The 140,753-nt window shown below is 37.0% G+C and overlaps 17 protein-coding genes across 19 annotated transcripts in view; 8 read left to right on the top strand and 9 right to left on the bottom strand.

The window, feature by feature from the left end:
* Positions 1-581: 581 nt before the first annotated feature.
* Positions 582-2,089, top strand: LOC141829950 (thaumatin-like protein 1). Of its 2 annotated transcripts, XM_074717415.1 has the most exons (4): positions 618-645; positions 693-759; positions 832-1,537; positions 1,653-2,089. In XM_074717415.1, the coding sequence occupies exons 2-4, from the start codon at positions 711-713 to the stop codon at positions 1,816-1,818; spliced, it is 921 nt and encodes a 306-aa protein (XP_074573516.1). In that variant the 5' UTR covers positions 618-645; positions 693-710; the 3' UTR covers positions 1,819-2,089. The 2 variants fall into 2 exon arrangements, with proteins under 2 accessions (XP_074573515.1, XP_074573516.1); XM_074717414.1 differs by having other exon boundaries at positions 582-759.
* A 1,002-nt stretch (positions 2,090-3,091) lies between these two features.
* Positions 3,092-6,244, top strand: LOC141829949 (CO(2)-response secreted protease-like). Its single transcript, XM_074717413.1, has 9 exons — positions 3,092-3,334; positions 3,405-3,661; positions 3,732-3,843; positions 3,929-4,454; positions 4,539-4,642; positions 4,716-4,961; positions 5,055-5,169; positions 5,249-5,465; positions 5,562-6,244. Exons 1-9 carry the CDS (start codon positions 3,150-3,152, stop codon positions 6,116-6,118), a joined length of 2,319 nt encoding a protein of 772 aa, XP_074573514.1. The 5' UTR covers positions 3,092-3,149; the 3' UTR covers positions 6,119-6,244.
* Positions 6,245-6,299: 55 nt separating this feature from the next.
* On the bottom strand, positions 6,300-7,422 carry LOC141829784 (GDSL esterase/lipase EXL3-like). The gene is made up of 4 exons (XM_074717294.1): positions 7,282-7,422; positions 6,954-7,184; positions 6,577-6,832; positions 6,300-6,493 (listed from the first exon to the last, which is right to left on the bottom strand). Exons 1-4 carry the CDS (start codon positions 7,420-7,422, stop codon positions 6,300-6,302), a joined length of 822 nt encoding a protein of 273 aa, XP_074573395.1.
* A 9,451-nt stretch (positions 7,423-16,873) lies between these two features.
* Positions 16,874-21,989, top strand: LOC141829658 (U-box domain-containing protein 43-like). Its single transcript, XM_074717182.1, has 4 exons — positions 16,874-17,150; positions 18,296-18,813; positions 18,918-19,227; positions 20,407-21,989. Exons 2-4 carry the CDS (start codon positions 18,310-18,312, stop codon positions 21,984-21,986), a joined length of 2,394 nt encoding a protein of 797 aa, XP_074573283.1. The 5' UTR covers positions 16,874-17,150; positions 18,296-18,309; the 3' UTR covers positions 21,987-21,989.
* A 1,344-nt stretch (positions 21,990-23,333) lies between these two features.
* Positions 23,334-28,896, bottom strand: LOC141830138 (uncharacterized). Its single transcript, XM_074717624.1, has 5 exons — positions 28,687-28,896; positions 27,959-28,115; positions 27,277-27,517; positions 25,074-25,264; positions 23,334-23,765 (listed from the first exon to the last, which is right to left on the bottom strand). Exons 1-5 carry the CDS (start codon positions 28,751-28,753, stop codon positions 23,657-23,659), a joined length of 765 nt encoding a protein of 254 aa, XP_074573725.1. The 5' UTR covers positions 28,754-28,896; the 3' UTR covers positions 23,334-23,656.
* A 2,793-nt stretch (positions 28,897-31,689) lies between these two features.
* Positions 31,690-32,651, top strand: LOC141829047 (uncharacterized). Its single transcript, XM_074716465.1, has 3 exons — positions 31,690-31,825; positions 31,897-32,026; positions 32,180-32,651. Exons 1-3 carry the CDS (start codon positions 31,690-31,692, stop codon positions 32,649-32,651), a joined length of 738 nt encoding a protein of 245 aa, XP_074572566.1.
* A 1,019-nt stretch (positions 32,652-33,670) lies between these two features.
* On the bottom strand, positions 33,671-49,927 carry LOC141829046 (flowering time control protein FY). Its single transcript, XM_074716464.1, is given in 19 exon segments — positions 33,671-34,061; positions 34,154-34,375; positions 35,320-35,834; positions 35,945-36,033; positions 37,501-37,590; positions 38,410-38,488; positions 41,574-41,637; positions 42,650-42,737; positions 42,812-42,872; positions 42,969-43,028; positions 44,247-44,344; positions 44,427-44,498; positions 44,589-44,671; positions 44,741-44,836; positions 45,617-45,721; positions 47,605-47,673; positions 48,851-48,942; positions 49,802-49,885; positions 49,888-49,927. Coding segments are annotated over 19 exon segments (2,112 nt in total). The 3' UTR covers positions 33,671-33,956.
* Positions 49,928-51,036: 1,109 nt separating this feature from the next.
* LOC141829048 (uncharacterized) lies at positions 51,037-52,917 on the bottom strand. 2 transcript variants are annotated; one of them, XM_074716467.1, is made up of 7 exons: positions 52,831-52,917; positions 52,488-52,673; positions 51,970-52,114; positions 51,765-51,895; positions 51,566-51,628; positions 51,429-51,497; positions 51,037-51,330 (listed from the first exon to the last, which is right to left on the bottom strand). In XM_074716467.1, exons 1-7 carry the CDS (start codon positions 52,837-52,839, stop codon positions 51,256-51,258), a joined length of 678 nt encoding a protein of 225 aa, XP_074572568.1. In that variant the 5' UTR covers positions 52,840-52,917; the 3' UTR covers positions 51,037-51,255. The 2 variants fall into 2 exon arrangements, with proteins under 2 accessions (XP_074572568.1, XP_074572569.1); XM_074716468.1 differs by having other exon boundaries at positions 51,037-51,284; positions 51,429-51,512.
* A 1,980-nt stretch (positions 52,918-54,897) lies between these two features.
* LOC141828912 (uncharacterized) lies at positions 54,898-57,250 on the bottom strand. The gene is made up of 3 exons (XM_074716300.1): positions 56,916-57,250; positions 56,774-56,851; positions 54,898-54,982 (listed from the first exon to the last, which is right to left on the bottom strand). The coding sequence occupies exons 1-2, from the start codon at positions 57,248-57,250 to the stop codon at positions 56,791-56,793; spliced, it is 396 nt and encodes a 131-aa protein (XP_074572401.1). The 3' UTR covers positions 54,898-54,982; positions 56,774-56,790.
* A 352-nt stretch (positions 57,251-57,602) lies between these two features.
* On the bottom strand, positions 57,603-72,268 carry LOC141829251 (galactokinase). Its single transcript, XM_074716682.1, has 13 exons — positions 71,965-72,268; positions 71,672-71,856; positions 71,540-71,586; positions 70,113-70,207; positions 69,946-70,028; positions 69,357-69,425; positions 66,487-66,672; positions 65,399-65,533; positions 62,866-63,000; positions 60,165-60,235; positions 59,085-59,162; positions 58,381-58,522; positions 57,603-57,871 (listed from the first exon to the last, which is right to left on the bottom strand). Exons 1-13 carry the CDS (start codon positions 72,122-72,124, stop codon positions 57,761-57,763), a joined length of 1,497 nt encoding a protein of 498 aa, XP_074572783.1. The 5' UTR covers positions 72,125-72,268; the 3' UTR covers positions 57,603-57,760.
* A 1,607-nt stretch (positions 72,269-73,875) lies between these two features.
* On the bottom strand, positions 73,876-77,417 carry LOC141829316 (protein unc-13 homolog). Its single transcript, XM_074716762.1, has 5 exons — positions 76,850-77,417; positions 75,860-76,756; positions 75,287-75,748; positions 75,007-75,193; positions 73,876-74,929 (listed from the first exon to the last, which is right to left on the bottom strand). The coding sequence occupies exons 1-5, from the start codon at positions 77,336-77,338 to the stop codon at positions 73,971-73,973; spliced, it is 2,994 nt and encodes a 997-aa protein (XP_074572863.1). The 5' UTR covers positions 77,339-77,417; the 3' UTR covers positions 73,876-73,970.
* A 2,321-nt stretch (positions 77,418-79,738) lies between these two features.
* LOC141829022 (transcriptional corepressor LEUNIG_HOMOLOG-like) lies at positions 79,739-100,567 on the top strand. Its single transcript, XM_074716431.1, has 17 exons — positions 79,739-79,851; positions 79,979-80,076; positions 81,162-81,271; positions 81,401-81,696; positions 81,805-81,880; positions 81,972-82,077; positions 86,733-86,782; positions 86,858-87,148; positions 92,152-92,220; positions 92,388-92,609; positions 92,707-92,845; positions 92,924-93,033; positions 95,702-95,851; positions 98,272-98,427; positions 98,505-98,621; positions 98,702-98,899; positions 100,032-100,567. Exons 1-17 carry the CDS (start codon positions 79,739-79,741, stop codon positions 100,173-100,175), a joined length of 2,445 nt encoding a protein of 814 aa, XP_074572532.1. The 3' UTR covers positions 100,176-100,567.
* A 961-nt stretch (positions 100,568-101,528) lies between these two features.
* On the top strand, positions 101,529-110,979 carry LOC141829665 (MADS-box protein SOC1-like). Its single transcript, XM_074717189.1, has 8 exons — positions 101,529-101,555; positions 101,639-101,859; positions 106,148-106,232; positions 110,055-110,116; positions 110,215-110,314; positions 110,399-110,440; positions 110,514-110,555; positions 110,660-110,979. The coding sequence occupies exons 2-8, from the start codon at positions 101,678-101,680 to the stop codon at positions 110,798-110,800; spliced, it is 654 nt and encodes a 217-aa protein (XP_074573290.1). The 5' UTR covers positions 101,529-101,555; positions 101,639-101,677; the 3' UTR covers positions 110,801-110,979.
* Positions 110,980-114,761: 3,782 nt separating this feature from the next.
* Positions 114,762-116,618, top strand: LOC141829560 (1-aminocyclopropane-1-carboxylate synthase-like). Its single transcript, XM_074717071.1, is given in 3 exon segments — positions 114,762-114,995; positions 115,087-116,217; positions 116,219-116,618. Coding segments are annotated over 3 exon segments (1,479 nt in total). The 5' UTR covers positions 114,762-114,824; the 3' UTR covers positions 116,396-116,618.
* A 10,758-nt stretch (positions 116,619-127,376) lies between these two features.
* Positions 127,377-133,974, top strand: LOC141829069 (kinesin-like protein KIN-7C). Its single transcript, XM_074716493.1, has 13 exons — positions 127,377-127,611; positions 127,789-127,878; positions 127,956-128,056; positions 128,151-128,264; positions 128,336-128,417; positions 128,497-128,564; positions 128,675-128,740; positions 128,847-128,968; positions 129,620-129,947; positions 130,516-130,620; positions 130,700-131,599; positions 133,213-133,541; positions 133,647-133,974. Exons 1-13 carry the CDS (start codon positions 127,377-127,379, stop codon positions 133,972-133,974), a joined length of 2,868 nt encoding a protein of 955 aa, XP_074572594.1.
* A 190-nt stretch (positions 133,975-134,164) lies between these two features.
* On the bottom strand, positions 134,165-138,070 carry LOC141829418 (Golgi SNAP receptor complex member 1-2-like). The gene is made up of 6 exons (XM_074716878.1): positions 137,890-138,070; positions 137,616-137,806; positions 136,272-136,361; positions 136,124-136,195; positions 135,879-136,008; positions 134,165-134,700 (listed from the first exon to the last, which is right to left on the bottom strand). Exons 1-6 carry the CDS (start codon positions 137,996-137,998, stop codon positions 134,603-134,605), a joined length of 690 nt encoding a protein of 229 aa, XP_074572979.1. The 5' UTR covers positions 137,999-138,070; the 3' UTR covers positions 134,165-134,602.
* Positions 138,071-140,149: 2,079 nt separating this feature from the next.
* LOC141830005 (metalloendoproteinase 1-MMP-like) overlaps positions 140,150-140,753 on the bottom strand; it is a 1,347-nt gene continuing 743 nt past the window's right edge. The window contains exon 1 of the mRNA XM_074717474.1: positions 140,150-140,753. This exon is cut by the window's right edge and continues 743 nt beyond it. Within this exon, the coding sequence (XP_074573575.1) occupies positions 140,310-140,753 (444 nt within the window). The 3' untranslated portion in view covers positions 140,150-140,309.

Below are 140,753 nucleotides of genomic sequence, written 5' to 3' on the forward strand. Positions count from 1 at the left end.
ACCAAACTAAGAATTGATAAATTCATCCTCGAAGCATAGCTAAATTGATGACAATGGAGCAGACTTGTAGAAAAGATAAATATTTGAATCTCAACAAAATCGAGACAATAATCTCCTCCATCATAACCAATTACAATTTCTCGATTTACTTTTTCACAGATGATCATGACATTGTGATCGTAGAAGATGAATTTATAAAAATTAACACCATAGATATTTTTAAATCTCACTAGATCTTTTTCCTAGAGAAGCACTAGTGTCTTTTCTATGAAATATTACAATGAGTTTGTGACACAAAGATTAACACTTCTCATCAATACCAAAATCTAAGGGACACTGCCTTGTGAAGGTGGAGTTGCTAACGGCTAAACTAAACGTGAAGCTCCTCGGCCTCCGAGCTGGAGGACCGTGATCTGCGCGGTTTGCCGACTCCAATCAGCCACCGTCAGGGGCTGGTGGAGCAGCAGACAAGTCGCTGCATCGTCAAAAAGCTTGTCCCCGTGTCATCGCCTCATACCGCAACATTTTTCATCTCTGACTGTCCGTCGGCTCCTCTCTATAAATTCACCACCACCTCCCTCTTGCAGAACTCCCCCAATCCTGAGTTTTCCTCCTTCCCCCATCCGATCGCTGTGAAGCTAAGGGTGTGGTGGCGGGACGGCAGAACTCGCTCGAATCATTCGACATCTTGTTGTAGTTCCGGCAGCAAGATGGCCGGAGTTTTAGTCGTTCTCGCATTTGTTGTCTTCTTGATTGAAGGTGAATATTTAGGTGCTGCTTATAAATCGGGCTCTGTTTCCCCTGTTTCGGCTAATCCTGCTCTGGTTTCAGGGGCTTCGGCCGCAACGTTCACGCTGACGAACAACTGCCAGTACACCGTTTGGCCCGGTCTGCTTTCGAGCGCCGGCACGGCTTCGCTGCCTACCACAGGCTTCGCTCTGCAGTCCGGTGAGTCGCGTAGCCTTGACGCCCCCGCCGCCTGGTCTGGCCGCCTCTGGGGCCGCACCCACTGCTCCACCGACTCCACCGGCAAGTTCACCTGCGGCTCCGGCGACTGCGGCTCGGGCTCCGTCGAGTGCTCCGGCAGCGGAGCCGCGCCGCCCGCCACCCTCGCGGAGTTCACGCTCGCCGGAAGCGGCGGAATGGACTTCTACGACGTGAGCCTCGTGGACGGGTACAACCTCCCGATGCTGGTGGTCCCCGAGGGCGGCTCCGGCGGGACGTGCAGCTCCACGGGGTGCCTGGTGGACCTCAACGCCCTGTGCCCGTCGGACCTCAAGGTGGTCCTTGCGCACTCCGACGGCGGCAGCGAGGGCGTGGCGTGTAAGAGCGCATGCGAGGCCTTCGGGTCGCCGGAGTACTGCTGCAGCGGCGAGTACGGCAACCCCAACACGTGCCGGCCGTCGTCCTACTCGCAGTTCTTCAAGAACGCGTGCCCCAGGGCGTACAGCTACGCCTACGACGACGCCACCTCCACCTTCACCTGCGTCACCGGCTCCGCCAACTACCTCATCACCTTCTGCCCCAGCACCACAAGGTCTCAAATCGCAACCTACCCCTCTCCCTCCTCCATTTGTTAATCAGTCATTTTCTTGGCAGTTGCCTGCCACGTTTGACCATCAATTGATCTCTGTTTTCATTCAAACGAACAGCCAGAAATCATCGGGCTCGAACCCGCAGGCGGTGGCAGTGTCGGCGACCACCAACACCAGCGCGATGGTATACGTGGGCAGCGAGCAAGCCAGCGACGGCGCCGCGCTAGCTGCGGTGCCGCTGCTTGCCCTCGCGTTCGCCGTCCTCCTCTCTGTGATCTCGTAGAAGCCTTGTCTCGAAGCGCGGAAGGCCGTGCTTCAGTCACGTGGGCTCTGCCATTTTCCGGCCGTTGGGGCGTCTACCTCTATCAGTACTCTTCGTCAGTGAAACCCTCATTTTACACGCAGTGCAGGAAAGAGAGAACCAAAGACACATCAAAATCTTTTCCCCCAAGAACACAGTAGCTACTTATTGACCAACATACAAAGTGGGACACAGATAACGAAATATGGCTACTGTTGCTGCTTCCATTTCAATTTTTCTTCTTTTATTTCAATTTGTTCTGGTAGAGAACGTAATTGTTATAATAGAAATTGATTTATACAACGATATACAATATTCAGCCCTATGTCGGTCTGGACGGTCACTCGGTGGCAGTGGCCTCTGGAAGAATACAACTCGTCGTATTTATTACAATAAGATATGCAATTCATTAATTACACACGTCTCTAGAGATCATGGTAGTTGTTGGGTTGTAGATGGGTCACGTCGAAATGAGCCCTTATATCTAAATGGATAACGCGAAATATCCATACGTATTACAAGATGTGAATTAGTAAAAGAGAAACACACAGGAGTTCAAAAGTGACAAGCTCGTCTCATCTCTAGTTTATCCAATTCTAAGTACACAAGACCTTTAATATAAGTATTCTTAAAGCGAGTGAGTAAAGCTAATGATCAAATCCATAGTATGAGAATACTTAGATATCAGCCACCTAACTGTGATAGGCCCACAATATCTTGCAACGACAACGCATGACCACCAATTAGGTAGATCCCAATAATTAATACTAAATTGTCACGAGAATAAAATATCTTGTTAAGACGACCACCGATCGATTAGGTAGAGCCAGTTCATCTGTATTGCAATCATATGCATGTTTCATCAGTTGCCTGACCTCTTCTAGAACCCATCTCTTCAATCAGCTCAGCTCAGCTCCTAATGGATATATAGCAATTCCTCGACGGTTCTGAGTTTTCCGGGTAGTGGACTGTCCACTACGTGAGTCCGGCCGGTGCACTGCACTGCCTTTCCGTTCGTGAATAGGGGCGTTACAAGTGCATCATTTCCCTTCCACCTTTGTGCCCACTTCCGCCTTGCTGCGCTCCAACTCCTGCCACTGACCTCGCCCGCCTTCATTCGCCACTTTGGTTTTGACTGCTCAACTAGGCGACCACCTCATAATGAAGGACCATGCTCGAGAGGGCATGCTGAAACGTGCGGCTCTGTTTCATGTCTCATCGCACTTTGATCGGTGGAGGGGCATCATAACCCACCGAGTTGTCAAACCACTGGCCTGTGGCCCTATAAATCCAAGGGCATCACGTTCGATCGAATGGAGCTGCGCCACAAGATGAAGACCTATGCGATCCTTTGTTTTTGGTGCTTTCTGATGCAGGGGTTAAGCTGGGCAGAGGAGAGGCAGGTGTACGTGGTGTACATGGGAGCTGCTCCTGCTGACTCCTCTGCGGACATGCTGATGGAAAGCCACCTCCAGCTTCTTGCCTCTGCTTCCATCAGGTTTAAATGTAACAATTAACTGCGTCGAAAACGTGAGTCCGTCCACTAAACAGTGCCGTTAATGAATCAGGGAAAAGAAGCTAATTAGGAGCTATAGACACGGATTCTCAGGGTTCTCGGCGAGACTGTCGAAGGGAGAGGCAGTCGCCATTGCCCAAAAACCAGGGGTCTTGTCAGTTTTTGAAGATCCAATCTACCAGCTTCACACCACCAGGTCATGGGATTTCTTGCAGCAAACGTCGGTGGAGATCGACTCAAATCTTGATGAGGATGGCGCGTACTCTTCATCTCCAATTTCGGACACCATCATCGGACTTTTAGACACAGGCAAGCTCCACAAAAAGATATATATATACGCACTGCATTTCCATCTTATTGCGAAATATTTCTTTTTAAGGGATTTGGCCGGAATCCCCCAGCTTCAGCGACCACGGAATGAATAGCGTTCCAAAGCGATGGAAGGGGATTTGCATGAAAGGAACGAACTTTAGTGCATCTAATTGTAATAAGTGAGCTGAAATTTGAAGAAGAGTTTTTAGTGGTTTAACTGACACAAAAAGCGATACTCTGATCTTCTGCTTCATTTATCAACAGGAAGCTGATCGGAGCAAGATGCTATCCATCGGACGAAGACGTTGCCAGCGTTTTCCCAGGTGAATTGTCTTCTCGAGACACTAATGGCCATGGCACGCACACCGCTTCCACCGCGGCAGGGAACTCGGTCGCCGGCGCCTCCTACTACGGCCTGGCGGCGGGCACCGCTAAGGGCGGCTCGACTTCGTCGAGAATCGCAGTCTACAAGGTCTGCTTCTATTATGGCTGCCCCGGATCCGCCATCCTCGCCGGATTCGACGACGCCATCGCCGACGGAGTCGACTTGTTGTCGGTGTCGCTTGGAGCTGCAGCGCGCTACATGCCCGATTTCGACAAAGATCCGATTGCCATCGGAGCGTTTCATGCCGTGGCGAAGGGGATCACCGTGGTGTGCTCCGCCGGCAACGATGGGCCCACCTCTTCCACCGTCACGAATGCTGCTCCATGGATTCTCACGGTTGCAGCGACGACCATCGATCGGCACTTCGAGTCTGATATCGTTCAAGGGAACAACAAGTCAATCGAAGTCAGTGGAATCCTCACTTATCTAAATTTAATTTCGAAAAAAAATCAAACAATTCATCTGATCTCCCTTCACTGTTGGATTCAGGGAGAGGGTATAAACTTCTCTAATCTGAGCAAATCTCCGGTTTACCCCTTGATATCCGGGGAAGCTGCAAGGTCTAATTCAAGCTCCGGCGATGGGTACGCAAGGTAATTAACCAAGGATAACTCACAAATTATTTCCCTGTTGGATGCATTTGGCTTAATTATTTATCTGAACCAGTCACTGCGACTACGAAACGCTCGACTCGAAGAAGATCAAAGGCAAGATCGTTCTTTGCATCAACAACAAGAGCGACGACACCTCAGAGATTCTGAAGATTGATGGATTGCAGAGTTCGGGAGCTGTTGGTGCCATCTTTATCGATGACATGGAAAGAGCCGTGGCTATTCCTTTCGCCTCCTTTCCTGTCACCAAGATCTCCTCGCGTTCAGCTGATGAAATTCTCTGCTACATCAACTCAACCAAGTAAAGCCAATTATTTTGACGATTAATATGAATGTTCGGATTCAATTAAGCTATAACTAATTCCATTTGGTTTACATTGTTCCTTCGAATTAGAAATCCTGTGGCCTCCATACTATCTACGGTGACAGTTAACAAATATAGGCCGGCGCCGGCCGTGGCTTATTTCTCCTCAAGAGGTCCTTCGTCGCAGACAAGTAACATTTTGAAGGTAAGAAAGTCCTCAAATCTGCTTCTCGATTAGAGAAAGTTCTCCATGTTTGTAAGTTCATTAATCTGCATGCATGCAGCCTGACGTTGCGGCGCCGGGAGTCAACATCCTCGCGTCATGGATTCAAGAAGATGATTCATCAGACGATGTTCCCCCCGGCCAGAAGCCTTCGGGATTCAATCTCGTCTCTGGAACTTCTATGGCCTGCCCACATGTAACAGGAGTAGCTGCGACAATCAAGGCTTGGAATCCGAGGTGGAGTCCAGCCGCTATCAGATCAGCCATCATGACCACTGGTATATAATTTCGATCCATTTTCGATATTGATCGTGAGCACCACACCACCATTGCTTGTTTAACTTAATGGCATCCATCCTGCGGTCCTCTTGCAGCAACTCAGCTCAACAATGATATGGCTCCAGTGACCACTGACGCCGGATTGACTGCCACTCCCTACGACATTGGAGCAGGGGAAGTGAGCCCAACTGCTGCACTGCAACCAGGCCTGGTCTACGAAATAGAACCTGATGACTACTTGATCTTCTTGTGCAACTATGGCTACTCTCCCTCCAAAATTAGTCTCATAACTACCATTCGGCAAGGTTTTGAGTGCCCAGCAAACTCAAGCAAGGATCTCATTTCCAATCTCAACTATCCGTCGATAGCTATCTCAAACCTCTCGGGGAAGGGGTCCAAGATTGTGAACCGGATTGTTACCAACGTTGGAGCTGAAGATGTTACCTATAATGTGACTGTCAAGTCTCCGCCGCAGTTAGACGTGAAAGTGGTACCGGACAAGCTCCACTTCACCAAATATGTGAAGAAACTCAGTTACCAAGTGATCTTCTCTGCTACAAACTCTTATGTGAAGGCTGACCTATTTGGATCGATCACTTGGTCAGATGGAGTTCACAGAGTTAGAAGCTCATTCGCAGTGAGGAGCACTTAATTAATACTGATCCATGCCGTCGAAATGTAACCGTACGATATATAGAATCCTAATCCTAATTAAACCGATATCTGGTGCACAGTGGAACCATAAAGTACTAGATTCTCTTGACTTCATCATGAATAAATCATTAAAGAACAATTGCAATACAATATTCAGAATCATTTCTCCCCCCAAGTTTTCAGAACAAGTATTTTAGGTAATTTGTAAAGATGTTGTTCACTACAAGCCTGTAAGCCTTTTCTGTGGGGTGGTAGCTGTCCCAGAACACAAACTCATTCACGTCGCTGCAAGTGGTTACTGTCTTGCTGTTGCACAGGAGAGTGACCTCTATTTCTCCACTTCCACAGCACCCTTTTGTGGACTCCTTAAATCCTGCAAAAGAGCAAGAATTCAGTAGTCTCGCTCAATCGAATTAGAAATTTACATGGAGGAGAAGAGACATCAGTAGTCATCACCATAATAGCCAGGCCTTTGAACAAGATCAAGAAGAATGTCGTATATGTCGATGTAGACAATCTTCACTTCAGTAAACTCTGCTGAAAGACCTTTGATGACGGTCTGAATCCTGGAGTTGAACAATTGAGCCGCTTGGTTTCTAGTCGCTTCGCATCGTCTTTCTTTCCCTCCTCCGAGAGTTCTTTGCGACGGCACGCAGCCGATAGGTGGAAGACCCACAAATCCGATCTTTGTTGCGCCAATTCCTACTACTTGCTGCAATAAGCCACCACCACCACAACATATGGAAGTTACACATTAATTATAATTAATAGCTCCTTAAATTAAACATGTGATATATATATATATATATGTAGCAAGTTACTTAGGCAAGCACCCTGATGAATTCTGAAGCAGAAGAGATCAACAAGTTGACGTAGGAAGGAACGTCGTAGTTCCTCCTGAAAGGGGTGGTGAAATAAGTGTTTGCGAGATCGTCAGTTCCCGCGCAAATGATGAAGAGGGCTTTCGAGATGATTTCCGCACCTCGATCTGGACCAGCAATGGAGTACAGCCTTGCTCTGTACTCACTGAAGAGTTCGAGCTGCTCCTTCATGGGTATCACATTCTTAAACAAGAGCAATTAAGTTAGCATGCATCCACGCACTGCACGTTATAACTTCTATGGAACGAAGAATTATGGGATGCATTAAGTAGACGATCACCAAGATTTTGGGGGTGAGAGGGTCATAGCCAGTTGCACCGGAGGCAAAGCTGACACCAGTTAAGATGTCCTCGGGTGAGAGATCCACGCCGAGGTACGGAGGAAGTAATTGCTTCACACCTAACGTTTGAGCTGCTTGCATGATAAAATTAATTAGTTTATGTGAAAAATACTACTTTTGCGTACAATTTTTTGCTACTTCTTTGCATGAGTTCCTATTATTAGCTAGCCAAACATTATTGAAATGTTCAGTTCATGTTATGAGCATTGAAGAACTCCAGCAAAGTTGGTAGAGTTGGACAGAGAATCGACATGGCCACACCTTTATGTGGTAGCAGGATCCAACTGTGCGAAGTATTCAGCTCTGAAACGAGCAGTCTTTTCTGTCACCATATATAATTTAGATTAATGTAAGTAGATCTGGATCCTAGAGATGCAAATAAGCTATTCTTTAATTGTGTTTTTTTTTCAAATTTATTCAATATTAAAATTATATATTTAAATATTATGGTTTTATTACTAGCTAATTTATTTCGTGGTAACTTTGTGTATTCTTTTAGAGTTATAAATGAATCTAACGTTTTGGTATTCGATTTGATAAGAACTTATTTATATTCATTCAATACACAAAACATTAATTAAACTAATATGTTTGCACATATATATATATATATATATTTAGCTCATTAATATTTGTAAATAATATTCAAGAACAACGTTCATAAATAATATTTAAAACTCATATTAACATACTAAATAAATAAGAAATTTTCAAAATCAACAAATAAGTTTGTATTATCAAATTCAATAATCAACAAAATAAATTAAAGATATAAAAAATTTTAAATAATCAAATAAACTTACATTGAGAGCTCGATAATATTTAGATGAATCAAGCTCAAGCTTATAAAAAACAAATCTTAAATAATCATTTCAACGTTTAATTCATTTTAGACTAAACTTGACTTGACTCAATTACCTTGTCAAAGAAGATTGAATATCATAGAATTTGACTAGGCTCGATTTGTTTACGACAATGTCTTTTAGATTGAACTTAATTTGTAGCTTAACAAAATCCAACATGCATGTTTCAACTAAAGACTTTAATTTGTATCTATGGTATTTTCTTCAGATCCTGTCATCATACATTAATCCATCAATCTAAAACAAAATTATGAAGGGAGAGGAGATGTAGTATTTGGGAAAAGAGGAGTGTAACAATTTTGAAGAAGAGCTTTTTTTTTTTCTCACAATACATTTTATCCTTGCTACAACTTGGTTTATATAGCCATGAGAAAGGAAGTCCAAAGACATTTTGGTTCTTCCTACATTAAATCAAATACATGTACTTACAATCAAGACAACTTAATTAGCCCCTACAACTTAAGCAATTTGGTTTTGAATTCCAACAAGTCAATTTGATTTAGACTTCCAAGAATGCATGTTTGGTTTAGATTTCCAACAATGCCCCCCGTAAACCAAACTTGCTCTTCATTCCTAAGCTTGCCACGATTCTTTTGAAAATAGGTCCTCCGAGTGGTTTAGTGAAGATATCAGCCTTTTGTTCATTGGTCCTGCAATGTTCAACATGAACAATACCTTCATTCACAAGCTCCCTTAAGAAATGATATCGAATTCGAATATGCTTTGTTTTTCCATGAAGAACTGGATCTTTTGAAATTGAAATTGTTGAATTGTTGTCACAGAATAAGGTTGTTGGATCTTCTTGAACATGCTTGAGATTCTCCAGAATTCCACGCAACCAAAGTAAATGACATCCTGCAAAAGAAGCGGCAATGTATTCTGCTTCTGTAGTAGAGAGTGCAATAGTAGACTGCTTCTTTGAACACCATGCTATAGCTCCGCTTCCAAGATCAAAAACATAGCCTGAGGTGCTTTTGCTATCATCGATACTTCCTGCTAAGTCACTATCAGTATAACCAACAAGATTAACTGGTATATCTGTTTGATAGAAGATGTCATAATCAAGAGTTCCTTTCACATATCTAAGAATTCTTTTTGCTGCCTCCCAGTGATTAGAAAATGGTTGCTCCATAAACCTGCTCACCAAACTTACAGCATACATAATATCTGGCCTTGTAGCAGTCAAGTACATCAAGTTTCCAACTAAACTTCGAAATGTAGTTGGATTAACTAGTTTCCCTTCACCATACTTGCTCAACTTCAATCCTATAACACAAGGAGTTGATATAGGATTTGCATTCTCCATTCTGAATTTCTTCAAAATTTCTTTTGCATAACTCTCTTGAGTGATAAAAATTCCATGCTTAGATCTTAAAACTTCAATTCCAAGAAAATGATGTAATTCTCCCAAATCAGTCATCTCAAATTTATTTTTCATTGAAAATTTGAAATCATCTAGCATCTTCAAATCATTGCCAGTAAAAATAAGATCGTCAACATAAAGACTTACAAATATGAAGCTTCCATATGGATTGGATTTGGTGTAGAGAGTATGCTCTAATGGGCATTTTAGAAAACCATTCTTCTCAAAGTAATGATCGATGCAACTATACCAAGCCCTTGGCGATTGTTTTAGCCCATACAAAGCCTTTTTCAACTTGTAGACTTTATCTTCTTCTCCCTTTTTAACAAACCCAGGAGGTTGTTCAAGATAGATCTCTTCTTGAAGAACACCATTCAGAAATGCTGATTTGACATCCATTTGAAAAATTTTCAATTGTTTTGAGCTGCAAGAGAGATCATTAATCGAATAGTATCAAATCTCGATACAGGAGCAAATACCTCTTTAAAATCTTCTCCTTCTTTTTGCTTGTATCCTTTTGCTACAAGCCTTGCTTTATGCTTATTGATAGAACAATCTGCATTTCTTTTGATCTTGTATACCCATTTAACACCAATGGGTTTTTTATGTGAAGGAAGATCAGTGAGCTCCCAAGTTCCATTTTTTTCAATGGAAGCTATCTCCTCTTTCATGGCCTTTTTCCATACTTCTTTCTGATTTGCTTCATTAAATAAAATTGGTTCTTCTCCTGCAAAGAAAGCAAAAAATATAGAATCATGATATTCAATAGGTTCGGTTGAATCTAAGAGTTCCTGCACGCTTCTCATTTTCCTTGGAGGAGGACTTGTTGAAGAACTTGGTGAATTTCTTGGTGAATAAGGAGAATTGTCTTCTTCTGATTCTTGTTCACTAATTAAAGGAATATGGATATCCTTTCCTTTGCATTTTGTATCTTCAAAATTTGCATCTTCATCAAAACGAACATCACGGCTTATCACTATCCTTTTGGTCTTTGGATTATATAACTTGTAGGCTTTGCTTCTTTCACTATATCCAATGAAGATGCATTTTTCAGATTTGTCATCAAACTTGTTTCTGTTTGCTTGCGGAATGAGTGAATAAGCAACGCTCCCAAACACCTTTAAATGTTGAATATCAGGCTTTCTTCCATACCATGCCTCATGTGGTGTGCAATCTTCCAAACCTTTTGTTGGAGAACGATTGATAAGGTAACCTGCACAAGAAACAGCTTCTGCCCAAAATTCATTTGGTATTTTTTTTCCTTTTGAGCATGCATCTCATACTTTCAACAATGGTTCTATTTTTCCTTTCACTTACACCATTTTGTTGTGGTGTAAAACGAGCTGTCAACTCATGCCTTATACCATGTTCTCTAAAATATTTCTCAGCTTCATTTGAAATATATTCGCCACCACGATCAATTCTCAAAGTTTTGATACGAAGCCCAGTATAATTCTCAACTTCAACTTTAAAATCTTTAAAAGCTTGTAATGCATGAGATTTTTCTTTGAGAAACTTAATCCATACCTTCCTTGTGAAGTCATCTATGAAAGTAATGAAGAACTTGCTTCCACCAAGTGATTCTGTTGGCATATATCCACAGAGGTCAGAATGAATAAGCTCTAATGGCCTTTTTGCTCTTCGAGATGCTTGTTGTGGGAATGAATCTCTGTGTTGCTTTCCAAGTTGACATGCTTCACAAACTTCTTCAACTTGATCGATCTTTGGCAGTCCTCTAACCATCTCTTTTGTTGACAACAACTTTAAACTTCCATAATTCAAATGTCCATACCTATCATGCCACAACTTTGAAACTTTTTTATCAACAGCAGCAAAACAAGATAAATTTGTGGTTTCAAGTTTGAGAGGAAATAAGTTGTTAGAAGTCACGATAATCTTTGCAATAACCTGATTGTCTTTTGATATAGTGCAAGTATTATGATGCATATGCACATCATACCCTTTCTTCATAAGATGACCAGCACTAAGTAAGTTGCTTTTTAAACCCGGAACAAAATAAACTTCAGACATTTTCTCAATATTTTCAGATTTAGTTTTAAAACAAATCTCACCAATTGCTTCAATTTTGTGAGTGCTAGCATCACCAATCATGACTTCACCATAATCAATTTTAGATAAATGGAAAATAGATTTTTGTTACCTGTCATATGTTTACTAGCCCCACTATCTAGGTACCACATTTCATCAACTTTGTTGTCATGGGAAGCAAGCAACAAAGTTTCTTCACTTTTTCTTTGATGAATGAAGCCACTTTCAGTTTTCTTGTCATCTTCTTGCTTAAACCAACAATCTGCAGCTTTATGTCCAGGCTTGTGACAATGGCTACATTTGATATAGCCATGTTTCTTATCATCTGGTTGTTTGTGCCAACAATCTGCAACTTTATGTCCTGGTTTATGACAATAGCCACATTCAATATAACCATGTCCTCGGCCTCTTTGTTATCCACCATCTCCTCTTCCTCTTTGAAATTTGAAGCTTTGATTTTCATTGTTGTCACTTTGATGATATTGTTGATTTCTTCCTCTTCCGTGAGAGCTTAAATCACCACGTCCTCTAAAATTTTTGTACCTACCGTGATAGGATGAACCACGACTTCTAATAGAAACTTGGGATTTAAGAGCTTGATCAGATTGTTGTGATGGGGGAAATAATAAATTAATCTTCACTTCATGAGCTTTCAAGATACTTTGTAAATCTTCTAAAGTCATGCTCTTCAAATCTCTTGTCTGTTCAATAACAATAACAAGGTTAAAATATTTTTCAGGAAGAGAACGAAGTACCTTTTATACAATTCTGAAATCTTCCAATGATTCACCATTTGAAATCATTTGATTCACTATAGAACCAACTTTTGTGAAATACTCAGCAACTTTAGTATTTTCTTTCATCTCTAATTTTTCAAATTCTGATCTCAAAATTTGAAGTTGAATATTCTTCACTTGTTCATCACCTTAATTTATAAGCTTTTTGTAGAATTTCCCAAGCTTGCTTCGATGTTGTTGCTTTGCGGATTTTCTCGAACACCACTTTGTCTATTGCAAGATTGATTTGATTTAGAGCATGAATGTCCTTCTTCCGGTTGTCCACCAAAGCTTTCTTTTCGGCCTCAGTCAAGGCTTCTTCATCTTCGAACTCAAGAAATCCTTTGTCGACTATATTCCATAAATTAAAAGCTTTCAACCAAACTTGAAATCTACTGCTCCAATAATCAAAATCTTCTCCATTGAAAGTATGCATAAATGGAGTTGCAATATTTCTGGATGCCATTTTTCTTGAACCTCACCACGCTCTGATACCAATTGAAGGGAGAGGAGATGTAGGATTTGTGAAAAGAGGAGTGTAACAATTTTGAAGATAAACTTTTTTTCCCAATACATTGTATCCTTGCTACAACTTGGTTTATATAGCCATGACAAAGGAAGTCCAAAGATATTTTGGTTCTTCCTACATTATATCAAATGCATGTAATTACAATCAAGACAACTTAATTAGCCCCTACAACTTAAGCAATTTGATTTTTGTTGGATATTGGGAGCTTAATGGACTAATACAGTTTTGTAGAAAAATTGGAATGCCATCAATTGATGAAAGTCGTAATTGACTTCAAAATCGAAATCTACTTTTCGCGTAGATAGATGTAGACTATTAATTTACTCAAAACCGATTAAGGGTGAATGAGAAATTAATTGTTTAAAGTCGGTCAGAATAACATTAATTATTCATTAATGTTATATATAAAGAAATGTATGGGAGAATAGTCTCACATCAAAAATTTTCGATATGTTTTCTTTCCTTATTAATGATGCTGTGTTAATGGAGTTAACACAAAAAGACCAGGTGCTCTCTTCTCAGGGGCGAGCAGGTGGTCACACCTGTGAGCCCACCACGCGCGCACACGCGCAATGTGCGCTTTGTAGGCACACTTTGCACGAGGTGTAATGGATTGCTTGTGATGCGATCTAGAGCGTTGGATCGCGAAGAGTCATGATCTGACCGTTTGGGATGAGACTTGATCTGAAGCGTCAGATCGAATAGATCATTAGATCCAGATCCGATAGCTGATGACAATAGGCGAGATCTGAGGGTCACAACCCTTCAAATCTGATGGATGAGATTAAAATGGGCTATGTGGAGGGTTACAACCCTTCAGATTGGACGATCCAGATCGATCCAGCCCAAAGAACACATGGATCCTCTCACCCAAATTGGCATTCAACCTCTTCATTTGGTATAAATAGATCCCTCCAGATTGGAAATTTCATCGATCAATTCATCGATTCCTCTCTTCCTTGTGCATTCATCTCATCTAGTGCATTAGGAGTTCAAAAAGCCTACGAGAAGGTTCGCTGGTCTCGGAATTTGGACTGCTACTATTTCGAGATGTTTGTCGTTGTATCTTGGGAACGAATTGCTGCTATCCGTTAGCACTGTAGCGGAGCAATATCGTTTACGGAGATAGTGTTGAACACTAGCCTCGACGATCCGTACCAGTTTGCGTACTCCCAGAGCTATCGGAGATTACAACAGTTTTGAATTCCAACAATCCAATTTGATTTAGGATTCCAATAATGCAAGTTTGGTTTAGATTTCCAACAAATTAAACAGCCAAATGCATCCCTTCTTATAGGGCAATTACATGCCGACGCACAGAGAAAATTGTGTGCGGGTCCAATGATTCAGTCATGAGCAGGGGAATCCAGGCTAACTTCGGGTTGGACCATGCGCTGTAAGGAACCGAGAACTGTTTCATGAGTTAATGGGTTCAGTGGGAATGTAGTTGAGAGGGTCACCACGTAATAGTTTAGCACATCTAATTTTTCCTACGAAAGTTAAAGCCATGCATATGTTCGTGAGCTGTAGGATGAATTAATGTTAGTGCACCTACCTCCCTGGAATTAGCTAAGCCCGCTATTAAAGAATCACTTGTTCGATCACTTCCAACTCCAACCTCCTTCGAATCTACTGGACCATGCCATGAAATAACTGGAGGACTAATCGGTTGAGTATAAACTTTCACTTCTCTCTTGTTGTGGATTACTGTGGCTGTTTGAGCCAGATACGTGGTGTACATCTATAGAAGTCAGTACAAAACATGCACGTTAAGAAGATTAATGAATTTTTTTCCCTATGTTCTTCCTTACATATGTTGCTATATATAAATATATATCGAAGCCATTCATTCGATATTCCCTACCATTGTGCCATGCATTGTCCTCTTACTGTGTCATATTCCTCAACATTGTTATGTCCTTGCTCGAACTCTCGAGGAGTCGCCATCAGCTACGTACTGCCACCGTGCGATAATATTTTTACTTAAATTATTTCCTTATTATAGACTGTTTTTTAATATATCGTAATATTTTAAATATCAAGTTTAATGTTATTAATTTCCATGCACCGTGCATTTTGACAGTACTGATCGATCAAGCTTTCTAGGGAGTCTGCTAAGTGTTTATTAATGGCGATTGATAGAGACAAAGTGACCAAGATTTCTTGTCTTGATGCTATTTCTCTTACCCACTGTGCTCGCTTAATATTGCACAAGAGAGGTTGTCAATAGTTTCTCCTCCAAGTGTTTATTTGAACTAGTAGTGTTTCATTGTCGCTTGTTTTCGAATCATTATGAGCTGTATTTTAATGTCCATGAAGATTAATTGTTATCCACCAACTATTACTATTGAAGAAACTTTTTTATTAAAATTTGATTCTTCGAAAAAAAAAAGAGAGAAAAAATAAAGGTGGCATATATCAGAAAGAATCCAGAGAGAGGATCCGTTTAATTAGTTCATCATATATATTCCTGCTTGTCTACGCTGCAATCTTGAGTTGGATTCCGTATAAGATTAGCAGTTCCCTTCTCAAAAAAGGTCGAATACAGTGATGAATTTAATGAGGGAGATGGAGAGAATTGAATTCATGTGAGAAGCTCCCATTGAGTGAATGAATATAATGCTTGGTCGACTTGGTAAACGACACCCATATGCTCGTGTTTAATTAATGCTATCTAGTTCCTTAATTTTGTGAGTAAAAAAAAATGTTAAGTAAATCATCAAAATACTCTCCTGGAATGCAACAGGCGAACTGTCTGTGTGGCAATGAATTCATATGAACGATGCATGATAGAAATCTTAATTTGGCACTCCTTAAATTTAAATATTTTTATATATTTAAAAAAAAAGTTGATATATATATATATATAGCATCAGGATCGGAATTAAAAAAATTATAATATATATTGGATCTCTCAAAAGACTGGAAATTTTGAAAAGTTATTGTATTAATGCATATGATCAGCTAGCCATGGATCGCATTTTCATCAGACTAGCTAGCTCATGGTCGACGCCAATAGAGTTCTCTTCCTCGAGCACTAAATTGAAGAACATAATCTGGTGGACCAAGCCTCAGGTCAGTGTTTATCTTCATGGCCTCCTTCCGGAACCGTATCCCACAAGCATTGCACAAAGTCTGAAATTAATGTACTACACAAATTAAGTCCATATTTTCAAACAAATCTATCAATAACCAAAGTTAATTAACTAGCTCACTCACTTTAGGTCCATCGGGTCCATTTCGCCACAGCGTCGTGTTCGTTCCTGTGCAAGCTACACAACTCTTCACCTTGACAACAGAGGACGATGCACCATGCGAGAGGTTCATGTCTGACTTCGACATCTTGTAATTGCTTGGCTCCATGTCACTCGATCCAGCTACTCCCTCACCATCATTGTGTGTATATATATATCTATATTGATGATGAGATTTTGATTGCAGATGCATTAATGGGTGACATTTACATGATTCTTCTCATGGAAGAAGCTTGCACTGCATAGTTAGTGTAACGCCTTGACATTCAATGAGTAAGAGCACATTGCCATTTAATTACAAAACAACGACGCCCTTAATAAATCAGGAAATGAATGAATGACAAATGACCACACACTCTTTCCAAAATCTCTTGTTGGTTCTAATTGAATAAAATATCACGAGGGGTTAAAAATAATTAAGGATATATTTAAGGGCCCAATTCAGTGATCCAACAGGCCCAATTGGAAATCGCAGTGAGGCTTCTGATAGCGGAGCGGAGAGCACGACGGCGGTGATGGCCATGCCACGTGGCCGTCGTCGTCGTCGTCATCATCCAATTTTAAAATTAAACATGGAAAATTATGTTTAGCAGTTTAATCCCATTTTTGGCCATGCCACGTGGCCGTCGTCGTCATCCGACCCGCAACGTACATTTCCACGCGGTGACACGGTAACTTCCTCGCTCGCTTACTCTCTCCCAAAGTCCAACCCTCTCCGCTCTCGTCGTCCGTGCGCGAACGCCGAAGGAAGGAGGTTCGACTGCTCCACGACTCCAATTTAAGTCAAACTCTCTCTCTCTCGCTCTCTGTCGTCTCTTGTTCCTTTGTTTCCGCCGAATTTGTACCCTCAATTCGCGTACTCGATCCCTCGGTCCTGCGCAGTGGGGGCATCGAGCGGGACCAGCAGAGGCGGAAGATTAGGGTTGCAGACTCGGTGAAGATTTTGGGGAAGGAGGAGTTGCGGTGCAGATAGTGGTACGGTTATCTTTCCTGATTAATTCTTCTCGTTCTATTCGATTACGCTGATTCATGGATCTGGCATACTCGGTGGCATCGGGGTTGGGATGCGCAGCTGATATTAATTAGTTACTATGGTTTTGATCTGGCAAGTTCTGAACTGTTGTTTTTTCTCTTTAATTGAACAGAGTCAACCAATTTGTTATCTTCGTAGCAAAAGTTGATTACTCTGGCAAGACTTGAACCATTGATTTGAATCTAGTTGGAATGGATCAATTTCAGACCTAGTTTTTATTTTTTTTTCTTTTATTGTCATCTTTTGGTCAGTGCCAATTGTCTTAGTTGTGGAGGTGATCTAGTTAAACTTTACTTGCAATATATGATGCCTTATCTTAACCATTGATTGGTCTAGCATGAACAGCACAATTTCTGTTTTAGTCTGAATTGGTCTGATTTAGGCCTTTATTTTTCTCTGATAGTTGAACTAAATATTATAGTTAACCTCAAAGATCTTGACCAAAGACCTACTGAAACATTCTAAAAGTAGGTTTATTGCTTTCGTTGCAAACAAATATATGAAAAATATTGCTTCTATATTTGCAAAAAAATATATGAAAAATATTGCTTTTGTTGCATCATGAAATACTAAAAGTGAAATGTAACATCTCTAAATTAACTCTAGATAAAATGGGCTAAGCTAAAATTTACTCTCAGATATTGGTTTTGTCTGTGTGACATAAGATCCTGATGTATCTTTCATGAGAATGTGTAGGTTTATGCATTCAGGTTGCTAACTAGTTCATAGTTTATAATAGCTGTTGGTTGGTGAGTACCAAGACCTACTGTCACCAGTAAATCTTACATTGCCAGTGCAAGTCACTATACACTTTAGTTGATAAATCACTACAAATAGGTGTAACAGATTGACATCAGAATTTTCAGCTGGACCGAGCCTCGGTCCCCTATTGGATTTAAAAGAGAATTTTGTTCGTTGTTCTTGGTTTCAATTTCATGGTTTGGGTAAATATCTATATTTTCAGAACCAATGATGATGGAAAAATAAATCAAATTAATTTGTAATTGACTTTTGTATTACCATTTAGATTGTCATGTATAGCTTTCTTAATTCATGTTTCATGATGAAACCATCTTTTTTTAATCAGGTTTCTGTGAAGCAATGGCAGAAAATCATGACGATTCACTTGTCGAGCCTATTTATGAAGCATTTCTTTGTCCACTTACTAAACAAGTTATGCGAGATCCAGCTACCATAGAGAATGGGCAGACTTTTGAGCGAGAAGCTATTGAGGACTGGTTCAAGAAATGCAGGGACAATGGAAGGAGGCCAACCTGTCCATTGACAAATAAAGAATTAAAGAGCACTGAGTTAAACCCTAGTATAGCTCTGAGGAATACCATTGAAGAGTGGACCAAGAGAAATGAAGTTGCCCAGCTGGACAAAGCATGCAGAACACTGTCACTTGGGAGTTCTGATGTTGATGTTTTACAATCACTTAATTCCATTACAATTATTTGTCAGAAAAGCAGGTCAAGCAAACATGCTGTGCGTAATGCAGAATTAATACCTATGATTGCTGACATGCTGAAGAGCAGCAACATGAAAATACGAATTAAAGCACTAGAAACCCTTTGCATCGCTTCTGAAGAAGATGATAATAAGGTTGCCTTCTATCTGTTTTGTTTGATTTGCTGATTCTCATGAACATTCTGGACTTGGTTCTTACCCTCTATGAGGAAATAACTTCAGATGTTATTGTTTTGCAGGAAGCTATTGCTGCAGGAGACACAATCCGAACAATTGTGAAATTCTTGTCACATGGGCATTCACAAGAGAGAGAAGAAGCTGTATCATTATTATATGAGCTTTCAAAATCTGAAACTTTGTGTGAAAAGATTGGAGGAGTCAGCGGAGCGATACTTATATTGGTAGGAATGGCAAGTAGCAAATCAGAAAAACATTTAACTATAGAGAGAGCTGATAAGACATTGGAAAATTTAGGAAAAAGTGAAAACAATGTCAGACAAATGGCTGTAAATGGTAGATTGCAGCCACTTCTTAAACTTCTCCTTGCAGGTAATTTGCTGTTTTGGTTAGTTTGTTACACTCCTTTATACACTCTTTAATAATTTCTTATAAATTGATATTATATTTTAAAATATGATGATAAATGCATATACGATATCCCCCTATTCTCAGCAGCATTTGTTTCTCTAGCAGCTTCTTTTCCCTTGAATATTTATATTGTTTGTTCTTTTCTATTAAATTTATTTTCCTCTTTATTAAACAAAAAAATTGTTTGTTGCATGTCTTTTTATTATGCCACGTGAACTACTTTTTTTTAATAATAGCTAAATCTAGCAATTACTTGGGAGGTTTTAAAGGATATAATATGAGCATTCACTTGTCACAAATTTATGTTTAGCAATCTGATGCAGGGGATTCGTGAACACGGATCTCGGGTTGAATCATAGGACCTATAATATATCAACTGGTAACAATCCAGTTTTAGGCCAAAAAAAATATCGTTTAAAGTTTTTTCAAACAGAGACTCCAAAGAATTTTTGTCCTTTTTATTAAGGTTATTTTAATTTTTTGCATCTTTAGGGTTTTCAAACTATTTAAATATTTGTTTAGTTGATGTTAGGGCATCATCTTTATTTTGAGTTAATATTATTCAGTTAAACCAAGAGAAAAAAAAGCGTTTAATGATTTTCTGTGTCTTCCTTGAAAATTTTCTGTTCGAACTAGCCTACAAAATAATCATTATTCTATCCAACATCAGAATCTCTTCTCATTATCAATTTTTATGCCTTGCTTTACAGTTGATTATCCAAATTTGACAGTGTCACAGTATGATAATCCATCTTTCTTTAAGGAATCAGGCAATCAGCTGTCATGCCAAAATATTATCTAATGTAAATTGTTGCAGTAGATGACATGGGCTAGCTTTATTGCTAAGTGTAATTGGATATAGGCGAATGTTTGGGTTGGATTTATTAGAATCTCTAAAGCAGAAATTGTTTTTCTTCCTTTTGTTTTAGTTTTACCTACACTACTCTCTCCTTTGTAGTAGTTGTAGTCTTCTATGAAGTGTCTAAATAATGCTTTGTTATTGTATGCTTGTCTGGATGATTAGTGTTAAGGTTTCATTTCTCCAACTCCAAATATCCAATCTTTCATTTTGTAAATGAATTATTAGTTATGTTGTTTTTTAGGTGGTTCTTTCTCCAAATTTTGTGCAAAATCATGCAGGATCACCTGAAACACAGCTCTCAATGGCTGCTTATCTTGGAGAGCTTGTCTTGAGCAATGATGTGAAAGTCTTTGTAGCCCAAACAGCTGGTTCGGTACTCGTCAATGTCATGAAAAGTGGGAGCAAGCAAGCGAGAGAAGCTGCCCTCAAGGCTTTGAACCAAATATCATCTCATGAGGCTAGTGCAAAGATACTTATTCATGCTGGCATCCTTCCACCACTTATCAGAGACCTTTTCATGGTAGGGATCAACCAGCTGCCTATGAGACTGAAAGAGGTAGCTGCAACAGTTCTTGCTAACATTGTGTCTTCAGGTGCTAATTTTGAGAGGATCCCTCTTGATCATGATCGCCGGACCTTGGTTTCTGAAGACATCGTGCACAGTCTTCTTCATCTAATTAGCAACACTGGACCTGGAATTGAATGCAAGCTTCTTCAGGTACTTGTGGGGCTTACAAGTTCTTCAGCCACTGTTTTGAACATGGTTGCTGCTATAAAAAGTTCAGGTGCTACCATTAGTATTATTCAGTTCGTTGAAGCCCCGCAAAGAGATGTCAGAGTGGCTTCTATAAAACTCTTGAACAATATTTCTCCTTACATGGGTCAAGAGCTTTCTGATGCTCTTCGTGAGACTGCTGGTCAGCTCAGCAGCTTGATTAATATCATTGCAGATGACAGTGGGATCTCGGAAGAGCAGGCAGCTGCTGTTGGGCTCCTCGCTAACCTTCCAGAGAGTGACTCTGTTTTAACCAGGTGCCTCTTGGATGAAGGAGCTTTCAAGATAGCCATCTCAAAAGTGACCAGCATCAGGCAAGGGATAACTCGTGGGGGACGCTTTGCCACTCCTTTTCTCGAAGGCCTCGTTAGTGTTCTCTCGAGGCTCACATACATTCTGGAAGGTGAACCGGAGATTATTGCCCTAACTCGTGAGTATAATCTTGCTAGCCTTTTCACTGATTTGCTTCAGATGAACGGTCTAGACAAAGTGCAAAGAGCTTCTGCTCTGGCACTGCGAAACCTCTCCAGGCAAACAAAACTATTAACAAGGGTCCCAGTGGTTCCAGAACCAGGATTTTTCCGTTCTATGTTTTCTTGTGTAGGCAAGCAACCAGTTAATACTGGACTATGCCAAGTCCACCATGGCTTCTGTTCTGTAAAAGAAAACTTCTGTCTGTTGGAAGGGAAAGCTGTAGACAAGTTGGTTGCTTGTTTAGATCATACTAATGAAAAGGTTGTCGAGGCTGCCTTGGCAGCCTTGTGCACTTTGTTGGATGACGATGTGGATATCGAGCAAGGAGTCTCTGTCATAGATGGTGCGGATGGGATTAAACCAATTCTGGAAATATTGCGGGAAAACAGCACAGAGACACTCAGGCAGCAAGCTGTGTGGGCAGTCGAAAGGATCTTGAGGATAGAAGAAATAGCTTGTGAAATTTCAGGAGATCAAAACGTTGGAACGGCATTAGTTGAAGCGTTCAGGCACGGGGACTATAGAACGAGGCAGATCGCAGAGCGGGCACTGAAGCATGTCGATAAGTTGCCAAACTTCTCTGGGATTTTCACAAAGATGGGGCAATAAGAGGTAGAAAGACCAGAGCTTTGTACATCAGCTTGTAGTATCTTCTGTGCAACTCCTGTATTTTGATATATTCTTTTCTGTTTGCGAAAAAGAGTTTTAAGGTTGTGGATTCTATTTACAGAGAACACTCTTGCATGGGGAGCAATAAACCAATGGGTTGAAAAGAAATGCCAAAAGGATTCACACAGATTGTTTACAGAAGAACCAGTCCAATTGATGGTGGGACTGCAAGAAAGAGTAGGAAGCCGTGGCTTGTAGAGTAAGTACTACAAATTTTGTATATCGATGTGATGACATTGAATTGATTTCGCATCGTAAAGTGTATTAGTTTTTGATGAATATAGGTAATGAATATTTAATAGTTTTGGTAATTTTGGCATTGATCAAGTTAGATTGGATTTAGCAACTCGAGTATATTTTAATAATTGAATTTAGATTATTTTAGATAGTTATGTTAAACTCATTAGTGACTTTATTAATTGTTGTTCAACCCAGCTTCGCGTCTCGTCTGGACAATGTTTTACCCTGTGTTTAGGGGAATAAAATGTTTTTAAGTGAAGAGAAAAGAAAGGAATTGCATTATTTTATTTTCTTTTAAATGGAGAGATAAATTTTTACCTATTTATTGCGTCTGCGACAATTTTATTTTTATTCAATTTGGTTGATGAAATGAATAAAATTAAATGTCTTCTCTTCTCTATTTCCATCTGGACAAAAAAGAAATAATAATAATTTTTATATCATTTCATTTGATTTCATAGTAGGAGGGAGAAAGGAAACCATTATTATAAATATTTCAGAATTTTAAACTATTACATCTTGCATTAGAATATTTTCAATCAAATTCATAATTTTATTTTTACATCTCATATTTCTTTATTTTATGATTTCCAAATTTCATTATTTATATTTATATTTTATTATTATTCTAAAAATTATAAAGCCGGGAAGATTTGAAAGTTTCGATCCACACTCACTGTAATACGACGCAAAATAAATATTTTAGAATTTTAAACTATTACTTAGAATATTTTCAATCAAATCCACAATTTTAGTTTTACATCTCATATTTCTTCATTTTATGATTTCTAAATTTCATGATTCATATTTAAATTTTATTATTATTCTAAAAATTGTAAAGCAGAGATAGTTCAATTGGGAGAGCATGATTAGTGAAGATCTGAAACTATTACCTCTTGCACTAGAATATTGTCAATCAAATCCACAATTTTATTTTTACATCTCATATTTCTAAGCATTGAACATTTTGTTTTTTTTGGCAAGAGAGAAAGATGAAAGATGAAATCCCCTTTAGATTATGCTTCATCATTAATCAAGATTCATGTACAAATAAATGCTTGCAGTTGATCCATTTTCAGATACAGCACTCTTACAAAATAAGACAAAATATTGAACTCGCTTTGCAAATCACATTTCCCAGATGCAACAAAAGCATTCAATCAACTTGGATCTAAGTGACCAAATAGAAGGGTAAACGGAGAAGAAACTACTTCCACTATTCATCATTAGATAGATGGATAACTACAGTCACTCATGCCTGTAGGAGAAATTATTTCTGAAAGCCAAAACAAGTCAACATGTAAAATAGACAGCCACGAGGCACGGAAATTGCATCACATGTAGCTATTTGTAGAGCAGCAGATGAAGACCTACTTTTTCCTCCAAATGCTAAAGATCCCATCTGCCAGTGATCTCAAGCTGCCCCACCAGTTTGTTGCCCTTGGTGAATCTCCATGGTTTGAACTTCTATTGTGTTCACTGGAGAAAAAGGAAAACAACAAGATTGCATTCAGCATCAATTACTCTCTGAACACACGTGGCATTTTATAGAGAAAATTAATGCACCGAAATCGAGCAGTAGATGTAACCCTACCAGTCTAAAACCCAAAAGGTTATCTGATCCATATGTTTATCATTTGTCCAAATAGATAAAAATGGCTGCTTAGAGAAGTTAACAACAGCTCCTACTCTCAAACACTTTCTCAATTTTCTTCTTTATATAATTTAATGAATTTCAATGTCTCATGTCACTAGGCGGTAAGTTTGGCATATCTTGATCCCAACAAAATGTTGTAATGACCAAACGATTCAATGATAAATTAAGCTTTTTAACTCACTACAAAATATTCTAGAGAATTATACAAGATAGGCTATAGCAATGAGCCTCTTTATCATTAAGTAATCATTTAGGAAACAGTAAAAGACAGTTTAGATGAAGATTCATGGTAAATGTAGCTGCAACAAGTAAACTAACAGAATCAAACAAAGAAAAGTAACATGGCATTCGACCTAACCAATTAGATAGTACAGCTGCATAGTACCTGGCAAACCAAATAATGCAGCTGAATTTTATGCAACTTTGAAGTGGACATGTTCTTTGATATTACCACTCTAATCATTTTTTCTTTCTTCAGAATTATCAACATGAAAATGTATTGGATATGATATATTTTTAATGGTTTGGTGGTTGTGCTATTACAACACTAGAGAGACTGTCTACTCGCCCACTCACATCAAGGATATAGAGAGAGGGAGTGGGAGAGAAAAAAATAATAAACAGTTATGCGGGTTGGGTCATGAATGATATCATCCAGAATTCAGTTTCATGTGTATCAAGGTGAAGTTGGTTATGAGCTAAATATTCATATGTATTTTGGTATTTCCTGGCTCTATATTTGTGTCTGAATCTTTCAATCCGTAGGCATTGGGATATATATAGTTTATTCGTCTACCCTTGTCAGTATCTACAAATACATTTTAGGTTCATTACTTGCAGGATACAAGGGCAAAAATATCCATTTAGCTGAACTCAAATAATTTCAATAGAACTGGCAAGGATGAATCAGGATTTTGTCTTCTGTTCCAAAATCTGCTTCAGCCTATTCTGGATGAATTCAACATGAAAAGAAGATCAATCAAATAGTGACTAGCCCTAGCGAATCCAATTTGAATTGATCAGAGCCAAAATCATGGCTATGAAAGTTAATGCAGAAAGTTTGACCCTGCAGAGAGAGTAGTATACTGAACAAATGCGCAAAAGGTACTGAAATACTTTAAATTGCTTACATAGGTTGCAACTCCTCCATATCTGTCCCGAGGGTTGTAGCATCCCTTGCATGTTCAACTGCCTTATGGTTAGGCGTGTCTTGTGAAGAGTCAATGGTGCTAATCTCTGTTTGGCAGCCTACAGGATCTCCTGGAGGAGTTTGTGAAGTTTCTGCTTCAATTACCAACTTCAAAGGAACTGATGACTCATCCTACAAACAAGTAATAAAAAAAATGAACTTATCAAGTGAGGTTTCCTTGAACTTTTGGCACAAAAGGAAATATAAATTCCTTCACAAAGATAACTTCTAGATATCTTGTAGAGGCTTTACTGACAAAGTATTCTACTTATTTAGTAGAAACACAAGGCACAAAGAAAAAAAGAAATCAAAGAAAACAAACACATAAAGGAACCAAGTCAAGAGCCATTCCAACTATAGGACAACGAACATATATATATGCACACATTTGCTGGCACAAGATAGCACAACATTACTTGAGTCCTATCAAATGAGATATTGAATGAATAGAATACAAGATCAAGAACGCCAAATATAAGTCAAAAAGGTAACTTCACAAATACTACTCCAGCATGCATACGAGTCACTCTGCCTGCAAGCATGAAGTCATAGTCACCCTCTAGATTGCACTTTGGTGAATATGTGATAGGGCAATGTCAATAGGATCTAACTATTAGTCACCCTCAAGATTGCACCTCAGTGACAGTCAAAGCAATGTTATAAGGATAATAGGATCTAACAGTATAAATAGTGAACATGAAAAAAAAAGTGTAGGGCATCAGGTAAAGAAATGGGAAGTGAGATAATAATTTTTGCAAACCTTAAACTCCATTAAAAAGGATGCAAGAACAGTAGATATTCAGTAAAGGAATGTGTTGAAAAAAAGTTTGACAAATACTAGCTCCGGCAAGGTTCTTGGTCACATATCCTTTGTAATATACAAGTTAACACAACCAGCCGTCCTCCCCTCTTCTATCAAAAGAAAAAAAGGATACATGGAACTAAAATAATTTTGCTATCCTTCTCATTAAGAAGTGGGCTTGGCTTTAGTTCATTTTAAATAACAAATCAATTATTACAACATGATTAGCCATCATAAAAGTTATGTTGAGAGTAAGAAATAAGAATTACTAAGATAAATGTTTGTATTTAATCTGTCAGGATGAATTATGAACTGAAGTCATTTTAGAACTTCATGCTAATGTGCATTTTGAACTCTATGCTAACAAGGTCAGTTGGTGCATTTATTAGCTTACGCTTAAGTTGGGGATCTCCACTCTCTCATATTAAATTAAAGTGAAAAAGTTAAATTGCAACAACCAAAATTTTCATTTCAGTTTAAAATTTTGCTAATAAAATTTAGGTTGATTCAGTTCAGAAAACATGAAAATAACATTTCATTTTGGTTCCCTTTATGGTAAGTTGACAGTGAAGCAAACAAAAAAAGAGATTTTAATACCAATGTATTAGTATTATAGCTTTATTATTTTTATGTCTTTAATTTAATCAAAAACTAATAATAATTAACTAAAAGGACAATATATTTGTAGTTACTTAGTTCCATCCAAAGCTAACCAGTATTTTGGAGAGATTTAGTTCTGCTTCAATAGAATTTTTGTTCAGTTAGATTCCCAAAAAAAGAGTTTCCAAAATGGTTAAAATCACTTTGTACTGAATCGGTACCGCTAAATAAAATGGAGAACAGAGAAAATGTTTTCATTTACTAGTTTACCAATATCATGTGCTGGCTAAGATTTATATATAAGCACAATCATGATTTGTGAAAAACACAATCATGAAACCAAGATGGGACCCATGCAAGAATGAGGATGAATACTACAAAAGAGTTACAAATTTAAAGATTGGTATTACCAATCATCCTTTGTCAAGGAAAATTATATCAATCACCCTTTGAGAGAATCCTTAATTCTAAAAAACGCAAAGGAGAAAACAAATAACACAAAAATAATCATATGAAGGGAAAAAGAGATAAAACTGACGCTCTGTGTGTGTGTGTGTGTTTCCAGGAGGAAAAATATAGAGAGATAAATATGATACAAAATTAACATGCCAAGGTTGCTTAGATGTCAAAACATAGCCAATATGTCAAACTCACAAAAACTACAAGTTGACTACCATCACAAGTTGTTATAAGTAACATGTCATTTTTCTAGCTTGAAACACAATACCTTATAAAAACTTACTTTAGTCATGGTACTTGATTTCAAGTTTTCATCTGCAACAACTGCAGAGGAAATTTCTGCATATGAAATTTGACCACCATCTTCTACTTTTCTTGATACCCTAGTCTCTTTGTTGAAAGAGGCCAATTTAGCATTATGCTCTAATTCTTGAACCAACATTCTTATTACGTACGGAGACCCACCAACCTCCTTACGGACCTGTGTAAAAGAAGGAAATTTTCCAACATTTTGGGCTCTATACCTGTCATACCAACCAAGTATTAAATGAAGATGACATCAGCTATTTCACAAAGTTGCTACTAGAACATGATGCAACATTAGCAAATGACATATTAATATAACAAACTTACACGTTGACAATCAATGTTCCTATATGTAAACTAGCAAGTTTGCCAGAGCTGTAAATTTACAAACATTAATGTTTGTGGAAAGTGGCCTATAGGTAGGAAAGATGACTTCAGGAGGAGCAATGTCTAGATTTAACCTATACATTCTTACCTCTATATTGTTTGGTGGATTGCAACCAGACACAAATTTAGATGATTCTTAGATAATAATCACAAACCAACAGTTCTAGGCAACTTTGTTTTATAAAAGATTAGAAAGAGAATTTAGCACTTGATGAAATTGAATGTAGAGCTACAATGGACATTGTAAGACCTCATTTAAACAGTTATCTTACTCATTAACGAAAGACTCCACTAGAGCACGCCTTTCTTCTTTAGGTATCCTCTTTCCTTTTTGTGGTTTACACGAACTAGAATGAATTGATGCAGCAAATGATTTTCCTTGGCTACTGGAATTTGTCTGAAGTAATGCACTAGGTAAGCCAATAAACACTGCAATGATTTAAGAAAGACAATCATTTTCACCAACAAACAAGGAATTGCCACCTGGATATAAAGCTAAAATCCTTTTTTTCCTTGAATTATACTATATTGTGTTCATAGTTGGAAAAATAACGAATAAGATGCAACAAAAGGGATATGAAGAAGGCTACATCTATAGTTATTTAGTGACTGAAGTACTAGTCAACAAGCTTCCTTGTGTTAAATGTGGAAGCCAAATAACTTAGCAAAAGTGGCTACGGTTAAAAGAATTTTCCCACTTGCAAGGAAAATCTAAATTAACTTCCTTTTCATGCAATAGAAACGCAAAACTGGAAACATTCCAAGGCTAACAGAGCATTGGAATAGACATTGGACGACAAAACCAATATGACAGATAACAAACAGAGAAGACATGTCGATTAAATGAAATAACTACACATTGTTTTTTCAAGAACTTAAATTTTGCTACCTAAACCATAGAACTAGATATCTTGTTCCTAATGTTCATGTTGGTGCCTTAAAATTGGCACAGCAAAGCTATCAATCGTCGGGTGAAAGAAGAGGAGGTACAGTGTGGTACCCCTTTCCGAGGAAGAGGAAGACGAAGCTGGAGCATAAGAGGAAATTCGTCTCACAGTCGTCTGCATCTGTGCTCCACCGAAGCCGGAGATCTCTACAGAGAAGAGAATATTGCCTACCGCCACCGGAAGTTGCCGTCCGGCGCTGCACGCCGGAGGGAGAACGATTTCGCAGGAGGCTCGAAAATTTGAAAACCGAAGAGGTGACACGAAGCATTTAGGGTTTAGAGTTTGTTCGAGGGGGTTTACTGAACCAGAAAGCGGTTCGGTTTTAACCAAGCGAACCGGGCCATGGAATGGATCATACTAAATTAATATTAAAAATTAAAATTCTAAAAGGTTTTATGAGAAAAATAGATTACAATTATTTTTAAAAAAAATAAAAATAGAGCACTTTATGGAGTTTGCACGTCATTTTATTGATTTTACAAGAAGATCCCTTCGAGCATGTAATTAAAGATGCTTCCAATGTTTAACATGCGCATTAACCTTAATCAAGTGTTTAATTATGACACCGACTAATTAATGACTTGGTGGCAAAGCACCGACTATATATAATTGTGTGATAGACTTGAAGAAAAATGCTCATTTAAAAAATAAAAATAGGTCAATTTTTGAAGTTGTTTTTTCAATAAAAAATTCTAAATTCGAAATGGTCGCAATACTATTTCATATTTAAAAATTTTAATTTGTATTTTTTAAATTACCTTATAACTTAAGTTTTGTGAATTTATTAATAAATGTGACAGCTATTGGCCTCCAACTTCGCATGTACACTTTCAAGTACGATTTTATCGATGTAAAAAATTATTTGCCAATTTATTATGTTAACCGTACTCATCAAATCTCACTCTCAATATTAAAAGTGCATTATTTTCACTATTTAAATTGAATTTAATCTCCGAGATTAAAGTTTTTGCATGATTAATATTTAGTTAATACCACGATAAATATCTAATTAGTGGAAAAAACTTTATATTTTCATTTAGACCCAATAGAAAAATAAAATGTAAGAATCACGCGTGACAATAAAGAATATTCAAAATTTCGAAAAAAATATAGGAGTTATTTAATATTTATTTTTGAAAACTATATATATCAAAGAAATAACCTCATAATTAGCCACCTAATTAATTAATATCACAAGAAGCGCATGCTTAAAACTAATCATAAACGCTAAACTAATTACAACGCTACCTAATTAGTCATATCTTATATGATAATATGATAAGCTAATTAACTGTAAGAACAATTCACGCATGTCATTAACTAAAACATTCAATCTATTTAAATGAAGTATTTAATTTTTCGAATCGATTAATCTTAGAAGTGATCATTGATCTGATACTATAAAATTAGAAGTGACATTAATTTGGAGTAGCTCATGTGATAATGTATTAGGCAAAATTAGAATTTGATAATACAAATTATTATCACGAGGGTGTATGTATAATAATAAAACTAGAGTTTAATATTTAATTAACAAACTCAAGTTGACTGTTCATTATTGTTTTAGTTGGATTATTTTAATTAAAAGAATGTTAAGCAAGGGAGAATTAGTCAAAAGAAAAACACATGAAGACAAGAAAATTTTGTGAATAAATTAAATGGGAATTTAAGCTTATTGATTCCTTTAGAAAAAAATAATTAATAGGTTGTCTTTAACTAATTATTAGTGTTTAGTTACTAATAGTAGTTAGTGACCACTTCATCATTCATATATATATAATTTATTTCATTGACCAGCGGCAATATAATTAATTATATATGTTGGCATTAATATAAAATATGGTATTGTTTATTTGGAATTTGATAATTATACAATATAAAAATTATTTGAAAAATAAAATTAATAGAAATACTCATTTCAATTTGTCATTAATTAGGATTATATATGGTACGTAAGTCAGAGCAGTATAATTAATTATTATTATAATACAATAACTTGTTGATCACCCATTCAATTAGTTTAATTGGTCTAATCAAATTGACCAATTACTTGAAGTGATTTGCTAAATCCAACTTACTACTTTGATTTTATTCACCTATAATTTTAGTCTAATATTGATCTATTTTTGTACTTAATTGAACGGCTTGAAATAAAGTAAGAATAAATATTTTTAGAAAATAAAATAAGATGAGAGCTATAGATCGATAATCGTTGGTTTAATTTTAAGCAGTGAATTATGTTCAATTTTTTTAATGGTTATAACTAATTAATTAGTTGTCAATTGCAATCGTTATCCTCCCTACCAACCCGCATAATACAATATATTAATTTGACTACAAAGCCTAGGTGTAAACAATTAATATTTATATAATATTAGAAAATAATTAATCTTATTAATAAAAAAATTTGACAAAGTATGCATGTGTAATTTAAAATTAAAGGGAGAATATATTTATACCTTTTCTCTCTCTTTTTTTTTAAAGAAAAATACAAATTTAGCATTGGAGTTGGTGTTTACTTTGAGGTTTTCATATTATATATAATATATAAGACTAAAATAAAACTTTCCTAACTTTTTATATGATTAAAAATAAATACTCTGTTAATTATTTAGGACAAAGCTTGGAGGAATAAATTAGAAGTGGTGTAAGTTTGTCTTTCATTTAGTACATAAATATTTTAATATTTTATTCCAACCCCTCCCTGAAAGTTTACATTTTTCTTTAAAGCACCTTCAGAGTTAAAAAATTGTCAAAATAGCTATCCAAAGTTTGTGTCATGTCATTTAAACACCCTAACAATCAAGGTGCAATATAATGCAGTATATATTTGATTGTCCTACAATAGAACTAAAAATGAAAACATTGAAGCATATATTTTTCTTCTACAAGTAGGAGATCGACAAATCTTCAGTGTGTTCATCATATATTATATAGGCTAGCAATTAATTATGAATGTTCTGACGTTGACCGAGTGCCTTTAAATGTACTTGCTCCTCTTCTCTCGAGAATTGCCACTGATTAAGAGAGGAGGTTTAATTAATTGGCTTCTTGTGATGGGGTGCAAGATGTGTGAGAAGCCAAAGGCGAGCTACAAGAAGGGCTTGTGGTCTCCTGATGAGGACCAGAAGCTGAAGGACTACATCCTCAATCATGGCCATGGCTGCTGGACATCAGTAGCCCTCAGAGCTGGTACTTCTATCTTCTTTTCTTTGAATGAGATTTTCCAGTTTTAAATAAATCGAACAAAATTTTGTCTCTAGGCTTGCAAAGAAATGGAAAGAGCTGCAGATTGAGGTGGATGAATTACCTAAGGCCAGGGCTTAAACGCTGTGCTTTCACTGCTGAGGAAGAGTCGACTGTTATGAAACTCCATGCCGTCATGGGCAACAAGTAAGGATTCTTTCAAGGAAGAGATTAAGAAAAACACCACTCATTCGATATCTGAAGAATCAAAAGGAAATAGAAAATCAAGATTGTTTTTTTGTTTTGTTTTGTTAGTACTGAATGGTATAAGCATGCAATTATCTGAAAATGGTGGCACAGGTGGTCTCAGATAGCAATGCATCTGCCAGGAAGAACTGACAACGAAGTGAAGAACCACTGGAACACCTATCTCAGGAAGAAACTCCCCAAGGTCGAAAACCGAAAGCCGAAACGAGTATCAGATGAGAACAAGAGCCCACCAATTCCAGTTTCAGAATCCAACCAACAGCCTCCCCTCCCCAAACTTCTTTTTGCAGATTGGATACCAATTTTCGGCGACAATGGCTCATCGAATTTGAATTTGGAGGGTGGGGTGATGAGTACTCATCATGTTCGAACAGAATCGAGCTCGAATTCGCAAGTCCTAAGTCCCGAGCTTTCTCAGCCTAATGGTGTTCTTGGCTGGCAAGACTCAAGCATCTGTGGAGGACTTCAGCCTGTGGAACAAATTTCAGATGTCAATTTCCAAGATCTATTTGCTCTGACTGAAGCATACACTCCTTTTGAGTTTAATCAAGCACTGCTTTTTTAATCTGTACACAAAACAGATACATAATTTGTGTTCGAGTGAACATTCAATTTGTTTATAAGACCTTACAATCTCATTAATCAATCACAAATCTATTCGACCAAAACTTATTCCCTACTTCTGTTTCTATGATCACAAGCAAAATCAGAAGATATTCATGTGCTAAAACAGTGTTTGACCACCAAAACTTTCCTACTTATCAGAACTCTTTCACTACTTTATTTAATAAATAAAGTTATTGGAGTTCTCAAGAGTTTAATTACTATGTCAATGTCAAACGAAATTATAGAATTATTGAAGATTCCCTGATTAAACAGTATAGTTTGAAAACTACACGCGAATGGTTTTCTGCATATTCTTATCGTCACCAAGCCATTGTTTAAAAAAAAAATCACATGCATAATTATTAAATCCTTGTTGAAGAATAAAATAGGTTTCAGGACGAGGCAGGTGATTGAATTTTGATACCAAGCTCATGATTTAGTTATTGACTTCCTTATTCAATAAAATTAAAAGTTTTCAATCAGAAACAAGTGGCTTCAAAGCCACCAAATGATTCGATTAGTTCAAATAAAATAGTGGAATGCTCAGAGTTGAATTGTATTTTTTTTTTTTCTTTTTCGGATTCCACCGAAACTATTAGTTGATAGTAAGACAATTATTTGAAAGTTTTTTTGTAAAAAATCCTTTATTTCTTACAAAAAATATATATTTAAAATTAATTTTTAACACTTTTGTTAGAGGGGTATGATAAATATTTGTTTTAAACACTTGAGTTATATCGATCAGGACCCACGACCAAAGCAATATTCACCGTAAGTGACACCAATGTTTCACTTGTTCTTCCACAACCAATCAAGACTCGTGCACCTATACTCATTCAAACTCTACTAGATCACAAGCTCTATCAATGTTGGATCACAACCAGTACTCGAGTCGAAGCTGCAATCCTTTACAGTTTTTCTTCATAATTTTCCATGTTTGCAACCTTCTAAGGCCATCAAGATAGTTTGACAAAACAAAAGAAATTTATATGATAAGGTGGTTGAAATGATAACATAGATGATTTCTAAGAGCACACACTACAAAGATTCCTAGAGCATCTCAAGAATTAGAATCAACTAGAAGAACATTGTTCTGAACCAGAAGATAATTCTCAAAAACAAGTTGCAGAGTTCATGCCGACACTAAGAGTTCTCTTGCATGGTACTTATACAACTTAATCTTAAAGCCAAGATGATTGTTAAATAGATATCCAAGGTTACAACTCAATCTTATATGTGAATGCCAAGGAATACACAAAGCAAGTTATTTGGGTGGAGATCCATGAGGCAAAGGTGGCTGTCGTGGAAGCGGATTTCCAGTGTTCCCTCCTAGTGGCATACCCGAAACCCGAATATCCATCATCCCCGGCTGCAAGTAAGATCAATAAACAGAAGTAATATGCATGAAGTTTATTTGCATGGCATACAGTTACAAATGTAGAGCATAGTTAGATGTTAGACCTGGAATCCTGGAATCGGCGCCATCTGCCCACCTTGTTGCAGGTTGAACCCACCTAATGGGAAGTTCTGTAGCCCGCTTGTTGATGCACCGTGAACAGTTTGCATAGCATTGGCAAAACCTCCTACAGGAGGAACATTGTTGGCAGAAACAGATCCTGTATTCATCGGATTAATTCCCATCATATGTCCTTGTGGCAGCTGAGGAGTAAGTCCTTGCATCATCTGAAAGAGAAATGATTTAGTCTAATTCAAGAGTATCATGATAACAGAACCAACAACAATCATTTAAAGGTATTTTCACATGGATCTTAAATCACTTAATTAAAGTTTCAGACAAACTAACAGTTTTGATAACTTTTTCTATGGATGACATGTAAAGAGCACCAGTAACCAGAATGAACAGTTAATAAATGCCAAAGTAATGAACAGTTAATAAATGCCAAGGTAATGACCAAAATGTTTATACGTTCACATCACACCCACAAATGATCATCCTTTGTGCAAATCCAGTTTATATATTTCAGAGTACATTAAGTAAACAGAAATCTAATATCTGGATTATTTTATCCGATGAATGTACCCAGCAAAGATTAAAAGAAATCAGCAAACTCTTCTATACACAAAGTGCAAAACCAGATAAGCTGAGCACAGACATCTGCTAAATTGGAAAACAAAGGTCAGATTAAGATGCATCAATAAGCAAGGAATCTGGTCCGTGACCTTCCAAGTTCCAAGTTACAAGAATGCAGTGGCATATAGAGAATTAGAAGTTTTTTAATACAAATTAAAGTATGAAGAACCAGATTCTACATCATTTGCTATTGCCACGTAGGGAATCCTAAGTCCTAGTCTGCACAGCCAACCAGAGGTTAAGTAGTTCACCTCCGTGTCAAAGATTTTTAATTATCTGAAGATTGATATAGTAAGTCTTAAGCCACCCCATATGCACATAGTAAGCACTAAGTTCTTATACCAGTAGACTTTTTCTAGGAAGGCTTAACTGGGCTACCGTAGTTTGCCACCCTCCAGAAACAAATATTCAGTCATGGTAGCCAATAGTCATGTAACTACACTTAAAAGGCTGATTATCCAAATAAAAAAATATATAAATTTGTTTTTTTTTTTCAATCGCAAATGCTACTGATTAATAGAGTGAAGATCATTACCATATGATTTGGGAAAGGAGGCATAGATGGAACCATAGAGGAAGGCATGGACATGGATCCTGGAATTGAGCCAGATATACTAAGAGGATTAAGTGGAGATGGTCGTGGAGGAGGCAGATGAGGAAGTTGTGGTACATGTGATGGAGGCTGCAATTGAGGCAAGTTTGTAGTTGGCAAAGATGGCATTTGCTGTGAAAATGATTGATGCTGCTGGTGAAGAGGGGGAGTTTGCTGGTACATTTGTTGCTGCCCAGATGCTAAAAGAGATGGATGAGGACCAGGTGGAAGAGGAGGTGCCCCAGGAGGCATGCTACCAGGAAAAGACTGCCTCAGATCTCCTTGATCAGATCCATCAATTGATGGGATAGATAAAGGCATGGCAGCCCCAATACCAGGGATAGTTCCTTCATTTCTTGATAACCCAACAGCAAATGGTCCAGGAGTTGGGGGAGGTTCTGATGCCAGGAAACCACCAACCGCCCGGCCAGATATCATAGAGGTTTGATCACCATAACCTGGAAATAAAGTCCAAATACACATGAAGTGTAAGACAAATAAATTAAATTTTCAAAACAAAATGTTGAGATAAATCTTGACAAAATAACTTGAAGATTGTAATGCCAACCAGAAGTTGGACCGTGGCTGTATTTATCTCGACTAAGATCTCCAGGCCTATTTCTGCACCAAAACTTGGTTGTATGGTCATTGCTCCCACTGCAGTCATTAGAGTTGAAATTAGTGAAAGACTGCCAAAGCCTAGTTAAACTATATAATTCACCCATTCAAATGAGCATAAATGAAACAGCACAAGGAATGAGAGTTTCTGAAGCTGTTTACTAGAAATTAGGAGGTTGATTGAATTTGAGTGGAATAAGTAATGAGACTAATTATGAGTCCGTTGTAATAATAACCAGTCAAGCACCAAACATACAAAAAAAAAAAATCCTTAATTTGTACAATGAAACAACCACTAAATTTGCAAAAGAGCTTTGTAAGCCTCGAGCTTAACCCTTGCATGTCCTATGTAAATGGTAAATACAAAGAAGAGAGGTTATAAATTTGAGTATATAGTATATACTAAGTCCGATACTCTTCTATATTAACCAAGACAGATTTGATTTCACCTATTCAGCTAGTTGTGGGTAATATGTGGATTCAGATTTATGCTAATCAGGATTAATAAAATTGATGTATGCAAAAAATAAGATGAAGGTTTCAACGTGTCAGGTTAGAAAAAATGACGGAAAAGGAAACTATGATTTTTGTAATTTTAGGAGAGAGTAAAATTTGACATCGTCTATGAGAGATGAAGTGTTGTAGGAAAAAATAATAACTAATCTTTCTAAAGTCCTACAATTAAGGATGGATTGGGAATGCTTTCCCAAAGCCCTTTGCAATGTTGAAGTACTTTGGGAGTGAATTATAGTATTTGTTAAATTTATGCCTAAAGTTATTTTTTCCAAAACATTCCATTACCAAAATCACTTCCTCATGTTGGTGGAAATGTGCATTCCAAAACTACTCCAAAACTTAGTACAAGAACTAGATAAAATTAGTAAAATACTATCCCTAAATATCATATTTATTAATATCAAATATTATAGTCCGATATCAGTTACTTAATATTCAAAATAATGTTTAACATTTTAATATTTGGACTCATATTTTATCAACAAAAAAAATAAATTATTACCTATATGTTTGCATAAATTATATTAATTTTAACAAATTATAAAAGATTCTTTTTGAATAATATTTAATAACTTATCTACAATAGTAATCATATTCATTATTAATACGATAAAAAAATTATTGAAATAATATTTTAAATAGTTAAAATAAATGCAATGACCTAAGAATCAATAGCACATAAACCATAAGATAAGACCAACGACCACTGGGATGATAGTTTGGACTTGTATGCGTCACAGTAATAAAATGAAGTCATAGGCATAGCAAACATGATTTAATAAATGCTTGCGGTCACTGATAAAGAGATGCAGTATCAAGCATAATATCTTATTGCCTTGTACCTAGAGAGCACAAAATTAGGAATTATGCATGAAGAAACTAGAATAATAGGAAACTGGAACATCTATGTTATACAGGAAAAAACTACTAGAGTATACATGTAAACACGTTACCAAACTTTTGCTCAAGAACATAAACATTTAAACAAACCTGCAAAGTAGATATCCAATTGGATGCCAAGCAAGATCCCAGACACTGTTATCATGGGCACCAGGAATTTCAACCTGGGGAGTTTCATGCCTGTGTAGCAGAGCAATTGTAGTTGTCAAGATTTAGAGCAAGAAAGGACACTTCAATTATGCATGATTTGAAGCCCTGGTCCAACACTGCTGCAATGACAATCTAGGCTCAAGTGGTCATCTACCAAGATGTACCCACGCAATGCAGACAACAAAAGAGAAGATTCAAGAACCATATATCACCAAACATGAACAGTTGGTATTGAACAAGATAGCATACTAATAGAAAAACAAAAATTTAAAGAATGGCTTGGTATATACCACAGATGTCAAGTTAATAAACAGATATAGACCATCCAATAAATAATTATTTAAAGATCCAATGTGTATACATAACAATATATGCGCAAAAGAATGATTAGGTTAATTAAAATTCAAAAAAAATGATTAAGAGGAACAAATGCAATGACCAGCATGCAAAAGAATATTTCCACTCAATTTCAGTTTTGCAAGGGTGTAATAATATAGAGCAGATAGCTATGGATTGACAATTCAATGTTAGGATGGGCATTATGTGATGATGAAATTTCCCAAAGAAACACAGTTAACAATATGCGCAAGTCTTTTTCATAGAATCCATTATGTCAAACAGTCTGAGTGACCTAAGAATGGAGTGGAAGAACAAATAAAACCAGCACTACATTCCCGATGCCAAAACAGACTACCATAATAATCATTTAGGAAACAGGCTAAAAAATACTTTAATCATTAATTATCCATGAAAATAAAAAAAGAACGAAGAAATAAGTGAAAATGCAGAACAGTCAGAAAAACAAACAAATTTATTAGAGAATGATGGTTTGCTTAATAATGAATTTACCCGACAAGCCAATGGAAAATTGAGCCATCAAAACTCCCACTGGTGAAGTACTCTTCATGAAATGGATGCCAAGCCAAAGCTAGCAAAACAATATTTCCAGAACATACAAAGTTAGCAATCATGTGACTAAAATTATTGAATGATGATGTCAACAATATCTCACGATCAAAATTACATAGGTTAAAGAATGATCTAGCCGTATAGGGACCTATAAAAAAAGGAATGATCTAGCCATCCAAGTGGAACAAGAAAACACTCAATGCCATATTTAAAGTTACAAAAACAAAAAACTCAATGCGTAGTGAATAATTTACTAACCATTCAGAAATAAGCATGATTGTTCTAAATGGAAATAAGAAACCGAATGCCATATTTAAAGTTGCAAAAGAAAGAAACTTGATGAGAAGTGAATCTCTGAATAAATCACTAACTACTCAGAGATTGGGTGATTTACCAAAAAGAGTGTCAAATTGCTAGAGAAAGGAAAATTTAGATGTCCAAGTACTCCAAAAATAGTTAGCAGATCAATTACACCTTGCTGGCAGTAATTCCTGAATTCTGATCGTGACATTGACTCAAAAAGAAAAATATATGCAGTATTAAATGCTGCATCAGTCCATACTTACCAACCATAATTTGCAAAATAAAACCTAATTGTCTATTGTAATAAAAAAGGAAAACACATAGAAAAATAAAATGAAACTGTTGAATGTATAAGATAAGGAAAAGTTCAAAAAACCCTATCAATCACGAACATTATGCTTTAGTACATTCAAGAAAGTAAGAAAATTAGTCTGATTTTATCTTGTCAAAAAATAACAATTTCTTCATAAATCCTAAGAAATTCAATTCTCCATGGACAAATTCAATTTATTAATTCTCATTGACTTCATATCATTGTATTTACTTGATATATTTTTCAGAGATAGTAAGATTATCTCCATTTTTTTACATATTACTATATGCAATATTATATAGATTTAAAGTTTTAAACACATCTTATCAATATATAAGTATTGAACATAATACAAACATTTTATTATTACTATTCTTTATTATTTATCAAAGCTTCCTTCAAATTATTGATACATTAATAAAAAATACAAAAACATATAAATCAGTTACATTTGCTGAAAATATGATTACTTGATCAATAGTTCAAATAATTAATAAATTTGAATTAAAGACATCAGAACTATATAAAAAATCTCAAATTATATTATTACAACACATGATAATAATTTCTATTTATAGGTTCAGAAGAGCCTCATTATTACTCTAAAGAGCCTCATTATTACTCTAATTATATGTCTTTTTTTATTAAAATAATAATTTATAATTATAAACCAAATGTAAAGATTATATTAAAATGTGGTAATTATTATTTTAAACTCTTATTATTAATTTACTAATTCATAGTAATAAATCTAACAACACTAGAATAATAAAAAAATATATAATCATATTTAAGTAGACTATTATCTTTTATTAATCAGCTATTATGAATTGGAAACTTAAGTTACCAATTGATTGAACAACTTAAGATATTAACCAGATTATAATTGAGCTACCCAAGGTTTAAAATCACAACCACACATACAAGAGTTTCAATCCCAGAGGACTGGAAACAAAAAGTTTCGTGCTGTTTCTGTCATGGAGACAAATGGTGTCGGTCAATCCAACAAGGAACAAGAAGGAAGAAATAATGGAAGAACAGGAGTAGGAGGAATCTTACTTGAAGGAGTCATCGTCATTGGGCAAGTTGCAACGAGGGCACAGGGCAGACACTTTCTCACAAGTCAACCTTAGGTGACTACTGAATGTTGTTGACTAGGTTACTTGAAGGAGTCATCGTCATTGGGCGAGTTGCAATGAGGGCATAGGGCAGACACTTTCTCACAAGTCAAGCTTAGGTGACTACTGAATGTTGTTGACTAGGGCAAGGAATGCTCATGTGAGCAAAGAAGAAAGCTCGTCAAGTAGAGAGAAAAGCTCAAGAAGTGTCATGGAACAATAGAAATACTTGCAGCTAACTTGATAATATGAGCTTGCAATGAAGGATCCGCCCCAAACCATGGTTTTTGGTGCTTCTCATGTGTCTATCGATGGGCAAAAAAAAAAAAAACATGATGAACCTTCTTATACTTGCTACCAAAGTACTAGTTTATTAATATAGAAGATACAACTGCTTACCAACACAACCCTGCCCCACCCACACATCATTAGTTAATCTTTATCATGCACATCTTTCTCTATGCCACTACTCAACCATATACATGCATGTCTAAGCTCCTCCCCAGCACAACCCTCGTAAACCAACCACTTCTCGTGTAGGTCTTCTACATTTCGTGATTCCTTCTCCTCACCTTCATTGTTTCTCACCTTAATCACAATTTCTACTGATTTCTCTCAATGTTTGCTGACTCTTACTTCCATTTGCAGATTTTGACATTGTCAATGTCTAACTCTCATAATCACTTAATCTTATGTGAATTTTCCCTAGATTTCAGGTAAAATCAGATCGAATGTGGCAATCCTAATCCAAATTGGCAGATTTGGATGGTTAACGTTCCAAAACTATGGACCAAACAAAGGAGCTACATGACGCTCCCACAAAGATCAGGAAGAGTCAAGGTATGCCTCAATCCCTGGTAATTCAAGACACAAGGAACATGTTACCATTGTATTAAGGCTTGCCCCCTCCGTATTTGATCAAAGAAAAGAAATTCATGAATCATAATTCCAATTGACAGATTGTAGATCAAAATAATATTAGAAATGAGCACTAGCCATAGCATATTATCAAAGTACAAGAAATAAAAAATGTAAAGAGATTCTTAGTGCATTAGTGTTCTGAAAAAAAAATGCAAGTGGAGAAATATCATGGGTTGATCTGACAACATATGGGATTTAGAAATCTTCAAGACCTTATAGCACCTTGAAAACCATCAAAAATCATTAAAATTACATGGTAATGTGGTTTGACCATTTCAGATTGAGATGGGTAGACTTCATCTAACAGCCTTAATACAGTATGAAAGTTAGAAAGAAGGTATTGGAAAGAGAAAAAAAAATTAAGTGTGAAATATAAATGCCAACTTCAAAACCATAAGAAAAAACATTGATCATAAATGCCTATAAAGTAAAAAAAAAATAGTACCAACCAGTCACATCCTTGGAATGCCCACGAAATGACTCAAGCTCTTTCATGGATCTAATATCATAAAGCTGAAATCAACAAACAGCATTCCAAACATTAATATTAAAAAATTAAACTCTAGAAAATGAAATAGCAAGAAATAAATAATCTGTAAAATCAACATCTGGAATAAAAGAAATGAATGCAAGCTTCAAAATATAGAAAGAAGGTAAGGTGAGCTTCAATTAATTTTTCTAAAAGAACTAAATTAGTAGTTAGAACTTTGTCTCGCATTATAAGCAAATAAGAATATGAGATCTTCTGTGCATTGAATTACTATGACAGACGTTAGCTAACTTCCTTAATAATTTGTTGTTACGTTCATCCTAGTCTTCACTCCCTCCTAGCATCTCCTCTCCAGCCCTATCGCTGCCCATTGGACAACCAAGGAACCTCTGGTAAGTCCTTCCTTTGTTTTCATTCTTTCCCTTCTACTTCATTGCTGACCTAAAGTAAAGTGCACACGATGTGTGGGGTAGTGACATCTGACCAGTATCCAGCATGAACAGAGACTCAAAGACTTTGGTCCAAAGGGTCTAAAACCTTTAACGTAATCACAATAATTTTTATGAATGAAATGGTATTTAAAAAAAATATGATTCACTTAAAAACTATTAGCTATGTGGTGTTCTAGCATGGATTCAAAGCCAGATATGTGTTTGACCAAACAAGTATAAAGCCTATATCTCCACCAAAAAATAACATACAAAACACTGCAAAGAAAATTATAGTTTGTCTTCACCCTAAACAAATCAATAAAGTTTGCTGTCTAAATTCTTGCATTGCCAAAAAAAAGATGAGCTATCTGTCATAAATCAAAAGAATATTGTATATCCTCAATATTGACGAACCATTTTTGAGTTAAAATATGCCATATTTTACCCAGTTTATAGCTAGACAAAATACATAATATTAAATGTGGACTGTAACATAAAAAAACCAACTCTTCTTGTGCAGATAAAAGAAAAGGAAAATAGGCAATTGACACAAGTTGAAACATTTTCTCTAAAAATATAGTCAACTAGAGGAAACTCTGCCTACCTTAATGATCTGATCCTTCGAAGCAGTCAGCACCCAGTTACCATTTTGGTTCCATTTAACACAAAGCACAGTATTCTTATGACCATGGCTGCAGATTGAATCATGACTTAAACCTAAACAACCTACATAGTTGTAAAGACAACAAAATGGAACTACACATACAACGAACAGAGCTCTTTCCCTGTTTTAGCATCCCATAATTTTATAAGATTGTCTTTTCCCCCTGGCACAACAAGCCAAAAAAAAAATACATTAACATAGAATTTTCAGAAAAATAGCAAAACCAATCAAAACATCAAAATATAGAAAACAAACAAACCTGACACAAGTAATGATTTGGTTGGGTGCCAGTCAACACTCTTGACATCCCAACCATGGCCTGCCTGAGTTCAAAGCATGGAGAAAGAAACCCAAGGTTATTTTGAAGAGAGTAGTGACTATAACTTGTGCGTACCATTTTATTTGAATATCAACAAATTAACAGGTTGAGAACATACAAGTTATACTAGAGAAAAACTTCAAAATATTGGCATGTTCAGTATACCACATAATACCATAGGACCCTTACCTACTTAATGATTTGGTAATTATGTAAACCAATAAAAGCAACAGTCATTATGAGCCCACCTATTTATGCATGGTCTCACTTTCTCTTGCCATAGAATAGCCCCACATATGGCAATTTATTTAGATAAACCAAGGGTCCTGCAGATATCCTCATTCAGCTGAAGATTTATGAGGGCTCCTGCCTCTCCTAACAGAAGTTCTGCTGTTCTCCTAATCCCAACCAATGCATTTACAAGTTAATTATTTTACAGCAACAACATTGTGACTGGTCAGATAAGAGTTCTAAAGGCCATAATTAGCACAAACCTGCATCATATTTCCATCTCAAACAGGTTGCTTCCCGGTCACTAATGGATCGGAGAAAAGGGCAGGGATTTGAGTGTAGTAGAAGTGCACAACAAACAACAATTTCTCACCTTAACGAAAAGAAGGCTTACATGGGAGAGCTTGGCTAGAATATTAGAGGTAGGTGTCGCAAGTCAAGCTTTGAGCAGTGACATTGTCAAACTTTTAGGCTGTAAACCAGCAAAGAGATTTTCCTAGTTTTTGACTGAATCCTTCCTCAGATGTTTTGAGGCTCAAGGTTATAGTAAAACAAGTTATGTACAGAAAATAGTGAAAGTCTGCAATAATTTCAGTCCAATGAAAAGACATAAATGCAACACATATAGCAACAAGCTTTGTATAAGTTCAGAATTTTCATTCACTTGGACACAATGTAGAGAAATAAAAATCAGTTCACCAATCATTGCTTTACTTCTTCCCATGTAAACAAAAAGTGGAAGCGCGATGAAAAGAAAGAAGTGAGGATTATGGAGAAGTGGAAGTGCGACGAAAATGATGGATTATAGAGGACCAAACAAACACAACAGAAACAAGGTACTCTAGAATAGTAGAAGGTCTAAAATGGAAACATGCTGAGCATCTATATTGAAGCTCATCCTGTTACAGTTGTCTGCATTTACCAACCTTGAGCTATTAAATGCTTAACAAGAAGTGAAGTAAGCTGGTAACAAGTTAGAAACATTACCAGTTAATGATCTCTCTTCCTGGCATCTTGCAAAGTCCCAAACCTTAACAGTTGTATCATCAGAGCAAGAACAGAATTTCAAATCTGTTCGACAAAAACTGTTGAACACATATCAACTCAAGCAAGATAAATACCATCTGAGTCAACATGAATTTATGTACATTCAAAAACATAACATACCTCAAGTCTCGCACTGATTCTTTATGCGCCGTTTTGTTGACCTTCACATTATTCATGTTACTCTGCCAGTACCTAAGTTTTTTTCCAGAGGTAAACATACAAAATAAAGAGTATAAAAAAAGTAAATAACTATAATAAATTTGTAAGGTAGCAATGTCATACTTGATTGCACCACCATCATCTCCAGTAACCATCCAATTGTCATTGTGACTCCAAATCATTGACCTGATTGCATTGTCATGAGCCTAGAGAATAAAAATATACATCAGAAACAAATCTATTATGAATTTCAAAACTAAACACACAAATGACACCTGAAGAATCATTTCAAAATTGAAGGATTGACCATTCCATAAAGTAAATTCACCGCTCTGTGATCCAGTAATAAGACGTCGGCCTGTAGGAGCCCACTTCAAGATAGAAGATAAAGGCATTAAAATCAACCAGTGATATGTGTCAAGAAAAAAATACTGAAACATAAACAAGGAACAAGTGTTAATTCCCAAATTTTAATCAAGGATTAACTAGTAGTAATTAAGCATAACGAGATTAACTAGGGCTAAATCGATGGTTTTGTGGCTGAACCAGGGTCTCTAGGGGTTGATTTTGGAGTAATAGTACTCAATTGTGGTTCAATTTGAGGTTCTCTACCTTGCTAAGGTTGTCTAGAGATATTTTAACTCACTAATCCATTGGTGACAGCTCTTTTTGTGACAGATTGGGTCACTCAATGACAAGCAGACTTTGATTACAAATCGTCATCATCACTAGCTGCAAGTTGGTTATTTAGTGCAAATGTGATCTTATTGTCGATCCTGAGTGGGTGGGTGGGTGCAGTGGTGAGGGTGGGAGACCGAAAAGTATTGAATCAGGAAATCTTCATTGGAGGTGGGCATTATATTATGCAGAATTTTCTTGCTGGATTAAGTTCTGTTTAGGATGTAAACAGAATTCTTATGTTATCTACATGGTGTAATTGAAGAAGGGACATGGTGTAATTGAAGAAGGGACATTGTGGAACATCTTTTAAACAAAAATAGAGAACAGAACAGAGATTTTAGCAATAGTAATAAGCAAAAAAATACGATATGAGAAAGAAAAAGCAAGGAAAAAGTTTCAACATCAAAACCAAGTCTTCATTTTTGTATTTCTGGACGAGCTCTGAAGAAATAGAAATTCTTGCAACTTACTAGGACTTTATTAATGGAACACCTATTTTTGTTTGTTGAGGCATGGACAAACTTGGCAGCATAACTTATGGATGGGTTGTCTGCATATGCAACTGTTGGTAGCATCTGCACAAAAAAAAACAACTTCAGTAAAACAAATATTTGCTGGATTTTTCAGAAAGACTTGAGAAGTCACAGTATTCCATTCGCCGATATTTCCTACTACTGTTTAATTAATCATTTTGGTCAGCCAATATGTATGCATAGGTACATTGAATTCCATCATGCAGTTAGACAAACATGCACTCAATGGATGAGAGATTAAGTAGGCACCTAATATGCAAATTGTATATTGCTTTAATTACCAATTGCTCCTGAAAAGCCAATTGAGTTTGAACCACCTATTACCTGTTGAACTCACAACCAAAAACTAATCACCTCCTGAAGCGAAAAAACATGAAGATTCCAATGAACTAACTCTTCATATTACCTATTCCCTCACCTCATTGACAAGAGAAGGCCACATTCCTGACTACTAATCTTCCTGTTTCCGTGCCATCAGTAGCAAATTAAAAATGCTAGGAATCTAATGAGATACTCGTCAAATAATGCTCTTCCTAAAGAAGATTAATGTTTCATACACAATTAATGTTTGAAGTTTATTGGGTAGAGACAATACAACTATTTGTTAGTTAAGTTTTGGGTCTTAATTGCAACTTGTTATCACTTATGATAGATGTAGGCTCCTTTTTATGAATGGCTTATATTGATTAAGTTATTGACAAGTAACAGCAATATGAATTATTTTTACAAAAATAATACTATGATCTCTTTAGTAAGACCTGCATACACGAACTATGTTGTGCTCCAATTGCATATTGCATGGACACATTTGAAAGTTGATAATTCATAAGTTTCAACAAGTTCTAGTCGTGTTTTTAAAACATTTGCATTGTGCCAGCAATTGTATCATTACGAGTGTAAAAAATGTGATGAGACATCTAAAAACTATAACCTATTAAAGTTGGATATTTTTCATTAAAGGAAGTTCCTAATTCCACAACAAATGCATCTATTTCACTACTAAGTTGTAAGCTAAAGCAATCAGGGAAGCACTTGGTTTATTATATAACCAGGTAAAGCATCACAATCGAGAACAAATCCTTATCCTAGAGAAAACAATTTCTATATTTGACATATCCATTCCTTTAGCAGAAAATGTTTTCTGGAGTTTTCAATGTTTCTCTTTGTGGAAAATCATAGTCAAGAATTTTTTCCAGTCAACAGCAAATTTGACCATTTGGAGGGTAACAACTTCTACCTAAATCGAGCAGAAAATCTTTTCCCACACCATTGGCAACTCCCAAACACAAACAATAACCCTCCACATTCACCATCATCTACCAAGAAACAAGCTGAAGTCACCCATTGAGACCGAGCTGAAGGCACCCGCCAAGATCATCGCTCATCGCCTGGCTGAAGAAGCTGTTGGTCGCACCAAATTTGTCGTCGTGCCACCCTCATTCCCATTGTTGCCAACTGAGAACATCCAAGACCAAGCCACCATCGTTCACTGAAATCGTCACCTGCTCACCAAGACCACCTCCTATCATCTGCCTCCTACAGTTGCTGTAGCAAAAGGAATTGCTGGCCACAGCAGATCTGGGTGAAGCTCAAGAAGAAAGTTGTCAATCGTGATCTGGGCAAACTGCTGCCAGATCTGAGACCAACTTAGGAAAGAAGAAAGGAATGGAAACATTTTTCTTGTACCAAGCCAAATAAGGGAAAATAATTAACTATCTTGTAAAAATATTCCTTGGAAAATGTTTTACACAGACACAATATTTTACAGAAAGCAGGCCAACCCATAGTGGCAAAAAATAATAGATTTAAGCAACAAAGAGAAGTCAACGAAAAAACATGTCCAAGATAGTTCTAAATGGATGCTTTGTTCTTAACCAAATTGCAGAACATAGTATTCAAAAATATTGGAGAATCAAATTACTAACATCCAAGACAGCAGCTGGAGTAGGTTGCAAAATGGTTCTGTCTTTGACATCCTGCTGCCACATGCGAACCTGCAAGCATTGACATAAAAGCATTAGAAAGAATCTCTAAACAACAGATTTCTATTTTTTTTTAAACTAAACATATGATGTAGAATAGCAAAAAAAAAAAAAGTTAGACAATCAAATCCATGAAAACCCCTACCTCTTCCACCATGCATCCTAACATCTAAATAAGGAAGATGAAAAGTAGGACTCAGATAACAAGAACTACTTGACAAAGCTAAGAGATCAGATAGGTCATATCATCTTCTAGTTGTTCGAGAAAAGGAAAAGAATACATAAATTCACATACTCAAGAAATGGAATGTCCTAGATAAACAGAAAAATAGGCAATAAATACAACATGGTCAGAACAAACAATTGCCAAAATCACACACTTGAGAAATGGAATGCCCTAGACAGACAGAGAAATAGGCAATAAATACAACAAGATAAGAGCAAAATTTTACCAAGTATAGAGACATAATTTCATGACCGTTTAAACAACTCTGCTAGCATTCTCATAGCATTTCAACACAATTGCAGACACTTGGAGTTTAACAGTATTCCATGTACTCCTACTCAATTCTACAATGTCCATTAGAGTTCCTAATATAAAGAATGTGATAAATAACAAAATGGAATTAAAGAAAAGAAAAATCCATATTATAATTTTCTTAATTTCCATGCATGAAATTAAGTGATTGTTTGTTAGTTTAATTTTATTTACGAATTTAAATTTTCCATGAAATTAACATAGGACTAAAGTGAAGAATGGAGAATTTGGATTTAAAGTGAGTAAGTACACGGAATAGCCACAAGCTCCAAACCTGGATGGCATAATTTACCCTATTCGTAACTACTATATCAAAGAAACACAAACTAATTTGTGTTACACAAAAGCCAATAGCTGAGGGGAAAAAAAGAATCTACCAATTAGTCTTATTTGAGAAAAAAAATACCACATACAACTTAATGAATGCAAAAGTTTCACCTACCAATAGCATGATCAAATAGCAAAACATGAAAAAGATGCATTAACAGATTTGCTTGAAACCAGAAATCAATTTGGCTTTCTCTAGTAATGAATTCGTTAACTCTCTCAAATTTGGTACAAGACCAACAACTAGGATATGTTGCAACCAAAAATTGCCAGCGACAAAGCAGGATACAAAGCTACTTATCAACAATAAATATAAAAAATAACCTGCATATATCGGACAACAGTGCTAGTATAGTCCACAGCTCGCCTTTGTACAACTTTTCGCATTCTTCTAGCTGCAAAACTGTCTCCATATGCTGCAAAATAAACAAAGATTTAGACCTAGTCCACGTAATTGTCACTCTATGAGACCAAGTGGATCAAGATTCGAAAACAACCAACTTGAAGATTAATATACTCCGACACAAATGGCCTAAATCCGTAGTCCATGTCACTCTAAAAGACCAAGTTGATCAAGATTCAAAAACACCAACTTGAAGACTAATGCTCCAAGCTATGAACGTCAAGAATAATCAGAACAAAGTAAAGATCATTAAAAAATCATGTTATCAGTAAATATATATGCCAAAAAACCCCACTTTGGGACTATAAGAAATCAGATATGTAGTAGCAATAATCATTCGAATGAGTTCCATGAAAGCATTGGAGTACAGAAATTAAAGTTTGAACAAGCTACTCCAAGATTGTGTTTAGATTCCACAATAAAAAAATATTTTTCCATTTCTATACATGGTAGGCTCATGATTCCATTCGCCAAACAAAACAGAACAGAAGAACCATCTGGGAAATGCATGGACCTAACTATTTAGTATTTACACCTTCCCTTCTAATTTTTCCTTTTGAGTGTAACTATGTCATGGCAATCCTTATCGTGGTGGTGCCGTGACGGAGGAACAGCAGGGAGTAGTACCTTCTCGCATTTCCTCCCTAAACCTCCACATCCTCCCAGGATTAACAGCTAGTCATGGACAACAAGACATCTCAGGGGACAAAAGAAAGCTATTTATGTATTTGGATACTGGCATCGAGGATAGCCTAACAAAACACTAAACATTAGCGGTCTCCATCGACACCTCCCAGCCCCTCTGCCCAAGAGGTGACATAAAAAATGAAGAGACGTCAAGGATTAAACGCTCCGAACTAGAATTCGACTACCTTCGTAAGGCGGCGGCGGCCGAGGGAATTCCGGCGCCAGATTGGTGGAAGAAGCTGACGGCTGCCGAGAGGGTGGAGGCGGCACCGGGGGAACTCCGGATTCTGCGGTGGGTCGCCGTACATCATCTCTGACCGGCCACTTGGAAACCGTAAACCCTAATCGCAAACGGAGGGGAAAGAAAATGACCGGGGTCACGGATTCCACCCGGGGGTTTGACTTTGTGGACCCTCGGTCACTTGCGGAATTGTAGACATCAAACCGTGCGGTCCAAAGTGTATAATTGAGCCAATTAATGAAATCTGTCCTGCAGTAGTTCCACACCATCCACCTCATAATTATCTATAAAAAAAATAAATTAAAAAACTTATAATTAATCACTACGGATAAAATATTATCTCGATTTTATTAAAAATCAATTTTTATCAACTGCAATAAATCTACTTTGCGATAGCCAATTTAATTATGCTCCGGGGACAAGCCAATTATTTCCCCGAGCTATAACTATGGTGTAAGGATATAATAATTACGTAGTTAATAGATATTCGAAGATCAATTTCTAATTATAACACATTGCGAGATTAATTTTTATGATTGAAAGAAACCCTAGAATGTTGTCGGCATAGTGGCGACCGTCTATGCTTTTCAAATTATTTTATGATCAATGAAAATTTTTATAAGATTGGATCGATCATTTTCAAAATTAATTAATTTAAAAAGTTAGATACTTAGATTATCAATAATAATTTAGCCAATTATTATAACAGAAAAGTTGATAACCCATGCTGCAACAAAGGTTAGGATCTCATATCCTCTTCGTAGTTTCTTGGGCATCTAGGGTTTGAGTTTTAATTGCGGTTGGAGAATGAATTTCTTCCAGCAAGAGATTGGGCCTAAAATAGCTAAACTATTGAGTAGCCTTGCTATGAGCGCTTTTCGGATTTACCTTGATAATCGATGGAGAATTTCTATGGAATCAGATTAGTCATCCTCATGATTAATCGATTCTAAACAGGAAATATCTAGTGCTAAAAGATGGTTCAGATCTCAACATTTTCAAACGTCTGGGGTGCTCAAGCTACTAGTGACTTTGGACTGTCAGATCGTGAACATCTATACTTTTCAAATGTATATTAATGGTTGATAAAAATTTTCATAAGAGTCAGGTCTTCCACTTTCCAAATTAATTAGATGGTAAAAAGTTGGATACTTTAGTAAGAAAAAACAATTATCCAACTATAACTAATTTGGGTGTAGAAAATTGCTAATAAATTTCTAAGATACATGGTTTCAGTACAATTTCATTTCGAACTTTCAGATCAAATGGCCCTAATCCTTTCAACCCCCCTTGGGAACACTTTGCATCACAACACTTACAATCTTCTTTGCCATATTTAGCATAAATATATCTTTGATTCCGAAGGACGGCGCGCGTTGATTTGCAGTCACTCTATTTTTAGGAGCGGAGAGTCTTCAATCTCTTTGCTGCATGAATAAAGCCCTCGATCACCTGCATCTCATCCAGTTGCTTCTTGCAAATGGGTGGTTATATAAAATCCAATGGAAAAAATTTTGGATACGTCAAAATTGAAGGCAAGCCAATGAGCAGATTAATCGACTGATGAGTACCTGAGATAGGAAATGACACTGCACTCCATGAACCATCTGTTCCTTGGTTGGGTTTGGGTTGACACTCACCTGCACCATTTTGAACTGTGTTCATGGTTTCCGTGAAGCTCTTTGAGTAGGAAATTCTAATAAGTTACCAGATCGAAGTGCCTCCAGTATCTCCACAGGGTAGTTGTCCCAAGTCTTGACAAATTTACTCTCTGTCAATGATCTACAAAGTGTAAGCATGAGTTTCAAATACAATAATGTGAATCTACAAGCCAGTTGCAAGAAACATTTGTGTTTATAACGTTGCCCTACGAGCAGAACACAGCCATAGAGGAAAGTGTAACCTACTGTTCGAGTCTTGTATCCATGGGATTGAGTATCATCATCGTAGCAACTCCGACCATTAAATTCGCCACAAGATATCGATGATCTGGTATGTTGAACCCCTAGCTTTCTTGACTTGTAGAATTCTGAGCCAGCTGGGAACAGAACATGGTTCATGAACATATTGAGTTGAAATGAGTGAAATAAGAAGAATCTGATAAAAAAATACTGCAATCAATCTCTTTAGCCTCCACATCGGAGGTGCTGTAGACACTTGTGTAGACTATTTCATCTTCATCCTCGTCTCCAGTTGGTGTTTCTAAAACACTCAAAGCATTTCTTTGAAGCTTTACTTCCACCCCATTCTTCAGAACCTGTTTGTAAAACCAATTATCTTTTGCCCGAGTTCATAAATCTATAAACCATATTTTTAGAAAGATTGATATAAATTAATCCATGTAATATGCAGCGTCAAGTTTCTATAAATCATGTATCTGATAAGACAAAATGACTAATTATAAGAGCAATGTAAAAGAATGATAACAGCAACCATTAGCAATATTGTAAGAGTCTCTCTGAAGATTCTACATGCCGTTGAGGAAAAGTATGAATAATAACAAAATGGGAGATACAATTATCAGATTTGCAACCTAGCATATGAATTGTCAGATTTTGTTAAAATACACAATAGATTGGCATACATACACTGGCATAATCTACTGTATTAAAAAAAAACAAGGATGTTACCAGCCAATGCCAGCCACCAAGTCCAACAGCCTTCTTGACAACTCCTTGCAGCCCAACCAAAACTGATTTCGTCCTATTGTTACCAGTAATGATGACTTTCGTGTGTCTAGGAAGCACTGAGAGTTCTTCTCCACTTTCTTCCTGAGATGGACAAGGTGTATGACCTGTGCAGAACTCAGCTTCCATCTGAAAAAGTGCATAAAACATGATCTTTAATTGATTTATAAACCATGGAACAGATGAAACAAAAACTAGTCCAACTTCTAAATAGCTGATATGATAACTACATGATTCTGCAAAATAGGAAATGGATGTGCTTGTGGTTACAACGTCGAAACCCAACTTGTATCATTCCTTCACCAATGGGAAGTTGGTGACGTTAAATTGCTAGAACACAGGATAAGCTTTGGCAAGTTGCACCAAAAGCTGGCAAAAGGTTGGCTAAGATAAGGGAGCAAGAATCTATGAGTAGACCATCCAATCTACTCCAAAATAAGTAGAAATAGGTCTATGCAAGATATAAGGTAAAGGGACCCCCACTGAGAGATCAGTAACCCACATGGATTGCAACTGCAACTTGTTGGTCAAAGACAGACAGGTAGGAGATGACGTTGGCCTTTTGGTGGGACTTCAATACTGAATGTAATCCAGCTTTCAGGCTGAAACAAGCTGGTTGATGTGAAACAATTGAGGGGGAAACTTACAAAATAAGAGAGTGCTTAATTTTTAGGCCCACCAGATTAGAAAATTATTGACGGAAGGGACGATGAGTGCTATTGTGCCTACCAATGTGAAAGCGATCGAACTAGAATGAATTGGAGGTTCGTCCAATTCTATCAATTGATGAACATCAATTTTCAATTATCAAGCTTTTCATCTTTCAACAGAGATTAAGAAGAGAAGGCATGCATTTGAGCAAAAGTAGTTCATCGATTTCATAATCGTACTTTTGGCACTGGTTACATGGTTTTGTATGCAAAAAAAAAAATGTAAAGTCTTTCTAGCAAGCTCACAGTAACAATTTTAAATCCACACCAACATCACTTTTATAAAAAACTCAAGCTGTATTATGGATGTATGGATGAATAAACGATCTAGAGACAGAAATCATAGGATTTACCACTGACTACCTCAAAAAGTCAGATGGAATGGATTCCATTACACTAACGCCTCGGAGAAACTTTCTACTGAACCATTTGCTCGAGAGAAAAAATGTTGCGATTTTGAAACAATTAGAGGTTCAAGCCACTTCTTTTCACCAAACAAAAGAGGGGAAATGTGCCAAAGCTCCTCTCAACATCCAAAATTCCAGAGATCATAATCAATTCCAGCAACCGAATCCAATTCCAAACGGCAAGAAAGAAACAAGTCAAATCAAATGGATCCATACCAATCCATAAATTAGAAAAAAAGTTTTTTTAAAAAAAAAAAACCGAATAATAGTAACCTCAGAATCGGAAAGGCATCACAATGCCTCGATCCAGCAGAGTACATAACAGGAACACAAAGAATGGCCGATCATGTGGGGGCTTTACCTCAGAAAAATGCCATCTTGGGCGCCAAATCGGCAAATTGCACCTGGAGAAGGGATCTCACCGCCATCGTGGTTAGGGTTCACGACCAGCCGAGCGGAGATGAGAGCACAAGGCAGAGCACGATGCGTCAACACTTCCGGCCAACTGCCGAAGAAATAACGAAGACCCCAAAACGCACCCACGTTGGACGCCTACAAGCAACGGAGCAAAGCTCCCGACACCTGTCCCATCACTGCGGGGCCCACAGCATCGCTTCAATCATTGATGGCTCAAATTTAGTGTTATGATATTTAAAAAAAATAGAGAATAGAAATTAGATATTATTTTTTAAAGAACGTTTCAAAAGAAAATATGATATTCAAATGAATAATAATAATAATAATAGAAAATATTTTATTTTATTTTTAAAATAGGAAGACCGGACATATCTTGATACTTAGATGAACCAAGCAGATCAAACTGTAAAATTTTAAACATATCAGACATGCTCAAATACACCTTGAATCATCAAACGTTGTACCACTTCCTTATCACAACATGTCATAAAAAGAATGAAACAAATTATTCTCCTTTTTATTCTATTCCACTCTACCAAAGGTATTCTAAATTGTTAATTGGCAAAAAAAAAAAAAATCATTCATCAACTACATTATCCACAACTACAAGAACATCAGGCAGAGCAGATGTTCATTTCAGCGTCCATCAACTAAATACATCATCTAAATGGAACCAATGATTCTATCAACACCTCTACAGTTAAGTCTCTGTTGTCAAGTCAAATGACTCCACAGAATAATCTACGTTCTTCTGTTACTCATTTTCCTTGGATGAAGTCAAAACTAACGGTCATGCCTCCTTGTTTCCTTCTCTTTTTTGCTAATATGATCTTTCTCGGACTAGACTTTTCTTGATTTGCCAAGTAGCGTTTTAGATGATTCCACCTCCTATCCAGAGAGCAATCTAGAAGAAATAGAAAGTCATAAAAAGGTAATAAGTATGAGCTAAAACAATCTTATCACATGTTTCATATAATGCCTTTGCTCCTACATTCTCATTAAGACAACATATAGGTTTTTCCATAGACAAAGGGAATTTACTATGAAATCCAGTAAAACCATATGTGTATGAGATCGAGTTCCCGGGGAACAATGAATCCTGTCGTGGAGGTGCAGGATTTTAGGCTCAAAATGGTTTCAACCAGGCTCTCGAGCCTATCTAAAGATTTCCCAACCTTGCTGATCTTCATTCTTATGTTAGACTAATAATATGTTCTAGCAACCCAACATAATGATTGCCAAGTCCATTGTGCTCTACCTACATAATCAAACTAAACATCTACAAGATGCACCGGACAACTAATATGGTGAGCCAATAGGGTCCCATGAGCCTCCCAGATGCCAAATAAATCCTCTTCATAAAGATCTTCGGATGGTTTTCAGCATGGTGAATGCAGGGATGCAGGGATATGTGAATTTTCAAGCTATTGGAGCATTCTGAAGACTAGGTGATGGCTTATAATCTCTTTGGAGACTATAGAAGACCATATCACTTATAGACAAAAAAGGTTTTCTGGAGAGGTTCGATGTATGGGAAGTGCTAAACATGAAATTTTCCATTGTTTCCTTATCATTGTTGAGAGAGTACTCTATGGAGGATTGAAAGATTTCTTGTAGAAGGTGAAAGCAATCAGTGGTTCAGTTTTCATTGCAATTTTGCTATCATATTTTACAAACTTAGATTTTCTCCATGAAACATCATTAAATTGTTCTTAATCCTTTCTATGTTAGAATTATTCTACCAAATGCAATGAGGATTATACCATGTGATTTTGTTCTAGTGGTGATTCTACATTCTAAAAGCGCCAGTTTTTACTCTTCAAGTGTGTGGTTTGCGATGGTTGATTCTAAAAAGTAGTGCCAAAGTAGATTGTAACCTCATCTACTGGTAATAACATAAAATATTTTCTCTTTTCAATATTGCTTCCTTCCCTTTTTCCCATTATTTGTGTTCTCTGCATTTGTTTCACTTCTGACTGTAAGTAGGAGTAAAAGCTTATGCTCAAAGAACAGGGTAAATTAATGTGGCAGTTCAATTTTGTGCCGCTGTTTGGTTGTAGTAGGCACTCAAATTCAATTATAGTAGAAGATGCTAGAGCATGCTACAGTTAATTATAATAGATTCCACAATTTGATTGAGGTGCCACTATTTGATTTTGCAATATATCAGGACAGTAGATAAGAGTCACAATTCAGTTTTGCAAGGCGGCTCGTTTTCGTTATAGTAAATACTACAATTCAGTGTAGGAAACTAAATAACTTTGATAATAGTATTGCATGTGTCATTATATAAAAGTCCCCTTCACCAGACTTTCAGTGAACAGGGCCTTCATATAAGTTTTATTTACTCAACAATATGTGTTGATTCTATCCCAGCTGATGTTATATTGGCACTATAAGATGGCCAAAACTCAAAAGGGAATTTTAAAAGGAGAAACAGAAAAGCTTGCAGTATGTAAAGGTAACATTTAGCAGAAACAATGATCACTGATCAGTGGATTCCAATGGGTTCTCAAAGGTTGAGGTGTTAATTTTCCTGGTTTCTGATAAGTTTAACCATCACAAGTTCCTCTTACAATTTGGATGTTCTGTTTAGGAATCTCAATGTTAACTTGGATGACAAGGAATAAAGTTCAAAATAGAAATGAACAAAACAAATACAGAAATGACACAGCAAGAGTTTTCAGAAGAATACCTCTAGAGCAACCCCCATCACTGAATGCTGCAAATGCAGGATTTCCTTGCCACTGCAAATTCCCCTTCCTCCAACACACTGCGAATTGCAAAACAAAAATCAGATCCTCATCTTTGAAATGTTCTTAAACAAAAGAGCTGACCTTGAATGGAACACTTGGACATGAGCAAGGTCTCTGCCATGGGCATCAGGCCAGCTAACTTTCCTTCTCCCATCCCTCACCATCACTTCCTGCTGCTGCTGTTGTTTTCCCACTCTGATTGGCTTCTTGAGGTTGCTCTTCAAAGGAGAAGGAAGAGGAGGGGGAGGGAGCAGTTGTTGGCCGACAGGACCAATGCCATGACCATTGACAGGGGAGGAGGCCTTCTTGCTCTCCCTCCCATCACCGCTCTTGTTGTTATGCAGTGTGATGGGAGCGTAGCAGGAGCACAGCGAGGAGGAGCTCTCACTCTCTCCTCCTGAAGTGGACAGGATCATGAAGCTTGTGTGAAAGTTGGACTGGAGGGAAGAGATGGGGAAGGAGACAAGGGAGAGATGGGAAAGGAGGCGCAGGAGGAAGAGAGAGGTCATGTCAAGGAGTTGGCAGGTGCATTGCAGGGGGATCGATGCCTGCTGGCTTTTTGTTGCCACGCTCAGCTGCTGCTGGCAATGCTCCAGTGTCTAAGCGATTGTGGAAATTTATTGGCAAGATCAATTATTCTCGCAATGGCAGTAAGTTTGATTTAACGAGGAACTCAGCATTAAGTTCTTTCTAAAATTCCTTACTGTTTTTCAATTCTTTACCAGGTCGCATTGTTTTTCAACTTGATGAAATTTAGTCATTATCACATTTTCGGCCAACAGGAGCTTGGAATTTCTTGCAGGAAATTCGAGTTATTACAATTGCAAAAGATGGGAAACATGATTCCGTAATACGAATGATAATTGGATCTTAGCAAGGGCAGGGAGGGAGCTTAAGTTATTTGGCAAAGCAGAACTGAAGAAAACCTAAAACTTGAAAATAGCTGCACCGCTTGATGGCTTTGATGCAAACAAATAAAGGTCGACATCATCCTTGGTTATGATTCCTTTCTCCACCCTCACCTTGTAGAATGACTCCTGCTCCAGAAAAAAAAAACGTCAAAAAACAAATAGTCTACGTACATTATTGAGTAGTGATAAAAGATCAATAGTGAATAATCAGATTACCATATGACGCACATAAACAGTAGTTACTACAAAAATATGCCACGAATCAAGAGGTATTAGAAACCAACTTAAATCATGTTGAAATATGACGAGAAGGGAAGGTAAAGTAGAAGTGGCATTTAACAATTAATACAATTAATAGATAAATTGTATGCAAATCGTTGACAGAATTGATGGCCTTCCCAAATATATTCACTCTTTTATGATAATCAAAGAAGAGAGTTCTTCAATAAGATAAAGGATATATTTTGCTTGCAAAAGGTTTGAGAATGCACTAGAGAAGATAGCCCAGGTATAAGAACAAGCACGACCCTTTGAGGAATTTTCTTGGAAATTGTAGAACAAAATATTATGATTGCCAATTTATTCGATCAGTGAGCATGAATTGAAGCATTTGACTGTTTCCACTTATTACTCACCTTCAGGTTTTGAATGAATTGAGGAACAATACTTTCTTTCACCAAAGCAACTGCACAGCCTCCCCATCCAGCACCTGTGAGCCTTGCACCAAGTGCTCCATTTTCTCGACAAATCTTTACAAGCTCTTCCAACTCCGGACAGCTGATTGTAGTAAATCACTCAGTCAATATTCATTTAATAAGTTTCTCACTGAATTAAGTGACCAAACTTTACATCAATCTAAAAATTGATAGACACTAATGGAACCCAAGAATTAACTGATATTCCATAACATAGGCAGAGCTTGTCTTCACTTTATAAAATGGTTTCCATTTTACTTCTTTTTTTTTTTAGTTGGCACCAAGTATCCAATCCTTCAGGCCGACTAATCCTAGGGGTGATCGGCTCAACCTCACAGAAGTTTCCCACCGGCTACCTGAGTAAATCGGGAAGTGAAAATGACAATCCAGCCTAACAGCCAGTGATCTCGGTTTCCGTTTTAAAAATGATCCTAGAAATGAATGCTCAAATCCTAACAATAGTATATAATGTGCAATCAAAACAAATAGCTAGGTATTGATGGTTCTCATATATGGTATAAGGCAGCAACTAATGATCTTTAAAATGGGTGTTCAAATGACAAGCTCCTACCAGGATTGACTTTGAGGGAATAAGTAATGCATTAAGGTAACAGAAGCATATAAATTAAGAATAGATTTCCTACCTGCACTCGTATAGTACACTGCAGCTATAGTGGCTGTCATTCATTAATTCACCCAAATTCTTAAGCTTGTCTTCATCACTGAAAAGCAGACAAAAGGGTAAGTAGAGTCATCAGTATCTGTGAATAAACTGCAGAACAATTGACGAAACATTACATAGATTTTAATCAGAAAGATATAGTTAGAAATAGAATGACTTGATCAAACACCAAAGCCTTGTTTTGTTCACCATGAAATAGATGGACAACATAAACTAATTTGATGCATCAGTAGGACCTAGATATGAAGTGTTGATCAGCTTGGAAAGTTCTAGGGACTATACTATCCAGATTATTCTAGTCCTATAACAGCAATTGTTATAATTCAGATACAGCACTTAGGAAACCCAGCAGCTTAGATACAAATTGTTGATTACCAAGTGAAGTTCTTCATGGACGAGTGGACCATATTTGCCTAGATTTGCATATCAAAAAGGTTAAAAATTGAATCTCATGTGTAGACCTATAATAACATCTTTGCACAATCCTAGATGTTATTTCTGAATCTTCCAATTTTTATTCGTTTTCTCTTTGGAGATCACAATAACCCATGCACAAGGTGTTTGCTATCAGATGAAGTGGTTGAAAAACTAAGTTTATGAGTATACTGAAACTAAGTTTATGAGTATATACTATATAGTATCTCTTAGCTACTGAAACTAAGTTTATGAGTATATACTATATAGTATCTCTTATCTACTGAAACTAAGTTTATGAGTATATACTATATAGTATCTCTTAGCTACTGAAAAAATTGGTCTACCACAGAAAGCTATATTAAGCATTCAACTTATTTGGACTATAAAACAAGCTGAAGAGAACCTACTTGATCTAATAAAATAATTCTCTTGGAAGGGTAATATAGATTTTATGGGATCATTTAGGGAGTGAAATTTTTACAAAAGAAATGATAAATATTAGGAAGTAAAGAGCTTTCTAAACTTTATAGATAAATCCACAATGAAAACGAGTCTGTAAGTCATTCATGAAGCATGGTAGAGCAAATATAATAAGAAAAGCAGATGAAGCTATAAACCGTCAAACCTGAGCTTAGATAAGACAGTATCCCTAAAAGAATGGACACGCTTTGCTTCAGAGTAAACATGTAAGGCACGCTGGACAATAATGAAATACATGTTAGGCACAAGGGGTAAATGAAGGCCAAACTAGTTGCACAAGAAAAGAAAATTCACAAAGACAAAACTATAGCAGATTATTCCTTTTTTCTCCAAGGGGGAACTACAGTAGATATTGGAATAAATGAGAGTGGTTGGGCACACACTATTGCACTACACAGAGTTAATCTTTATGGAATTAATTGCAAGAGAAGAAATACAAGCAATTAAAAGAGCACATCATGACAGGCATGCAAAGGAGGAATTAACAAAAGAAAAAACTTACTAATGATTGCATTCAGTATCTGGTTGGGATATCCTTATAAACATAATATGCATAGGAGGTATTCAGAATAAAATAAAAAATGCAGTGGCATACAAACATGAAGCATGGATGAAAATAATGGCTATTGATATGACCAAAATTGTAAATATATGATACAGTCAAGATACATCAATTAAATTTGTTTTCATAAAAAATATTCTGTATGAGATAATTTAATTTATATCTAGAAACTCAGCAAAGACAATCATATAACCTAAAATTAGTTACACTAAACTATTTATATCTAACTTCGATTATTGATGCTTGTTGTAAATAATACAGACACATTATTTACCAGCATCCATCTTAAACAAAGATAAATCTCTACGAGTACACATATGTTTATCACATCAATGGTGTGCATTTTCCACTGCAATGAGTTAGCTACACGCCAGTGCCTGTTCAGAGAGCATTGTCCATAAGGACTGATCACATGAAGAGGAAGAATGAAATGGAGAGGAGGGTGAAGAAGGAAAAAAGGATCAGGAGGTGTGAAGGAGGATGAAAGGGTGGAAGAAGTATGTGGGGAATAGGAATAAGGCATTAGGGGGCAGCAGGAGGAAGACGACAAGAGGGAGGGAGTACATACTAGGGTGGTGAAAGGAGACAGGAAAGAGGAAGAGGATTAAAATGAAAAGAAAAAAAAATCTCCTAAACTTATTGTTGAATAGGTGACTATTAAGTAATTTGATGAATGAGTAAACAACATAGTATTTCAGATCATGTTGGGAAAAGTGCTGTAAGACAAACTTAATAGGGAGCTTGAAACTCAGCCTTAGTTCAGTCGGGTAATGTCCTTGGTCTTAAAATTTTTAAGAAATCAAAGGATTCCCTTTCCGAGTTCCTTATTCCCATTGACTTCCAAGTTAGAATGTTGACTATGATAACTTGCAGTGTATTTTGTCTTATTTTTATGAACATGATTATGTAAGAGTTTTAGGTATCTCAGATCTTTTATTCAACAAAAGGGCTATTGATGAGGCTATTGATGCAGATATAATTAATAGAAGAAAGAATCAGTGATCAAAAGGAAATTGTTTAGTGTAATTGCTTCTCCCTTAGGCAAAAATGAATTTATAAGAGTGATATGGTACAATCTATCATCCTTTAGATTGGCATTGGATTGTTAGGAAACAACTCACTAATATAGCAACGCATTAATATAGCAGAGATGAGAATATTAAAATAGATGTGTGAAGTTACTACCAAAAAAGAAATGATAGCAATTATTGGTAGCTCCAATAAGTAATAAAAAAAGATGAAAACCGGTTAAGAGGTTAAGAGATGGTATAGACATTTTAATATGACCAATAGATTCAATATTTAGAAGCCTTAAATGTATTAGAACTAAAAGTGTATGTGGTATATGAAAACCAAAGAAAATATTACTGAATGGGATAAAAAAATAAATTTGAATATTATTAGTGATATTGTCTTCCATAGTGCTCACTGGAGCGATGAGATCACATAGCCGATCCCAATACTATTAAGGTCATTCAATGAGATTAATACGAACTAATATGACAAAGGACTTTCTTTGTTGCACAAGCTTCAGTGAGCAGTATCAAAGATGAAAGATTATATAAATGTTATCATCTGGAATACTACTGGTTCAAGGAATTAAGACAGCTAAAAACATAACTAGACACTCAAGGAGAATTCGTTGAAGATATTTTCAGGCTTTCAGCTGTTTAAAACAATATGGTTTCTTTTCCTTTTTTGCTTTTCCCACTTTGTTTCAGTTATTCTCCTTTAAGGATGTGGAGATGTAAATGGTGATTATTGTTTTCGCTTTCAAAACCATGGACAAACAGCACAAGTTTGGTAGGTGGTATCATTCTTCAGAGCAACCACCTCTCAGGGTTCTCCTCTCAATTTATAAGCTTTTGATTGTTGATCTCTCTTTTGTTCTTCATCTAGCAATGGATAAGTAGAATCCAGCTGATTCTAGTAGGAATTTGCCAAATCAGGGTCGCTCATTATAATTCTTTAGGCGATACAACAAAGTCCTAGGCCATTCAAGACAAACTCATACGCGAGCACAATGGCTAAGTAATATAGTCAAGAAATAGTCAAAGTGTGAAGGGCATAAAGTGCTAATTCGGAGAGCTCTCTAAATAAATGCCTCTCACTAAATATGCTGTACTCGAAACTAGTTGGGAATTTCTCTCTCTCTCATTTTTCCATAGATAACAACTAGTTGAACTATCTATAAGGAATAATCACACCTGATTAATATTCTAGCACCAACTTGTGTGCTCATCAAACTATAATGATGCAAAGGCAAACTAAAATACAAAACTACCTGAAAAATTTTGAAATGTTTAGCTGCGTTCAGAACATCCAATGAAGATGGTGAATTCACAAAAATGGATGTAAGACTAGCTCCTGCAATCTTCTCAATATCTTCTGCAGTATAAGGCTCCTCCTTCAAGAGCGTCTGTTTAATGGAAAGAACATTAAGGAATGAACTACATGTAAATAATCAGAGAACAAATAATAATTGGCAAAGAAATATAACTTCGTACCATCTTAACAGTGATGAAACATGGAGAATAGAGCGGAGGAAAAGAGGAGAAAATAAGGAATCATAAAAGCAAAGAAAACTTAGAAACAAGAAGAGGAGTTGAGAGAAATGGAGGAGAAAAGAGAAACAAGAGGGCATACTCGATTCCATATGCAATAAAAACAAAGTCAACTACCAGATGCCTTGTATTAGTGTTACACAGATGTGTTATCCACTATGGAATACTGCAAGTAACCATTAACAAGTGCATTGATTATATGACTGAATATTTATAAATACTTTTGTTGCAATAAGACATCATCAAAGGACAACATATATGGGCAAAAGACACCTTGTTATTGCAATTTGTGATAACTATAATGAAATTTTCTTCATTATGACCTCAAGGCTATTTATTTGATGAAATGCAACTTGATACAAAGTATAAGCTCTCAATGAATACTTCTCTTGCAAATTGTTACTAAATGGTAGTAGCTAAGCAAATATGAACTGTTCTATGTTATATCATATCAGATTCAATGATCTGAAAATATATTGAAGGAATGCATTAGTTTCTCATAACACAGTCCAAATTGTTCTGTAAGTAATGATTGATATTCATCCATGAAGTCTATAACTATAAGAATACAACTTGTTCATAGAACATAGGATAGAGAAAGACACTGCTAAATTTTTATCTAAGACAAATAATCACAATCAAATATATAATGTAACAAGAAAAAGCTAAATCTATTTATAATAAACATATTAAATAGAAGCAACGGCAGGAAGAACAAGCACAATCTATAGGTTTCCCCCACAAGGTAACGGTTAAGATTCTAGAGTGTGTATGTGGGTTCTATTTAAATCTGAGAATTATACAATAAAAACAAAATGAGGATGATATGTATGTTAACCAAGGATAATCTCTTTTCCATTCCAGTCTATCACCATGGCACAGTATGCTTTAGGCAAACAACACCAGCTCTGAAACACCACTGGAACATCACTGGCATTGAAACAACATTTTAAGCCTTTATAAGCAATATAACCACAAATAATGGGTGCAATAGGTAGTATAATTCTTCAGCATATTTTAAAGGATGAACATTGTGAAGATTTTTTTATCTAACATACTTGGAGATGATCTCTCTGACCTAATTATTAGTGGAGTAAGTCTTAGGAATCATGGTAGGATGAGTTCAATGGGGCTGATTCATGACATTGGCATATCCAACTTGTTGAACCATTGTGAGTATAAATATTTGTGGTCATGTATTCGTATAATATCATCAGCATGTGATCTATGCTATTGAAAGTCAGATGCAGAATGCATGATACAACACATTAAGGTAGGATGAGTTCAATGGGGCTGATTCATGAAATTGGCATATCCAACTTGTTGAACCATTGTGAGTATAAATATTTGTGGTCATGTATTCGTAAAATATCCAAAAAATATCCATTTAGGAACGAAGTCCCTTGCTCTCTTAGACTGTACCAGGACATCTAGAACTAGAGATATGACAAAGAGGACATGAGCTCAATTGTTTCAACACAACCAATCCACCAGATATCACATTGACCTGTTTTAAACAATGGCATTGCCTAGATCTCTTGATCTCTTAGGTACTAGAGAAACAGCAGTATCACACATTACATCATTTTCACTGCCATTTAGCTCCTTACAAAATGCTACAATAAAATTCTAAAACAAGTGCAGGAATCTTAAAAACAAAGAGCCAAATCTCCTGAAACATGAATGAGAAGTTATATGTATTATGTACATAATCAAGAAAACATGTAAAGGCATTACAAGAGATTGTTGTTGTTCAGAAATTTCTGTAGCTTAATGTTATATTCTCAAACGAGGAACAACATTTCATGCACTTTCAAAACCAGTGACAGCTCTTTGGTATCTCAGGCAGTAGAACATCTATACAGCATCAAGTAGTCTTTCATTTTGGACATAAATTTTAGTCTTGTAGCTTTGAAGTACATAAATTTTAGTCTCTAGCTTTGAAGCATGTAGCATGTTTAGCATTTAGCAGTACTATTCAAATTATATCCAATCAGATACCTATTCACCAGGATTAAAATATTTAATCTTATGATCCCATTGTTAGTTTGGGCAACCAAAAGGGATATTTTGAACAGTCGAATATACAGAAAGTCTATAGATTATGTAACTCACATTTACTAATCCAAGAACAGCAGTTAAAAACTTTAAAGGGCGAATCCGAGCACTTTAAAGCTTAAATAAAGGAAACAGTAAAATAAAGTCTCTAATATGGAAATTTTAATAAAAGTTAATAATTTAGCAAGAACCAACCTTAACAGCAAAACCAGGATCTGAAGATCCATGATCACCGGCAAAGGACACACATAATCCCTCCACATCAGACAGTGTTTTGACTTTGGAGATGGCATCATTTGCACTCATCCCTAACTTTATGGCAAGGACAATCTGAAAAAATTCAACATAACCGAGTTTGGATCGAAAGATGAAAATGAAACAGTAAGTCTGAGAACTGAACAGTACAACCTGACACTTCAATATATTGGTTCTTTATTTTTTTTTTTTTTTTGCATGTGAGGATTTTAATCATAACAAAGACATTATAAATAATGAAGTAGAGATATTTTAGTTCTTTTGACAGCATAATCAAATCAATGATCTCATAGCTTCTAGAAGGACAATAACTTAAATTTTGAGCAGCATTGTCTTTGGTCTAGAAAAAACAATATAAAATCTAAAGCATAAATTTTTATTTGAATTAATTAAGCCATAGATATTTTATTGACAATCTGCAATTTAATAATTCATCCTAAGGATCTTAAAATTAGTGACATAATATTGATAAAGTATCAAAACATCAAAGCTAACTATATTATTGGAGTTTATCAAAATTTTAAATTTCGGTCGGCTTGTCCATATCATGCAAGATATCACAATATTGCTAGGACTCAACTGCTGGAATTAGATTGGCAAAGTCTAGCTGTCTCATCCATTTGCTTCTTTGCATCTCATTCTCCCTTTACACTTCAGTGCCAGGTCAGCACTGGTATGGAACCATTCTTACCTCTACTAAAATCAGTACCAACATCCAAACTTCAAACCATGACCTACTAGTGCAATATATCCTTGAAAATACACGATTTGCAGATCTAGCTATCTTACTTGGTGATTCTTGTCATGCTAAATGCAGAATTTGAAATTTCTCAGGCCTTGCACTGCTGAGGCACAATGCTGTCTAACTCATAAGGTTATATTAACTGGTATTGCAACATCAGGCACTTGGATCATGCAAGGTGAAGAATAGATCCCAATCACCCGATATCAGCATGAAATGATGAAGGAAATGAAGCATAAAAATAAGTAGCAGAGAAGGCAGAAAAAAAACAAATTAAAAAACATACTGCTGCCAAGCGGCATTCTACTACACGGTTATTGTAGTTTGTTGCAGCAGTCACAGCTTTTTGAGATTCTGCAAGAGAATGTGCAATTACAAAAGTTCCACCAGCTGGTAGTTGTACATCAGTAGCTCGTATAGGATTAAAATCTATCAGCTCAGCATATCCAGTTTTAGCCATGATAGATATCGCCTGTCACATTAGATTAAGCAAAAACAGGAGCTGAATCATTGAACAAAGAAATGGAAATACAAGAAATACAGAAACCAGAAAAGATAAGTGAAATCAAAAGATGAAAGGACTAAAGGTTCCTCAACTCTCGAAAACAACTTCAATTGATCAACATTAGATATACTTGAAATGAGAACAAGTTATCAAAATTTTATCACAGACAATGGCTAGAATAAAAATTAAATAAACTTAACATTACAAGTTAATTAACTTTCTGTCATGGAGGGTAACACACCAAAGAAACATCACACAGCAAGTTATCTAATTCTATTACACCGAAAGTACTTCATAATTTATGCATTATTCTAAACCATGGAAAATAATTAATCATAGATTTCGAAATAGTACAGTATGTGCTCAAGATATGCATTTTTCTTGTTCTAAACTTCAAAACTCCTTAAACCAAGTTCATGAGGATGCAATGTACTTACCCAAATCATGGTCACCGATGGTGATCTTTGTCTTCTATGTTAGACATCAACATGTAAGAATAATTAGTTCTTAATGTTATGTTAATAACACCATGGTTTAAAATCTTGTGGCAATGTGGTCTGCTAGTATGAAACTTTTCATTTCTCACACCAACCGAAACTAACACTATGTTGGCACTAAGAGATCAGACAGTACTGCAACAACCATGGTGGTATGTTTTTGAGAGGGAGTTTTGAAAATATTGTTTTAGTTAGTTATATGAAGGCATAATTACTTCTAGACAAGACCAAATCAACACTATTGTGATTTTTTTTTTTTGCAAAACATGACATAGTTGAGATGCTTGTTACATTTGTTTAAATAGTTTTGTAAATGTTCAACAAAATTAGTTATCTATTTTCTTTATTATTAATTTTGAAAGTAAACACCAAGTGGAAGGTACTCATCTAAATTCATATTGACACAATTTGAAGTATGACAAAATGCACTAAGTGTCAATATGATATTAGGGACTGATTCCCCATTGGGAATGATACTTTAAACCTTGATTAGGACAAGCTGGAAAATTGGAAGTTGATTCACCTAGAGATTGAACATCTGGAAGAAAGTTCTCTTTTTATGAAACCTATGCAACTTGTTGTTTCTTTTGGTCACCATGCACTATTCTTGATCTCTTCTAGTCCAGCATTGAACATACACATTTCTCAATAATCATGAAAATCCAACCTTGAGGATACCATTTAGCTAGGGAAACATCTTTTTTACATGAAGGTGAATGAACATGTAAGACAAAGTTCCCATCTTGACTTTGCTGAACCACATGCATATTCACATTCAATTTGAAAAGTAGAGTGTCAAATAAGTTGTTTCTTTTGAATTGTATTAATTTAGTCAAACACTGCATAATTAACAAGGGAAATCAGATTTTTCTGTTTGGGATCTATGGATGCCCTTGCTGAAATTGGGGGAAAAAAGGATTTAAGCAGACCCTGGAGAACAAGACATAACTATCATGCAAATTGAAGATTTGAAGTTGTTATGATGTGGGATCTAAGACCATGGGTATCCCTATCCAAATTCATAAACAATCCTCAACACCTAATGCATTGTTGTTTAATTTGGAATAGGTTGGTAGTATGTAACTCCATCTGTGCTTGCAAGGAATAATCACAGACTAAAGGAAATATCAAATCATTTACAAGGTCCAAGTTGTCTTGTACGAAGTCAACCCATCAGGAAAATTATCCTACAATGAAAGGTCTATAGTATCATATCAAAGCTCAAATTGTGGGATGCTAAGGTCCTAGAATGTAAGCATCCATATTTTTTTAAAATATTTACTTTATGCTATTATTCTACAAGTAATAACTTTCATTATAATTATTTTGACAAGTCAAAAGAAAAGTAAAGATTCATCATTCATGTACCGAAAAGTCCAGGAATGCGTGGAGATCTTGATCAAGATGCTAAAGCGTAAATCATCATCAAGCTATCTTTGTCCTGACTAATTGGATCAGGCTACGTGAATCTTAATGCCCATTAAACTCTATGCAAGGTAGTATAAATAATAATATTCGAATTATCAGATCATTTTTTCATTACATTAACAAATATTTCCTTTGTTCTCCATCTACATTTATCCCTCACCTTCCACACTCATACATTCAACTTTTCTAACTATAGAATTTCTTAGTCATTTATAAACATGTCCATAGCATCTCAACCTATTTTCTCTATTCAACACAAAGTCACCACACCCCTAAAAGGAAAAAATGTCCACCCACCAACATGATCAGACCATAGAATCTTTTCTAACTATAGAATTTCATAGTCGTTTATAAACATGTCCAGAGCATCTCAACCTATTTTCCCTATTCAACACAAAGTCACCCCACGCCCAAAAGGAAAAAATCTCCACCCACCAACATGATCAGACCATAGAATCTTTCATGATCCAAAATGAGTTTTTGATAGCATTAGTCTTTACAAGATGAAAGCAAGGAGATTACATTGCTATGTAATAGGAAATATTTCAAGCAGCATAGATGTTCAATCTGGCACAAAATTTGAGTTTGTGTGAACTTTATGATTAACAAAGCAATGCTAAATAAGATGACAGTCTATACCATGCATGGGCAACTTAAACTTCAGAGAGTGTGCTACCTGATGAACTGTATACAAATGCAGAAAGGAAATATCCACATAGAATTTACCTGATCCATACCTCCAGATTGTGTTCCAATGTAACGCTCACATTCACATGTAAGTTGAGCAATCTCTTTCTGCAAGATATAGATAAGATAAATATGTATAAAGTGCAGAGTTCAGCATATGCATAACCAATATCTACTTAATACCATAACTCAGTCACAAATACTCTGTGCATTAAATATGAGATTAATTCGTGCTTGGTCATGAACTAAGATGAAAAATTAAACAGATTAATAATATATTTTTGTATGATTGATGACTTGGAAAGAGTATAACATTTTTTTTGTTATTAAAATAGTAGGTGGTGGAAGACAAAATCATAGTTGAAATTCAAGTTTTGCAGGCACAGCAATGTAAACATTTGCAAGTTAATGTACGAAAGATGATGATGCCTCGACCATACAACTGTAAAGAGTAGAGGCAACATTCCCACATGCATAGCTATGAACCTATGCAGACTCTGCACCCACATAGCACCAAGATAAAAATAATTGGAATAACCAAGGAAAAGAAATTTCTTTATTAAAGCAGCTCAATGCCAAGAAATAATAATAATTCGGACTAAATCGATGATAGTAATTGGTGAGCTACCTTTGGAAAATTCTTATCAAGAACAGCCATTATAGCAATTGTTGCTGAACAGACTAATGCTGCAGAGCTTGAAAGACCTGAACCTGTATGAGATTGACAAATAAAATTTCACAATCTTAGAATGTATATGAAACTAATGAAACTGAGAAATTGACAGGGAATAGCACCTGTTGGCACAGTCCCACTAACAACTACATCAAGGCCGGCAGGTAGACCAACATCTGCTCCTTTAGATTTAGTAAACACATATATGCCTTTGTATCTGCAAGCAGAAATTTAATCAAGATATTGAATGACGTCTCAGTAAAGGGCCTAAAGGCTAAAAAAGACATCAGTTTCAAATAAAGGATAATTTATGTTCAAGCATAGCAAGTCATGAATAGAGACTGTCATTGTATCATCATATTATGTGCATGCATGGCAAGACAATATGGTAATATATATATATATATATATATTAGTCAGGATAAGGAGAAGTTAGCATTAAATCAGGTGAATAAATTGCAAGCCTGAGAAAGTGTTTGGGAATATGGAGAATGAGTCATTTGCAGTAACTGGGGAGAATGTACCAGTAACTTATAGATGGTTGTGCAGCAACAATTATACCTGTGGCACATTACAAGTGCAAAACAACACTGTAATTTGCCAGAAGAAACCTACTCACAAAGGATACTATCTTGATTCCTGCTTGCAATTTCTCCTTTATTCATATTGTTCTTCTTCTACCACTTTGTCAAACCCTCTTCCTTATTCATCATCAACTTTTTAGTTCCATCGCCCCATTTATTTTTCTATTCATTTCATTCACACCCAGCAATAATTTCACAACATTTAGTCAGCAGATACATTTTATTTCTTCAACACTCCAACAAAACCTCATCACCAAAACCATTATGTAAATTGCTATCATGTTCCTCATCACCAAAACCATTATTTAAATTTAACATGAACAAAATATCAAAGAGCCAGCTCTTGAGTTTTGGAAACAATACAGTTCGCACAAGGAGAGGTCCTTGAGTCAGTTAGCTCTACGTCCAACTAGTCTGATCAGATTTTACTAGATGGTGGTGTCCGCTCACCATTGAGAAACAAACCAACCATCCAGGAGAAAGAATTGTAACCACTCAGTCTGATAATTCAGGCTACCTTTTCAGCATGGATTTCTAAGTACTAAGTCAGGCTACTAAGGTGCATGAATTACAATAAGAAAAAAAAAACATAGTTAGATTATTATCTACCGAAAGTAACTAAAGCACAAGATCCTTCTCATCCTGTCTATTAAATTTATTACTTTCTTTCAATAGAATGAAAGTATATGTATATATATAAGACTTCTCTGAAATGCAATATGATCTATGTACTCCCTGCATCATAAGAAGAGTTCTTACAGCATAGAAGGGTTTGAAGTTCTCGATTTGTTCACATCACCTACTAATCACTAAAATCAACATAAATGGCATAACAATGAAGATAAAGGAGACCCTCAATAAAGGACCGAAGCGTTATTTAGCAGAGAAGAACAAAATTGTTATAGTGACGCAAAAAGAGATACGGCATATCTTGTCTCAATTAAAGCAAAGGAATAATTTCTTACCCACATATAAAATAATGGCCCCATTTATGATTCTTCAGATCAAGTTCCTGGTTTATAAAGGACACCTTCATTGATTTTCCTCATGATAACTATCAGCGGTAGGAGAATAACATCCAAGCGAAGGCGAAATACCTGGTCGGAATCAGCAGGGTAAGTGCACACGGGATATTTAGGATTAACATTCCCGATCCGAACCTCTTTGCTCGACTCTCCCGCATCACGCTTCCTAATACCGATGATTGTATCCTGACGGATAGCCATCGGGAGCACCGAATACCCCTCGTAATCAATGTGCTCACCGATTAGATTAACCCTACCTACAAACCAAGCACGAAACCAATCATATAATACTGAAAAAATCCTACCTCAGTTCAGAGTGGCCGTCGACTTAGCGAAGCGAAGAAATCAGAGAAAGACAACTTCACCTGGCGACCGAGCGTAGACTTGTGGCTCTTGGCCGAAGAGCTCGACAAACTTGGCCTTTACGGCATTGAATCGGAGCTGCGCCTCCTCGAGCAGCGACCCCTCGCCGTAGACGGGCTCCAAAGAGGAGTAGATCGGAATCGGAAGATCCTCGTGCGCCATGACAGATTGAAACCAAGGAGATCAGGGCTGAAGCAAATCCGCTTCTTCTAGTAGTCTCTTTCTCGCCAACGGAGTCGGAGACGGCAGACACGGGCGATGAGAAGAGTAAGTTTAGGCGTCGGGGATGGACATGCTTTCTAACTGAACCACATAAATACCGCGCTTGACGCTTCTGGGATCGTCCTGAGTTAGACCAAGTAGTGGGCAGACGTTATAAATATTTAATAATATTTTTTAAAAGTAAAAAATAATAAAGATAAAGTTTGGAAGAAAAAAATACCATCAAGGCAAAAGTTTGATTGGAATTTTAATACCTTCCCTTCTTTGGAAAAAGATCACGATCATCTGTAATTTTAATATCTTCCCAAATTTTAATGATTGAATTTTAATACCTTCCTAAAATTTAAAAATTAAATAAAAAATTATATAATTTTAGCTAAACCGAATTTCATGATCATTTTAAAAACCTATCTTGTAACTTAATAGTCTCCTAAATTATATATTCAAATTTAACTTTCAACTACCAAATAATTTTAGCTAAAATTATATCACTTTTACTTTTTTATTTTATTATATATATATATATATATATAATTTCTAAATATTTAGAGCTCAACAATTTATAATCAATTTGATTAATTATTATAATGTTTCTTAATAATCACCTCATTCTTGTCTCTTCTCGCCACCCCAGTGGTCCACATCTGTGAAGAGGTAAATCGAGAAATTGCAGTTGACCATAATAGAGGAGGGTATTGTCTCGACTTTGTCGAGATTTGAACAATTATCCTCTTCTGCAATTTTACGTCGTAGGGACCCATTCTCGTCTTACTTGACTCATCTTATTATTTTACCACAAGTAGGTTCGTTGACGATGATAAAGTAACTATTTAATTTAATATGGCCTTTAAATATTATTCTAAATTTAATAGACTGTTTAAATCTTCGTACCTTTTTTATATTCAATATGATACATGACTTATTGGGAAAATAGAATTATAAAATCATTTAATTGCAAAATCATGATTAAGAAAAAATTAATTTTCTTCATAGATAATTAATATTAAAGGAGCCGACTTTAGTATAGACCTATTGGAAAACTGATTTTGTTCAAAATTTACTTAAAGATAATTGATCTTGATAAATGGTGCAGACTTTAGTCGCATAAAATAAAAGGATAGACACATAGATGCGAGAGAATCTATCATAAGGTCAAAATTTTAGAGTTCTTCCGAAAGGTGTACTTAAACTAATGAAAGGCAAAAAAAATATACCATGTGAAGAGTCATCTTCAGGTCATTGATAGTTTTACTTATTGCATAGAGTTATTGCTCATGTATATGTATCTGCTAGACCCTTTCCTTGTTTAAGACCATTTCCTTGATGTCTAAATCTCGGAAAAGCGCATACGACGGTCAAGTCCGGTCACCATTTCTTTTTTATCTCCTTTTCATTTGCATTAACAGTAGCTTTGATCTCACTGAGGCACTACGCCTAAGACCATCCGTAACAAATACGTCGTAGCTGGAGGATGAAGGAAAACGTGGAAGAGTGAGGGAGGAGTGAGAGATGAGTTAGGCAATTGAACGCATTCAAAGTTCTGAACCGTTGCACTTTTTATTTTTATTTTTTTAATGTTAACACGTTCGGGGACTCATGTATCTATCTGATAGTTTTATCTAACATGTCCCAACATTTTGATTATGAAATGGAACGATTATCATTACGCACGCCTTAGTAATTTTGCCGACTCCTCCAACATTTTGATTTCTAAGTTAGTTTACAATTAAATACAACATAACAGCAGAGACATTATTAGTAAAAAGAGATCCATTCCCAGTTTGTCTCACCGTCTCTTGGGGAGCTGAAACGTTCGCCTGAGGAACTGGTTGGCCAGGTCGTCGTCACGGTGGCACAACACTCTCAGCATCGTGTTCGGATCCGCCCGGTTCCACCTCCCAGTTGTCGGCGGCATCGGCAATTTCGGGCCTGCCTCCTGTTCCCGGTAAACCCCGATCCCACCAGACTCACACGCCGAGGCGCTGAATTCCTCGATCAGCCTATCCGTCCGGAGCCCCATAAGCGCCACCACCCCCTCCGCCACCTCCGCCTCCCGCTTCACAGACTCCGCCTCCAGTAGCCCCTCCTCCTGACCGAACACGAGCTGCAAGCTCCGCAGGTCCTCCGCCACCGACTCGTGATCCTCCTGTACGAACGCCCGTTTGCGCCCGCCCGCAAGCAGCACCATCAGGAATCCCTCGAGCGCCGCCCGCATCACTTCCCTGGCCGCCACCGTCTGTGCCCGGTCGGTCAGCACCGACGCCAGCAGCGCCAGGTTCCGCTTCAGCGCGCGGAGCACCGGCCGGATCCGCGTGGCCTCTGCTACGGCCTCCGCGTAGAGCACCTCGTAGAACTCCTGGCGCGAGTCAAGGAGGACGAGGCGGTAGGCGGCCACCTCCGCCACGTGCTGAACGCCTGTCTGCGCCGCGGCGCGCGCGCCGTCGAAGTGGCGGGGCGGCGGAGCTGCGACGCGGCGGGTGGAGGAGGACAAGAAGGAGAGCGACTTGTCGAGGGCACCGAGGTGCGCGAGGATGTAGTGGAGGGTGTTGAGGCGGATGTAGAGCCTCTGCGTGCCGCGGCTCGCGGACGGCCGTGGCTTGTGCGCGTCATCGTCGCCGCCGCCGACGGAGTGGCCGGTCCCCGCGTGGCAGCGAGGCGACGCTCTCTTCAACAGCTTGGTCAAGCTGGATTCCTGGTTGCACCTCGTCAACGGCGGCAGAGGCGGCATGTAGGTATGCTTGCTCCCTGTGATTCGAGCGAAAGCTTTATACTCTTTGGAACACTATGAAATCGTGCAGGTTTGAGGTTAGCAATTAGCATACCACAAGCAGCAACGAAGGAAATGTATTCCTGGAAGATAGCATCGAAGCCATTAACGAGTTCTTGAACCATGTAATCTTTACCTTCCACTTGCATGTCAAGAAACTCATCCATGCTCTCCTTGGCCAGTCTCGCCAAAACCACTGCAGACTGCGCATAAGGCTCATTCTTGGACCTCGGCATCCAGCTCTACGTATGGCATCAAAACCGTCATTCAATCAATTGACATGATACCGAAGGAATTATTGCAGAAAACTGTGCCGCCATGAGACGAAATTAAACCTCTGTTTCCTTTGCTCTGCTGAGACACTCCTTTCCAACCCTCATCCTCTCTGCAATCCAAGTCTTGAGGAGGCTGACGGTGGTAGAAGCCACGTCGTAGGGGATCATCTCTCTGACCACCCTCATCCCGCCGTCTTCGGAATCGGCGGAGTCCTCGACCACCATTTGCACCAGTAGCTTCTCCAGCTTCCCGGCAGATTTCAACACCTCGACCAGCTCGTTTGTCAGCTGCGTGGCCTTGGTTACGTACTGCTTCAGCACGACCCCGAAGCAAGCGTGCAGCGTCACCACCGCGACCGCCGTCGGCGCTCGGTTCCACTTTTTCAGCACGGGGCTGAAGTATTTCTTCTCGGCCACTGCCAACTCCTCCGTATTATTTGCGAGATCAAGTAGAATGTTGACTGGTTCGTCTTGCAGTTGCGCTGTGGTGTTATCATCCTGGGCTGTTCCTCTCTCTAGTATCTACCACAACACTAATTATGAAGGAGCTTATGCAAGAAACAAGCAAGCGTGCTTCATGATCATAAACAATTGCATTTTTTTTGGAAGAAAAAAAAAGCTAGAAATCCGCACCTTGGTGAAGGCGCTTCTCATCGACGACCTGATGTAGTAATCAACTCTGGCCTCCGACGAACTGGCGCATACAGCACCGTCGGGGTCGAGCAAACCCATGACGCCGATTAAGTTGTCCTCTCTTATAATCTTGGAAGTGGCCAACGCCAAAGCGACCGCGAGACCCATGACCGCGCCTAAATCTTTGCCGAACCACTGGTGGTACTCCACCGCCCTCCTCTCCGCCCACTCTCGCATCCCGCCCAACGCGGCCGCCAAGAGCTTCACGTAGCTCACCTCGCGGTCGGGTTTCTTGGCGTCCACGGCGACATCCCGTAGGATCGCCAGCGCAGCCCACATAAGCTCCGGCTCGGTCTGCCCGGTCTCGAGATAGCGTTCGAAGAAGAGCCACGCGAAGCAGGCATTGTGGGTCGCCCGGTCGAAGCCCAGCACGGGCCACGCCTTCTTCATAAGCTCGACCAGTTCGTCCACCTCGTCCAACACTACGGTCGCCTCCTTCAGGTCGAAGACGGAGCGGAGGAGGGCGAGGTAGAGGTGAACGTTGAGTGGGTGGCCATCGGCCCAGTGACAATGGTCGAGAGAGGAAGAGGGGCTGCCTTCGGGGCTCCTCCACGCAAGGGCGGCGACGGCACTGCAGAGGCTGCTCATGACTTCGGAGTTTTTCCCAGTGTCGAGGGGCGCTGCCACGCTGGATCGAACGACGCGGGCTAGGCGTGCTGCCGCCGGGTGATTCCCAGAGTCGATCGGAAGAGATGGGTGGAGGAGCAATCCGGCTTCGAGGAGGTTGAGCTGGCGGCGTTGCCATTGGTGGTATTCTTGGATATCGTCGAAGTCCACCGGTTTCAGCTGGCGGAGGAGCTCCAAGGGAAGGACGATGCTCTCTCCTTTTCTGCCCCTCTTTCAAACCAAGATCAATTTTGAAAATTCTATTTAGTTTTAATTTTGAAAAAAAAATGGAAATGAATTCTTTAGCCCTAATTTTGAATCTACCTGTCCGACAAGGGTCCTCGTCAAGGTCCTTCTCAGCCGGTGCTCGCTCTGCTCCGACACTCGCATCTGCTGCTGCATAATCTCCGCCGACGTCATCGGCCGCTTCACCTTCCCCGGCGAGTTCATGCCGCCGCCTCTTGCCATGCCGGTCGTCAACGGCGACGACCGCCGCGCGGTCAGACCCAGTGCCCTCTTGATCTGGCTCTTCGCCACCGTCATCCCGGGCGACAACGCCCATCTAGGGGACGATCCGTCTCCGCTCCTGGCTGACGGCGAGGCCGGGTAGTAGTTGAGGGACCCTCGGCCGCCGGAACCGGGCGAGGAGCGGCAGGAGAGGAAGAAGATCTCGTAGGCTGCCTCACGGAGGTCGGCCCGGGAGAGGTTGCCGATGCTGCCGAAGGAGCTGCATTCGAGCTCCTCGGCAGGGGCGGGGGAAGGATTAAGGTCACCGGGGTCAGAGTCGGAGGAGACGAAAGGGTTGTAGCCCATGCCGGAGGAACTCAGGGAAGGCGAAGGGGCAGATGGAGGGAGGGAGAAAGGGAGGAAGGGCCAGGCGACATGGTAGGAGTAGCTCTCTCTATACTTGGTCTTCACAAACCGGAGGAGAGATTGCGAATTTGTATGAAATTTCAATTATTTGATGAATTTTTTATTTATAAATTTATATTTTTAAAAACTAATTCGGTTTATTATTGGTATTAGTTTTTTGGGTAAAATTAAGAGCATCTCAAGCTATTTGGCATACTTTGGATGGAGTTCTTGGTAAACGATGGCCTGATTGCCTCGCGTGAGGTGCTCTGTTGGGTTTGATAGACTTGCTCAAGCTATTAAAATATAAATAATAAAGTGAAATTAAAGATTATTGATGGTGTCCTTTTTTAAAAAAAATTGGTAAATCTCAATCAGTTTCATGGACTCAATCCTTGGGGTGGCCGGTTCGGTCCCACGGAAGTTTGAACTCAATCCCTAGGGTGGCGGGTCCGGTCTCACGGAAGTTTGAACTCAATCCCTAGGGTGGCGGGTTCGGTCCCACGGAAGTTCCCCATCGACCACCAGGGTAAATCGGGAAGCGCATACGGCGGTCAATCCAGATGCCCAACATCCTTTGATTGCGTTCTCCATTTGAAAGAAAATTTTTGCAAATACGCCGTAGCTGAGGATTAGCTGAGGATCGAACCGTGGGTCCCTGGGTCACAACCCGGATGTCCTACCGTTGCACCATTGCCCCGGGAACATCTCTTTTTAGATGGTGTCCTTTTAGATTGTTGGGGCTCTTCTTCTCCAACAGTTGTGATCATCTCCTAAATATCTGGAATCTAATAACCTGATAGGCAAAATCGATTAGGGTTGATTGGCTTTATCGGTGTGATCATTCCGATGTTCAAATCAATTTAGCAAAGATGCGAGGAATAAAATAATAAAATTGAAAAGAAAGAAAACTCGGAAGAAGAGTTGTCTCCACTTTCAAATAGAAAATAATATCTTTTCACTTAGCTTTGTTGATCCTTATATAATCTTCCGAAAGGGACTCTCCACATAGTCCACTAACTATCCACTTGAGGAGTGGTTAGGGCATTGGAGATGACAACTATTATACCATTCTTTTGATTTTGTCGAACTATTGGTCAAGTGTTACCTTCTGCGGAGTAAGTATTCAGGAGAACAAACTATGAATGACTCTCCCGAATCCAAATGAAATGCTGCGAGATGAATGTTGAGTGCTCGAAAATATAGATCGATCAATTCAAAAGAAATGTTGAGTCGAGAGTGATCGAGAAGGTTGATAAGTCGGGATGCTTGAGAAGTGGGGCCTGATGCTAGCTAGGGAAAGATGACCAACAAGATGATTTGCTCACTCTAGCAAATTGGGATGTTTGCGAATAACTCCAAATACCATTACTTATATTTTGAATTATCATTTTACTTGAAATAGAAATTAGAAAGTAATTCATTCAATATGTCAATACAATATCCAAAAAAAACTGATAAATACAAATCCTCTGATATGTTTTCTAATTAACCCTATTAAATACAATAATTAATTAATAATTTTTTGGGTGTATTAGATATTTAAATGTGCTAAAATAAGATATTGAAATAGTAGATTTTGAGGATAAGACACGTAATTTAATTAAAAATTTAAATGTAATTTAGCTGGTGCGGACACGTAACAGCGGAGCAGGGTCTCCATCTGCGGTCGGTGCTGCTTCGTTGTTTGACCCAACGGCTAAGATGTGCTCCATGTGACAAATCACTGCTTCGGATTCAATGTCGGTATATCTCCCCCGTGCCTCGGACGAAATGTCCAACTGAATATCCGCACACAGCTCATGTGCGAACCATGTTCGATCTGCTAAGTAAGACCCGCATATAACCTAATATGAGGATTGCGCCTCCAAATTGCAGCCTTGATTTGATTCGGACGCAATCGCTCGTGCTTAAACTCGTGGCCCGGATCCGAGCCGGAAAAGCTCGAAAAACAGCAGCGGTTTTTGATCTCCTCCTCCGCCCTCCAGTGTTCAGACCCTTGGCGATTTCGGCCCCTCCCCCGATTGGGTAACCTAATCGTCCCATTTGACGCATCGATCTCCTCCTCCTCCACATCGTTTACCGATTTCAATTCCCTCGTATTCCCTTCCATCGAGGTTCAGAATCGATCATGATGACTGTTCTGATGCCGCTCCGGTGGTTGGATTCCTCGCAATTGGCATAGTTTCTCAAAGTGAAATTGTGAGTTTTGTATGCGGAAGTTGTCAACTCGAGTTCGTTTCTTTTTGTCAAACTGGAACATTTCATTTTCTTATAATGCGGGACGTGATCTTGATCTAAATGTTGAATTCATGGTGCCCTTTCTGCTTTTCCCTGCTCATTGGTTGGATAAACTAATGTATGTTTGGCGATTTGGTGGTGAAGCTTGAAGGAAACAGGAAGTCGATATTTATCCTCATATCGTGTCCTGGAGGGGAAGGTATGGCGCAGAGTAATTGGGAGGCTGATAAGATGTGAGTTTTTTTTCCTGTTCTTTTTCTTATTGTTGTTATATCCTCGCTTTGGTCTTCTCATTCGGCGATTATTTGATTGTAGCTCTTTTCCCCTAATTTTGCCCTGCCCCATTTGATGTTTTGTTAGGCTCGATGTTTATATTCACGATTATCTATTGAAAAGAAATTTGCAAGCTACTGCAAAAGCTTTCAAGGAAGAAGGGAAAGTGGCGACTGATCCTGTGGGTGAGTATTTTTCTCTTTTTCTTTATCTTTTTCACCTGTTATTTATATGTACACGAATTAGGTTTTTGTTTACTATCTTATGAAAACCAAACAGGAGATGTTATTTGTTTGTGATGCCATGTTTCTGCAATAGTTTGTCTGATGTGCTACTACTTATCTACTGAATCTTGTTGTATTTGCCCACTCATGGGTCTTGTGGGTTTGGCTATCTATCCAACTTGTATGACATTTTCACATCATATTGCTAGGATAATAACAGTTTTATCCAACATTGTTGCTGGGATAAAATGCTCATTTTAATACACAATATACTCTAAGAATTGGACAATATTTTGTTACCATATATGGCAAGTTAGATCATTATGATTTCAACAAATGTTGCTGGGAAGATCTTATAAGTTCAACAAATGTTAAAATTGAATAAATAATCTTTTCATCAATTTTTTATTATATAAAATTATGATTTCATGTTTCTAATAGCAAGGAGGTTTCATCTATGAGCACCTTGAAAAGTTCAGCAACCCATCATGCAATTTTGGGCTGTTCGATTACTTATGAATAGAAAACCAAATAGCACTTGAATGAACAGTCTATTTGCAAGCTTTCTCATGCAAATAACATATGATTGCTAGTTCATTTGCATTGGCCCTTAATTCTACAAGTGCTATTACAATTTCAAATGACCATTAATCATTTTTTTCATCCTTCTTGCTAATGCGTTTGTTGAAGTCATCCAAATCTAATGTTAATTTGTAATCTTGACCTTGGATAGTTGGAAGCAATTACCTTACAGGACATACAAATGACACAAGAACATATATATAGGCCATATGAAAATATAAAATCTTAAAATTTGAAAATTATTATAAAAAGTGTTATTAATATTTTTTCTCTGTAATTTATGATAATACAAAAATATAAAGTACCTTATGTGAAAATGTTTTTTGTTATGTAAATGATATCGGCATAATGTCAGAATTCTTGTAAATAGATTCTTAAGTTGTGTACTTCTCCAATCATAACTGAATTGCTTGGAGGATTCATTCTTCTTCCTGGGCAGTCATGAACCTTTACTTTACTTGCAGCAATTGATGCTCCTGGTGGTTTTTTGTTTGAGTGGTGGTCTGTGTTTTGGGATATCTTCATAGCGAGAACAAATGAAAAACATTCTCAAGTTGCTGCGTCATACATAGAGGTAATTTTTTGGTGGAAATTGTACGCCTCAATTTTTAGGTTTCAACATAAGTCTTGGATAAGAATATACAATGCGGTAGACCATATCCTTGTTATTAAACTCTTTACTAAAGCTTGTTTTTATTTACAGACACAACGGGCAAAAGCAAAGGAAGAACATCAAAGGCAATTACAGATGCAGCAGTTTCAACTCATACAGCAACAGGCTCAACTGCAACAAAGAGGTGTTAACCATCCTGCTCTCAATGGGACAATAAGCTCTACAAACACAAATGGTATTTCAGGGCCACCAACTGCTAGTTTATTAGCTGCTAAACTGTATGAAGAGCGAATGAAGCAGCCACAAACCATGGATAGTGAAATATCCCCACAACTTCTTGATGCTAATAGAGTTGCACTTCTCAAGTCTGCAACCAATCATCCTGGGTATATATTTATTATTTAGTTTTTTTTAATTAAAAAAACGATTTAGAACTGACCTTCAGGTAGGATTTTTTTCATATTCAAATTGTTCTTTCTAATCTATGGGTGTAGGCAATTTATCCAAAGTAACCCTGCCACTGGATCTGCAGCAACACAGCATGTTCAAGGACAAAATCAACAGACATCTGTAGAATTTTGCACCATGAGTCCCTTGCATAATTTAATCTGTGATATTTTATTCTCTTGGATCTTCTATCTGCTTAGTTTAATCACTGCAGGACATTAAAGGCATCATGGGTGCGGCCCAAAGATCTTTGAATATGGATCCCTCTTCGCTGTATGGCCATGGTATAATGCAAGCAAAATCTGGACTATGTGGTTCTGGTTAGTGACTTCTCTGGAATTTAATGAAAAAATATTTTTATTCGCTGCCTTTGAAGAATAGAAAAATTGTATACAGATAAATGCACAAAAACTTGACAAATTTTTAATTACTAGCACCAACTTTTTTCTAAAAGTTTGCTGGAGAATGTTGTGTGGAATTTGAACAACGTGCACTCTGCACTGCTAGCTTGCTGAAATATCAAATACCAGAACTTACAAGGAAAATGAAATTTTAAATATAAGTCCTGCTTTAGAATTAATTGTAGTTGATACTTGTGGAACCAGTAAATGATAACTACTAAACCACTTTTAATCATTTACTTTTGTGCTACACAAGTGGAATAGGTCACTATGTGTGGGTTTTGTGTGTCCTGACAACTCAAGATTGCTTTGTTATTGGTACTGACATGACATATCTTAGTACTGACTAGATTCATGACTATCACATCCATTTTAGTATAGGACACCTATTGAGGTTTGTTGTTCTTATGTGGGAATGATAGAGTGAGAAAAGTAATGAAATAAAAAAACTAGATTCAGCGATGATGACAACTCAATTTATAAGAAATTAATTAGAAATGAAAAATATAAGTAATTTTCTACCTCAATGCATACCAGCTTTAGGAGGTTCAATAATATTGAAATTCTTATTGAAGGACTGCAAGTGGATGTACAGATGCCTTCATTTTCTCCAATATGTTTTTGCACCTTTCCTTGCACCAACTTTGGGCGGTTGAAGTTGAAACAGATTGTGCAATTCTACCCAGTTGATTCAAACATTTAGCTAAGTTTTTGCAAGCTCAACAAAGATGATGGATGTGAGATAGAAAAGAAAAACTATAGAGGATGTAATTTTTGGGTGGGTAGATCCAATTAATAATCTTATGACCTTGTTCCATCCTATTGATGAAGGTGCGATCCTTGTCATTCAAAGTGCAATGCTCAGTCCATCCTAATACGAATGGCTACATAACTTTGGTCTGAGAAAAATAAAAGAGATTATTCTCTTTAGGCGAGGATGCTTCCGTCATTTAAGCAATTAATAGGAAGGCTTTCGCTAATCAAAACATCCAATCATTTAATTGTTGTCTTTCATATCTTCCTCCATATCATCATACCTTATTTTTTTGTTTTATAAAATCACAAACTAATTCGTGGTTGTTTTCTTTAAGATATTTGGAAAACTTCCTTCTTTCCTCTTCAGTAATCTAGTAAAGCAATGTAGAAATAAAAGAGATGTTCCCTGCCACAAATTTTGATTGGAGAAGAGTCCTTGGAATTATTACATTATAATTTAGTCAACCAAACCTTGATCTCAGCTCCTCATTGATAGGGACTTGCTTTTGTTCTCTTCTTTTAATGCCTTGTGTAGGCTTGGAAGTCATACCGATTTCCATTGTACTTCATATAAATGTGTGTGTGTGTGTGTTGGCAAATTGTCGAATTTTTTCCTTGACCGACTTTTGTGATCTTGGTGCTATTTTATTTTGATAGCTAAAATTATAATGCTGTTGTTATTAAACATTCACTTTCATCACAATAAATGAAGCTTGTCATTAGAAAATATATTTCCTCTATGAAATGGTTACAATTTAAGATTTATTTAATGCTAGTTAATTTTAAGACCTATCATGAGTAGAAACAAGAAACCTATAAAGGAAAAAAAAGACTAGGATTCAGTTTTTACGTTGTGGTAAATTACCAAGCAACTTTTGAAGCAATGAACACTCCAATTGCCACTGGAAAAGCAAAAAACAAAAAATAAATGGGAAAGAAGCTATCTGAAGCAGATTTGATGACTACCATGAGTTGTTAATTCTCTAAGAGGCATTGCCTTGGGGTTCTTTTTATTTATACAACAACAACCACCAAGCCTTATCCCACTTGGTGAGAACGACTATATGGATCTTTCTAAGCCATTGGGTTCTACTCTTTACTATATCATTATTTATATTTAAATAAATTTTATCTTAATTTATTGTTACTAATCAAGTCTTCTTTGATCTTCTTCGTTTAACGTGCATATTTATCATAGTTTTACATCATTGAACTGGAACATTTATTGATCGTCCCGTGTAATATAATTTTTGAACCCCACTTTCTTCAATTTGGATATATCTACTTTTAGAATTTCTATGTCAAATTAGAGAACATGAATTGATTAGACACATGTGCAGGTGGATTCTCAATTATTAGTAATTACACTTATAAAATTGGACCTAATTGGTAGATTTTATGGAAATCCTATGCTTGCGTTACAAAATGCAGAATACATGCATTGACTTAGTTTGAAGCTTATGAGCATATAAGGTTGACTCTATTCACTCTTTTTGATCTTTTGTTCTTTTACTTCCTTTAGTATTTGAATTATTCTTTTACATTTCTTGTATGGTTTGATTAGTTGATCCATCTCTACAACTAGTAACCCATTGACCTAGTGCTTGGATGAGTCATTGACTCATTCATGTATGATGCTGAGGTTGCAGCTTGGCTAAAGATATTGGACTTGATTTTCTCCTTATCCAAATGAGATGGTTAATTTATTAGTTATCCCATAGATATAGTGAGCTTTCACCTAAATTTATTTTTTATGATCATTGGTAGAATGTCCCATTTCATAGGCTAGCCAAGTAGTTGTCATGTACTATAACAACTATATTCGCTATAACATTTCCAACTAGTCAAGATCAATTTAGGACACTAATATTTGTATGATCATGCACTAGTGGTTAGGTTTGACTTTGTGTTTTGATGTTTGGACAAAGAATTTAAGTTAGGACCTATGGTTTTGTTTGATATGTGTTTTGAGTTACAGAGGACTTAGTGGACACACATACAAAAACGATTTGGTGTGACCAAGGTCTTGGTTGCTTGATGACTAGAGGTTCATGGAGATCGAAAAAGGATGGTATGAGAGACTTGAGGGACCACAGAACGAGGAGCAATGGAATACAATTATGCCATGGAAGTAGACTATGTAAGTGGAGCACGAAGGATGACGAGGAGCAAGCTAAGGGCTCAGGTGCATCGGAGGGACGAGAAGCTTAATAGGAGAGGACCATGTGGCAAAGATGTATAGTGAGCTGAGAGTTGAGAGCACATGTACTCAAAAGAGGATAGTTTTCAACTTAAGCGAGGCTTGATCATTATGATATCGTAGTCGAGAATCCAATCAATTGGATCCACTTCCAGTATGGTGATTGAGTTAACTTACGAACATAGTTAGAAATCCAGTACCCTAAAGTGTGTTCAGTCGATTGATGTGGAAACCAGCCGATTGATGGTTGAGTTTACTAGGTAGTCAACTCAAACTGAGGAGCAAACGAACAAAATATTTCTATTTAGGAGCCACTCAATTGATGGAATAGTCGACTGATGCCCATGACTAGTCGATTGCCACAACAATAGACAAATTCAAACAAGCCATTAATGGAAGACGCAATGACACGATTAGATGATGACTACAGTGAAGAAGTCGATTGATCGATGCTAGCACAACATAACAACTTCAACATTTGAATTTATGGAAAAGGCTATAAAAACATTTGAAAGGGCTGCTAATCAGACCTATGATTAATAAGTCACATCTATCAAATCCTTTCTTGTAATGATCTTATATTCCTCACTCTAGAAACCTCTTTTATTTGTTCTGAGAGGAGATTTTTCAACCTCTGGTCCTGCCGAGGGAAAACATAGAGGGGATGCAAGAGTGATCTGCCGAAGGATCATGTGCCATGGAGTAGGAGCCTTGAGGGCTGCCGAATCACATAAACCTATCATGTTAGTGTGTGGTATATGCTTTGTTTGTGTTAATGTTTATTTCCACTTCCAATTGTATATTCCCTTGTTAAGAATTAGTAAGAGGAAATTAGAGATTGTATTTGTAGGCATAAACCGTATTCTTCCCCCCCACTACCGATCATCCTCATCTCATGATTCCAACAAGTTCTGAGATTACCAAAATTATCCAATCCTAATTTAGATACTGTCTGTAAACAATAACATTAATAAACTAAAGGTTGGGTTGGTTAGGCATTGGGATATCAACTGCTCTACAAAAATGGTATTGAATTGAATGTTTCAGGGATGGTGCCTCACTCTTTTGTCCAATAAATATTGCTTGAACAGTGAATCTAATGTACAGTCATTATTTATTGTAGCGTCTCCAATTCTGTACCAACTGTAATCCATGCAACGTACATTTGTTCTTGATTTTTTGGGGATTCTGTCATATGCATCAAGGTACTGGCTAATGTTCTTACTCTGTATTCTTAGCCAAAGAGTTGGTATTAAAATCAATGCAAGATTGAAAGTTTTGTCCACCAGAATTGTCAAGGTGTTGGATTTTGGAAATGATGGTATCCTATTCATACGCCAATTGACTAAACTATCAACTACTTGCAGAGAGGTTCTGATCTAGTTGCTATTATGAATCTGTTTAGCCTTTATTTATTTAGTTTTTGTATATTCGGGGTTGGTTAAATAAAATCTGTAATCCTGTCTGTTACTCCAATAATAAAAAATGCTAGATTAATAAAGAGTTCATTGAAAAGAAGTTACTTGCAAGTAAAGGTCTTTTCTGGTTTTAAAATAAATTTCAGTTATAAACTTCCAGTAGACATCTTGTCCTACTTTCACTTTGTCCCTTTTTGCAGGAATAACTCAAGGTGTTAGTGGTCTTCCCCTGAAAGGCTGGCCTTTGACAGTATGACTATTCTTCGTCTTCTTTAGGGCATGATCTTTGTTTGTTTGTTTTCTTATACTGCATGCTAATTGACAGGGAATTGATCAATTACGTCAAAATTTTGGTCCTCAAGTAAACAAGCCCTTTCTACCAAATCAAAGCCAATTTCAGCTTCTATCCCCCAATCAACAGCAGATTTTGGCACAGGCTCAACCACAAAGCAATATCGACTCATCTAACTGTGGCACAGATCCTCGCAGGCTTCGAGCATTGTCAAGGAGTGTACTCAGCGGAAAAGATGGTCAAATGAATGGCAATGATGCGTCAATAGGTTCTCCTAGTCAGTCAAGTTCGCCAAAGGTCACACAAGATCAAGCTTTCTTGAAGGTCATCTCTCTAGTAACAACTTTACTGAGTAATTCTGGAAAAGTTAACATATGAGGTTTATCAATCACAATTTAGATGCATATCTGGCACATTTCTTTATGCATTTTTCAATTCATACTAAGTTTGCATCATTTTCATTCTCATATTGTTTCATGGAGGAGCGAATCACTTACATCCCTCGCCCCTAAAGATGTTTCTTTGCAGTAAATAGTTGAACATGAATTATCTTGAAATTACTATATCTGATGTAATAGGAATTGCATATTTTCCTGCATATCTTTGAAATTTCTAGTTTTTGCATCAGAGTATACTACTAATTGTTCTTTGCTTCTCAAGATGCATAATAAGCTACACTGACTGCAGAAATATAAGCATGACGTTGGTCTGTCTTGATGAGGAAGACAGTTATTTCATTCTAGACAGTTATTTCTCTCATTCTAGCTCACAAAATTGATGATTTATTCTGAAATTTTGAAGCCTTTGTGATGCGAATTAATGAGGTGGTTTTTAATTAGGAAGTTTTGAATCTTATACACACACACATTTTATTTGTAGTTACTCAAGAGAAAGTAGGTAAATTTGTATTAGTAATTTAGGGAATAATTTATGTAGAGGATAGAATATTTATCTCCAAGTTCAATTAAGTTCTTTTGGCAATACATTACTTCTTTCCTAGTTCGTTTTGGTGTATTTCCAAGATTATTTTGGTTTTGGGGCCTTTAGAAGATATTCCAATCCCCAATATTATCATCTTTGAATTTAATAAAATTTTGGTTTTCAAATCATTTCCCCTTGCTAGACACCAACTGAGGCACACAACTCCATAAGATTAGTTGGTTGAGGGGCACAAAATTTATCACTTTCTCGCTTGCACTGCTCAGTTGCTATTAGATCTAGGTTCCTAATTCGTTATTCTGTATTAGTTCACAAGTTTTATTGCTTTCACTACAATCTTGTCTTGATCTGCGGTGTTTTCCTCATCTTCCTATGACCACAACAACCTTTAATCCTTCATCCTATTTTATCATCTTCCTGGTAGACCCCAATGCCAACCCTGTGGATCCTCTTGTAATCCATTTACAACATCGTTATTGCCCAGCATGACCTCACTGACAACTCTATGACCTTACATTGACTTCCTCAATTAGTGTAGATCCTGTAGGTAGTTCTCATTGTTCTTGCAGAACCCGACACCTAGAGGATTCCCCATGTGGATCTGCATTAGACCTGAGGCCATCATTTGGTGATTCCTTCCCGTTGGACAATGCTGCTTGCTCTCTCCTCTCAGGTTGCTCCAGAGCTTGAGCTTGCAACTTGCTTCTTCGTGTGATCTTGGAGGCGTGTTATAGCAATGCATATTGAAGCAGAAAGAGATCTCATGAATAAATTCTTCCCAATGTGGCACATATTGCAACACACAAAATATGGAAAAGGAAAACAATTGAAAGTCCTGGAGGAAAGATATATAACATGATTAATAACTCAACCCAACAAATTGAGAACATCTGCTTGGTTCATCAGTAGAGATGCGTAGCATAGTAGGATCCTTTGCTGGAAGTAGCAAAATGAGAATACCATTATTATTGTGTAGGTAGTCACTACAAATAAAACATGTCTTAAGTAGGAAGAATAGGAACATAGACTCCCCTTTTGCAATGTGACCTTGAAAAGGCAAGTGAGAAAGCAAGCTACACTGTTGTTCTCACATTGAAGAGGAAGAGGTTGCTCCGGATTTGGCAGGATATGTTATTGGATCTTGCCCATGCTAAGATGTGAATGGATGTAAGCCTGGATCTAAAAGTTAGAGAAGGCGACTAGGTTGATGTTGTGGTACTAAAATGTGGATTCGGAGATCTCTGGGTTTCTTAAAATTACTGACCACCCTTTAAGAGTATGATGTAGGTTTCCCATGGATGCTCTATAGGAGACTTTGGTGATCCCAGATGAGAAGGGCCATGAGCAGGCAAATGTGCCGGCCTCTTTAATAGGGATGTATTGGCCGCCATGATGAAGAAGAGGAAGATGGTGATTTTAAATTTGGCTAGGGCAATGTTCATGGCAACAAGGAAGTCATACTGGATTTTTGAACATAATGAAGAATTGCTACAATAGCAAGTTGGGTACTAATGGCTGAAGCCAACCACCATGCAAGTGCTTAATGCCATAAGTTTTTTGTCGCTTGTGCATATAGATCTCACAATGTTGGATAGGATTGTGGTGACATCTAGCTGTGCGAGCTAGTGGTCATTACTGTCACTTGTAGAGTTGCAGCTTGTAGGATGCACTAAAGAATGAGGATGGGCAACTTCCCATGTGGGTTCAAGTGCTCAAGCTGGTGATGGTGGCTTGTGTGGATGCAAAGTGACCAAGCATGGGAGGTGTGAAGATTTCTACATGGAAAAGGGCTATGATGTCATGTTGGTGGCTCGTGGAGAGATGGTGGCTCACATGGTTGGTGGTGCTTCACAAAGTTAGGATTGCTCACTGTAACTAGGTGTTGACTGTAACTAGGGTCAGGGCTTGAGGCACTTTATCAAAACTGTGAAATATGGATAAATGTGACCAAATATATTTGAGGTAATCCGCTTGGAGAAATCTTCCAAAAAAAATATGTATGATTTGCTGGAGGAGCCTGCTGTCTTGGGTGCTAAGCACTCAATAGTTGATACACATCATACATTTTAACTTTAAACTAATGCCAGAACAGGACGTTGTGGTGGGAGCTATACTAACTAATTCAAGAAAGTAAAAAATACTAGTTGCAAAACTGAATTACCATATATTTACAACACCAAGCCTATGATTCACAGTTAGCAGAATGAGTCAGTATTGTGACTTCATGTTATGTTCATTTGCTATTCTTGAAAAAAAATGTTTGAAGGAAAGGTCCTCATCTGGATTGAGTTCACTTTCAAATTAGATGGACATTGATGCTAATTTAATAAGTAATTCCATAAACAGAAGTTCTACATCGGGCTTCTATGTCCTTCTGGGAGGTAATCTGTGTTTTTAGAGTAAAAAGCAGATGATGTATTACCCTAGTTGCATGACTTTATTTGGGTTGAACAATTGATGACCGAGGCAAGACATGCTTTTAAAGAGGTGATGAAGCTGGAACAATCAACTTGCCATGCACATAATATCTATTTTAGTGTTGGACAAGAGGATAGAGAACAATGATTGGTCGCTACCTAATAAGGTACAACCCAATGAAGTTAGAGGCATTTTGTAGCTCTAAAGATCAATTAGGGGATTTGGTAACCAAGTCCTTACGAGATCATAGGATTAAGTATATCGGCGACTAAGGTCTAAGGTTCTATATATGTTTGATCCAAATTTAGGAGAAATGTTAAGGATCTATATTGTAATTTAATTCCAACCAGTGCAAAGTGTGAGTTTTTTAGTGAATTATATTCATTGCCAAAAAAATAGTAAATGCTTTTATTCTACTAATTCTTAAAAAATAATTTACTAATAATTAATAACAACTATTTAATTAAACTTGAGATATTATATTGTCAAATTAGTAAAATTTGCAACTACTAAAAAAGTACTTACAATTAACTGCCTGTATTGCTATAAAGTAATTTAATAGTAAATACTAGTAAGAAAACTTATATCTTCTTATATTCTTATTAATTAATAACCAATATTCATTAATCTATAGCATATACATGTATAATATGACTAATCTGTGTACTATTAGTCAGATTGCATATGCATAACAAGTAACCAATATTAATGCCCCCGGGGCATAGGTTTGGTTTAAGCAGACTTGCAGAAGAGGGCAAGGCAGGCAATACCCTCCTGCGTCGTAACCAACTGCACTTTCTCGATTTAGTCACAAATGGTCGTGGGGCCGACCGTGTGGGGCTGCTAAGGTGGCGGATCCACCTTTTGTAGAAGAAAAGTGAATAATTTAATATATAAAATATTGTAATATGATAATATAATAGTAAGTGCTTTAGCACCACTTATATATATGTAAAAATAAGATGAATAAAAAAAGTCAAATAGAGACTAAAAACAATAATGTTGGTGGGATTATAATTTGTTACCTTTTGTGGATTACCTAACTTTCTCGGGACAAACTTTGCCCTAATTTAATGTTATTTTCCCTAGCTTAGTCTTCTGAAGTTTTCAATCTCAAGTATAATCTTCAGCTTTTCTAAACATGTTAGATTATGTAAAAACCTCAAAATTTCAAGAAAAGTAAGGGATGAATATATGTACATATGCATTATTGAAGAAAACAATCTTGTACTGCCTATATCACAAAGCCAAATCTTTTCCAACAGTTGTGTTGCTTTCTCCAAGATAAGCTAATATGGAAAAGTTTTTAAAAGATAATAATCAAAGCAGTGGCTCAAAACATGCAGTAAATGATGATACAGTGCAGTTTTGGTAATGATGAATGCAATGCATAATTATTAAGTTTAGTAATCAATTATATTAATTAAGATGATATGGAATTATATGGAAAAAGGATTGTTCTCCTACTATCAAGGATCTGTTTTAATAGCACGTATAGCTATTAGGGTCTACTTCTAATTTTATGTTGACAAATAATTAAAATAGGTAGTGATTTTTTTCATTTAGTTTACAATATTCAGAAAATGAAATAATCAAAAATTGAAAAGAAAAAAACATTTATAACATCTTTCACCTCAAATAATTCAAATATGTCTAAAAGAGTCAGTTTTAAATATTTATCTTATTTATTTTTCAAATTTCTAATTTAGAAAGGTTTTCTGAAAATTTTTGTAACCAAAGAAGGCCTAATTTTTCCCTATCAATTTAACATAATTAAATCCATTAACCGCCCTATAAAGCTCTTATACTCATAATTTGTATTTTGTTTTCTTGTATATCAATATCCAATTCTTCTTCATCTGAGAGTTTTTAGTTCGTATTGATCAATTTTCTCACTCTATGTTCTTGGTGTTGGCTATCATATGAATACTAAAGTAGCATTCTCTGTTATGATTGTGTATGTATTGAAGGCAACCCAAATGCAGCAGTCATCTAATCAACAAACTCAAGAACTCGTGCAGCAACAACAGATACCGCAGGTACTGGACGTTATTCATTTCTTCCTTTTTACATTTTTCTATTGCAATGGTAACTGATGAAGTTTCTGATCCCCACACCATATCTGCATTTATATTCTGTCACTGAGCATTTGCACTTTTTTTAAAAAAATTAAACTGGTTGATTTGATATTCTCAATTAACTCAAGAATACACGGAAGCGGAAAACTTCTTCTGGACCAGCAAACAGCTCTGGCACAGGAAACACTGCAGCACCTTCTGCTAACTCACCTCCCTCAACTCCATCCATCCATACACCTGGTGATGGTGTTTCAATGGCTGGCAACCTCCAAAATGCAAGTACCATATCAAAAAGTTTGATGACGTATGGAACAGATAAATCAGGGAGGCTTGCTTCTTCAAGTCATCTGGTACATTCATATAAACATATTTTTCAGTGTTATTGTCAGTGACAATGGAAGATGCAATTTGGTAAGTTTGTGAAATCATGTGTTTCTCTGTCTGTAGGATGACCTAGAGCACTTTGGCGATGTTGGTTCACTGGATGATAATGTTGAATCTTTTCTGTCAAATGATGATGGAGATGGACAGGACATTTTTGCTGCATTGAAAAGTACTGCTGAGAACAATGTGGAATCGTTAAATGGTACTGATTTCAATGTTTAATTCATCTGGTCCAGACATCCAATAAATAAACTGTTTACATGTTCTCTATCTGTTTTAGGTTTTAGTTTTAATGAGGTTAGTTCTATTCAAGCCGGGAACAACAAAGTAGTTTGTTGCAACTTCTCTTCAGATGGGAAATTGCTTGCTAGTGCTGGCCATGATAAAAAGGTAAAATATTACACATAGCTTCATATGTTTTTTCATTTGTATAAGTGAAATGCTCAATATGATGTTGGTGCTGCACTAGTATCAGATTAGTTTCTGGCCTTGCATGAATTTCATGTGCTTGGCATGTTACAGTTATTTGATTTTTCTAAGTGAGACACTGAAATTATTCACTGATCATTGAACTACTGATGCAAATATCAGTTTCTTCCCTTGTCTTTTCTGGTTAAATGAGACTTACTCTGTAGCTGTTAAACATCATATTTTGGAATTATATGTCTCAAAAAGTATTTATTAGATGGAGGAAATGATTTATACTTACTATCACCTGTATTTGGGTTTCTCAAAAAAGTTTCCAGAAGGCTCCTTAACTGTGTCTCTGTTACTTGTGACTGATCTTTTATGCATGCCTCCGCACCCTCCTTAGGTTTCTCAAGACATATTGAGTAAGAGTTGCACTTATTATGTTTGCATTCCTAGTTCTGTAACCATGGTTAAAAAAGGGGCAGATGTTTGATGCTTGAGTTATACTTCTCTAGTTCAAAATTGTTTAAAATGTTGTTGAATTTGACAAGTAGGCCAGGGACGTGATTCCCTTTGACTCTAGGCAAGGTGGATTGCTGGTTAATGTACATTTTCATTGGATAATTAATGAATTTTGCAGCATCTCATTTAATGTACATTTTCATTGGGATAGTTAATGTACATTTTCATTTGAATAGTTAATGCACATCTTTTGTTCTTTGAGATAATTAATTGTGTCTCTAGGCTATAAACACTTAAATTTTGTTGAAAATGCAAGTCCTTGTAGCAATTAATGCCTTCAAGCATTGGTTGGTTGGAAAAGGTTAGTTGCGTTGAAGTGCTCATTGGTGTTAATGTGTCATCACATATTTTGTCACGTTTTATAGGTTTGACTTTCTGTCTATGAGCAATCCTTATTTTTAGTTTTCTAGTTCAACTACCCACGTAATTGAATGCCCAAATTTACAATATATCTTTGGTTCAAAACAAAATTCATTAGCATATACCTTCACACTCTAAGAGAAATTTTATTGCAAAAAATTATAATTTTTTTCCTTTTTTATAAATCAAGGAAAAAACCCGTGGCTTCTTTCTTTAGGAATGCTATGTGTAGTTGTTTAAACTTATATTTTTTTTATTAAGATTCATTATTACTGACTGTTGTAATTAATTCATTTTGAATAGAAAGTAATAACTACAAACTCACAATCATTATTATCATTACTATCCTTTTGATTTTTTTCGATGCCTATAATTTTCCCACCTAGTGGGATAAGACTTGGCTGTTGTTGTATAATTTTCCAATTGAATTTTAATGGGCTATGGTTGAGTTGGTATTGAAGTTCTTTATAAATGTCTGTATTATTCTTCACATTTTGTATATGATGAATAGTATGCTGAAAACAATTCTAAATCAAAATTTGCAGTAGTTTAATCTTTCAACTTTGTGGTGGGATCATTCAACAGGTTTTGTATCCTTTTCTTTTATTTTACCTTGATATGCAAAACATGAAATGAAGCCATGAGCCTTGCCTCCAGGTTCACCAATGACATCTCCAGCTCTGTCCATGCCAATCAAGAAGAAATGGTGGGTGCAATGTCTGTAAGCTTCTAAAGAAAATACATGCCCACAACTTGGAGGAGATGGAGAAAAAACAATGATGCTGCGCGAGGATTTTAATTGCAAGGGTGGAAAGAGGAAACCTAGAAAGACATTAAATTTGGAGGATACAATTTTGATAATAAATTAAATAGAAAAAAGAGGAATTGATGTGGCTTCCTGAGGCTAGAAAAATATGCATCTCTCTTCCTTTGCCCATTCTTTGTCCTTCATCAACTCATTAGGAGTTTGATGCCTGTCCAGCAGGTTAATGTTAATGTAGCTAATCAATTTGATTTTTTAAGAGATTCAAATTGTTGCATCTAGGAAAGCTTGATCTAAATGTTATCAATTTTGTGCAAGGTGCTTTCACAATTTGGTAAAGAAATCTAATAAATAGGGTGTTATTAGTAATGTGACATTTAGTAAAGTCCAATGGTGGATAAGATCCATATAGCCAGCCCCAATAGTGGTTAAATACAACTACTTTTTCTTTGGATGTAATGATAGATATATGTACACATCTATAGTTAACTACGATCCTTGTTTTATTATTTTGAAGGCAACATTGAATGCTGATGAATCTTTTAGTGTTGTTAGTAGATGCTAGACATCGTACAATGTTCCAGTCTTGAAGATTATGCAAAACATCATGTTCCAATTTATTTATAAATTTTCTTTGCTGTGTTAATGAAGCAAAAGGGTTGACTCCTAATCATGCCAACTCCAACACTATGGAAGATATTAAATTTGGATAAGATATTAAATTTGGCACGTCAAGGTGCTGCCTCAAAAAATCTGCCATTAACTTTATGGAAGGAAAATGAACACAAAATGGAATGGCTCTGTATCAAATAACTAGAAAAATATGTTATGGATTGTTCATGTTCTATTCTAGTTTCTTCTTTGTTGAGGTTTTCAATATTAGTTTCTTTGCTGGTTTTCATGTGATGCCCTTGTTGTTTACACAATTAACAGACTTATTTAGCATCTCATGCAACTTACTTTTTCTACAAGGTTTCAGATAATTTCCATCTTATCTTATAGGTTGTCCTCTGGAACATGGAGTCACTGCAAACTGTGAGCAGTGCCCCAGAACATTCCCACTTCATCACAGATGTCTGTTTTAGACCAAATTCAACTCAGTTAGCGACTTCTTCTTTTGACAGAACTGTTCGGCTATGGAGTGCTTCGGAAGTATGTCAGTTTTATGTTTGTCGCCTTCTTTATACTGTGGGTTATTGGCTGCATATAAGAATTATCCTGAAGAAACAGTATTTTTCCTTTTCTGTTTGTATCATTTAATTCTAAATAACTGGCCTAAGGCTGTAGATTTATTACTGTGGACTTGGGAAGGTACAGGATGATAATGATAAACTGGTATTAAGTTCTGATTAGCTTGATAATTCCACTAGTAGCGTGTCCTACCAATCCAATATGTGTGCCTACAGGATTGTGATTTTAGGCTGATTCACAGGGATGAGGCATCTGTACCTTTTTTTCCCGTTTTTTCTGTGATCTTCTTGAGCATTTCCATTTTCTCCAAGTTTTTTTCTTCTCATGTACTGTGTATAACAACTTTCTTTGTCTCACGAAAGTATAGCTTACCAAATCATTTCTAAGTAGTGTAATGTCTCATGTTGTCTTTACTTGGAGGGGAGGAAGGATGAAAGAAATGACATAGTTTAAGTGAAAAAAAATGAAAACACATTATCTCATTTTTACTATTCTAAATTCTTCTTGTTTATTGGGGAAAAATTGGGAGAGAAACAATACATGTTATAAGTTCATTTTCTTCATTTCTGCCCAATTTCAGCAAACAATAAATAAGTGGAATTTGGATGAAATTAAAATTATTTTTACATATTACTTCCAAATAAATAAGAAAAATTAGTGATTTTATTTCTTTTCCTTTCTTTTACCTCCTGCTGTCGAAGAAACACAACATTAATTATGAGGTTTGTCTTTTGTAACGGAAAACGAAAGGTCCAAACCTGAAATAAATTGCACTAAATGTCTATATATCATCTTTTCCCTAATGAAATTCCTCTTTTTAGCAATTACTTAGTTGAGTTTTTGTCCTTTTCAATTGGGATCTTTATCTTAAGATTTGCATGATCCTGAAGTTCCTAACAATTGTTCTGTGTAGAGATGTTTTCTTTCTCAATTGTAGACCTTTTGTAGGCTACTATCTTAAGAAATAAATCGGAATTAAAAGATAATTCAGAACTGACATGAAGTGTTTTGCCATCCTTCCTCTCACTTTCTTTGAAACTGACCTGCTCCTTTCTTGTGATAGATCATTTTCTCTTAGGATGTGGTGAAATCTAACTAAATTTGCTGTCTGCGAGCTACCAAAAGCATAACCATTTTCACGTACCACTCATGTCCCAAACATCACTATTCCTATTGTTCTACTCTTTTATAGCTAGCCATTTCATTAGGTACTGATAAGCATGTTTCAACCTATAGATGTTGTAGAATTTCAATAATAAGAAGCTTGATACTTGGTCATGGAGTTGGCAAAGGACTGATGCAATTTGTTCACAACATGACCTGCACTTGACCAACAAATTTGTGGGTTTCGGTGAGTTAAACATCTTGTATCATAAATAGGTCATCTTGTTTATGAGTTGCAAACAAATAGGTCATTTCAGATTTCATAAGTTGATTCACGACAACACATTTATAACCTGTAATACGTGCAAACTTATCACTATAAATTAATCTAATATAGTAATCTAAATCTATTATATAATCAATAATCTTTTAATTAAATGGGTCTTGTCGGGACAGCCCCTTGATTAGAAAAGGTTTGTGTTCAGGTTACAAATTAAACTAAATGGGTCTTGGGGCAATGAGAACTTATTTTTGACCTATTGATCTGAATTGTCATGTGAGAATATTTCTATGAAGAATTAATTAAAGATTTGATCATTTTTTTCTGGATAGATTTGTTACAAAATTAGAAGCATATGATATATTTGTGAAATTGCATGACGAATTTGTTAAAACCTTAATAGCTCCTTATTGATTTAATAATTAACTCAAATTGAACTCATGTGCACCAACACTTCTGCAAAGCGACAGTTATATACATGCTATTCCCTTGTCTGATTTTGCTTGCATACAATTAAAATATTGATGTCATGTGAACTGATTGGGCAAACATAAAACTACACTAGTTCATCGAGCTCTTTTAACAAAACCATACTCATTCAATGTTATTTTCTTTGTTAAACCATGAAATTGAAATATATAGAGTTGATGTCTTTCTTACAATGTTGATGTGTCAAGAACATCAGCACAAAATAATAATATTTTTTCTTTATGGCAGACTTTTAAGTCATAAAATCAATAAATGTCAATTTAACCCCAAAAGAGTGAAAAAAATTTAAGTATATATTTGTTATCATGAATACTTTCCCCGGACCCCGCATAGCTTCGTGCACCGGGCTGCCCTTTTTTATTTGTTATCATGAATACTTTAATTAAGTCATAAAAGCTTTATTGAGAAATAGAAATTTGCATGTTAGCTAAATGTCTTTGCTTTATGTTAATTATGGTTAAGTTGGTAGTTGGCTTGATGCTGATTTGTTCTCTTTTCCATTTTGTAGTCAATTCATTGTTTACATGCTTTCCCTGGGCACAGCTCACAAATAACTTCTCTTGATTTCCATCCAAAAGAGACGGATATATTTTGTTCTTGTGATGACAATGGTGAGATCCGGTACTGGAATGCCAGCCAATATTCTTGCACACATAGTTTTAAGGTTGGTTTCTTTTGTCTTTACATTTTTGATAGGTTGAGAGTGGTCATAAATTTTAACTAACTTTGTTGGTGAGACAGGGTGGTACAATGCAAGTAAGATTTCAACCTAGAAGTGGACAATTTCTAGCTGCAGCTTCAGAGAACATGATTTCTATTTTTGATGTTGAGACCCATACAAATATACGGCAATTACAGGTTATTTTGTAGATACCACTAACTTCTATTACTCATGTTTAATTTTCTCTCACTGTTTAATTCTCTCTTAATAACTGTAGGGCCATAAGACAGGAATACAATCTATTTGCTGGGATCCAAACGGCATCATGCTTGCATCTGTTAGTCAGGATTTAGTTAAAATATGGTCGACACACACATGGGATTGTATCAGTGAGCTAAGCTCCAATGGTAACCAGTTCCATTCGTGCATCTTCCATCCTAGATACTCGCAAATCTTGGTTATTGGAGGCTATCAGGTAATTCTTTGTGTTTTACAATGTATTGCTGTTTGATGTATTCAATGTGTTGTAGAGAAGTTGCTTGCTCTGTTTTAGTAGTTTGAGTGTCTTCTATTTGCCTCTTGCATTTGTGGTCAGCTACATGGATTTATCCCTTCATTCAATTTTGTGCGAGCTATATCGCTCAATTTCTTCATCTTCCTCTATTCATCACACATTCTACTCTAATAAATTTAATTAACTATATACTATATATGCCATTTTTAATGTCCCTGTCATCTTAATATATTTTATTATATCACACAGATATAAAGTTTGAGAAAAGAAAATATCATATTGCATTCATGGGATAACCAATACACAGGCAATATATGGACTCCAATAGAACTGGGGACTCAGCTACTTCATGTCCGATGGGGTCAATTGACCCACCCCACTGGATTTTTGAAAAATGATACTTGGTGATTGATTTTGTAATTGAAACACTGCTAATTGTACAAAGATTATCAGTCCAACCTGCACAACAATCTAAATTTCTATTTTAAATATTTTTTTAGACTAGAAAACTTATGTTACCTTAGCTTTTTTTTTTTTTCTTTTATACTGAAATTATTTTTGCGACTATTTCATACTACAAGAATACACCGTGAAGAATGGACATTTTTAAATTTGGATGAAAAAAGTAATCTAAGCTGTCTTTCTTATTAAATACTCATGAGCATTATTACAACTCATGCCAGTTTTACATTTTATCTTCTTATTGTCTAATTTACTTGTGTCAAATTTTTTATCTTTAAATTTAATGCCCTCCACTCAGAGTAATGGCTGTGTCATTGGCATTGAACCTTGAATCTAAAACTACTGATATGATACTAAATCCACTAATCCTCTTAATTTAATGCCTGTCAGCAACAAAAATACCTAATTGCTCTGGGATGGTTTTATCCCTCTGATATTAAAAATTTTTATCTTTTATTTAGAGATATGACTTACTGAAAAACCCACCCACCCGACTAGTTTATTAGCTGCAAGTGGATTTTATAAGATTAGAAAAGTGTAGTTCCTTCACGGTCTCTTCAACTGGTTGTGCTGATGGGGTTACTATGAGTACTATTAAAATTAAGTGGGACTTACCTTCCAATTTATGCAGTCATTGGAGCTATGGAATAGGATCGAGAACCAAACCATGACTGTCCAGGCACATGAAGGTGTTATTGCAGCTTTGGCGCAGTCAAGCTTCACTGGGATGATCGCCTCTGCTAGCCACGACAAAACTGTTAAATTATGGAAATAGCCTTGAGGCTTCCATGACATCTTGAAAGCTCCGGGGAGGAAGACACAGGTGACCTTTTCCGTGATTCTGGATTTGTGATTTTACAACATTAAAGTGGGAATTCCACCATCCTGTCAGTCCATTATTCTCTCGAGTGATCTGAATTAGAGACAGCTAAATGTTTGGCCTTGTTCTTTATGTTCTCATTGACTTCATACAATAGTTTCATAGATTTATATGAATAGTTTTAAGTTTCGCACTTCCAATTCAGAGCGCAATTGCTTGAAGAATGACAAACGATGATTCAGATGAACTTGCGTATGATAAAATGATGTGGACTTAATCATGCATTTCGAAATGTTGTATTTTTGGAAGTATGAAAAGACTGTCAAACTGACTCAGATTCTCATTAATTGTTTCATGGGAACAATCACTCAAAAAGGCGTCAGAAATCAGTGGTTTATGGCAGCCTTTGAAGAGCTAGCTAGCTTTCTTTAATCGAAAACATATTCTCTAGAATTTTCAGTATTTTGAGACTCGCTTTTACTTTTCCCTAAATGTCATCAAGATGCTAATCAAGCATAATTAATTATATAATACATGGGATTCTTATTCTTCACTGCACTTTACCATGATTTTATGTGCACCTTAATGCAAGCCCTTCTTTATTTCGCATCGTACTGCAGTTGCACAGAAACCATGAGCATGTTCGCCAATGCCTTCTTGCATGCCTATCCCTATCCTATGACCTATCCTATCCTCGTGCTAATTTAAATTCTTTAAAAATATATATATATAATCTATCTTCTTAATAATTAAAAAACCGAAAAAAGATTTCGAATCTGAAAATTTTTAGATTTTAATTCCATAACAATAACAGTTACTAGTTGTGTACAAACAAAAGAAATTTCTTGCCTTCAATTCGTGAACCGTGTAATGGGGCCCGGAGGGAACAGAAGCGTCCACGTGAGACACGGGCACGTGTTTCCGTCCACGTCGGACCGTACGGACTCGCCCTTGCGAATCATTACTGTTGCTGTACGAGGTGGCTGCTTGTGCCCCAACAACGCGGCCCCACCACTGGTCCAAAACCACCTTTAATTTACACATATGTCACATCGACATTTTTAAAGGAAGCGCCAAAATATCCACCTCCTTTATTTTATTATTATTTATTATTATTTTTTTTTATCGATTTACGCTTTTTAAATTTTTTTTTCCTACTTCGAGTTTCAACTCAAATTTATATATTTTTTTTTAAAAAAAAAAATTCCGCCATTTCGCGTTTCTTCTAAATGTCTTTTTATGGGCAAATAGCCGAATCGGTGGCTGTGTGGCTTGGAGTCGTCGCCGGGTCTCAAGAAGTCGCCCTCCTCCACTCTTTTCTGGATCCCATATCTGGTAACCTCGATTCAATTCCTCATCTCCTTCTTCCGATCCCTACTCCTTGTTGATCGGAGCCTTTCTCGCTGATTTTTTTGCAGCTGCTCGCGATAGCATTCGATCGGCCGGCGCTCCGGGACATGGTGAGGGGGAAGACGCAGATGAGGAGGATAGAGAACCCGGCGAGCCGCCAGGTGACCTTTTCCAAGCGCCGCAGAGGCCTGCTGAAGAAGGCCTTTGAGCTGTCCGTGCTCTGCGATGCCGAGATCGGTCTCATCATCTTTTCTGCCAGTGGGAAGCTCTATGAATTCGCCACCTCCAGGTCGGCCCTCCTCTCTCTCTCGATCCAGCATAAGTTTCTTTCTTGCTCGCTCTTGTGCATTAATACCTATTTCCTTAATTTGTTTTATGATCTATGGCTACCTAGCTCGGCGTTGAGATTTCTTCGTTTGGCCGTCCACTTACTAATTTTGTCGTGGTTTTTAATTATTTTCCTCTTAAGGGACTGATTGCCTAGTTTTTTTTGTTTGTTTGCTTTTTTTTGCCCCCTCTCCACAGCCTAGCTACCAGTTCGATGAATACAGTGAAGTTTTACTTTTTTTTTCATGAAAATGGCTTGGCTTCATCCGGAAGTAGTGAATAAATTAAATGCTCTCCTTAATTTCTTTTAATATCGATCATACTGGTTGGATTTTGGCCAACGTACAGACTTCTTCTTTTTTCCTGCGATAGGCATAAGTAGGTGTAGTTGTTTTACCTGTACAACCCAAGAGATCGAGCTAGACGATGCGTGCAGTCACGTCACGCCGTATGGATACACAGCTGGAAATAAATCTCTAACGGGAACAATAGTAGCTAGTGGTTTTGTATAGCTCGACATAATTTGATGATGAGCCCTTTTTGATTTTTGAATTGTACGTTTCGTTCCGCTTGGCCACTAGTGATTGTCTAGCTCACATGACAAATGTTTTCTTACGTACTTGTTGACTTGAGTATAGCGTTACGTTAAACTAGTGTAAACAGTCATTCAACCCTATAGACAGGAAATTATAAAACCATATTCAGGTTATTTATTCTGTACTTGAAATTTTGTTCTCACCGTCTAACATTTTATTTTATTTATAATCTCTTTAATCTGATCATGATCTCATAAGGAAAAGGATCATATTTGGTTCTTTAATTACAAAGGACCTTGTTTAGTGACATAAACTTCAATTTAATTATATTACAACATAATATACTACCTTAGCTAGCTTTTGATACATCCAATAACGAATTACTCAAAGTAGCTTAACTTTAATTCTTCATATAGTTAGCTATAATGCTGAACTTCTGCGAGCTACTTATAACTTTATCATCAATTACTTCCAGTGAAAATCTTTATTAATTGAAGGACTTGGTGCAAGTCATTATTGCTAGTTAATTAATGATGTAAGATTTAATTTACATAGATCATATATAGCTAGATGGATGACGAAAAGAGGAAAGTTTAGCAAAAGGATCAAGAAGCTAACTAAATTTGATCAGTAAAAAAATTGAATTTGCAACAACGATGAAAATATCTAACTCAAACAGAATTTGCCTAATTAAAAATTGAGCAACCATGCACCAACTGTCATACGTTAATCAAGTTTCACTTGTTTTCAAATGCTTTGTATAAGCTTATGTAGTGAGAAAGGTCATATTACTTATGACAAACATAAGAATTATGTAGATAGCTAGGTTACTATATATAATTTATGTCTTAAATTCATAATTAAGCAATTGTGAAGTGACAAAAGTCATGTTCAATTTAATATTGATTTAATTAAACTATTTAGATAAATTAAAAAAGAAGAAGCACAGGTCATATTTTATGTATTGCAGATATAGCCAACATGAAAATTTCTTTTACATAGAGTTCATCAGTTGGAACATATGAATTATTATATGTTGCATTCTGCAACATATATCATGCATACCTTATTTATATTAGGTTGGTAAATTCATTGAAAGTGGTGAACAAATGTTCTAATTCCAAAGATCACCTCCCACCAAAAATGGAGACTTGTTACCACATCTTTTTACATGAAATACACAATATAGTTATTCATGCAATCTAGCATTTTTGTAATATTCTGTTAATTGAAAATTCTCAAATTATAACTTAACTCCTCAAAGTTCTCTGGATTACTTTAATTATGCAATCAATTATGTTTTGATTGCGAGAAAAGTATATATTCTTAATTACTTTGAACACCAAAGTTATTAGGAAATTCATCATATTCTAGGACCATGCAATCGTTTATGCCAAAACTTTCCTCGTTTATATTTTTAACATCTTCGTATATATCTTTAACCATCAATAAATTTTCTTTTTTATTGTGTTTTTAAAATAAGGTTTAAGTATTTTAATGCTTCTAATAAAAATGAATAAATTAAGTAGAAAGTTGAACCCACAACAACAGATATAACTTATAGCTTTAAATATTTAAGTACTCTAATATTCATTACCCTAATAACTCTGATACTCTCTCTCAAAATGGAATATTGATATCATCAACCAACGCTTTAATCCCACTAAATGAGATTAATTATATGGATTCTCTCTACGTTATTGGATTCGATTTTATCTTATTTTATCATTACTAATTAAGTTTTCTTTGATTTTCCTTTTCCTGTATATTTGACATGATCTGACATCACCATCTCCATCCCCAATGGGTCGGATTTGGACGTAGAAATGACAAGGGTTGGATTTGAATTGGATTCCATATCCTCGGTCTTCATCCCCATTTATTATATCTATTCTTATCCTCATCTCCATACTCAATGGGTATATCCCTATCTCTATCCTCATCGAGTATTTAACTTTCATCCTCATCCTCATATCCATCTAAAGATCAAATATCCATATCCCATCCAAATATATCCTATTACCACCAAAAAATGTATTATTTTTTCAATTTTGAATGATTTTGATGAAACTATAGATATTCACCAAATTCTTAAGAAAATAATAAGAAAAAAGATTAAAGATAAAAATTATCAAATTCATGTTTGTGGGTTTTGGGTTTTCGATTTTGTTTAGGATTTGGGAAAGGAAATCTTTCTTCTTTAATCAGGTATTGCGGGTTCCAAATTATATATATATATACATATATATATATACATATATATATATATATATAATCAAGTATTTAGTAGGGTATAAGTAGGATTCTACCAGATCTGTCTCTATACACAAATTTGAAAGTTTTTATACCTGATTATTCGATTATTTAATCAGATCAAAAAAATCCCTCCATATTCTCCTCCATTTGGGTCGTATATCTAATCCTTCATCGGATTCAGAGGAAATTATCATCCCTAATTGGATGCCTAATTAAGTACGTGTTTTTACTAATTTAAATGTGTCTTTCAAAATTTTTTCTTAATTAATATAATTTTGACTAGGGGTTCAAACGAATTGAGAATGTTCGCGAGCTTTTCAAGCTAGCTAGAAAAATAATTGATTCATATTCAAAATTATTGAATTTGAGCAGAACTCAAACATATTCAATAATTTTTTTTAGTCGAATTCGAACCAATAATATTTTATTTAATTGTTCATGAGCTGCTCGTGAGCTAAACTCAAATCGAACTATAATTATTTTTATAAAATTTTAATTTAAATATTCTTAAATTAAGGTTCAAATAATTCAAGCTGAATTCAAATTTAAGTCATTTTGAACCATAGTTTGATTCTGTTGGAATCAAGGTTGGAAAAATTTGAATCAAATTTGAGCTCAAATTTTATTTTGAACCTAGCTCGAGTCAGAATTATTTATATTTTTCAAGCTTTGAATTGAATTTGAATATCACATTTATTTTTTGAACTCGAACTCAAATATCAATATTTTTATATTATTCGACTCGATTTGATTCATTTGCACCTCTAATCCGCACATCAATTTTGGCATCCTTATCTCTATAACTCTAATCTTTTATTTATATGGTTATTTCATAGTCTAGCATTCAATTTCATATAATTATATATCAAGTTTAATCATTTTTTATAAGACTTTCTTTAAGTTTAAGAGATAACTTACAATCACAAAAAACTCCATTTTAATCATTCTCCTTGTATCCTATTTAAAACATCTCTATTAACCATTTCCTTTTATAAAATGAGTTTAGATATTTAGAATCCTCAGTTATTGGTAATTCATCATTTCTTACCTTAATAATTATCTTGCTACGTCTACTATTAGTTATTATTAAGTTTAAATTTTATATTCTATTTTTATTCTACTAAGTTTAAAATCTTTATTTCTAATATTGATTTGAATGTAACATTTATTGCTTCACATGCCTCATCCACCAAAGTAATACACTATTATCTACAAACTCTTCTCCTTTCTAGGCACTACCTGTATATCTCCAATAGAAATAATCGTTTTTCTATTTTTTTAGTATCTTGCTACTAGTTTCTTCTTTATTTATTTTTGCACACTCATCTTCTTTAAGTTGCATTTGTTGTCCTCTTTATTTGTTCTTAATCTCATCTTCGTCAACTATTTTAAATATCTTGACTCATAGCAATCTATATATATATATATTTATGATTTTGTTGTTTGTTCAATTTGCAGCATGGAAGATACAATTGAGCGTTATATGGCACATGTAAAACAAAGTACTTCAACTAGCAACAATGCCATAGAACATGATAATAAGGTTTGCAAATTTTCAACTATAAACTTACATTTTGAGTTTATATTTGCGCAGTATATATATTAAATTTGATAAAATATTAGCTCATTTATAATAGATAGATATGTCAAAATTTTATTTTCTTCCCCAAGTTTTAGCTTTTATAATAATGCCTTAACTATGCACTAAAAATATTTAATTGAACAAAAATGAGCATGCAGAACTATGATTTTTGAACTAGAAAATTGAATCACTTATATAATAAAATTTTCATTTTTTAAATTTTATGCATACAATTTTATAAAAATCAATTGAATTATTCTTATTATAAAATTATATTTGTAATATATTCTTTAGTTTTTTATCTAGTTATACAATTGTTTAATTAGTTTCTTATTAAAATAAGATGCAGTTGATTAGGGGTGTAATTTGAGTTGGATTGATTGAATTTTATTGAAATTCTTACATGCGTGATTCAACAAAATGGTAACAAACATTAAAAGTTTCCTATAGATTAAGAAAAAACAGATTTTTTATGATTTTTTTTTACTTTTTGTGTGGGTGATAATATATAGCTTAAATTATAATAAAGTTTTTCTAAAATTTAAAAGTTGAAATATTCAATAAACTTATTATATTTTTAAAAAGGATATGAAAAATATAATAACTTAGTTCTTTATTAATTTTTGAATATGTAAATTTAGTTTTTAAATAAATCTATTTAGTTTTATTAAAAAAATTATTAGGAAAAATAAGTCATATATAAAAGGTGTTAGAATCTTAGAATTTCATACATTAGTTGTCTGAATTATTATTTTTTAAATCTTAAATCAGAATCTAAAATGGAAATAGAATCCAAAATAAAAACAAAACATGAAATCGTGAACCCAAAATAGAAACTAGAATTCAGAACCTAGAACACAAAATCGAAATCAAGAAATCAAAACAGAAACCAAAGCCCTAAACTAAGAAATGAAAAACTAGAAATTAAAACATAGAATCAGAATCCAAAAATTAAAATCCAAAACTAAAATCTAAAAAAAAACATAGAAAATCAAAAACAAAACCCAAACCTAGACAAAGGAGTATCTAATTAGATACTCGTAAAGTATTGTATCCAAGTTGAGAATAAAAAATTTTAATTTACCACCTTGAGGGATTCAATGAATTCTTATTATAGCATAGAGTTCTTTATTGATTTTTGAATGAGTCAATTTTATTTTTAGTTAAATCTATTTAATTTTATTATAAAGAATAAGATGTATCATCAATGTATAAAAGGGGAGTTAGGATCTCATGTATTAATTGTCCGAACAATTTAAGAATTAAATTTTCTAATTTTCACCATTTAAATTCTTAAGTTTTCAAAGGTTAAAAAAGTATGCATACAAAACTAATGAGATGGAATATATAGAACCTAATGAGCTACCATTTATGCATCATGATTGTCACATTTGTCCTAACTATTTAGGATCACTATAGAGATCTTGTCATTCTATTAAACTTTATACAAAGTTATATTACTATTCAAATTACTTAAATATTTTTTTATATATTTTGGGAAAAAAAAAGATTCATTGCCAAGAAAACTCACTGATAATATTATTTGCTTAGTAGAATAAGTACAAACTTTAGAGTGCATTGTAAGACAAATAATCATATATAGCTAAGTAATCTCCTTAATTAGTGAATATAAGCTTGCCTTCTCCTAGCTAATCTGTAGCTCCATAAGTTCGTTGTGGACTTTTATGAATGTAAGGGGAAATTTCTACTATCATTTCAAGATATTTTTTAATAATGTTCGAACCCAAATAATAGAGAACCATGCAAGCTTGACAAAGGAAGAACAACTGCTGCAAATCCTTGGAATATGGTTCTATTTGATGGAATCACACCAAGAAAAACTGTTTTGTGTACACCATGGGTATCTAAACTCATCTAACTACCCATAAATACCTTGCAAACAGCTGATATATTGGCATCTAAATTTGACTTATCAAAATGGGTACTCAAACTTAACTTATTTTGTTTAGGTTCCCGATTAAATAAGTATCCATTGTCATCTTAAACCACAATATTGTCAAATTTGAGATCCAAAAATTGTAGGGCTTTAACTTTTTCATCATTTCTCCTTGGTTGATTTATAATGACTAACACATTTGTACATCAAGTTCTTCTCTCAAAAATTAGAGGAAAACCATTTTTACCTTCTCATTTTTTATATGAAATTTGTAGAATATCTCAAGCTTGTTTGTAGTTGATGGCACTAACAGCCTTGTCGAATGCAGCCTCTTTCAAACCTTAATAAATAAGGGAAAAGTCTCCTTGGCCTTCTCAAGCCTTAGTCTTGCAATTGTCTCCCTTTGATTTGCGGTGAGATTTTGCTCATCTTGCCTCTATCAATAATTCCTAAGCATCTTTCTATTCAAATAAAGTGTTCATTTAGATACTCAAATTTTTGTAGTTGTCGAGAAATAAAATATAGGAAATTAATATGCTTATTGTCATCATTCAAGATCTCTGATTGCAATAGAAGCCTAGTGGGCACTCACAAATAAATTGTAGGACTACATAACGGTTAAGATACGTACATGTTGAACTAGGTTGTTAGATCATAGTATAAATATACATGAATAGTATACCTTTTAATGCTCTATTAGAATATAATTCTCACGCCCTTGAGGTTGCTCTCTAATGTATGGCAATCGAGTCTTAACCTCAATGGCAAATTGCCTCCACTATTGATTTTAGGAGCTCAGTTGAATGTTGTCAATATTGCTTAAAATGACTAATGTAAGTCTTTCCGTGCATCTCATATTGGCACTGTCATGATACTATATTGTCTCATATTGGAGCTAGCTTATCTTGAGCTCCACCACCCATCAATATTTTTGTATATATTCTCCCTTCTCACCAACTATTTGATCAGATTCATACGAGACAAAGACAAGGGCTCATATTGCATGCGTAAATGATACTATATATGTTGATATGAGTGATATAAGTAATTATATTCATGCTAACTTGATTAATTTTAATTTCAGTCCACAAGTGAAATCATATATTTTGCTCATGTCAATTGACAAAGAGTGAGAATTAAAACTATGATAGTGTGCCTTTCTAAAGTGATCAATTTTAATATCCAATTAAATTGGACATCGAAATCTTTTCAGAAATCATGTGATTAGTACCTCTTTGAAAGAGTTTGGGCTATTGATAATAAGAAACATACGACAAACTAAATGAATAATTAAATGTTCTAACTGTTTTTCGGTTTACATTTGTTAAAAAAAATTATATAAAAGCTTTAATAGAATCAAATACGCATAAAAGTTTAGAAGAGAATCGAGAAAATGTGTTGTTATTGTTGCATATGTGTAGAGGTCACAAGCGTCTCTGTATCACTTGTTGCAGTTGAAGAGCGCTTTAACATCACTTTTTATCACTCTTTGGAATTGATACTACTTGAAAGCACCAATAGTTCAATCAATCATCTCGAATTTGTCCTCAATCAATCATCTAGTTAAAGGACCAATAGTTTAATCACCCAAACATTGTTCTCGCATATAGTAGCATATGTATCAGTCATCTCGAATTTGCCCTCAAGCAAGAAGCTGCACCTGGAGACTAGCTGTCAAGGCCAATGAGTTTAGACAGGAAACTGGCACTTCTTCAATTCCTCTTGAACATTTAGTTTGTGGCAGAACTGAAGAATCCTTCATGCGGTTTTCACTTGTAATATGGTTCCCCAAGTTAAATGTCACCTAGATTTTAGTGAAAAAGTTAGTTTTGCATTCCATAAATACTTACATGTTGGATTCTAAAATCTATCTGTCCTTCCTGAAGTCTTGTAGGCATGAAGTGGCAAATTTGTTGGAGAAGATTGGACATCTTGAAACCTCTCAACGGTCTGTTGACAGTGATATATAGTAGTCACATCCCCCTTTTAGCTTTCAAGAATTGCAATACTTTCGGACGAAAATTTGAGATTATCTACATGCCACAGGAATATGTTAGGTGAAAATCTGGAATCACATTCTCTGGAGGAACTCCTTGAATTGGAGACCAAGCTAGAAAACAGCCTGCGAAGCATCAGAGCAAGAAAGGCAAGATCTTGCAAAATTAACTTGGACTATATATATAGATTCGTTACTAAGCTAGTTATATATTCTATATGCTTTGTTTTCCAGTATCAATTACTAGAGCAGCAGATTGTACAGCTTCAGGAGAAGGTAGATCAAATCAAAATAACACAATTTTGTTAATTTACTTAATGACTTAGTATATTTTTCTAATTTGAATTAGGAGAGCCACCTAAAGGAGCAGCATGAATTACTGCGTGAGCAGGTATCCAATTGTGATTCCACTTTTGGCACATAATCCTTCAAAAATTAGACATCTCGAGCCATTAAGTACTTTTTTTTTTTTTGGATTTTCTTGATGTGTTTCAGTGCAAGCTACAAGTAGAGCTACCATTTGCTATTTCAAAGGAAGTTCCATATGGCACAGCCACTCAACAAAACGAAGTAGAAACAGAGCTTTGCATTGGCTGTCCCGGAAGAGGAAACAGAACCAGTGCCATACAAATCTGATCGCCAAGTACTGTTTAGAAACATACAAGGCAGTATATATATATTTATGATTGTTTCTCTAGAATAAGTAGCACAACGCAGTTCTCTGATAAGGGTTTGTAGAAGTATCTTCTTTTTACCAAAATGAAGAGCCCTTCACTCGGAACAATGTGACTGACAATCATTTGTGCAGCCACTCAATCAGGTTCATTTAATTTTGACTGTTTGCTTGTGAATGATTGAGATTAAGCTGAAATTGGATTGTACCTGTTAAGGAGGATTTTATGTGAATCCACTTGAAAACCCCTTCTCGTTAGTTTTGTTAGGAAATAGAATTCATAGATGAACTCTCAAAGCCTTGCATAGGCGGCTAACTCAGCCAATGGTTAATTGATATATATTATGTTATATCAATTGCCTGTTAGCACAACGTAACTACCACTACAATCGAAATGGCTATTTGATTTATCCTGATAGCGAATGGAAAATTTTAGTGGGGCTCGATCGATCACTCTAAAATTAGTCTACAATTTGGATACCTGGTGTAAGGTAAACAAAAAAATACTTATCATCTTTTAATAGGTAATATTAGAGTTGAGGTTTTCATATCTTAGAACAGGAATTTTTTTAAAACCATATCAATATTTTTGTTAGTAAAACTCAAACCTTATCAAGGAAAAAAAATCCAAAAGGTCATAGGTAGAAAGTGATTTTCTTAAAAGATTATAGATAATATGTGAGTAAAAATAGATAATTTACTAAAGAATGCATTTAATTTAACACCTTTTACAGTAATTACGACTCAAACCAATCAATTGAGTGAGTAGTCAATTAATCACAACTAAAAATGATTTATTACAATTAAATACTTTTGATTAAAAATATTTGATGATCATATAGAACTCAAAATTTAAAAAAAAAACATGGATAAATTTTGAACTCTTTGACGACGACAATTCCATTAAAATAACATCCAATCAATTGGACTCACTTCCAATCGAGTGCTCAATGATTGATGGCTTAAGCGACAACAAGTCTACTGAAATAGATTGGACAGAGGACATTTTGAAAAATAAATGTGTAATGTGTGTGTCCTTTGGATATATATTATAAAAAAATTGACTATATATGTCTTTTATACATTATTAAAAATAATTTTCTTTAAGGATCTAGAATAAAGAGTCATTCTCCTAGCTAAATATGGTGGATAAAGAGTCACCGGCCATCCCACGTTGCATAGCATTTTGAAAGTAGAGTTTTAGATTAATGGTTTCATCAATTAAACTATATTACGTGTAAGGATTGATCACTCCAAAGAATTTATTCAAACACTCTATTTCAACTTTAAAATTCTATTCACATAATTCTCATGTTCTTGCTCGAGTTTCTTTGACTTTATATATAAATATATATATATTCCACCTCAATTAGATATTATATTTCCATCTAGCTACTCTAGTTGTTATTGCAAGACTTTCCATATGTTTAAGATTTTTTTCAACAAACATGTGATTCGAGTTTTAAAAATAAAAACAAAACTTTATTCTTCAAAAATCAATCTTTTCGCTGCTTGGTTCATCGAGGTCCACGGATAGAATCGTTAACTTAAATTAGATCCGTTAAATTATTCCGTGTCTCGTTAAACAATTTAAATTAATTGAGTTGATATTTATCAACTCATTTTAAAATAGATTCAAGAGTATTAGTCTGTCTGGACTCGTGACCCGCACAGATTGCTGGATTTGGATTGATCATGAATTGAGAAATTTATTTTAAAAAAAAAAATTAAAACAAAAGTAAAACTTAACCTAATCACCAATCAAATTTAAATTTTTTAATATATATATATATATATATATATATATATATATATATATATATATATATATATATATATATAAGGTTGCTGTCCTGTGCGATAAATCTGTGCGTGACTCCTTGATCCACTGCTGCTGTCGCCGCCTGGCCGCGATCAATGCGTCACTCATCGGCGCTGGATTTCCGGTCGGATAGTAGTCGGAATCCAACGAATTTGGTCAGAAATAGCTGCCCCCACTGCGCGGCCACTGTTGACGCTGATCGGGTCGGATTCCGATTGAATCGCGATCGGAGACCGACCGAGGACGGCCCGATCGCTAGAGTGGTCGCACTGTTTCCAGCCAAATCGTGGCCAGATTCCAATCGCGCACGCCGGTCTTTCCTCGGCCGATCTCCAGTCGCGATTTGGCCTGAATCCGATCGTGATTTGGCCGGAAATGATATTGTCATTGCCGACCCTATTTCCGGTTGAATTTTGTCGGAATTCGACGTCAGTTGAAGCGCTGGCGAGTGACGCGTCGATTGCGGTTGAGGTGGCTGGATGGCGTAGCGAGGGCGGCGGCAGCGACAGTAAATTACGGGTGTCATTTACGAATCATAGATTCCTCGTCACGCAGTATAGCATTTCCCCTCCTGGATTCCACAAGCAGCTAAATTATATTCCCCACCGACCTCGTTCTCCACCAATGCACATTTCGCACGCCAACCTCATTTTCCACGGTGGATCCTTGCGTAGCAGCTGACGCATCGTCGTTGAAATCTCCAGCCGGAATTCAGTCTCCTCCCGCCAAACAAAGATTTCGCCAGCGTGCCAAACGCCACTAATTATCTCCACGTGTTCGGAATGGGCACGTAAAACTTCTCTGCTTCTAGAGACGGCTGGATTTTGAGTAGGTAATTAAGGGATGAATTTTAATACATTAAATAAAAAATTAATTACACACATAATAATTATATATATATATATATATATAAAAGATCCGTACGTATCTAGTCTGACTGACTGATCGATCCTTTCTAGCTCGTTAAAAGATGCTGGCGGGAAGGAAGGACAAGAGAAGCTATAAAAGAAATCTCTTTTGGAGCGCCAACTTAATTACTGCTTAGTTAATTTGGGACAGGAGAATGAACTAAAAACCTTTTTCAGATCCTGTTCAGAAACGCGATCGACGCGTTTGATTTAAAGCTGGGTCCGACCCGAGCGACTGCTCGGGGTCCATATCCGTGTGGCGTTTTGGTCGGTGGTTAGAAGGGACACGGATCCCGTTTCCGGGGTGGTTTTCAAATTTAGAATGTTTTCAAGGTGTATGTATATATATATATATATAACAATTACCTAATTTACTGTAGAGATATCCTACAAAGTAGATATCGTTGAAAATTGAATTGGCGTAATCTATCTGCAGTCAAATATATACAATAGTCAGCGGAGTGGTTGTTCGACTGGATTTGGCCCTTTGACTCAAAATAATGATATATACATATATAGATTTTTCTGTGTTTTTTCTCCTCATAGATAAGAACTACAAAAATAATACATGTAATTAGTATTCTACGTACGTCAGTCGACGCACGCGCTGTGCTCTGTACTGACGTCGTCGCAAATTGCTTGCCACTCAAGCAATATGTTGTTGACCTAATTTTTTTTTTTAAAAAAAATAGCAATTTGCTATCTCTTACTCATCGACCATAGCACCGAGAAGACCAAGAAACAAAGTTGACAAGCCTCCTCTCAGTGCCTGTTCCAATTTGATTTACTTTACTTTACTTTTTTGGGTGCTCCATCGCCGCCGGCGGCTCCGCCGCCGGGTGGTCGATTCTGTAAAGGTTACATGGCAGCTTAAGGTTTTCGATCAAAATTCCAAATTTGAATTCAAACAGTTTAATTCGCCGGAGGAGTCGATTCTTTAGTCTCGGGCTCCAAGGCCGCCCTTGGGCCTGACTGAGCATTTGGTGCCTTCCTTCCTGCTTCACTCCTTTCCGTCTTTTGAAAATTTACCAGATTCCACATGAACAACTCGGGTTGTTCGTTTCCTTCCACCCCACACGCTTGCCAACACTGTCCGCCTCGGTGTCTATCCATGTCGTTGTCATATGCATCTCTCTGACCATTGAAATTAATCTTCGTCCCTATAAATGCTCGTCCCCTGGCAGGCCTCTGGGACATAGATTCGCCTCCTCCTCCTTCTTATTCTTCTTGGTGCTGTTAGTTAATTAGTTGTACTTCATGGGGATGCGGCAAACAGGCGACTTCGAGCTGCTCTCCAGGATTGCAACCAACGACGGCCACGGCGAGAACTGCTCCTACTTCGATGGCTGGAAGGCCTACGACAGCGATCCGTTCCACCCTGTCGACAATCGCAACGGAGTCATCCAAATGGGACTCGCAGAGAACCAGGTACTTGATTATGTTGCAGTCGATTGAGTTAGCAGTAGTAGTTGTTTATATATCGTGGTTCTTAATTCTTTCTCTCTCTCTCTGCGTGCAGCTATGCTTTGACTTGATTCAGGACTGGTTGAAGAGGAACCCGGAGGCTTCCATTTGCACGCAAGAGGGAGTTTCACAGTTCAGCGACATTGCCAACTTCCAGGACTACCATGGCCTCCCTTCCTTCCGCAGGGCCATTGCCAGGTTCATGGAGAAGGCGAGGGGAGGCAGGGCCAGATTTGACCCCGACCGCATAGTGATGAGCGGCGGAGCCACCGGGGCGCAGGAGACCATGGCCTTTTGCCTCGCCAATCCCGGCGAGGCCTTCCTCATCCCGACCCCTTATTATCCAGGATTCGATCGAGATTTCCGGTGGAGAACAGGGGTGGAGCTTCTGCCCTTCGACTGCTACAGCTCCAACAAGTTCCAGATCTCGCAATCCGCGTTGGAATCTGCGTACCAAACGGCAGTAAAAAACAACATTAGAGTCAAAGGAGTGCTCGTGGCTAATCCGTCGAACCCTCTCGGCACCACCATGGACAGGGAGACCCTCCGGTCCCTGGTCAGCTTCGTCAACGACAAGAACATCCACTTGGTCGTTGACGAGATCTTCTCCGGCACCGTGTTCGACTCCCCGGACTTCGTCAGCGTGGCGGAGATCGTGGAAGACGAGCCCGGAAGGTTCAACCGAGACCTCATCCACGTGGTCTACAGCCTCTCCAAGGACCTCGGCCTGCCGGGGTTCCGTGTCGGCGTCATCTACTCCTTCAACGACGCCGTGGTGCGCTGCGCCCGCCGGATGTCCAGCTTCGGGCTGGTCTCGACGCAGACGCAGCATCTGCTGGCGGCGATGCTGAGCGACGAGGAGTTCACCTCGCAGTTCCTGGCGGAGAGCCGACGGCGGCTGGCGGAGCGGCGGAGGGTCTTCGAGGCGGGGTTGAGGGAGGTCGGTGTCCGGAGCCTGGACAGCAACGCGGGTCTGTTCTGCTGGATGGACCTGCGCCATCTGCTCAAGGCGAAGACGGTGGACGAGGAGCTGAAGCTGTGGCGAATCATCGTGCACGAGGTGAAGCTGAACATCTCGCCGGGGGCCTCGTTCCACTGCGCGGAGTCGGGGTGGTTCAGGGTGTGCTTCGCCAACATGGACGAGGACACCATGGCCACGGCGTTGGGCAGGATCAGGGCCTTCATGGCCCGCGCGCGCCCGCGCCGAAAGGCAGAGGGCGACGAACGAGAAGAAGAAGAAGTGGGAGTCGGCTGCGGCGCTGCGCTTAAGCCTGCCGCGGAACGGTCGGCGCTACGAGGACATTCTCATGTCGCCGCATCTAACCATGTCGCCCCATTCTCCCCTCGTTCGCGCCGCCACCTGATCGCCATCCGATCCGACTTCTTAGATTATTAAATTAATTATTATAGTCTTGATTCTTTAATTATCGATAATATGCAAAAATTGATATATGTGACGGAAGGTTGCTATAACCAATACCTAATCACTTTGTTCCTTAATTTGATTTAAATTGATTCATGAAAGAGGTAGATTCTTTCTGTCTCATTCTCTCTTATTATTTTTTCTTTTTTCATTATACTATTTGAGATAGCATGATAACTTAATTGTTCCGGTTAGATATTGAAAACAGTCCATCCATCAGTCAAAAGTTATGCCACCCAGATTGTGATTAACCCTCTCGATCGAAGAGATCTAAGAAGCGAGAGATGAAACCAAAGGATTAGTTAGCCGTTGGGGATCCCGACGGGACCACTCCGACGTTCAAGTTAATACCGGACTAAAGAAGAAGAAGAAACAATAGAGCTTGAAGATGCCGAAAATTCCAGAGAGCTCTCTCATACATGTGTCAAAGTCTATATACTCACGGGGAATAGCAACCCGAGCCAGTATCTGAGGAGACAAATTCTGTACATTCCTGACAAGTACGCAGACATGCCAATATCTAGGAGACAGAACCTGCGGGCATGGGCAGAGCTAAGGGGGGGCGCCTGGGGGCGCCCCCCCCCCCCCCCCCCCCCCCCCCCCCCCCCCCCCCCCCCCCCCCAGCTGCCCTTTGGTAATTCTCCATTCTCTCTTTACCAGGATCTCTCTCATACCAATGATCCAACAGACAATTTTCTGGTTGATTTACCATAAGTTCTTATTGTAGATGTGTCGAATAGCTTGTAAGTTCCTTGCAACTATTGGTAATTCTGTAACGGCTTCACAAACTAAGCTCTTGCCCATTCCGTAATCTCTTTCTTCAGTTTCTGAATAGGTCTCAAAGTGCGGCGACCCGCCTTCTTCGGCATGTTTCGCTGCTCAGTCACTTTTATTGTCCGTTGCTTTTTCGCTACATCAAAAAATTATTAAGCATGAACAGTGAGTTGAGAGAATAAGAAAGCAACTAGCTAGCTATCTAGCAAAGATTAATTAATGTATATATTAAACTAATTAACATACCATTGTCATCTCTTTGATACCCTTCATGTGCATTCAATTTGCACTTTCCGACCACTTGTTCCAATACTTTCTCTGAATCGATGCTTCCAACTCGATCAATGGATTCAGATTGCTGAAATGAATCACAGTATATATATAGAGATCGATCGATCAAGATTTAGCTAGATAATTAATTAAGCTCCTTAATTAATTATAAGAAACAATTGATCGAGCAATATGCATGCATGGATAAGAGAGAATGAAGAAGAAAAATAATCACTTTTGTATTTATTCCTATGGTTAATGGTAGAAGCCTTAGAATAAGAATAGACTCAGTCTTTCCAGCTCACTACATTAAAACAAACCCATGAGATCCTGGTAAACGTCAAATGATATGGAAATATTCAGTGGAAAAAAGGAAGATGATTTCTTATCAAGTTCTTTGATAATGTATATTGAGAAGGATATTGTTCGTAGTTTTGATGTCAATTCTGTCATAGATGAATTTGAGTATATGAAAAAGCAAATAGCGCAACTTAGATTGCGTTGAATGTAACTTATTTCTTAGTTAATTCAAAATTTGTTTTATTAGTGCAACAATGCGATATTAAAAAATGGCCCCCCCCCCCTCGGCAAAAATCCTGGCTTCGCCCCTACCTGCGGGCCTAGTAACCAGCGGGTGACTTGAGTGTGCGAATCATCCTTGTTCTTTAACAGGTATAAACCTGATAGCTGAATAACCGACGTCTCCCTTTTATGGTGAGGCTCGCATGTGTGCGTGTCTTGTAGCGGGGCGCCGGGCTACTGCCTTCAAATAAGGAAAGTATAAGGACAATGGTGAAATGACGTGGCGGAGTGGCGCAGCGAGCTCGGATTTGTCGAGGCAGGGCCAGGCAAGGTGAACTAATACAGAGGGTCAGCCACACTCGCCTTTGTGAGGCTAAAATAATCGGGTGCCGGGATAGTTGACCAGCAAGGAGGCCGAGACAGCCAAATAAACATGGAGGCCAATGTAGCCGAGCAGCAAGGAGGCTAAAAAGGCCAAGTAACATGGAGGCCGGTGTGACCGAGCAGCAGGGAGGTCGAGATGGCCAAGTAACATGGAGGTCGGTGTGGCCGAGCAGCAGGGAGGCTGAGATGACCAAGTATCATGGAGGTTGGTGTGACCGAGCAGCAGGGAGGCCGAGATTGCCAAGTAATGTGGAGGTCGGTGTGGCCGAACAGCAGAGAAGCTGAGATAGCCAAGTAACGTGGAGGTCGGTGTGGCCAAGCAGCAGAGAGGCCGAGATGACCATATAACATGGAATCCGAGACAAGACCAGTCATATAGGGTTCAGTCGTTGATCATTGACCACTGACTATTGACCCTTGACTTGCCCGGTCGGATAGATTATTGGCTCTCCTATTGCCATGTCAAGTCCTAAGAGACCCGCGGTATCATTAATTATAAGAGAGATTTCATCGGAGCAACTCTCATGAATACTTTGACACGTATTATTCCTTATAAAGTTAACCATGTCAAAAGAAAAAAAATCTCTTCAGTAATCTCAAAAGCTTCGACAGCGGATCTCGAATGAATCAGACTAGCTATAAGTTTCTTCTTCCTAGTCCAATTATAACTAGAACAATCATGTTCAAAGAAGGCAGGTGGAATTGCCTTAAATTTTAATTATCCCCATCGACATAAAACAAGGGTCGTATGAATATCTTCTAGAACATCATAATATTGCCCTTTTGTTTTTTTATCACTAGCACAGTTTGTAAGAACGCTCCAAATTATATAAATAATCAATATATATATATATATATATATATATATATATATACGAGTTTGATATCCTACGCGAACGAAAAAACGCGCCCCGTGCGCACGCGATCCCAGCTGTTCATCGCGAAAAATTCAGGCCGTTTATAAAAAACTATCACTGTAGCTTCTCTGCGTCGTCAGTGTTCTCGCCGCTGCCGCTCCCCCGTCCAGCCACCGCCGGCCACCGGACCGGCGGCGATGGATGCGCAACTCATCGGCGCCGGACTGGTGGCCGGATTCCGGCCGAAATTCGGCCGGAATCCGGCCGAATTTCGGTCGGAATCGACCAACAGCTACTGTTGGCTGATTTCGACCGAAATCGGCCGGATTTCGGCCGGAATCCGATGCCGGAATGTGCGTTGGCGAGTTGCGCATCCAACGGTCCGGGTCCGGTGGCCGGCGGTGATCGGACGGCGGCGCGACAGCGGCGGAAGTGGGCGGGGGTCGGCGGTCGCGCACGGATCGCGTAGGGATGAGTCGCGCGGGATATCAAATATTTTATATATATATATATATATATATATATATATATATATATATATTATTTTTCACATAATGGTAAAAAATATTTCATCAAATATTTTATATCAAAAATATCATTATTATAGCAACAATATAAAATAAATAATTATTTTATTTTAATTGAAATTATTATATATAAAATACTATTAAATTAAAATATTTTTTTATCAACTTAGTCAAAATTATTTAAATTTAATCAAAATTATTTTCAAACAGTTAGAATAACTACTTTGTTAAGTAGTTATAATTGAATCTTAAATTTTAAATTATAAATATTATTATACTAAAATATTTTTTTAATTATTTAGATTATTTTAAAATAGTTGTAGTAGCTACAATAATATTATATTACCGATTATTATAAGTTACAATAACTAATAGTAACTACTATAATATTATTAAAAATAAAAATTATCATAATATTATAACAGTTATTTTATAATTATTATATATTATAGTAATTAATCATAATTATTATAATAATTATATATTATAATAATTAATCATAATTGTTATAATAATGAAAGATATTTTAAAGATAAATTATATGGTGAAGTGTCTATTTAATATTTTTTTTATAAAAAAGGGTCCATTTTACGGTTCTCCGGGTCCAACTAGTTTTGTACTCTTTGCTATGTTCTCCGTGCCCAACTAGTCATCTTGTTGTTTGTTTTTTCCTTCAGAAATCTCTGTATAATATTCTCCGGGCCTCCCTGTCGTGCTCAAATTACTAAGGCAACCATTGTCCCCGGGGGCAATGGTGCAACGATAGAACATCTGAGTTGTAACTTAGAGACTCACGATTCGATCCCCAGCTACGGCGTATTTGCAGGAATTTTTCTCCAAATGAGGAACGCAATCAAAGGATGCTGGGCATCCGGATTGGCTGCCGTATGCGCTTCCCGATTTACCCTGGTGGTCGGTGGGAAATTTCCATGGGACCGGGCCGATCACCCCAGAGATGTGGCTAATGGGATATTATCATTTTTTACTAAGGCAACCATTTTCAAATGATCTGGTATATTGTTATTTTTTAGTTAACATTATTTTCACTAGGATAGCCCCAAAAATGTTTACCATGGACAATGAACATACTAATTTTCTATTGAAAGAAATTTATTTTATAATAGATTGCAGTTGAGACTCGAACCTTCGAATCTTAAATATTCGAGAGACCAATTAGGTGCCCTATCACATACAGTAAAGTGTGGAGAGACCATGAGACAATGAACACTCAATAAGAACTTTTTTAGGCTGAAAAGCCTTTACAATTATAGCACAGCGACTTAGAGAGAAAAATAAAAGTAATTGATGATCTAATTCTAAAACTCTAAAATCTATTTATAGCCGAAGAGAATAGATCTAGATCGTTGATCGTAGATGAACTTTCTCTTGGTCGTTGATCCGTTGATGCGATCCTAACCGTTGATCAGATATAAGCTTGATCGTAGCCGTTGAGTAAATAAGGATAAACTTTATCTTTAATAAAACATAAAGAGAATTATCCTTAATAAAAAAATAAGCATTTATCTTATATGATAAAAGATAAATCTTATTATTATTTTTTCTTCTTTTTTTTTCAACCGTCACGTTCAAATGGTCCAAGTTTAAGTCGTTTTCTCTAGTCAAAATCAACGGGCAAGTCAACAGTCAAAGGCAAAGTCAACGGTCAAAAGTTAAAGTTAAAGTCAATGGTCAAAAGTCAATAGTTTGACTTTTGTTGATTTTTTGTAGAATCTTTGGTTGGGTGATTTTTGACCAACCGGAGTTAGGCTCACTCGAACCCGACTTCGGTCTTTTGCCCCTCGAGTATGTTTCCTCCCGGCTTCTCATCCCTCAGACTTTGCGCACGTCCTTCTCGCTCCACCAATGTACTCTTCCGTAGCTTCCGCGTCCCTCGGATTGCACCGAGCCCGTCCGCTCACTTCCCCGCGCAACTCTTCTCGTCTGCTACGTCTTACGCTCGACTTCCTCCGTACCTAAGTTCCTGTACACTTAGCAAAGGGATTAGAACAACACATGATACAATTTAACTTGGTTGATTACATCAAAACTAACCGGGACACCAATATAAAAAACAATCAAACTTTATGTTGTTTACAAATGTATTAGAGGTGAGTTTATGGAATACATTAATTTGTAAGAATAAAGACTTTTAACACTGCTATTAATATATTTTATTGTAGATATTTGATAAACTTTTTCAATCATTTGGTGAAGATGTTCTACAAGTTCTCTTTGATTCAGCAGAGGAACTTTCAACATGCCCTTTAGATAATTAACATTTGAACTGCTTAGATTCATTTTTGATGAAGTGATTGTTGTTATTGCTTTTGATATCCTTTGTTACTGGTGTTTTTCTCTTTTTATTGCTATTCACGTGGATAGTAAATTTCTTCCTTGACTATTCAAACGTGTCCATTCTTTTGTATTGTTAGCTCAAGCTATCACTCTAGCAACTTGCATTATTGCTCACAATAATGAATGATTTACAATTGATGGATGATGCTCCATCCCATCACTTGTTTGTGTTGCTTGGTATTTTATAATTTCTTTGCTGTGCCATAATTACCTCATATTTTTTTCCATTGCGTTCATGAAGTATAGATATCAGTCTTTCATGCTCTTTTATGTTTGTGAAAGTAGTCTATATATGGTTCAATGATTTACTAATTTATTTGTGTATGTGCCTAGCTATTAAACACCAAGTAGAATTGAAGTTAAGGTTGATAGTTTACAAAAGTTTGAATAAGCTAAACTTTATTAAGTTTGCATAGTATGCATTTTTCCTAGTTGGTTTAAGTGATAATGAGAGAACTGTACTTCTCCTTTAATCGTTAAAATTTGGTTCACATTCATGATTGCAAAAATATTTTGACAAGCACATTTCTATATTTTTGAGTCATCTTTTTACTATATCATTTTAAGCACATTCCTATGTTTTAAATATTATTATGTTGTTTCTTATAGCTCAGATATGACTCTACTACAGTGAAGTTATTGTCAAGATATATGTTTTGTTCTTTGATACTTGCTTTAGTAAGTTGTCTATATTCTTTTCATATATTGACAATATTAGTTTCTAATTATTGTTTGTTCAGGTCTAATGTATATATATTATTAACTTTGTATTTTCATTGTTGTATTTCACTTATACAAATATATATTGTATTTGTAGGTGATAGGTATTTAGATTTTGTGAATCAATATGATGATTGAAGATAGTCCATCTAGTTAAGTTTTATTTTACAAGACTTTGTTAGTTCTAAAATTTAATATTTTAAGTGTAGTATGTAGTTAATTTTGGATGTAAAAAACTAATAATTAGTATTACATTGGTAAATTTGACTCAAATAATTGTTAGATGCATAAAAATATCTATTAACATTTTAAATTATATTTTATAATTTTTCTATACGATGGATGACTATGATGTGCAACTATTGAATTTAAACTATATATTATAAATAAATATTAATGATAATTTTTAATATCTTTATAAATTATTATAATAATTTTTATCATCGTAATTAGTTAAGATGATATTTTTAAATGATCTTATAAATGATCTTTATTAATAATTTATAACACTGGATTGTAAGTCGGACATCCATTTGAATTTTTTGGAAAAAATATACTTTCGGTGATTTATAAAATTTGGGATGCCTTTGTTTTTCTTCAAAATCAAATGTACTCTCCTCGAGTCCACCTGCCATTCTACTGGATATAGCGCAGGGGTCCCACTTCGCTCCTTCATTTATTTTGGCCTCCAGGACCGCTTCGGTATTTACGTGCGGTGGTCTCTCCCACTAACCGCTACTATTTCCATTCACCAGACCATACCTGTCCGACTGAACTGGATGCGGTCCCCACATTCAGTTAACCAGTAAACACCAAAAATGATGATAAATCCTAATCAATCTGATGGACTCAATCTCTGGAGTGATCAATCCGATTCCACATAAAGTTTCCCACTGACCATTAAGTAAATTAGGAAGCGCATACAGCGGCCATTCAGACAAATACACCGTATTTAAAGAAAAATCGAACCGTGGGTAGTTGGAGATCACAATCGTAAATGTCTTACCGTTGCACCATTGCCTCGGGGACGGTTAACCAGTAAACAAAAAAAAAATGATAAATCCCAATCAGTCTCATGGACTCAATCCCTGGGGGTGGCCGGTCCGGTCCCACGAAAATTTTCCACCGACCACTAGGGTAAATCGGGAAGCGCATACGGCGGTTGATCCAGATGCCCAACATCCTTTATTTGCGTTCCCCATTTGGAGGAAAATTTCTGCAAATATGTTGTAGCTGGAGATCGAACCGCGAATCCCTGGATCACAACTCGGATGCCCGGGGACAGTTAACCAGTAAACAAAAAAAATGATAATCCCAGTAACCACATCTCTGGGGGTGGTCGGCCCGGTCCCACGGAAGTTTCCCATCGACCACCAGGATAAATCGAGAATCGCATACGGCGGTCAATCCGGATGCCAGCATCCTTTGATTGTGTTCCCCATCAGTTAACCAGTAAACAAAATGATAATCCCAGTAGCCACATCTCTGGGGGTGGTCGGCCCGGTCCCACGAAAGTTTCCCACCGACCACTAGGGTAAATCGGGAAGCGCATACGGCGGCCAATCTAGATGTCCAGCATCCTTTGATTACGTTCCCCATTTGGAAGAAAATTCCTGCAAATACACCGTAACTAGGGATCGAACCGCGGGTCCCTGAGTTACAATCCGGATGTCCTACCGTTGCATCATTGCCCCGGGGACTGATGACTTAGGGTTTTTACGATTTAAATCGATTCAATTTTGGGTTTTTACATGAAAATAAATTACAAAATGAATCGATTTGATCTTAATTGTCATTTATTGCATAATCTGAGGCTTGATTATAATTTCCATGATTTAATGGTAATTTTTCTATTAATTTGATTTTAATTGATTTTAGGGCTCGAACCGGACCCAACTCAAGCTCAATCGCGGTCAAATCGAGTCAAAATTGTCAAATTGATCAAGCCAACATGGAGGACACGACTTGGATCGAGCCCGATCAAAATCCCTGATTTTTTTGGAAACCCTAGACTGCCCTAAAGCTCAGATCAAGTATGCACCGCTGGATTCAAGATCAACGGCTCAGATCTGTTGATTAATAAGCAGTATAAAATCAAAAACCTTACCTGATGAACAGTGACCCGGCGGCTACTGTGCTTCGTCTCCGCGCGCTTCCTCCTCTGTTGAGGAGCGTAACTCCACAGCCGGTCCCGTCCAATTCTTCCTTTTCCTTCGATTTTCTGGATCACCGAGGAAGCTAGAGCCGGTATATTGGGCGTCATTTGGCAACTGGAAGGCGCGCAACGAAGAGGGTTTCTCGTTCGTGTTCAGCCCCTGTTCCGGCGTGATTTTACGGTTTCTGGCAGCAGTCGAGCACCAGTGGACTCCGGGAGCTGAGGAGGGGTTCTCTGAAGATCCAGGAACATGACTCGATCAGCACCAACTCCATCAACACCATCACGGGGGTTAAAAATCCAGAATTGCATCTTCAAACTCCTGTTCGTGCCATTATCTGATTTCAGCGAGGGTTTTGCTGAATTTCCGAGCTGTGGACGCGAGCAGAACACGACCAGCATGCGGCACTCGAGCTTCCGAAGAGATTTTCGATGAGGAGGGTCTCCAATTCGATTCTTGTTTGACACCAAGGAAGAAAACACGAAGAAAAGGGATGATCGGATGTTTCATTTCTGATTTTGTTTCTGAAATTTCTGTTTAGCCGATTACAACATTCAGTGTTCATCGCAATTTTTAGTTAACAGTTGCTATTTGTTTGAAGTTGATTAAGTCTTAATGCTAGTTTAGTTGTTTCTTTGAATGCAATCTCATGCCATTAGCTTCAACATCATTGTATCGGCTGATTTCAACTTCATCCCAGTTCTGATAACCTGTTTCTGACAGCTAAACCTGAACTTCATTCTGTTTCTGGTTGCCTTAAAGAACTTGTTTGAATCATTCATTAAATTAGTTCTTCAATCAATCCTTGAGCTGTTGTAGAACTTGATAGAACCTTTTGGCTTGAGCCTGCCCACCCCATTCGAATCTGCAGCCACAGTTCTGAAAAACCATGTTTGTTTCGGCACTGTTCTGTGCCAAACATCACTGTTCACTGCCGGTCTTCTAGGATAGGCTAGGTTGAATGTAGGTTTTGTTGCCAACTAGGTTTAAGTGGATAGTTATATGGCACAATTGCTCGACATGCTAGAATTGCAATCAGATAATTCAACCTAGTCGTTATTTGTTTTTGTTTGCTAATTGCATTTTAGGTTTTAGCTTTTATTTCAATAATTTCGAGTTGAGTTTTGAATTAGGTTTCATGATCATAGGTTTCGATTTCTAAATCTCTACCATCGTTTTAACTTCTCGAAATTGATTTGAATTGCACCCTAAGATTTGTTTGATATTTTAATTCAATAGTTTCATTTTTAGATTAGACTTGCATTTTTGATTTATTTGTTCATTTTCATTTGCATTTCATTCCAAAAATCCTCAAAACCCCATTTTTATTCGGAAAACCCAAAAAGAACGACACAAATAAGCTCGATTTAAACCGTTTCTACTAGTCCTTGGAAAAACACGACTCGAGGCCCCTATACTTCGTTTATTTTGTATTCGTTGTGGGTTTTCGATAAATCTATAAATTCTAATTTGAAACCCTATCGTGACACCTAGTTTAGGGCTTTTCAGGGACCAGTTAACCAATAAACAAAAAAAAAATGATAATCTCAGTAGCCACATCTCTGGGAAGTTAACCAATCTCTGGGAAGTTAACCAGTAAACAAGTGGTTGCGGCAGGTGGTTTGATGTCAAAATTCACTAATATTTGTCAAACAAATCCATGGAAACCGACAAAAATAAAAACAAAAATCTGATGAAAAAAAGAAATTATTTTTTTAAAGAAAAAAAAAGACAAACAGAACAGACGAATCAATGCATGAACCACTCACAAATATAGTATTTTTGATCAGATGGAGAGATCAGCGATGCATGAATTTAAACCTCTTCTGCATCAGAACCCAAGGTAGGGAAGGCGGTTGCTGCTACTTCACCGGAGCGCAGAAGAGACTAGGCGGTTTCGGCCACAAGTTCTTCTTCTCCGAAGCCCGAGAAATCTCGTCGTTTGTAAGATAGAATAAGCTCTTCTTTCAATCGAAAGCTACTTCTAAGGGGCATGTTTTTGATTCTTCCTGGTAGGCTGTCTGGGATGCCTGCCCCTGTTCATGACCTATCTGCTGCTCCCTATATCCTCGTTTTATGACAAATGCGTCCTCTTTTTCTGTGCGCCTCGCAGTGAAAATGAGTCAAACTGGTTTAGATTCTTTAAGCCGGCGATTAATCGAGCAGAATGACTAGAAAGTTTACTGTTTGGAAATAAAAATAGGACCTTTCAGTGTGTCAGTCTTGATATGGTTCCCTCTTTACAGCGACTCCTCACTGATCCTTCACCTTGAGACTTGTTTGTTCTCAACCATCTGTTGGCTGTCTTATATATATATATGGCTTTTTGCTATTGGTGTAGGACTTAGAGGCGAGGAATGGGAGCGGTCGGCGCAGAGGAGCTGATTGGGCGGGAGAAGGTGGAGTCGGCTTCTGGTGACGGAGGTGATGGCCAGGCGGAGAAGATTTTTGTTTCGGTGCGATTGAGGCCACTGAGTGAGAAGGAGGTGGCAGCGAACGATCCTTGTGATTGGGAGTGCATCAATGACACCACCGTTATCTTCAGAAGCAGCCTACCGGAGCGGTCTCTGAGTCCCACGGCTTACACATTTGGTGAGCTTGATTCGTAAACATTACTTTTCACCGTCGTTACTGCTCCGGCTATTGGGGTTCCATACATTCTGTTGGATGTTATCGCCTGGCTATTACGAGATACTCTTTTTGCCTGGCATGGTCAATGATGAAGTTCTTGATAATAATTTATTTCCACCTTATGATTCTTGCTAATAGACAGAGTGTTTCAAAGTGATCACACCACCAAGCAAGTGTACCAGGCAGGGGCTAAAGATGTTGCTCTTTCTGTAGTTAGTGGTATTAACTGTAAGTGGACCGGATTCTATCTGTTTTCTCAAAATTTATGTAATAAATTTTAAGATCTTGGCATGCATGCTTTCCAGCTACTATTTTTGCTTATGGTCAAACAAGCAGTGGGAAAACATACACAATGACTGGGATAACTGAGTATGCTGCACAAGATATATATGAATATATACATAAGGTAGTGCAGAAAAAAAAATCTGATAATCTAGTTGCAGGCATGCTGCTCTATGGTTCAGAAAAAATATCTGACTTGGTAGTTTGGCCTTTTGCAGCATGAGGAGATTGCATATGTGCTGAAGTTTTCAGCAGTAGAGATCTACAATGAGGCTGTAAAAGATCTATTAAGTACAGATTCTTCTCCCCTAAGGCTTTTGGATGATCCAGAGGTGAAGTTTCTAATCTTGATTGTGGTTCATTTCCCCTAACTTAAGGGTTGAAACAAATGTGTCTTTTGCAGAAAGGAACAGTAATTGAGAAACTTACAGAGGAAATTTTGACGGACTGGAACCACCTTAAGACACTCATTTCTGTGTGTGAAGGTAACTGAGACAAAGTTCAGGAATATCACTTTCGCTGGATTAGATTTATTTACTTGTACGGGGTCTTCATTTTCCTTAGCTCACAGAAAGATAGGGGAGACATCTCTAAATGAAACAAGCTCCAGATCTCATCAAATTCTTCGATTGGTTTGTTATCCTCTATTTCCATAATTTCATTAAGACAAAAGAATGTCCCACTCCCATCAATACTGGTTTGGGAGTTGTTGATATTTCCTTTGATGGACTGAAACTTGCAGAGTATTGAAAGTTGTGCTCGAGAATTTCAGGGAAAAGACAATTCAAGTACACTCACAGCTAGTGTGGTAGGCTGATAAACTCTTTATTTTTTTTTGTTCATGCATCTGTAAATGGTTCATATGTATTACAGGGTGTTTATTTTGGAAAGCTTATTCTATTTGTTGGATGCAGAATTTTGTTGATCTAGCAGGGAGTGAACGTGCATCTCAGGCATTATCTTCTGGTACTAGGCTTGAGGGTTGCCACATAAATCGAAGCTTGCTGACACTTGGATCTGTTATTCGCAAGTTGAGGTTGTGGAACCTTGTCTCTTCATTCTTTTCTTTTCCTCTGAATTTTTGTTGGTTTCACTCCTCTGAATTTAAGTTTCCTTTCCTTTTGACATGCCTCATTAATAATTTGAGTTATTCGAATTATTTTGATACCTCCAATAGTATAAATAATACAAATTGAACATCTAAAAGTAGCTAGTTCAAGCTTCCTTAAATAAAACAATTGTCTAAAATATGAAAATGAAACTCTAATAACGATATGCCCAATAAAAGTATAATATTTGTTTACATGATATTTGTCAATATGCAAATATGTATAACTATATATGGTAGCCTTAGCTGAATATGCAGTCCCAACCCCCTTCAATCCTTGTGATAGGTATCTACCATTTCACGAAACCTTAGGCAAGAATTCCTGTCTATGCATGCAATGTTATGCTATATTATGCTAGTATTTAAAGATTGAACATACAATTACTAGTGTGGAAATTGACAATCTATACTTGCTTTTTTGAAGTGAACTGATATTGTGGATTTGATGATCCATAATTTGGTCATTTTCTAGACTGTCAAGAGCACTTGAAATTGATATACTTTTCAGTTGCAACTTGCAACTCTCCTTTTATTAGTTCCTAACTTGATCTACCACTGTACCTGTCTCGGTTTTCACAGCAAAGGAAGAAATGGGTACATTCCTTATCGGGATTCAAAGCTCACACGGATATTGCAACCATCACTGGGGGGTAATGCAAGAACTGCAATTATTTGCACAATAAGCCCTGCAAGAAGCCATGTCGAGCAGTCCAGACACACTCTTCAGTTTGCTAACTGTGCAAAAGAAGTAGTTACCAGTGCACAGGTGAATATAGTTATGTCAGATAAGGCATTAGTTAAGCATTTGCAAGGAGAACTCTCAAGGCTGGAGAATGAATTGAGATATCCAGGAATATCTCCTACTGTTGAAACAATGCTGAGGGAGAAAGATCTAAAAATTCAAAAGGTAATAAATAGTCTTCTAATTTTTCATTCAACTCTGAAAATACACTGTTTTGTATGTTATATTCTTTTGTATACTTATCCTCTGAATACAATTCCAAGTTGGTACGGTAGGAATAATTTCTTTGTATTTGTCTCAACTGTTTGAATCAGTTGCATGGATCATTGTTCTCCATTGATCTACACAGAGTGCATGTTTTTAAAATAATATATAGTGGAAGCCCTCACTTCTTTTATGACGATGGGTTCCAAACAGACCAAGGTAATAACTCCTAAGACTCACCAACTAAGCTAGCTAACATAGGGTCCATGCTTGTCAGTCTAAGATAAATTGGATCTGTCTTTCCCATTGAAATATGACGCTCAAGCTTTCTTTTCGTTTGTCAATAATGTAATTTTTTCAGACTAGAAAGTGATTATAATAGAACATGCAGTCATTTGGGATATACTGGTAACTTAAGAACAAGCCATCTATATTTTGATAATATTACATAACAGAAATGACAATAATTTGCTCAGTACATGGCTGCAAGCTTAGAAGTTAATTGATGTTGTAATACATATTTTTGTAGATGGAGAACGAGATAAAGAAGTTGATCCAGCAACTGGATATAGCTCAATCTCAACTAGAAAAATCGCTGCAAGTTATTGGAAAGGATCCTTCTTCAAGACCATGGGTGTCTATTCTTCCTTCTGGCCAAACTTAACTTTTATCACATTTAAGTTTTTATAATTTATTTCTCATTTTTCTTCCAGGAGGAGCCAGGCAATAATACCTCACCACTCAATGGACCTTATGTGGGTCATTATTTACCCCCAATGTCAGAGCCATCAGATAGCACCGATCTCTGTACTGTTTCTGCCACCTCAAGATTTGAAACTTCATACAATCAGAGCTGCTTGCGAACAGGAAACTACACAAATCCATCACCAAGACACTTAGGGCAAAATCACAAGTTTATTGAGTCAAATGGGAATCAAGGTGGTCAGTGGATAGATGAAAACTTCAATGATGAGTTTGAGCAATTGTGTCAGGATGTTCACTGCATTGAAGTGAATGGTGCACATATGAGCGAAGATTCAGAGACCATCTTAACTGAAGGAAGCAATAGCCTCCAACATCTGGGTGTCACAACTCCAGAGCACATATATGGGAATTGTGAACCAGAGAGACAAAGGGATCTGGATTTTATGAATGCCGATCCTGTCACATTGGAACAACATCTTCAGAATGTAAAGAAGACACTTAGCAGCTTTGTGGAAGCACATCCAGATGGATTCTCTCCATGTTCAACATTGCAAGAACTTAGATCTAAAGATGTTCCATTAAGTAGAAGTATAAGTTGTAGGTCAACGCTGATGAGCTCTCCAACTTGGCTCAAAGTAGATAGTACATCACCTAATATATCTTTAGATCAATTCCATGGAAGGCCTGAAGAATTACAAAAGAAAGGATTTGCCTGGAACTTCAGAGATACTATTAGAAAGCTATCAGCAAAAGGATCTCAAAATTCTGGAGATAGCATATCTTTTAGTGTTCAAAAGCTATTGAACACAGAAGCTACTTCCAGTGGCAAGATGGACAGATCAGTTGACTACACAGAGCGCAATGAAATGGATCAAGTTGATGAACAAAAACAATCAACTATTGATCAGGTATGATATCCATGGTGAATGAGTAGTATTATTTTTATTGAACACTTCATGTTTCATCACACAATGTTACCATGTACATATTATTGTTAGGATATAGCCCTACCTCATTTTAGTTTTTGTTGACTACATAACTTGTTTTCTTAGGGGAGATTCCCTAACTATTTAACATAACATTAGCATCAAACATACTATTATGCATTTAGTGTGTTATGGTATGTAGATTTGCAAAAAGCAAGGAAATAAAAAAAAATAACAATAAGGTCTTTGATTGTTTTAGTGCATTATGGTATATAGACTTATATCAAGACACTTATTACTATGCATAATAGCACGTAATGCAATTCCCACTGTCACTAAAGTTACATAATCCCCAATCAACATTGAGAGTCTGATTATTTTGCTTTGTTCATATTCTTAGGATAGTGATATGACAAATTGAGCCCTAGCTACATTCGCTACATCTTTCTTGGCTACTCTCGCTTCTTAAAGGCTACAAGTGTTGCGACTTGGTCCTCTCCTCTTTTAGGTCTCTGTAAACGTGAAGACACCAGATTTCTGGGTCTCTTCATCATTACCTCTTGAAACCAAATCATTGCCCACTATTAGCTTCATTCACCTCTCCACTAGAGCCATTCACCACTATTATTAGTGTATCATTGGTGCATGGAGGAACCTTTATGAAATTATTAGCGTACACTATCAACCTCGCTCACAAATCTTATGGCACAAATCCTTCTCCATTAGATATTGACCTATTGCTCAACTTTATTTCTTTTAAAAGTTTAAGCTCATCCTTTTATGAGTTCATAATATCCTTGTTATTTATGAAGGTTCAGTTCACACCTCAAAGCTCTTTGAGATTCCCACTGAGAAGGTCATAAAATAAGGAGATGCCTGTAGTTATATCAAAGAATGTGGAAAATTCTTCCTTCACACTCAGGTTATTACTTATTTCATGTAGATAGATGGATGTTCAGAGGCTTGTTCTAGATGTGAGAATAAAATGCTCAAATCTTTGCATGAAGGAATGAAGATTTATCAAAAGATGGTGGTACCAGAAAAAAATAGCTTATCCTCTTGATTGAACTAGTATGTTCATTATCTGTTTTGCACAAATCAATTCATCTCTTATCCTTAACATTTCACTATGGAGAACCATGAATTAGAGATGCTATATGATTTATAGTGTACTACATGCTGAATTGCTAACTATAGAAGGGGTGCCACTAAAGAGTAAAGTTTAAAATTTCTAGCAAATTAATAACTCATATTTTAAAAAAAACAAATAAATCTTTAAGTTGCTTGGAACTGAAGATTGTGGCATCTTACCAAGTTATTGTAAATTCTTTGATCTTTATTTTGTGCACATATTTCTGAATGTTAACACTTTTGTTTTGCAGAACTTTTTCCATTGGTAACTGCCATATAAATTGGTTTTAAATTACTCCTTAATACCAAATAGTCATTTCCCATAAAATTGCCTTCTGATGTGAGGATGATGAAACTAAATTATGGGTCGTGTTATGTTTAGTATTTCCAGTAAGCAATGAACATGAACTGAAGTTACGGTAATCATTTCAATAAGCTTCCTTATAGTTTTTTGCCCCTGTCAGGATACTGGAAAGAATGTGTTTCGAGAATTGGGAGCCGAGGTTACTGCAAAGTATGCGGGTCAGAAATCAACTCTAGATTCACTGCAACCTCCTACATTATGGCCTCGTGAGTTCGAGAAGAAGCAACAAGAGATAATTCAGCTTTGGCACGAGTGTCATGTTTCCTTAGTCCATAGAACTTGCTTTTACATGCTATTCAAAGGTGATCCAACCGATTCTATTTACATGGAAGTGGAATTGAGGAGATTATCCTTCTTAAAGAGCACATTATCTCGACAAAACATCGATAAGGCATCAACCGTTGGTCAGCATTTTTCTTCTGGGCCAAGGTTATACTGAATGTGCCACCTTCTTTGTTTCCATTCTCTCGAACATGTAAAATCATAGCTATAAATAATTGATAACTAAAACAAAGTTGGCTTCCCCTGTGACAGTTTAAGATTGCTTCGACGTGAAAGGGACATGCTTTGCAGGCAGATGGAAAAGAATTTGTCTGGCGCTGAAAGAGAGAGCCTGTATGCCAAGTGGGGAGTTGAATTGGACTCGAAACAGAGAAGGCTGCAGCTTGCTCAGCGCCTATGGTCAGAGCCCAATGACAAAGAGCATATTAGGGAGAGTGCAGCCGTTGTGGCAAGCTTGATTGGACTCCTGGAACAAGGGCATGCCCTCAAAGAAATGTTTGGCCTTGCATTTTCACCTCAAAAATCTAGTAGAAGATCCAGTTGGAAATATGGGTCGTTAAACCATTCTTTTCCTGTCTGAATGTTCTACCGATGGGAAAATATCACAAAATTAAGTTCAGAACTGAGATCAAATTTTGCTTGGGTCCTGTAAAACAGACAGCGTGACAGTATTTAGTGATCAAATTTTGCTTGGGTCCTGTAAAACAGACACAGCGTGATTGTATTGTTGAAATTTATAATTCTAAATTCACTATAAAAAAGCCACTCAATTCTTTAGTACTCAATAAACAAACTATAAATTGTATCTAATGCGTCAACAAAGATTGAAGTGTGAACAAAATTTCCATGTCAAATGCCTTAGCTTGCGTAACATAATAACTTCCAGATAAACGGAGCATCGGTGAAATTGTCTATAACTGAAGAATGAAATCCGATTTATTATCCACGGTTGAGGTGCCATTTAATCCAGAGGCCGAGAGGAAGAACAACTTTCCAGAAGCTTTACTCCATGATACTGCTGAAATCTGAATCCATTCTCTGATCAAAACCCTCGTATACTCATTCAAAAATCATTTGAGAACTTGAAACACCAGATCATTGACTTGGGAACTAATATATGTTCCCAAACTAGCAAATGTAGGCCTGTTGAAGATTGCTTCTGCAAGCCAATCCTAATTCTGAAACCACCACAAATAGGGAAAAGGGCATCACTTGGAGAACCAATAGATGATGATAAATAATGTACATCCTGCAATAACAGCAGAGAGAATTATCGTATCCTTTGATTTCTTCCTCTTTATCATTCCTGCAAAACACAAAATGAATATCAGTTACGTTTTCCCAGTTAACCTGCGTCTTAGGAAGACAACTTTTATACTATTTGTCATCGCTCACTTATTACACTTACCATTTGCCTTCCAGTGAGTTTTAATTGAGTACCTCGTATTTGCACTGATAATAACATGAGCAATGAGCTAAACAATATGTACAAGTTAATCCTATCGTGACCATCCCCATTGTTATGGTCTCATTAATACTAATGGGCTTATGGATTCATATATAAATATGTAATTGTTGTGGTTCAGAGCAATGAGGCTAAAGTATTCTCTCTTTTTTTTTCAGTCATTCATAGTGAGGACTATGAATAAAGAATTGACAGAACACTACAGTGAATGGTGTGGTAGCATGATAGACTCAATATCTAGTTATAAATCCTAGGACTATCTACTCTCGCATATGTATGTTGCCCCTTTCATTCTAGGGGTGATGTTATTCTCCCATGATGTTATCTTATTCTTTCAAACACGTCCAACCTAATTCTCTAATTTTATCAGCCATTGAAGCTCCACCAAATTTCTCTTGAAAACTAAATTACCTAAACTTCTAATAATCCTCACCTATAAGATATTTTATATCAAATTTCATTTGAAACAAAATGAAGACCATATCAACACACTCTTTCTTTTTGTATGATATGGTAATAAGCAGACTAAAAAAATTTGATTAATTATAAGAATGAATACATTCAATCAAATTTCATTTGACAATCATGATCTTAATCACAAAATAATTTATGTTTATAATCAGTCAAAAAAATAAATGACCTCATTTTAAATACAATTTTTAGCTAATTTTTTAATAGCATAGGTTTTCCACGTAATATAAACGACTAAGAGGGTCCTAATCATAGTGTTTCTTAAAATGTATGCCCATATAATGTTGGGCTTTTGGTTTAATACAATAATATAGGGAGTTTATCACTACTACTTTCTAAGGATTTATAGTCCATATCATGTTGGATTGTTGGTTTAATACAATAATATGGGAGTTCAGCCACATTCTATCTACTTGCATGCAAAGATCATGTACAATTCTGATCATACTGGCCATTTGCAAACAGACATTATATTTCAAATTGCTCTACACATTTAGTTTATTTAATTTCAATAAATCTGTAGAAAGTCATTGAGGAAAGATAAAGACCTAGGATATTGCGAATCATGGGGAATCTGTCGCTAAGTTGCTTTACTTTTCCCTGAATGCCACTGAAAGTACTTCTTTGAGCTAACAATATACCCTTCATTTCCTCAGCTTGACTGGTCACTTCATCAATCTAACAAATGAAAGAAAACATCCAAAATATTTTCCTCATCTATATACAAAAATAATAAAAGAAAAGAAAATACAATTGCTACTACCATCTTTGAATATTACATAAATGCACTTACCTGAGAAATACTTCCATGTATAGCAGCACGTTCTCTCAGTAAATTTGGTGCTAATTGTGTGCTTCCAGATGCCTGCTCATTAATAGATAGGTTAGCCGAAATAAGGAATTGGAATCTGAATTTTCTCTAGTTTAAACTAGAAGGAAACCTTGTGTTCATTTATATCATTGCGCACTGAAATAAGTAGCTCAGCATGCTCCCTCATTGACAATATGTTACCCCTTGTACGCTTGAACTCCTGATTAATGCAACGTATGTGAAGTTGGTGAAAATTATAGTCCTCACAAGGTAAAAGTACTGACTACAGGTGAAGCTAATTGAAGGGAAGTTTTCGTTCTTGTCAGTATCACAATTCTATAACCATACATAATTCATATTTTGAGCGTCTAATAAAGTTGACAAAAAAAGATACTGAAAAAACTAGCCAATATACTCGAAGCATGGATTTTCCATACGGCAGCAGATTGAATATCCAAGAACTATAAATAGAAGAAACTTAAAGTTATTGACTGATAGCTTTCATGTAGAATTCACAAGCATTAGCAAGAATATTTAATTCTTTAGCCAGTGAAAGAAATGAGGATAAATAGTTCCTACTACACCCTGATATTTTGCACAAAATCAGTCTGTTAAGTACTACGAAAGGGCTTTTTAATAGAATAATCAAGAATTGAGTGAACGTAGAAAATATATGCAATAGTATGCCAAACCAAATGTGTCATGATCACCACAAAAAAATAAAATAAGATCTAATTGCACAAGATTTCAGAAGGAAATATCAGTCCATACTCAACTCTAATTTAAAATTTGCTGTTTCACTAAAGAAATATAACTTGCTGTCAAGATTTCCAAAGAACTAAATGTAATCACCATGCACCTTATTCCATCAATCTTATTTTCCTTAGACCTTAGTCCTACAACGAGGGTGTTTTTGGTGTCCTAGCAAGGTAGTATATATCTCTTAGCACCTTGTTTGAAAACATATTGAAACAATGAATCCCTAAAAGGAGAAGGGAAGTACAAACTCAACTAACATTGTTAATGCAATATGGTCAAACTCTAAAACTTGATCAGCAGTGCTTCTTCTTTTTAACAAATTTAATGACATAGCAATACTGGATGAAGCACAATACGCCAAACCGTGAGTGCGATCTAAATTGTAAAGGCACATTCCATTCTTCTTCTTCTTTTAACACGGATGTCAAGAATACAAAACTTCCCCTTCCAACCTCCGATAAGGTGTTCATGCGATGGTTCACTTCGAATTCAAAAAATTGAATTTTGTAAACAAGTGAGTATCAAACTCTCGTATTCGCTCACCTGAAAAAAAAAAAATCGATCCTTTTGCTACCTTCATCTAGAACCCTAATCACAAAAAAGGGGTAGACCAATGATTCATTTCTTTTCAAAGGTATAGATTTCGATTAATTAGAAGGAACCTAAAGAAAAAGAAAAACGAAAACGCAAAAACGAAAGTGACATGGAATTCAACCTGGGTGAACTCGTGAAGGATATCCCTATGCCTGGTGAGTTTCTGGACCACAGCGGTCGTTGGCGTTGCCGCTGCGGCACACCTGCTCATCGCCTCGTTCACTTGCGTCAGCCTCGCCAGCAGCATCTCGATCTCCATCTCCATCGACTTCCAGTGGGAATCGCTCGCAGGGCTTCTCGGATCCGAGTAACCTACGACCATTGACGGAAGCAACTGCAATCAAAACCAAGAAACGAGAACGGCGAGGGGGGTAAAGGACGGGGTTCAACCGCACCTCCGAGCTTCGCGTAAGAGGAGAGGCGGACGTCGAGATCGCCTTCGATCCGCCGCGCTTCTCTCCGCAGCTCGTCCCAGTCGGCGACGGGCGACGCTGCGCCTGCCATAGCGTTCGCCGATCTGTCTACCGTCGCGTTAAATCGATTTCGCTCCCGTGCCCCAGATTTGTGGCTCTCCCTCTCAGCTCTCCCTCGTGCAGTCAAACGAAATAGGTGAGGAACCAGACGAGCTACCCGACGTTTAACCCGCTTTGTGGTTCGACGGCCCAACTGATCTTTTCAGTATTTTAGATTATTTCTAGCTACCCAGCACCTTTTTAAACTTAAACATTCATATCAAAATAGCTAGTAAAAAATAATTTAATATAATATAACTTATGCTGTAAATTTTGATCCGAATAATTTATAAAACACCACCACATATGTCCTAAGTACCTCCATGGCTTTGCATGTGATCATCGCCGCTTTCAGAGCGATTGAGTTGATTATTATAGGACAGATTTATTGGAGTAGACAAGAATCGAATTTCGATAAAGTCGAGATAATATCCTCTCACATAATGACTCACTACAATTTTTTAATTTACTTTTTCACATATAATCGTAAGATTGATCGTGTAGGATCGTGTAAGACCGTGTGATTGTGGGATGTCGAAAGCCAAGTGCCAATGCTTGTTGAGCTCCTTGCTCAAGCTTCGTGTCCAAGCTCTTTGACTCCACTCAATATTTGACTCTATTTGATGTCTGACTCCATATTCAGTGTTCAACTTCACTCAATGGCCAACTCCTCAATAAATCCAGTGTCATTGAGTTCATACACTCGATCATCTCTTGAACAACATGTGAAGCAACTCTTTATATATATACTCTTTTCTTTAGAACATCTGCAACGTTGTTTGTTAATAACACTTAAAAAAATTTTAAAAAAAATGTGGGATTCATCTCTGCCACATGAATGCGTTCAAACCTTTGAACGCGTTGATGTGATTAATTACTCCTCCACCACTCCTCCACGTCATGTGGAGAGATATTAAGGAAGGGTTATTAACGCTCTTTTAACAACCGTTGTAGATGCCCTTAGGGTACACGTGCTTCCAGATATACAATTAACATTCTCCTCCTTTGACCTTCCTAGCTTCTTTATTATCTCTGACTTAAGAATTAACTTGAACGTCAGATTAGTTGAATCAAGACACTTCTGATCTTCGTTCTAACTCCTCTTTTTCTTTGAAACTCTAGGGGGATACAATCATCAGCTGGTCGTGGGCTTTATGCTACTCCATCAACGACAGAAATCAATATCTATTTCAATATTATCACAAATACTAACAAAGAAAGTCGTATGTAAATGGCTAAACGTGAACAATGGTTGATCCTTTATTTTAAGATCTACAAGTGAAAGAGTTTGTTTGCTGTTAACTTACCATAAGCTTGCCAGGGCATTAGACACTGTGAACAATGAGCTAAATCAAAAGCTCTAGCTGGGAGCGACGTGGAAGCCCAACGCCGGTGGGCAGTGGCTCTGCGCCCTCCGTTCCAGCTGACGTCGAGGCAGCCGACGAGGACGCTTTTGCTGATAGTGTCATCCCCTCCGAAGTCAACCACTGTCTGGGATTTGATCACTTCGCTCTGTTTTTATGTTCGAGTTAAAGAAAACTGTGAAGGAAGATTAAAGGATATAGCTGTATGTCTCTTCCCTGTCAATCAAATACTGGACTTATGGATGTCACTGTCTATGCTCCATGTGCCTTCACCCAGACAAGCAGAGAGAGAGAGAGAGTGAGAGGGATTGAGATATTTGACAGGGAAAAATTGTGGTGAGCAGACCAGAAGAAAGGTCGTATATAGGAAGATACCCAAAAGACCAGACTTGGAAAGCACACAGCCATACGATGAGATCCAAACTAGAAGTTAAGGAGATCATCCTTGACTTGTGGTCATCAACACTGAGTCAATGGGGACAGGTTTTGATTTCCAGAAGTCGCCTCTAGCTACATCACAATCGATAGACCGAAGATGACGAGGAGATGGGCAATCTGATTAATTTTTAGAAGAGGCCGAGGACCATCCGTGGAGTGATCTCAACGATAGATGTCTTCTTCCTGAATTGTTGTATGATGAGAATTTTAAAAATGATTATCTCAGCCGCCATGGACATCAGCTCTGACGCTAGCTTGAAGCTACCGCCTGCACCTTCGCCTGTTCTTCTTGCTGTACTCCCAAGCATCGATCGATGACTTTGAACACACAATTTCCTCTATATTATCACCACCAATCAAATTCAAATAACTTTATGTACACTTAATTGACACTGATCGTAATCTGTACGTCAAATCAAATCGACATCTATAGCTATACAGGAAGAAACCCTTGCGTCTCTTCCTCTGTGATAACTGATAACAATATCCACCAAGTATACTTTAAATTCTTATCTGCACAGTCAACGTCAACGTCAACGTTACCGCAATTCCTATCCAACTCCTGCCTTTGTCGCCGCCGGTGATCTTTGGGTGTGGCGCCGACGACGTCTCCGCCTCCACGAGCTGGCTTAGCTGGAAGTCGGGGTTGGAACCGTAGAGCGCCTGTGCCCCCTCTACGTCATCCACCTTCAGCTCCACCTTCCTCGTCCTCGGGTGCAGGCTCGGGAACATCACCGCCTCCCTCGCTGCCGTGTGGCCCAGCCCCAGGACGTGCCCGATCTCGTGGGTCGCCACCGACTCCAGGTCCACCGCCTCCGCCGCCACCTCCTCCCTCAGGTCCACAGCCCACCGCTCCGCCGCGTCCAGGTGCAGCCTCCCGCTCTCCGGCGAGAACGCGTGCGCCAGCACCCCCAGCTGCCCGTCGAAAGGCTCCCCGTCGCCGTG

Source organism: Curcuma longa, chromosome 5 (assembly GCF_044706935.1).
Source record: "Curcuma longa cultivar G26 ecotype Majalengka, Jawa Barat chromosome 5, ITB_CL_G26_1.1, whole genome shotgun sequence".
Lineage (NCBI taxonomy): Eukaryota > Viridiplantae > Streptophyta > Magnoliopsida > Zingiberales > Zingiberaceae > Curcuma > Curcuma longa.

Excerpts from the sequence above, each read along its gene's own strand:
- LOC141829950 (XM_074717414.1), top strand. The coding sequence starts at position 711 with ATGGCCGGAGTTTTAGTCGTTCTCGCATTTGTTGTCTTCTTGATTGAA. Across the intron at positions 760-831 it reads TGTTGTCTTCTTGATTGAAG|GGGCTTCGGCCGCAACGTTC; the intron begins GTGAATATTTAG and ends CTCTGGTTTCAG. Across the intron at positions 1,538-1,652 it reads TTCTGCCCCAGCACCACAAG|CCAGAAATCATCGGGCTCGA; the intron begins GTCTCAAATCGC and ends TCAAACGAACAG.
- LOC141829949 (XM_074717413.1), top strand. The coding sequence starts at position 3,150 with ATGGAGCTGCGCCACAAGATGAAGACCTATGCGATCCTTTGTTTTTGG. Across the intron at positions 4,962-5,054 it reads TGCTACATCAACTCAACCAA|AAATCCTGTGGCCTCCATAC; the intron begins GTAAAGCCAATT and ends CCTTCGAATTAG. Across the intron at positions 5,170-5,248 it reads AGACAAGTAACATTTTGAAG|CCTGACGTTGCGGCGCCGGG; the intron begins GTAAGAAAGTCC and ends GCATGCATGCAG.
- LOC141829784 (XM_074717294.1), bottom strand. The coding sequence starts at position 7,422 with ATGCAAGCAGCTCAAACGTTAGGTGTGAAGCAATTACTTCCTCCGTAC. Across the intron at positions 7,185-7,281 it reads CTCTCACCCCCAAAATCTTG|AATGTGATACCCATGAAGGA; the intron begins GTGATCGTCTAC and ends CTCTTGTTTAAG. Across the intron at positions 6,494-6,576 it reads TCAAAGGCCTGGCTATTATG|GATTTAAGGAGTCCACAAAA; the intron begins GTGATGACTACT and ends GCTCTTTTGCAG.
- LOC141829658 (XM_074717182.1), top strand. The coding sequence starts at position 18,310 with ATGGCAGAAAATCATGACGATTCACTTGTCGAGCCTATTTATGAAGCA. Across the intron at positions 18,814-18,917 it reads CTGAAGAAGATGATAATAAG|GAAGCTATTGCTGCAGGAGA; the intron begins GTTGCCTTCTAT and ends ATTGTTTTGCAG. Across the intron at positions 19,228-20,406 it reads TCTTAAACTTCTCCTTGCAG|GATCACCTGAAACACAGCTC; the intron begins GTAATTTGCTGT and ends AAAATCATGCAG.
- LOC141830138 (XM_074717624.1), bottom strand. The coding sequence starts at position 28,753 with ATGCAGACGACTGTGAGACGAATTTCCTCTTATGCTCCAGCTTCGTCT. Across the intron at positions 28,116-28,686 it reads TTCCTCTTCCTCGGAAAGGG|TGTTTATTGGCTTACCTAGT; the intron begins GTACCACACTGT and ends AAATCATTGCAG. Across the intron at positions 27,518-27,958 it reads GTGGAGTCTTTCGTTAATGA|GTATAGAGCCCAAAATGTTG; the intron begins GTAAGATAACTG and ends TTGGTATGACAG.
- LOC141829047 (XM_074716465.1), top strand. The coding sequence starts at position 31,690 with ATGGGGTGCAAGATGTGTGAGAAGCCAAAGGCGAGCTACAAGAAGGGC. Across the intron at positions 31,826-31,896 it reads ATCAGTAGCCCTCAGAGCTG|GCTTGCAAAGAAATGGAAAG; the intron begins GTACTTCTATCT and ends TTTTGTCTCTAG. Across the intron at positions 32,027-32,179 it reads CATGCCGTCATGGGCAACAA|GTGGTCTCAGATAGCAATGC; the intron begins GTAAGGATTCTT and ends ATGGTGGCACAG.
- LOC141829048 (XM_074716467.1), bottom strand. Across the intron at positions 51,498-51,565 it reads ACTGGAGGCACTTCGATCTG|GTGAGTGTCAACCCAAACCC; the intron begins GTAACTTATTAG and ends AAAATGGTGCAG. Across the intron at positions 51,331-51,428 it reads AGTGTCATTTCCTATCTCAG|AAGCAACTGGATGAGATGCA; the intron begins GTACTCATCAGT and ends CCCATTTGCAAG.
- LOC141828912 (XM_074716300.1), bottom strand. The coding sequence starts at position 57,250 with ATGATCCTGTCCACTTCAGGAGGAGAGAGTGAGAGCTCCTCCTCGCTG. Across the intron at positions 56,852-56,915 it reads GTCCAAGTGTTCCATTCAAG|TGTGTTGGAGGAAGGGGAAT; the intron begins GTCAGCTCTTTT and ends TGCAATTCGCAG.
- LOC141829251 (XM_074716682.1), bottom strand. The coding sequence starts at position 72,124 with ATGGCGCACGAGGATCTTCCGATTCCGATCTACTCCTCTTTGGAGCCC. Across the intron at positions 63,001-65,398 it reads ATCCTGGTTTTGCTGTTAAG|ACGCTCTTGAAGGAGGAGCC; the intron begins GTTGGTTCTTGC and ends TCCATTAAACAG. Across the intron at positions 57,872-58,380 it reads AATTCATTCAAAACCTGAAG|GAGTCATTCTACAAGGTGAG; the intron begins GTGAGTAATAAG and ends TTTCTGGAGCAG.
- LOC141829316 (XM_074716762.1), bottom strand. The coding sequence starts at position 77,338 with ATGGGCTACAACCCTTTCGTCTCCTCCGACTCTGACCCCGGTGACCTT. Across the intron at positions 75,749-75,859 it reads TGAGAAGCGCCTTCACCAAG|ATACTAGAGAGAGGAACAGC; the intron begins GTGCGGATTTCT and ends GTGTTGTGGTAG. Across the intron at positions 74,930-75,006 it reads TTCCTTCGTTGCTGCTTGTG|GGAGCAAGCATACCTACATG; the intron begins GTATGCTAATTG and ends CTCGAATCACAG.
- LOC141829022 (XM_074716431.1), top strand. The coding sequence starts at position 79,739 with ATGTTTGGCGATTTGGTGGTGAAGCTTGAAGGAAACAGGAAGTCGATA. Across the intron at positions 80,077-81,161 it reads AGTGGCGACTGATCCTGTGG|CAATTGATGCTCCTGGTGGT; the intron begins GTGAGTATTTTT and ends CTTTACTTGCAG. Across the intron at positions 95,852-98,271 it reads GGCTATGGAGTGCTTCGGAA|TCAATTCATTGTTTACATGC; the intron begins GTATGTCAGTTT and ends TCCATTTTGTAG.
- LOC141829665 (XM_074717189.1), top strand. The coding sequence starts at position 101,678 with ATGGTGAGGGGGAAGACGCAGATGAGGAGGATAGAGAACCCGGCGAGC. Across the intron at positions 110,117-110,214 it reads CATCTTGAAACCTCTCAACG|GAATATGTTAGGTGAAAATC; the intron begins GTCTGTTGACAG and ends TACATGCCACAG. Across the intron at positions 110,441-110,513 it reads TTGTACAGCTTCAGGAGAAG|GAGAGCCACCTAAAGGAGCA; the intron begins GTAGATCAAATC and ends AATTTGAATTAG.
- LOC141829069 (XM_074716493.1), top strand. The coding sequence starts at position 127,377 with ATGGGAGCGGTCGGCGCAGAGGAGCTGATTGGGCGGGAGAAGGTGGAG. Across the intron at positions 128,418-128,496 it reads ACTCATTTCTGTGTGTGAAG|CTCACAGAAAGATAGGGGAG; the intron begins GTAACTGAGACA and ends CATTTTCCTTAG. Across the intron at positions 129,948-130,515 it reads AAGATCTAAAAATTCAAAAG|ATGGAGAACGAGATAAAGAA; the intron begins GTAATAAATAGT and ends ATATTTTTGTAG.
- LOC141829418 (XM_074716878.1), bottom strand. The coding sequence starts at position 137,998 with ATGGCAGGCGCAGCGTCGCCCGTCGCCGACTGGGACGAGCTGCGGAGA. Across the intron at positions 136,362-137,615 it reads TCCTTCACGAGTTCACCCAG|GAGTTCAAGCGTACAAGGGG; the intron begins GTTGAATTCCAT and ends TGCATTAATCAG. Across the intron at positions 136,009-136,123 it reads TACATGGAAGTATTTCTCAG|ATTGATGAAGTGACCAGTCA; the intron begins GTAAGTGCATTT and ends TTCATTTGTTAG.